Source organism: Mizuhopecten yessoensis, unplaced genomic scaffold (genome assembly GCF_002113885.1).
Source record: "Mizuhopecten yessoensis strain PY_sf001 unplaced genomic scaffold, ASM211388v2 scaffold11177, whole genome shotgun sequence".
Taxonomy (NCBI): domain Eukaryota; kingdom Metazoa; phylum Mollusca; class Bivalvia; order Pectinida; family Pectinidae; genus Mizuhopecten; species Mizuhopecten yessoensis.
In genome coordinates, this window is record NW_018408918.1 from 1,554,311 (window position 1) to 1,687,680 (window position 133,370).

The 133,370-nt window shown below is 37.0% G+C and overlaps 3 protein-coding genes across 8 annotated transcripts; all 3 read left to right on the top strand.

The window, feature by feature from the left end:
• The first annotated feature begins 14,897 nt into the window (after window positions 1-14,897).
• On the top strand, window positions 14,898-20,931 carry LOC110440302 (monocarboxylate transporter 9-like). The gene is made up of 5 exons (XM_021483278.1): window positions 14,898-15,116; window positions 15,780-16,232; window positions 16,532-16,780; window positions 18,826-18,951; window positions 19,608-20,931. Exons 1-5 carry the CDS (start codon window positions 14,933-14,935, stop codon window positions 19,778-19,780), a joined length of 1,185 nt encoding a protein of 394 aa, XP_021338953.1. The 5' UTR covers window positions 14,898-14,932; the 3' UTR covers window positions 19,781-20,931.
• A 3,472-nt stretch (window positions 20,932-24,403) lies between these two features.
• Window positions 24,404-51,291, top strand: LOC110440305 (sulfotransferase family cytosolic 1B member 1-like). Of its 6 annotated transcripts, none has more exons than XM_021483282.1 (7): window positions 24,404-24,496; window positions 30,670-30,777; window positions 31,390-31,590; window positions 32,011-32,322; window positions 47,123-47,232; window positions 48,308-48,476; window positions 48,858-51,291. In XM_021483282.1, exons 2-7 carry the CDS (start codon window positions 30,747-30,749, stop codon window positions 48,965-48,967), a joined length of 933 nt encoding a protein of 310 aa, XP_021338957.1. In that variant the 5' UTR covers window positions 24,404-24,496; window positions 30,670-30,746; the 3' UTR covers window positions 48,968-51,291. The 6 variants fall into 6 exon arrangements, with proteins under 6 accessions (XP_021338957.1, XP_021338958.1, XP_021338960.1 ...); XM_021483283.1 differs by lacking the exon at window positions 24,404-24,496 and adding an exon at window positions 24,574-24,648; XM_021483285.1 differs by lacking the exon at window positions 24,404-24,496 and adding an exon at window positions 27,802-27,923 and having other exon boundaries at window positions 30,670-30,781.
• A 2,057-nt stretch (window positions 51,292-53,348) lies between these two features.
• LOC110440291 lies at window positions 53,349-118,372 on the top strand. The gene is made up of 5 exons (XM_021483263.1): window positions 53,349-54,399; window positions 108,096-108,252; window positions 109,460-109,578; window positions 113,192-113,318; window positions 115,217-118,372. The coding sequence occupies exons 1-5, from the start codon at window positions 54,336-54,338 to the stop codon at window positions 115,590-115,592; spliced, it is 843 nt and encodes a 280-aa protein (XP_021338938.1). The 5' UTR covers window positions 53,349-54,335; the 3' UTR covers window positions 115,593-118,372.
• The last annotated feature ends 14,998 nt before the right edge of the window (window positions 118,373-133,370 follow it).

The following is a 133,370-nucleotide window of genomic DNA, read 5'->3' on the forward strand; positions in this document are numbered from 1 at the left end:
ACAACTGTGCGATTTGATACAATTTGTTGATCAATAATACAGAATGACAAACATACGGAAGGCTCGTATGCACTAATGTACACTATATATAATTTAGATTATGTACAATTTCACAATGCGTGTAACACAGTATACAGTGACCGTTAAACTGTCAAGAATGGGGTTGGTTCCTCGGTAACAGAACAGGTAAATAACAATTTGATGAGTGACCAGAGTTGTACCTGGCCTTTGCCTGACACATAGAGCTGAGTGATATGTCATACCGTATGACCGTTATGAAAACACAACTGGACGTTTAATATTTGTTATTTAAATTTGTTTTGGTCTATAGCTCCCCTTCACCTGGTTTTCACACCTTGGCGAGTTACGTAAGTGCCCCGGGCAGGGGAAAACTACGGTCCAGGTACAAAGTGGCTATGTTAACCTGTGTTGCCGAGACTGTGTGTCGATTATGGTCGTTTAAAAAACAACGAAATCACCATTTCTAAATTTAAGAAAGTATAAACAGAAAGATAAGATTACAGATGTAGCTTGATTGTAAAAACATGGTAGAAAATCAAGTTTATATGTTTAAACACGAAACCGTATACATTGTTTAGCCATTCCTCAATTTACACCAACCATGATTCTCATCGCACAACGTCGTCGATTGTTCGCACAAATGTGCGCAAGCAATGATCGTCCAATTTTTTATCGTTCGCACTTCGTGCACACATCGTTCACACACCGTGCACACATCGTGCGCACACCGCACATCGTGTAACGTTGTGCGATTCCACAACTGTAAGAATGATTTCCCATGGTTGCTTTATTATCCAGGTGAGCGATACAGGCCCTCTTGGCCTCTTGTTTCTTTTTCTTCTCAACACATTTGACATACACAAATTTAATGTATAGGCATGCGTGGTTGTACAGAGGGATAAAAGTATCATAGTAATAGAGGTGTACTGCTGTTACATATAATACATTAAGTCACTAATGATATTCGAAGTTAAGTTTCCGAACAAATATAATGTATAGCCTATCATTTGCTGAGTCATTTCAGGCAGTAACAATTTCTGTTCTGATTTATGGACACAAGAAAAGTTGTTTAATTAACAGGCCAACATCTTCCGCAAAATGGCTGCTGCAGAATGGTTTCTGATTAGTCGATTTATGCATTGTCCAATATCCCGATGTAAAAATGTGCGCTGTCACTACATTTGTACGAATACTACTGCGATCTGCGTTGATACTTTTTATTTAACAAAATATCCGTGTTAGGTCGGGTCCTGATTGGTCGACATTTAGATATTGACCGATGTTATTGATTTTGTAAGTATATGTATTATGTAGGGTTGTCAACAGTTAGCCGGTTAACCGGTTACCCCGGCGAAAGACCACGAACCGGTTACCAAAATCCTTATCCGAAAAGTCGGACATTTACTCCCCCTTTTGGGAGCCCCACGTTTCCCTGGCTTAGACCTGCGATCAAAGTTGGATAGTTTTGTAATGAATACAGTGTTCAGGGACTACCTGACAGTGCTAATTTGTACTCTAATTGAAATACTGACAAAGAGATGTCGCCAACACTATTAAAAAATCTGAACAGATTTAAAAGGAAAGCCTGAATACAAAGTAGTGAAATATCAACTTTCTGAGATAGATTGCGCCTTTACATGCCATATGAAAAGGTTATCTGAAGAGGACACACTTAAATGAGCAAGCATGGGATACAACGTTTGTCAAGCTAATCTTGTTCTAAAGAATAATATTACCGCATATGACTTCGAGTACAGATGACTGTAATTGAATCCGTCTTACTGCATTCCGACATTCGTTGTCAATGAAATATACTTACTGAGGTTACATGAAACTATTTCCTTGTTAACCTTGAAATACACGAGTATACTATCATGCTAATTAATATATACAACATGTTTGTGGTGTAAATATGTTTTAGATAGAACATTTTCCAAACATATAATGTATTTGTTGCTGTATTTATTTGACTACCAAATTAACCAGTGACTCGATTGGTAGATTGTTCGAGTAACCAGTTACATAAATAAGACCGTAAAACGCTAGTATTATGGCATTGCGCTCATTGTCTGATGCATCACTTGCGACTACTGGGTTAGTTTCGGCACCTTATGGTGTAATGGTTCCTGTTTCGAGTAGATAGTGTTATACTTTAGTAAGTTCATGTTGTGAAAATATTCGTGATCTTTGTTCCTTTGTTCACTTTATTGTACTGACCGACTGACCACATAGCTTACCCTTACTGCCTGTGCGCATGTGTGTGATAGAATAGTCTTGTCTCAGTTCATAAGCCACCCTTATTTACATGTACATAAGTTACAATCTATTTGTTGATGACAAAGACAAAACTAATATATTGAATGAATATGTCTTAAGTATAACTAATATTGACGTTAGTAATACTGATGTGCCTATTTTATGCCCCGATCACTTATTCACGGATGGTCTCGCCGGATCCACTACGGATGGAAACTCACAGATGACCCCGGAATAGTATATAGCCGTGGTCCGCTACGGATACACCACAGTTTGACTATGGATAGGGGCTGGTTGACAACGTTGAGTGATACGGATTGCTACGGTTCGGTACGGTTTAGTACGGAAAGACACGTGTCACGGCGTATGCACTGCGGATTAATAACGGTTCGCTACTATTTTAGTACGGGTTAGCACGAATTAGAACGGTCTCTATAATAATTAATTTTAATGAAATTTGTGACGTTTTAAATAACTTTAAAGCTTGGGAAAGCCTCGGGTGAGGATGGAGTTAGTCACCATATGCTTAAATACACTGCTGATGCAGTCTGTAAACATCTTGAACTTCTTTTAAACTTTTCTCTATCTACCTGTATCTTTCCAAATACATGGAAAGTAGCAAAAGTCATGCCTCTTTTTAAACAGAGTAATATGCACTCTCTATCTAATTATCGGCCAATCTCTCGTCTGTCTACTGTCGGGTAAGTATTAGAAAGGGTCAGTTTTAATCACTTGCATAATAAACGTTTTGAAAATGCTTTTTTTATCAGTACCAAGCAGGTTATATGCCTGGTCATTCGACTGTTTATCAACTAATAGAAATGTATCACAACATTTGTTTAGACCTAGGAGAAAAGAAACAAACTTGTATGATATTCTGTGACATTTTCTAAAGCCTTGGACAGAGTCTGGCATACAAAGAGTATGTGTTAATAGCTCGTCCTCTGATGTTGGTATGACTGGGGCTGGAGTTCCTCAAGGCCTAATTATCGGGCTTCTTCTTTTTCTTATTTATGTAAATGTTATAGCTGATGAACTAGAATCAACAGCACGTCTGTTTGCTGATGACACTTCTCTCAAAACATCGTATTCATGTCGAGACATAGAAATAATTTTAAATAGAGATTTAGAAAAAATAAGATAAGTGGGCAAAAACTTGGCTTGTTACTCTGAATCCAAACAAAACTGAGTTTGTTTTATATCAAATTCAGATAATATTGATGAAGATCTTGACTTAATTTTTAGTGGAATGTTTTTGAATTTTCAGTAGTTTGCATAGTCATCTTGGAGTCGTTTTTAATTCAGATGCAAAATGGTTTGATCACATTGATGACATTTATAAATCAATTATGAAAACAAAACATGTCTTAAGAAAGGTTAAATATATGTTAAAGTGTGATGCTCTATTAAGAATTTACAAATCATTTAAATCAAAAGTAAGAGCCGGCTCAGCGTGAAGCAGCAAGAATAATAACTGACTTGCCATCTTATGCCAAAAATGATTTCTTATATATCGAATCAGAATTAGAATTACGTTCGGATAAGAGAGCTAGAAGAAAACTTCAATTATTATATACGATGAACATGAAAATGACTCCAAGCTACCTATCAAATATATTAACCCCTAGTAGGTGAAAACAATCCATATGCTTTAAGAAATAGTGACAACTATAGAATTCCAAATTATCGACTTTCTACTACAAACAAATCTTTCTTTCCGTCTACATTAAATAACTGGATTACTTTTAGATGATAATATTAAATCTCTGCCTCTCCCATCTTTTAAACTAGCTCTATCTAAACATATTCCCACAATTCAGCCCTGTTACTTTAGGTATGGCGAAAGAAAAATAAATATTATGCATACTAGACTAAGATATCAATGTAGCTCTCTTAAAGATGATCTTTTCCGTGTTTATTTAGTTCAGGATTCTAATCATGTAAATTGTGGTTTCCGTGGGAAATTGGCATTGGATCAAAGAATATTTTTTTGTTTTGATACTCTTTGTCTTTGAGGAATAATATTTAAAACAAGAAGGACTAATTTGTTTCAATGTTTTGACGCTGATAGGATAGGGCATAATATGACCAAAAATATCATGCTTACTTTCTAAAAATGAAATTATTCATCATCTGAAATAAAAGGGATGACCAGGAAACAAGCTCTAACATACAGAATATGAAGCCTTAATAGTTCCGTTGAAGCTAAAGCACGCATAAGTCATTGATATTTTCAGATTCGTTAGACTGTCATATACATGTACGCATTAAAACAATACACTTGATGTGTTGAGGTTTAATGGGGTAAGTCTCAAGTAGTGGAACAACGCACATTTAAGCATTAATGCCTGTAATGTAGTGGGTATTCATTTAAGCATTGAACTGTTTTTGTATGGTATTCATGATATAGTAAAATGACACAGCTTTGCAAGCAAACAACATAATGCGCGCTAGCGCATTATTATTTGTTTGCTTGCAAAGCTGTGTCATTCAAATAGATCATAAATACCATACAAAAAAAGTTCACTACTTATATTTACGTTTTCTCTGCCTTTTATGTTCTTTTTTAACTGATAATTTGTATTTAAAATTAAAAATGCCCGCCTTATCGACAGTCCACACAATTTCGTTCAATAGTTTGAACAGAGTATTGTCGCGTGCTGATTGGCATACAAACATTTTATTCCACAATTCAGTATCAATACAACTGCGTATGATATGTCTATATGGTGATTTAAGTTTATCAATAGAACTCTGAGCTGAAAGTTAGATTTGAAATTGTTTCGATTTCCCCCCGGAACAAATTTCGCGCATGGACAAATACAGTGAACACCGTAAATCCGACCTTGCCCTCCACGAGGGAGTTATTTTTGGAAGTTAATTCGAACTTTTCTCTTTGTTCATTTTGTTAAGAATCCAGGAATTAATTTATTTGTTGATTGTATGGGAACCTGACAACAGTCGGTAGATTCTATAACAGCGTCATTATTTGACATGTCGTCAGAAACTGAGGAACCATGGATGCGAGATGCGTGAAACTGATATCGTTTGAAGTGAGTGATCTTGCGACAGAGCACAGGTTTGTTACACATGTCTGAAATGTTTCTGTGTGCTGTGACTCATATCAGTAGGTCTGTTACATATGTGTCAGTACGTCTATAGAATATGTGTATTTCAGACATTTGTAACGAACCCCTGTTGATCAGTGCAGTGTAACAGACGATATTTCTGATAAATTGCATGAGCGTTAAAATTGTTTCCATTGCCGGCATTGGTGATTTCAACCGATGTGCATTTTGTACGATATTGCAGACCTTGGTCTTGTTTTCGTTCTAATAAAAGTGTATTTTATTTTATTTTTTATTTTGCACATAAATTTACAATGATATTGTCAAATCTCACAATGCCCAGCGATATTTCAGCAGCCGTCATGCTTATTTATATTGGATATTGTAGTTCCGGTTAGTGTTGTATTAATACGCTAAGAATTGTGTCTCGTGATGCATGGTAATTAAAGTCCCATCAACGACGCGTACACAGCTTTCAAAGAGGCTATATAGTGACAATGCCATGCAGATGTAAATATATTGCCTATGAATGGCATCTTAAAGCGGTTTAATACTTATATTTACAATTTCATGCGTTTCTGTCCTAAAAATAATAACTACGATATGACATATTTGAATATCCCGCCAATGTCTTCTTGAATGTTTACCCTACGCAAGCGCCTTTTAATGTGATGGAAATGGACCAATAAAGCCCGTGGAAAACAACAAAAATAATAATTCGTACAGTTTTATTTGGCAATGCTATCCAGTTATTTGTTTAAATTGAATTCACAATTGTTGAATGTTGAGCTGGCAAAACCCCCGGAGTAGACATTATATTGCTAGTAGACTGCATTGTGAATGCAGGAACAATAGACTTATTTTTAATCGTAGTATCCAAAACGAGAGTCAAACGTGTCTTCCGCATTAGGTCACGTTGATATTACTTCCCGCTTTCGGTTCATAGTATTATGACCCGAAACGTTATTTGCATGGTTTATAGTGGCATTGCAGCGCAAATGTAAATATATGTATATCTGATACTTTAGGTAACAGTTAATAACAAACGACAACCTTATGACAAATGTTTTGTTTTATTTATCTATGATCATCCTCTCGAAGTTAATACGGCTAGCTAATCATTTGAACTTTCTTTTCGGTTAGGTAACTTGGACATTCATCATAATAAGATTTTAAGGTACGTAAACATATCGTATTAAAATCATATCTTCTATGTATGTGCGATGATTTGGTGTAAATATTGCTGTTATTCGAATTACCAATGTTTAAGGTCGGGTAAGGTCAAAGGGGGAAATGAGAGAAAGTAACGAAGAAACAATGCAAGACTGAGAGAATAGACACAGAAAGATTGACTGAGAGGAAGTGAAGGAGAGCCAATACTGAATCATAAACATACTATGCTAACTTTAGTTTCGTAAAACTAACAAATGTTCATACACCATGTTCTAAACAAACAGTAATATCAAAATACGCGAGGAGAGGTATAATCTTACTTCGCTGTTAAGTAGTAATTATACTGTAAATAGTAAATATGATACAGGAAGGGAGTGAGTGCTTACAATATAAATATTCAGCAGGTTACCTCTGAGTTCTGAATATGTCCAATATCAAATATCTTTTGTGTCATGCTTTCAGGAACCTTTAATAGTATAAATTGAAAAAAATATTGAAAAAATAAATTTCTTTACTTTTTTATGGAAGCCCAAGCATAAGTTCTAATCACTTATCGTACTTAAATTTATTGCAAAAGATTTGTTTAAGCAAATCTCGACACATGGAAACTTCTTTGTACTTACACTTGTTTTCTCATATTTTTTTACTGGTATATATATACTCAATTAGAGAGTATACTAATTTAACCCTACATTGAGAGATAAGTGAGAGCAGTTTTAAGCGGAAAATAAAGTGTGGGATTAGAAAACCATGCAGTGAGGTTTCTTGCTTAGATCAATCAGTCCTGTCCATATATAGAGAAATCAGTATTGGAATTCAAAAAAAGGACAAATATGGGTATTTTGAAGAAAACTCATATTTTGCCCTATTTTTTTTTTATATAATTTGAGTTTGAATGATGGTTGTGCTGACACAAACGGTTTCTGTTTTATAAATAGAGCAAAGCTCATATTTCGATTGATTCCATGTGATATTCTGCAACATATTTGGAAGAAATGTGATTTAAAATATTTGTATTGTTCCAAAATATTTTAATCTGACGTTGGTCATTTTGATGAAGGCAACTGTCACATTAAATTACAATTTGAGCTATATAATCCCCCAACACATATTTCCGCTTTATCATTCTCATTCTAATTTGTCGATGCAGGGACTGATTGAATCTAAACAGGGAAAATTTAAATATGACCTTACCCTTGACCTCAGCCTTATCAAATATGACCTTGTGGAGCTATAGATGGGCACACATACTTTCTTCGTCAAACTATTTTTAGACACAATAACTTTTGATTGATTACTTGTTTAAGATAAATCTACTACAATGGTGGTAGTCAACAAAGACGAAAATGACGTATCAGAGAATCAAGCGAACAGGGATAAAATACCTAAAGCTATAGATGGCGAATGGGGTTGGCTTGTGGTCCTCTCATCCTTCATGCACAATTGTCTCATCGATAGTGTCAGCTTTACTTTTGGGATATTTTACAAAGTGCACTCTTTGAATTTTTTTGAACAATGATCGCAACCCCGTGTTAGGCAAATGTTGACTTTTGAATGTAAAATGAGGGTTTTTAGTTGCACTGGGAATTCAAACTAACCTGTTGTGGTGTATTTACCTGAAAAACTGTGTGCGAGCCACTTAGAATTGAAATATTCGATATTTGTATTATATATTTTTCGAATAAAGACAGAAAAATACACAAATGCAAACTGAAAGATATTGGTGTGGATTTGGAAAGAGGTGTTATTCTATCATGCTTATTGGCTTCCTAGCCAGTTTTCAATTATATGAATGCTACATAAACGCATAAAGCGATTAAGTTTGCATCTGACGTGCGTTTCTTGTTTTGTTTGAAAGCACCGCTGAACGTCTTTATTCACTTAAATTCCCGAAGGAAAAACAATAAAAATCTCATCCCGCCTCGATTAACACAAGACAACCGTTAGAATCATTTTGGTAACGTTAGGCTGTTCCAGGAATCTTGTTTGCGCTGCCGACACAGACACTTCAATATAAACACATATAAGGGAATATCTATATTAAGGTTTACGATAATTTAATACTTAGAACGCAGATAAAAGGTCTGAACGGGATTTTCCAATGTTCATGCTGGTGTAACATGAAAAAGTGACCCGCGTAGAAAACCTACCCGGGGTCCAAATTCCACGTAGGAATCTTACCCAGGCATCCGTAGATAACTGACTCATAACCGTTGAAAAATCACCCATAATCCGTAACAGATGTCTACGGATTTTTTGAATTTTGTAACATTATATAAATCTGAAATTGTACCTATAATCTGGTCCAGGCGGATCCAACGTAACTAAAACACGAATTCGCGCCCAGAATGTTTAGTTATATTCCGGGAAGATCAAGGTAAAATATCACCAACGGCTTTATTGATATATGTATCACCCCGATAACACTGAAAACCATTTACGATACAAAACCTGAAACACGAGTTGATACTACTTATAAAAAAAATAAACAACATTTAGAACTCTTTGAAAGGAAAGGGGGAGGGGCTGTCCACATCCAAATATTGGAAGTTATGTCTGAGTACCGATATATTGTTCAGATTACTCACAAACACTCTCACACACAACCCCTCCCCCGAAAAAATATGATATTCAGGAGCGATCCGATACGACCTGAGGGCATTGTAAGTGTATAATTATACCCCCGCAACGAAGCTAGGGGGGTATACTGGAATCACCCTGTCTGGATGTATGTCAGGATGACTGTTTGGATATCTGTCTGTCTGTCGTCTGCAGTAACTTGTCCGGAAAACTCCTCCTTAATTAACAGGTGGATTTCATTGAAACTTTGCATGAATGATCAGTATCTTATGTCATTGTGCACCGGCATTTTAATTTGGGATTCCGACCCTTTTTGATGGAGTTATGCCCCTTTTTGAGAAATACTTGTCCGCGCAACTCCTCCTTAACGAACAAGTGGATTTCATTTAAACTTTGCATGAATGACCAGTATCTTATGTAGTTGTGCACCGGCATTTTAATGTAGGATTTCGACCCTTTTTGATGGAGTTATGCCCCTTTTTGAGAAATACTTGTCCGCGCAACTCCCTCTTAACGAAAAGGTGGATTTCATTGAAACTTTGCATGAATGACCAGTATCTTATGTAAGTGTGCACCGGCATTTTAATTTGGGATTTCGACCCTTTTTGATGGAGTTATGCCACTTTGTGCGAAATACTTGTCCGCACAACTGACTCCTTAACTAACAGGTCGATTTCATTGAAACTTCGATGAATGATCGGTATCTTATATAGTTGTCACCGGCAATTTAATTTGGGATTTCGATTTTTTTTTTATGTAGGTATGCCCCTTTGTGCTGTATACTTATTACTGGTGGGAGACTATGGATTGTTTTGTAATGCTTTGCCTTAGTAAGCCTTTAACTTAAAGTTCTGGTTTATATAGCAGCGAGGGTATTAGTTAGCCTTTGACTTACAGTTATAGTTACATTGTATGCTTTATTATTGAATCACTTATATGTATTACATTAATGTATTATTTTTTTTCTCAATGAAGAAACAGTTGAATCAGTTAAAATAAATTCCAATATGAATACAAAGCATCAGCGAGTATAGCGATGCGATTATCACCTTTTAAGACAAAAAGTAGATGACCCAGAAAGTTTGGACCCCGTCCTCTTACAATAATGTACAGAAATGTAGTCAACAATGCTCTGCGTTTAAATATTATGAAAACATCTGGTATTTAAAATCAAAACTGTGACATTTTGGTATTTTATTATATGGCCTCTATAACGAACCTTATAAGTGTAACAGGAGAGCGACACCTGGTCAGCTTTTGCTGTTGTCCGGGTTCTAAGATTTAAGGAGAGTTGAAAACGACGCAGATTTATTTGCAGATATAATATGTATTTATTCAATATGACATAAACATTGAACAAACACGATGGTACGACACACTCGCTCTCGCTCGGGCCCCACACTCATTCACAATCCGTGCAATTACATTTATAATATCCCCGTCCACTCGTATTTTTTTTAACCTAGGCTACTATCCCTATATAAATTTATAATGCTGGCTACATAGCCCTAAATCCGTATCTGTAGTGGTCAAGGAGAGGTGAGAGAGAGACAGCACGACTGGTGCTTAGAGATCAACTCTCTGACGCTCACATGTATAGCAAACGCATTAATACATTTCTATATAATGCATTACGACTTGACCAATCAGAACCCTTGTAGGACTCATCCTGGCTGATTTAACCTATCAACAGGCGGTTTTCTCCAGTATACGGAAGTAGCCATATACAAATTATCGGATGATATACAGGTAGATCGTAACACAGTTCATTTAGATTCAACAATAATTGCCCCTAACACAAAATACTTTATACCTAAACTCCATGTATATTCTGCACACAATCTATAAGATAATAACATACATAATATAACATTTCAATGTACATTACATGTTCTCCTGACACACTCTGTCACATAACAATTAGCAAGGGATTTTCTTAAACCATGATATAAGAAAGGGTCATATTAGGGAAGGGAATTTTTAGTAGTGTTTAAAGTATAGATTTTCAGATGATAGATTATTTTTGCCTCAGCCTATTTTTTTTCAATTAAGCGAGTGTGTTCAGATTTTAAACTATCTGTTCAACGTCGGATCTATAATGGAATAAAATAATAATAATAACTTCTTGCATATAGATACATTGTATGACAATACGGCACTTCGCTATTATGTCACAGCGTGGGACCCCGCAAATGCGTACAGCGCGGGTTCGGGATTGTGTAACACTTGCTTTGTGCAGGTTTTTTTTAATTAATAACAGTGATTTGGTGTGTGAGGTGATGATGATTTGGGGGTTGGAAAAATGGTTAAATTCGTGGTTGCCATGAAATTCAAAAATTATCCGGCTACAGTTTCTACAATCGGAAACACGACCTGGGTACAATTTATATCATATAAATGTGACCCGGGTACATTTGCGACCAAAAACAAATAACCCGGGTACATTAATACCAATGGCAAAACGAACCGGGTACAAGTTTCACGTGAACCAATAACCCGGGTACATTTTCTACCATGAAAAGATGACCCGGGTAAACTTTCTACAACGGAAAAACGACCTACATTTTAGGTCCACATTCTAGCATGCAAATGTGACCAGGGTATATTTTCTACCGTGAAAAATAAATCCGGGTACATTTATCACAATCGAAAAACGACCAAGGTACAATTTCTACAATGGAAAAATGACCCGGGTACGTTTTATACGACGGAACAATGACACGAGTACAATTTATACCATGGAAAAACGTCTTTTAAACGACTTTCGTATATTTTCTACCGTTCCCGTTACCGGCAAGAGGCATACATAACTATTGAGCTATTTAAATAAAAAGGTGATCTAGTTAGACTTTCAATGTTCTACTGAATGTATCAAAGGGGTGCAGTAATTGTATATAACACGAGCATTTAGCCTAGTAGCATATCAAATTATTGAACGAGTTTAATACATTTCGTATTATGTTGACACAAGTGTTAAGATTTTTTTTATCACATATTTTATATTATCAGTAAGTTTCAATTAATTTTACATAATCTTGATTATTGTGATTACAGATATATACACAGTGCACATTATTGCATACGATCCTTCCGTATTATGCACGGTGTGCGCACGCTGTTTTTGGTGCGTTGTGTGGTCACACAACTGTACATAGCCGTATTACACAAGATATCAATTCCACTTATTTACCACCATCCCTTCAATGCATTTAAAGAACTCATGTTTAATTTATTTCCGTTAAATGTACACTAGATCGCTTTAAAATGACCGAGTAAAAATTGAATTTTACGTAAGTCTAGCTTGTTAAAATGTCCATGCTGACAAAAAAATAGATGTCAATCATGCTAAAAGCTGACGTGGTAAAATTCTATTTACTTTGTACTGTGTTATACAATAACTTATACGTTAATGTGATAACGTTATTGTTATATGATGGTTACAGTTTGAAATGTTGTTTTATTGAAGGATGTTTTAACACGAACATATCGCAGCCTCCCAAAATACACACGCATACACTACACACATGCATCTTGTACACAGGGAAGGCCGTCCGTAAATTACCTTAGCTGTTAATAGGACGTTAAACAAAATAAAAGCAAACTAAACCAAAACCACGTCAGTATTTAATGTGATAGTGTTTTCATGAACCGGGAAACATAAATGACATTCAAATTGCCTGATTCTTGCCATTACACACGCAGTGCTGTTTTCCTTCATTTTTGCTTCGGATTAAACATGTTAATTGTTCTTTTCTCGCCACCGAGTCTTGCTCTGTACCAATCAAGGTCTGTGAGAAACTCTTCTTGTCAGAACGTAATAAATAACCAATTTTGTTGAAATTAAAGATCGTTCGTGTTGTTTCTAATTCGAGATTTTAGCATGTCGGTCGTTTCATAGGTAATATATTCATCATGAATATTCATTCGTTAAATCATACATGTGCATGGCGAAAAGTATTCAATGTATTTGAACTCTCGCTATGCTTTAACACGTTCGAGTTTTATACATTTATACAAGACAAACATATTAATCTCTGTTAAGGTAAGAGAAACAATGAAACATACCGCTGCATAATTGATACCAACAATTTTCGTTTATGTAATAGTTTCCATTTATAGCATCGATATCGGTGACCTTTACTTTTGACCTACCCCAGCCCTATTCATGCATCTTGAGAAGCGATGACAGTTTTTTTCCGGTATATTTCTATATTGAAGTAATTTCGACCTTGGCCTTTGTTTAACTTCCTATTAACAGTTAAGATCAGTTAAGGACGTTTAGTGTATGAGTGCTTGCGTGTGTGTATGCAGGAGACAGGGTATGTTAGTGTGCTTGCCTCCTTGTGATAGCGCGGATCTGATGCCGACTTTATAGTGCTATCTCACTTAAAAACCATGCCGAAGGCACCCATCACAGCATTCCGTTCGGTCACATTACACTGACAACGGGTGAACCAGTTGTTTCTATTACCATAAATACTGAACCTAAAGCAGGGAGAAACAAATACCATTTTTAAGGACTTTGGTATGTCTCGGTCTGGGGTCAGAACTTATTGTCTTTATCACCTGTACGAACGCTCAACATTAAGGCCAGAAGTGAGGCGTTGCCAAGCAAGGCGCTAGGAAATAAAAGGTAGTTAGAAGTAGAAAGAAATATATAGATCTCAAAGATTACAATGGGTGCAGCAAAGGACTTGGGGCCTTATTGGTCATGTTTGAAAATTTCAACTTTATTTACCATATCCTTTTATCAACATCATATTGGTTAATTAGGGCTATCTTTCTTTGTGTATATTTTTTCTAACGCGCATGAGTAGATGTCCCACCAAAGCAATAAAATTACGTTGCTATGCAGAAATAACCAAAATATGGTGTTTTGGACAGTAAGCATGCAGAAATGAAAGCCTCCTCATATGACAAACAAAATTCCTTTCTACCGATTAACACTGATATGACAGTTTTTAAGCATGTCAAATATTTATTTGTTTGGTGCATGCGCAGACTTTTAAAAATTGAAAAGTGTTCAGTTATTTTCCTTCTAAGTGGCGAATTTTCAATCAAAAAGAGCACAACAGACGATATTCGCGCATTTTATTATAAAAATGCGGGTGTATGTCTCTCTTTGTAATGTCACATGTCTCCTAATCCAGTGTCGAATGAATTTGAAATTTCATATTTGCGTAATTCATTTATTCCAGATAAGGAATATAACGAATAATTCCAAAAATCCCCGACGAGGCTGGAAATTACACTTAACGGCCCTAGTCCTTTATTCTGTTCGCTGTTGTGTCCCCAAATAGAGGACACCAAAGCAAGTCCCCAATTCTGCAGGGGGTTCAGGCATAAGTCGCCTCCTACGATACATGCAATGGGTAACAGCAGGTGTATTCTTTTCCAGATCCCCCACCTGCAGGGGTGCATTGGTATGGTTCGTGCATAGAGGTTGATGTTTCCTTTTCTTAAGATCCGTTTCACAGGACGGAGTAAAAATTAATGGCTAGGGTGTATGTTGTCTACAGCTCCCCGGGTAGAATTTCTACGTAGAGAAACGGGTAAGATTTGTATCGTAGAAAAATGACCACGGGTAGGTTTTCTACGCGAGTCACTTTTTCATGTTACACCGGTATGAACGCAAATCGGTTACATACCTATTTACCATGGATTATGTATGTATCCGCTTTTCGTGCATACCGGCATGACATTGAATAACATGTCATTCAATCCTCACATATAACAAATATACCTGATAATAATATGTTGTTCAATCCTCACTTATAACAAAATATACCTGATAATAACATGCGATTTCCCGTCATTGCTGAATATCTACCTTAATGCTATGCATTCTTTGGTCCTCGTTTATTGACATCAAAGGCCCCGTATCGGCAGCGTTGATAAACAGGTTTGACTGTCGACGTGTGGCGATAGCAGACGGAGTAGTATCCAGTGTGGGATTGTTCCTCTCCACCTTCTCGCCAAACCTTGATGTCATGATTCTTTTGTATGGTGTCGTAGGAGGTACGTTTACTACTGAAATAAAAATTGTAGTGCACCTTGTATTCATCCTTTATGTATTGAGTGAAAACAATTCATATTAAGAATAATAAAAAATGAGAAATATGATACAGTGGCAAAATCTTAACTTAAAGTCAATACGAAAATACAGTAATAGGAACACAACACCCCCCCCCCCCCCCCCCCCCAAAAAAAAAGAGAAAATACAAAGATGGCCCGAAACCAAAGTAGGAGACAAAAACGCAGATGCCGTGGAGGGACTAGCGTTCCCTCCTCCATCTGTGACATTGTCGTAATGTGTCTATTATAGATAAATGTATGTAGCTCACCAACTATCTTAGGTGCAGTGAGCATTTCTTATTATGGTTGACATTGGAATCTTAAGTTGAAAGGTAGAAACCATTTTATGATTTTTACCAGGCTAGCTAGATACATATCCAAAGTCTGACTATAAGAAAGATGTGGACAAACAGGACAAAAGCACAAAACACAAGAAAAACCTTTATTTTTAAGAATGAGTACGAAAGAGAAACACTGCTTGTTTTGCAAAAAAATACATTCTCAAATGAACCAAAAAAATGTTTCATGTTCGTTCATTTGTGTATATTTACGTCAAATACAATATACAGCTATACTTACATGTATTATTAATATTACTGACGTCAGGTTTTGGAATTGGACTTGTGTACATGGCTTCACTCGTAATCGTGAGTTACTACTTCGACAAACGGCGAGCACTTGCTACAGGAATTGCCACCTGTGGATCTGGTGTTGGAAGTTTCGTGTTCGCTCCAGTGTACGAGTTTCTGTTGGAAACCTACGGTTGGAGGGGAGCAATATGGATTGTTGCAGGGATAATGTTTAACTGTGTTCTATTTGCCATAATATACAGACCTCTCACTACACACGGGCGTGAAACGTCTTCAACGGGATATGTTGGAACACTTAATGATGAGAATAATACCGAAAATACAACAAGTGATACAGACGTGAGGTTCAAATCACAGATATCCCAATGCATCGCAAAAACTCAAAAACTTGCACAGCTGCTGGACGTTTCACTTTTTACTAATGCAGGTTTTGACTTGTTCTTACTGTCTAGTTGTATCGTTGCCATGGGTACGTATACTGAGTTGCAATCCCCTCGTTTTTTCTTAATCAAAAATTGAAATATGATTCATCTTCTTGACAGAAGTAAGTATCACTTTTAGTTTTTGTTGCTGAACTTCAAAACGCTTATACAAATAATTTTTTGCATCTTTTTTTTCTTGATACTCGCACTAAATATTGTAATTTACATATCTTTGACCAGCTAATAATGTAAATTACAAGATATTGCTTCAGTATTGTCAAATTACAACATCTTGCTTGAAAACATTTCATCATTTACAAGTAAGATTTTTTATACGTTTCAACAGGTTCGCAAGTTCCATATAATTTCCTACCAGCTTCGGTCCTGGAGAAAGGTTTATATGAGACTGACGGCGCACTCCTGATATCCGTTTTGGGCATCGCTACAACCCTGTCGATGGTCATAGTCGGACTGGTGGCCGACTATCCCTGGGCGGATAGTCTTATCGTAGGGGGTGTGGCTACATGCTTTCTCCCGTACTACAATGACTTTAGCTCTTTGGCTATATACTCCGTGATTATGGGAATTCCATTAGGTAGGTACATATATTAGTTTCTATGTAATTTATCATATGTAGGTATTTTAGGATATTGATACCCGAGGAGATAGAATATGATCATGAAATAGTTGTCAATTGCCGACGGCAACATCGTCATAGTCAGTGAAAAGTCGTTTTAACGGGCAATTGTTTGTGATGTCATAATGTAACGTCTTCCTGTAAAAGCCACTAAGTATACCTATGTGGGATTAATAGAATCTCTCACCCCCTCTCAACCCGAGAAGAAGATTCTTAGGTTGCCTAACACGAGGTTTTGTCGAGTGTTCAGCATCTTGCCCTGGGGGATGGTATTCCACTTTCTCACCCTGGAGGGGGTGAATGATTCTTCTTCTTACCCTGTTCTCTCGTTGTGTATCATACAAAATATAATGCTAACGTTACATGCTAAATTCAGGGTTGACATGAAGTTAATGCATTGTTGAAATGACGTCATTGCAATGTTGACGTTACGTCATACAATTGTTATTACAAGGGGAATCCCCCGTCTCAACCATAGGGTGAGGCAAAAATATCCCACACCATGAAAAGCGTGAATATACCTGTCCAGGGTAAGAGAACCACGCTTCCCACATGAGTATTTCGTTTGTTACACGTGGATCTTATATCAAAAGATGTGGGGGAAATATCATTTGATTATTATCTGGAAAGGTAAGAAAGACCTTGACATTTACTTTAGTTTTAGTTTCAGATATATCAGCAATGTTTTATCTTTAGATAACAAGAAATTAAAAAAACACGAAACGTTAAACCCGAAATTTACAGATTACTAGAAAGTTAGGATTATTAACTTTGGATGCGCGAACCTTAAAAATTAAAGCGCTGTACAGTACATATCGATATAAGGACTCACACAACTAAATCAGCCCATCAGTAAGTGTATCATACGTTTGTAGTTCCTATTTAAAATAAGTTCCGGCTAATTACTGGGCCAATGAAGGAGTTTAATAAGGAACTGATGACAGATTTTTAGATAAATGAAATGTTCAGGTATTTAACTTTTAAAAAAATATATACTTGATATATTTCCATGTCTGTGTGCGGATTTGCACAGGGGCAAAATGTCTGGGGGCGTTTCTGTTTTGGGTCACCGGTTTTGCTTGTTAACTTCCAGTTGTCAACTTCTTGGCGCTGTGACACTCCAATATGCCACTAAACCTACCAAAAAAGTCATTTTGTAGCCTTTGCAAGGTATGAATTTATGAATCTAGACAGTTGTCACTAGTTTTTAACTTCAAATATTAAGGTTATTAGCTAAAATGTTTGGTAATAACATATAGTAAATGATTTAGTTGTGTGAGTCCTATAATTGTAAAGAGGAATAGACCTGTTTTTTCTGTGTTTACTTGTGTGAAAATTAAGCACCTGAGCATGAAATGTAAAGCTATAGAAAATATAGCTACTATGGAATTATGTTAAGTTGGGGAAAAAAGGAAATTCAGATAATTATCATCGGTTCAAATTTTATTTGTGTCGTAGACATATATAGTATTACATGATTATTATATAGCTAATTCATGTATATTAAAAGTAGTGCTGGTTTAAAAGGAATAAAATTGCATTAGGCATATCATACTTGTAATTCATTCGAGTTATGTTTCCTTTAATTCTCGTTTTTGATTTTTGATAAGAATTTATATCAAATAGATCAAGTTTATATCCGAAAGAGCTTACCCGCGATGGATATCGTGTTGTAAAGAACACTTGTAACGACATTATGAATCTTCTCCCCACTAAAACAGCAATAACCTTACACATCTCACAAAGGTAAATGATTATATGTTAACATACGCATGCGTATCTTTTTGTATAGTTAGATCCATAGATGGTTCTGATAAGTGTCAGAAAAATATCCGTTGAAATGAAAAAAAAAAAAATTATCATATTCTTTATTAACCATGCAGCATCCTTCATAAAACTACTGATATGGGCATATATATATATACATTTATCATAATTTCAATATTGACGGTACGAAATATACTGATATGGACATATGTATATTATAATTTCAATATTGACAGGTATGTGTCTGTCTCTTCCTACGATAATCGTGCTGGAGTTCCTCGAATTAGAACGATTGCCAAGCGCGTTTGGATTGTTGACCTTTTTTATGGGAATATCAACCATAATTGGACCTCCGATAGCAGGTAATAAAATTAATTATCTTGTCTAATCCTTAAAAAATCATAGAAGTTAACTAGCCAGAACATAAATATCTGCTACCTTGCTGGTACTTAAATAAGTCAAACTACAATTGAATGTTAATACAGAACCGGATATACTGAATGCCTCGTATATCTGTCAGTCAGTATTGTGTCTAATTGAAGTGTTTAACGATTTATGCTAACTTGGATATGTCAAATATATGTATATCTCGATGTTTTTATGCGTAATTTCAACGTCTTAGATACAATAATTAGCCTAATCTGAGTTTAACGCAAATGCTTTGTGAATACCACCATACCCTTTTTTAACACAGAGATCATTCACGTGCATATTAATGTGTATATTGATACCCATTACAGACTTAAACTAGTTTCGGTGACTCCAGGACAGTCATCATGACTGTAATTTAAAGTGCATCAAAACAAATATCTTAAGTGTATAAAGGCTATATAATAGTTGTTTATATATGTATAATATTATGTAGCGCTTATATTTTGGTTGGATTAAAGCGATAAAGTGAGACTTTTGTAAAAAAAAAAAAAAATATTAGATCAGGAAGATATTTTGTTAATGTTATATTAGTCCATTTAATTATCAGTTTACGGAATATTCAAGTTGTGTTCTTCTCTTTTTTCAGGTTTCCTAGAAGACATGACCGAAAGTTACTCAGCAGCCTTCTATTTTGCAGGAGCTACCTTTGTATTAGGTGGAATTACTTGTTTACCCATACGATTACTCATTAAATGTAATTCACCTGTTTTAGACACTGACGTACCCACTGCAGATGTTGTCGAAATGACACACTTGTAATTATATATGTGTAAGATGTACTTCCAGTGCGATACGGAGATAACATACAAAATATTTACTCTACCTTGAAAGTACTGAATTTGAAGACTATTGTGTATTATATATCGCGTATCTAGTTATTAATGGTAAAAGTACAAAGTTGTTAAGGTCATTTAAAGCACATCATCCAGATGCAAACACGGAGCTCTGGATTTGACCAAGTACCATTAAACAAAACAAATTACATAGTCAGCCTAGGTTCTTACACGGTTTTGAGCATCAATTAGCCTCTCTTAAACGGTTTTATGTTTCCCGTTTAATTTCTTCTGTATCCAAGTTGCATACTGAGCCTTTATTCCAGGCATTTTTATAGCTTTAATTTGCATCGTTCCGCAAGGTTATAATCACATAATCAACGCAATTAAAATAAAACTGAAGAGTCCTTAAACTCTAATTCGATCTAAAAAAGGTCAAAAGATAAACAAATCACACTGAGACGTTTGAAATAAGACCAGGTGTTTCGTAAGGGTACTCGTTTTCAGCTTCAACAACGATAGGTCTTTCTTGAAAAATTAGAAAAATCTAAATAATGTCACGTCCTCATAGCGAGATATAGGGTTTTGGCAAAAAAAACAGACAATCTAATGAGCATACTAAAAAAAACCAGACATACTAATGAGCATTATAAAACAGACATACTAATGAGCATATTAAAATTCAGACATACCAATGAGCATAATAAAGACATACTTATGAGCATAATAAAAAAACAAACATACTAATAAGTATACTAAAAAACAGACATACTAATGAGCATAATAAAAAGCAGACGTACTAATGAGCATAATAAGACAGACATACTAATGAGCATAATAAAAACAGACATAATATTGAGCATAATAAAACAGACATACTAATGAGCATAATAAAAAGCAGACATACTAATGAGCATAATAAAAAACAGACATAATATTGAGCATAATAAGACAGACATACTAATGAGCATAATAAAAAACAGACATACTAATAAGCATAATAAGACAGACATACTAATGAGCATAATAAAAACAGACATAATATTGAGCATAATAAAACAGACATACTAATGAGGATAATAAAAAACAAACATACTAATGAGCATAATACAGACATACTTATGAGCATAATACAGACATACTTATGAGCATAATACATACATACTAATGAGCATAATACAGACATACCTGTACTAATGAGCATAATAAAACAGACATACTAATGAGCATAATAAAAAACGGCCGTTACGCAATTGAGCGATTCTTTTGATGCACATTAAAGTATCAAACAAGTATTCTCGTCTCATCTTCAAGGTGACGCACACTGAATCTACGATTTTGTCATGACATATTCCAGGGGCGCAGAGAGTGTAAGTGAGGCAAACCCCTAAAATATCGAGGATGGGGCAAAATAGCCATTGTGACCATTTTGATTGACAAGTTGAAATCTGTCAGTTGTAGCTTGGTCAATAATTTATTATACTGAAAATAATCATACAGGAAATGGGATGTTTTTCATGTCATTTTGACATATTTCTAGTTCAAATTGATTTATTGGAATGCGTGAACATTATGATAACTCTGAGGGTAACAACACCAATGCCTATGTATGACTAAATGGCAAATGATATCACGTCATAATACAGTGTAGCGTAATCTGATCGCGCTTTCATTTTAGAGCTTCAATCAAATAAAACTAACTTACGTTTGTTTTTGTTATATGCATGTTATTTTACGTACTTAATCAATATGTGTTTTATAACTTACATATCATGGTTGATATTAAGAAAGCAGATAGTACTAATACGGTTAGAGTTATTTAATAACATTTTTCTTTCACTTCTTAACCGTGATCTTCTTGTTCAACTCGATCTTTGTCAAAATCAGTTTCACTTGTCATATACAAATCGTGACCATACGAATGTCAAATAAATGGGCTTTACATGTCTTTTTTCATTTCGATAGCTCTGAAAACACATGATTTACAAAGCCAGCCGTGTGTCACAATAAAAAAAACGTCAAACCTAAAACGAAATGACGTCAAAAGAATGTTACACGATTGTGCGTCGACATCTGACATTACGTCTATAAGTGCAAGAGGACGTGAAAAACAGGGTAAAGTGAATTTATCGCGCTTTTTTGTATATCACTGAATGGGTGTGTAATCAGCAAGGCGTAATTGATTCACTATCTATCTACCTGATGTATGGATCGGAGTTTTTTTAAACAGAGAAAAGCTTATTTTAAATTTTTTTAGAAAGAAACAGCTTTTTTGTTGTTGTAAAATAAAACTTATTCGAAAAGATAAAACATTCCGGGTGAAAAACATCAGACAATGCTCCAATTGAGATATAGAGCTGGGGTGAAAAATCGTGCCGGTTGAGAAAACGTGTGGCCTATGCCCTTATGTATTGCAATATTTCTCACCCGGTTGAGAAATCGTGCAGGGATGAGAAATCGTGGTGCGAACGCAGCAATTTTGCACGATTTCTCACCCGGGTGAGAAATCGTGCCGTAAGAAAAAGTCAAAAAGTTCAATGTGTCTGACTTAAAAAAATCTCCAAATTTCATTAAAGGCAAAATATGAACTTATATTAATTGATAACTAGACCCAAGAACTTTGGCTTGAGCACAGAATCTGAGTTTGACCAAGACAACAGTATCATGAAGATGGGCCCTGCTCAGTCCCTATTAAAGATATATGTCTACTGCATAGAGAATAATGAATAAATTAACAATTTAGTTTCGTACCATGCGAGTTAATTACCACGAGGACCGAGTTACAGAAAAAGGCGCTATACACACACTGGAATTAACTCAATAACAAACATTTTTCCAGGTTAGCTATCTTATTACTACTTGTATACACCGTATAAATAGATTGTTTATCATAAGCATATATGTGTAATGACGTACATTACTATTTGTTTTTCTGTTTTACGTCATTCATCTATTGCTGTTATATTGTTATAATTGCTTAAAGTATATTGTCATGATTTTGTTTATATTGTTATGTTATAATGAATACTATAAATAGAATTGTAGTTAATTGTAAGAGTTACTTCCCTTCATAAAGTAAAATAAACATTGTTTCTTTGCAATGGTGACTTATCAAACTTTAAAGTACATATTTTTCGGTGATTGGTTGACGGGTACCATACAACTTGGGTGTAATATCAACGAATACAAAGCCTTACATTTATAAAAGCGAAAGCAAAATACATCATTCATCTATAAAGACAGATATTGTATATACAATGTACTGTATAGCCAAGTCAATCTATTAATGGCGAACAGTTAATTTGACGATTTATTAAGCTGAGACATGTACTTAAAGTCAGGTTTCACTATACTTCACTAATATTCACTATCGTATTCCTCTGCAGGTTCGAGGAAATAATTAACCTGCTGTATCCCGCGGCATGTCGTCAGAGGCGACTAATATTGGGGTCTCTTTATATCTTCTACTAAGGGGACATTGAAGAAACCAGAAATGTAACTGCTGCCCCTAGTGCACATATGGGATATATCCTTTCCTTTTCTCACTTCCCTACAGATACCTTTCAATGGTTGTCTTTATATATGGCATTGGCTGTTGCGAGATAATTAAACTCCATACAAACAAAAAAATCTCAGGCCAAACAAAAATTGTTTGTTTCCGGTTACCTTACCTACCTAAATTTTGTTTGCCTAGCCAAAACATGTTTGGCAATTTTCAAGGAAACACTGTTGAAGTCAAAATCACTCCCTATTTATTAACCTTGTGAAATATTGAGAAAAACAATTACTTTACAAATTATCTACCTTCCCTAATTTTTTCAAACATGTAACGGAAAACAAACATGTCTCTTGTTTAGCCTCACTATGGTTATATTATCTTCAGAAACTGGGACAAGATTACATCTGATAAGTAAAATGTTATATATTGGTCCCTGCAGGAAGGCCGTAAGAATTGTACCTGCTGCCCCCATTGCATGATCGTAAGAGGCGACTAAATTTGGGATCTTATCTTTTCTCTTCTTTCTAAACAACTTTCTTCTCCCTTGACAATGCCTCACTTTTTGCCTTTAGTTGAGCGTTCGCCCCGTTGAGGAAGGCTTTGGGTTCTGTCCCCTGGCCGAGACATACCAGGTTCTGTAAAAATGGTAGTTACTACTCCTGCTTAACGCTCAGCAATTTAGGAGTGAGACGACAGGTTCGTCCGATGTCAGTATTATGTGACCGGGTGGGGTGTCCTGCTGGTTCTCTTTGGCAGTATGTTTCAGTGAGGGACCACTATAAAGTCGGCACCAGTTCCACGCTATCACAAGGAATCAACCAAGAACATATCGCAGCCTCCCAAACCACACGCATACACTACACGCATGCATCTCACACAATGGGAGAGGCCGTCCTTAAATGACGCATGGCTGTTGATAAGACGTTAAACAATACTCAACTAAACCAAATTAAACTTACCAGATTGGACTTAAATGTACTAAATCTATGGTACACATGTACAAATCTATCTGCTAAATCAGCTATATTAATTATCTGGTATACGATGTGTAATCAATGTAAATACACACTATGTGACAATGCAGCTATTTATAGTAGCGCCATACACCCGTATACGGTCCAATAGTGTGTGTATATAAAGTAACCTGGACTACTCTTACCTGCCTTTAGAAAGTCTGGACGAAACCGAAGGAAAGCCTCAAAGGTTAGTAAGGAGATTATATGTTGACACCAGCATTAGAATTTCTTCAATCAACCCTTCAAACACTTGCTGCTGCGAATGGAAGTATGAGGCACCAATGACCGTGTTACAGAATAAATTATGTAGACGAAATCGAAGGAAAGCGTCAAAAAGGAGTAAGGAGTTTATATGTTGATACTCTCACAAGCGTTTGCAGTTTCTTGAATCAACTTTTCAAACACTGCAGGGATATGGCAGCCATTTTAGAGACGTTAGTCTATTGGTGCTGTTGTTGAAATATTGTAGTGAAAACTATTACTAATTGATGTCAAAATAAGTACACAGAAATAGCCGGGGGGGGGGGGGGGGGGGGGTTCATGGGACAAGGAGCATCAGTTATCGTGTTACATAATATATCAATAATGTCGGATGGATGAACAAAATGGCGGAGAATAGGGAAGTCAGAATTTTGTTATGAATCCACAAACGTACTTTAGCCCGAGTAGGTGTCATGTGACGGCACTTGTCAGGGATCTAGAGGTCAAAGGACCTTGCATCTAGATAACACAGACAAGTCATACATTATGTAATGTAATCACACCACGAAGGTGGGGGCTCCTCGTGCGATATCTCTGATGGCATGTAGTGTTTGCTATTTTATCAGTTAAACTTTTTTGATGTGTTCAAAAACAAATCCCATGACTCCATGTGATACCAGAGACGTAAACAGTATATACACGTATGTTGGTATTTGAATTGTTGTTATTTATTTACTAGAACCTAAAAAATAGCACCTTGATTTTTTGAAAATCCTTTTCTCCTTTTCGTCTCTTACTGCTACTGAAATCTCGTACTCCTAATAAATACAATTTACATGTTTTGTACAGAGATATTCAGTTTCCGTTTTGTGAGGAATTAAAAAGAATGATTTGCTGTCAACGTCAGTAACTACGTAACGAAGATCATACGAGGACGGGTGCCCAGGGTAGGATGGTTGGTAGTTCAGGGTTTACCGTCCTATAAACATGTGTGCTGTGTTTACGTTCATGTGTTTATGTTTTTAGGATGCAGGGTATTTTGTGTATTTCCCTCCTTGCGATAGCAAGCATCTGATGCATTTTTTATAGTGCTTCCTCACTGAAATAACATGCAGAAAACACCCAGGACAACATTCCGCCCGGACACATAACTCTGTCGACGGGTGAACTAGTTGTTGCCATTACCCTAAGTAATAAACATTTAGCAGGGAATAACAATAACGTTTTAAGGACTGGGGTAACAAAACTACAGTCTCAAGCTCAGACGTACATGTAGGACCCTTTAGGACCGGGAAATACATACGATGTGAGTCTGCATGATTGATTTTGTCTAGTATAATTAACTGACCTATGAGAAAGTCAAAGAGGAAATAACCGTCGTAGCTTTGCATGTTCTGAACTAGGACGGTAAAATGCTTGTGTATTTTGTCCAATAACCAGAGTCAGAAATCCATGACAGTATTGTCAATTCTAAACAAGACTTTCCTGAATCCACATGTATCCATATTTGTAGCTCGTAACATGTATCGACATTGTTAAAACCCTGACGCTTTTGTTACATAACTTACCAAACGTATATAGATCATTTCAACGTTTTTCAAGGCACTTTTCATATGTTGGTGTACTCTGAGACATTGGCAGTATCACTTATCACTTCACCACTGACCGCTTTTTCTTAACCATATTCATATTATTCTCCATTTTTTACAATTCTTTTATACTAACTGATACTCAGTTTAATTCTATCGTACAAGATACGGGTTTTAACGAGCTTTGCTTTTTTGGACGACTTGTCCACTTTTTCGAAGGAATTCCCGGGACTCACCCGCTTTGACACTACTTACATTATTTGCGATAAACGCGCTGTTGGTTATTGATATTTCAATGGGTTTTTTCGTAATGTATAGTTAATCTTTGTCTGCCTCTCGTATGTCTTGAAAAGGGATCTATATTTGGTCCACACTGTCGATATCATTTAGTGTTCTATCAATATATACATATATAATTATCAGTATTGCACGTAACGATACTCAATTCCTTACTATACACGTACATTCCTTATTTAATATAGCATATTATATATTACATGTATCACGTATTTTAAGGAAAACATATTTAAAGTATAATACGCGTTTTGCAGCAAAAATATAGTATAACTCGTGCTTCATTTTTATACAAAATCAAATCAAAATTTCTTAATTATGATATGTCCCATTGTGGATGCATCATAAAAAGCTTTTTGGGGTAGGGTAGCCGGTATTAGGGATGTCCTTGAGTGAACATGTGTACGGTATTAGGGGGTACTTACGTGAACAAGTGTACGGTATGAGGGAGTACTTACGTAAACATGTGTACGGAATTATGGATGTCCTTGAGTGGACATGTGTACGGTATTAGTGGGTACTTACGTGAACAAGTGTACGGTATGAGGGAGTACTTACGTGTACATGTGTACGGTATGAGGGATGTCCTTGAGAGAACATGTGTACGGTATTATGGATGTCCTTGAGTGGACATGTGTACGGGATTAGGGATGTCCTTGAATGAACATGTGTACGGTATTAGAGAGTACTTACGTGAACCTTTGTACGGTATTAGGGAGGACTTACGGGAACATGTGTACGGTTTTAGGGAGTCCTTACGTGAACATGTATACGGTATTAGGGAGGACTTACGGGAACATGTGTACGGTATGAGCGATGTCCTTGAGTGACCATGTGTACGGTATTATGGATGTTCTTGAGTGAACATGTGTACGGCATTAGGGATGTCCTTGAATGAACATGTGTACGGCATTAGGGATGTCCTTGAGTGACCATGTGTACGGTATTATGGATGTTCTTGAGTGAACATGTGTCCGGTATTAGGGATGTCCTGGAGTGAACATGTGTATGGTATTAGGGAGTACTTGCGTGAACATTTGTACGGTATTAGGGAGTACTTACGTGAACATTTGTACGGCATTAGGTAGTTCTTACGTGAACATGTGTACGGTATTAGGGAGTACTTACGTGAACATGTGTACGGTATTATGGATGTCCTTGAGTGAACATGTGTACAGTATTAGGGAGTACTTACGTGAACATTTGTACGGTATTAGGGAGTATTGTCTGTCACTTGCCGTCCTCGCTAAATGTGGCTTAGGAAATTAACACAAGGATTACCTATTTGTCGCAATCCACCGAGGCACATGGTCTATTGTTAGCATATCGCGCCAGTCAAGAGACAGAGTGTATTCAGTATTTGTGTCATGACCCCACGTTCACACACACATAAACCGTTAAGGTTCACCGAGCGTGCACCATAACAGGCCACATACCTCAGTAGTCCGCTTGTAGATTATACACTAGTGTATCAGCAGAGAAACATGTGATTTAGTGTAATGGTAGGAAAACCGAAGTTGACACTTCAAGGTAAGTTTCTTATGACGAAGATCTAAGAATAACTTAGGTATGATATAGACGAATTTGTGCCATTCACAGTGCAAATTGTTGAACATACTGTATTTGGAATTGATATCTCGAGGATTCGAACACAATTGTTAAAATATTTATGTCAATTGATCCAGTTGTCGTGATATACATGCTATCTTTCATGTTCGTTGTAACTGCCGAAGAAAAAAGTCTTCGACATCTGGTATTCCGAGGCGATAACCCATAATTCCCAGTGTTGTAAGTAGGGCAGTAATGACGCTTAAACCACAAACAAAAAAACAAAACTTCTGACGACATTTCACATCACAGCATATATTCAACGAGTACAGTGGTAGTACAGTGTGTTGTTAACAGTATTGTGAATCAATTTAATAGAATTAATGGCGACGCGGAAATCTGATAACAATAGGATAAGCTGTAACCACAAATGTGGAGTAGTGTTGATGTGCAAAATTGCAGTGTCCACACTCTAAATAGCTAGCTATCCTTTCCAAAACAACTATTTCAGAGTGATGATTTTCCTAAAAGAAATGTCACACGTTAAGATCTGGCCAAATCGCAACCAGGAATTCGATCATATGCATTCAAATCAATCGATAGCAGTGCTGTTATGAACTACTAAATTGTGATTGATAAGATAGCATTAATTTGACGTAAGCGGATAGCCGGGATCATAATGGGTACAACCCTAATAGTACACCGCCTTCAATATATGTGTCGGACATGATTATGCATATCATAGGTACTTGGTAGTCGGAATGAAGGACAATTAAGTAAGCCGCAGGACCCTGCTCAAGAAATCCAACGTATGACTTATCTTAGGTATCTTGTTTGACCTACAAACCGCATCCCACACTAATGTCCAAGGTAAAAACCTTCCAATGGAAACTAGAACTACAGATGACATCTCTGATAAGGCTAACTAATGGTAGCACTGATAAGAAATGTACTGTATCGATGAGATCCTAGTTAAAAGTAGCAACTTGATCTCGTGTGTTAGAAATATATATTAATTATAAGCAAAATCTACGAATTAGATATATCTTACCATATCAGAATTGAAACGACATCTTTCGGTTTATATAGGGGCATTAGAGACGCACATGCATGTTCTTTTTACCTTACATAGCCATGCGATGTGCAACTCTATACTAAAAGTCTTCTCTGTAAGGCAAAGATGGGAATGACTGAGCTTGGAAACGTATCTCTGTCGTGTGAGGGGACACGCATGTAGGTGCATATCTAACCATCATCAAATTCTTTCTCGTTAAACTGGTAGAATAGGACCATTACCTGCAGCCTCCACAAATGTTGCTTGCTACCCAAATTAGAACGAGGATTTACGCGAAAATTGTTTAACGCACAAATTACGTAACTAAAATATTGGTTTTATAGACCGCATTACTTTTTACATTAACGTAAGAGAATCAAACAAATCAAGACTTTTTATAGCTCGCACCGGGAACGTATATCATGGCCCGTCGTCTGTCTGTCAGCTTTTAATGCTTCTACATGAAGTCCTGAACGGCCAGGTAGATTATGACTTATTTTTGTCTGGAGCAGGTAAACATACCTGCAGGTCGGGGATCGAGGAAAGAATGTGCCTGCTTGTACCCACTGAATGTATCGTAAGGAGCGACTAATACAGAAGTTGGGATTTGCATTAGTGCCCTCTACTTCGGGACACAAAAGCGACCAAAATTAATCTGCTACACCCATTGCAATATTTGGGATCTTTGTTTTTCTTTCTACTTCTGGTTACCTTTTATTTCCTGTTAAAAGGACGTTTAACAATTTAAAACCAAACCAAACCAAACCTGAAGATAATGTAGCATCTACTTCCGTAACATATTATAACATATCCTGCCTAAAACTAATGTTACAAGTACTGCTTTAAGATAATGTTACTGATACGGTCTAAAGATAATATAACTGCTACTGCCTGAATATAATGTGGCATTTGAATTGTTGATAAGCTTTATGCAGTGACTGTTATTGTGTCGCCTACAAAGCGAGGCGACATATAGGTATTACTTTGTCGGCGTCGTCCAAAACATGGTTTTCAACTTGAGTTCCGTTTGATTGATTGAATTAAAACTTGATACACATTTGCATACCAATATAACTCGGAAAAGTTCGCATTTCAGAAGTTTACTTGCATCTTTAGTGGAGGTATGCCCCTTTTACTGCCAAATAAGGGCAAAGTGTAGCAAATGCAAGAACTTAGATATTTTTCATTTAATTCCTTTCAAATTTTGTACGGTAATGCTAGAGGCAATAATGTTAATCATATTTACAACAGAGTTCTAAACTAAAAATATGGGGTATGCAATCAAAATACGGTCGCTAGAACCTTATGCGCAACGTACTCAGCGGTAGCTATTTACATGATTCGGTGTACAGCCAAAATGTTTCCTGTAGAAATAACTACCCTGATAATGTCTAGTGCAGTGGAGCATGTATTATTAAACAGCACTTTTTCACTATTATATTATCTTTTGGTAGCAGCTGTTTCATATCTAGTACCTGTTACATTAATTTTAGGCAGTAGATGTTACATGACACAGCAGCTACTAATTAATAACATCCTCTGCATAAAGCCTATCAACAATTCTACTGTAATAACTGCAACAAAATGATAATATCACATCAGCAGTAGCACTTGCACATATTCAGGAAGCTTTGATGCATAATTATTTCTTGCTATATGACTGTTTCATTGCAGAAATAGTCTACCGTACACTGACGGTGTAAGAGCACAGAATATCTTCACCTACGACTGTGCAGGATTTGAAAAACAAAATGGAGTCTACTGCAAGCAGTGGCGATGAAGGTAGGTATGTAAACAGACCATGTCATTGGTATGTTACTAATCTGGATATATAACATACTCACCTGTCATTTACAGTGATATTACAAATAGCTACAAAAAGTACTGTTTTACTCGGTAATTATTCTGCACGTTATTTTTGCGGTGAGGTGAATCCAAACAACACAGTGATCATTTCTTGTCGAGTAAACCAATAGACAGCTGCAGTCTTGTTGCTGGTAAGGTTGAGCAGTGGATAGCGCAATTGCCTTTAACTGAGACGACTGATATTTCCTGGTTCGCTGTTAGTTTCCTCCACATAAAGACCCAACCCAGGTGTGCACCCATCCGAACCAACGAGAGACATTAATATCTTTGAGTTGATAGAAATATACATCCTGTTAAAATGTGAACCTCCATTCTTGATTAACTAGTTGATCAATTACCAAATGAGAGGGATGGAGACAATCCTATTGAGAATTTTGGGTTTGTTGCGTATATCCGCAAAACAAGTATAGTTAAAACCTTAATTCCAATGTTGTTGTGATTTTTTTTACATACAAATTCCTTATCAATTAAATGGTTTTAATAAGCATTTGTTTTACGAATAATATTTAATATTAATGTTTCCGGAAGTGACATATGACGAGAAAGATGTATACGAGCTTCGTTTCCCGGATGGAACATCCAAGTCCATGATATCAATTGACGATACACACTTCAGCATGGATTTCCTACTAGAAAGAAAAACACCTAATCTGATACCCGCATTAACAAATGCGCACAAATTTCGTTGTCGCGATGACGATATTTTTATCTGTGCCTTCATGAAAGCAGGTATGTACTGTAATTGCAGAGCCTTTGTTATAGTTTTTTTAGGACTGAATATCAACGCACATAAAAAGACTTAAATAAGAAGCATATCAGCTTCCGTTTTTTATAAGTAAAATCCTGACATTCCTGATATGATGTGACATATTAATTGACTTCGTATTGGTATTATTCTGCTTTGTCTACCGACCATCCAGACATGTTTTACCATGATTGAATTGGATATTGTATGTCGAATAGTTGAAACATGTCATGGCCAATATAACGACCATTGACTATTTTAAATGCATCATAGTATTATTCCGGGAGAACAGCAAGGTGATTCTGGTCAGACTATCCACCTTTGTTCCTTTTTGGGTGTTCGAAGCGAGTTATACATAATATCCTACAACTGGATACAAACTATTGTATCTTTTACTAAACAAGGTACACACTGGGTATCGGAGATATGCAAGATGCTGTTGTCGGAGACAACCAAATACGATCCCAACGGAAAAGAGAGATATATGTTGGAGTTCCAAACGCCTGATCACCTAGACACCATCAGCTCTCCTCGGGTTCTCAACTCCCATCTGCTTCCTCGGCAACTCCCGACCTGTATCCAGCAAAAGAAAACCAAAGTTATATTTATACATAGAAACCCTAAGGATATTGCCGTTTCAAGCTATCACCATGTTATCAAGCTTCATGATTATGCATGCAGCTTCCCTGCCTACCTTGAAGTCTTCCGAAAGCAAGGTTGGTATTACGACTTTTACTTTGCCTGTCAATTGCTTGATAGAATCAACAGGCAATTTAAAAGTTCATTCTTTTTTACATAATTTCAAAAACATTGTTAAACGCCGAATTGTACAATTGTAATGGCGCGTTGTCACAAATTCTTTTCATAAAAAACAACAATGAAAGAAATGCTACCTCATACATAAATTCTTTTCATTTGAAATAAATTGATACTTATATTTTCATTTTTTTCTTTCAAAGTGCGATAATGTGTCAATAAGACATGTTTGCTTGCTTGATTGTTTGTGTTTAACGGCCCATCGACAGCTAGTCATTTAGGGCCATGGTGTTGTGTTTTTTGTTTTTTTAGATAAACATGTGAGTAGCGAAGATAAGATCATATAGAAATGAATATTTTTAAAAGCATTCGCAATGTATGTGTAGATAATGAAATGACAAAGGGGTTAAAATAATGAAAGAGATAATGAATAGATGATATGATACATATGAGATATTTATAACGTCAAAGAGGGTAAGTTGGGTTAATAGACATCAGAGTCTATAGAACAGACCGATGTCTTTCAAATAGTTAAATGTTGCCTTCGAGTCCACGGAACTGAAAAGAGTTTTCATATCCTGGACTCGAAAGTAATTGTCACGAATGTGTTTGAAATCGGAACATTCTATTAAAAAATGTTCCACTGTAAATGGAGTGTCATATGCGTGGCATGTAGATGGATCTTCTCGTTTTAAAAGGTAAGAATGAGTATGATAAGTGTGCCCAGTGCAGAGCCGATAGAGGACAACTTCCTCTCTACGATCTCTCCGACTTGGAACAAAGGTAGCAGTGTACAGTAGCGTACGGTGGCCATGGGTGATATTTTTGTACAATGAATAACCCATGTAATGTTACATGTTTCAAAGTTTAAAAAACATATCAGCACTAGAATTGGCATATACATGATGAAGTGGACTATGTTGGCTTCTCATTTAAAAGTCATTCAGCACATGTGTAAATATTGTGCAAAATCCAGTTTAACGACCTATGTTAAAACGTGAATATTTCTGTTACCGAGAAGGTGATATTCAATTTAAGACAGGTTTTAAGAAAGAAATTACCACTTGCGTGGGTCAAATTTTGGCGTTTTTTAATGTGGTAACCATGGTTTTCACAAGTCCCAAATCTGGGGAAATCACTTTTTGAAAAGAAAAATAATTCTTCTAAAACAAATGTATTCAAAATGTAGTTTGTAAATAAATATATATATGTAGATGTGTTGTGCAGGATAAATCCGCTTTCCATGTTTATCTGAGACATGCCCTTTAGTTTTAGGATCAAACCTTTTCTACTGTACTTTGCTACCAAATGCTTTCAGTTTCGGTTGTACATTGAAAAGTTTGTTGCTGTTCTCGAGAGACTAGCGTTGCTGCCATATATTTTGAATGGCTTTACGAATAATGGGTTCAAAATCTGTATATGGTAATTTGATATTTGTTTGTGGGAGATTTAACGCAATTTTTTTCTGTCAACAAATTGCCTTTAATTCCGACATGGCTCGGAATTCATAGTAAAGTAATTTTAGATTTCTTTAAGATATGCGAAAGGTAAGGTTTTGTACGAATGTGTTTTTAAGATCTCGTAACTGTAATCTTTGTAGGATAGATAAAGTATGAACAAATGATTGCCTTTTAAATTCGGTGTTCATTGATATGGTCGAGGGCCAAACCAATGGCGCATGACTCTGCAGAAAAGATGGAGGCGCCGTCTGGTAGTCGAACTGAAGTGCAAGAATTAGCAGAACAGCAGGCTGCCACTTTCTCACCTTTTTTGGAACCATGGGTGTAAAGTTGTGTATGCGAAGGGTACTTCAAATTGCATTCCCGAAAGGAGGATTTGTGTTCTTCGGGCATTACACTGGATTTCCCTCCCTTATGTAATGTAAAGTTAAAATCAGGTGCTTGTTTGGTCCATAGAGGAACAACAGATATATTAAATTCAACTATGTCAGTCAACGTTATGTTGAGTTCTAGCAGGAAATTTGAAATTCGGATACCAAATGTTGGCAGAAGATTTTGGTTTTGCGTAAATATGATTTGGTATTTTTGGTTGAATACCTGCAGGATTTTTAGGGTTTGATTTTAATTGAGCAGCAAACTGCAATGCAAGTTTTTTCCTTCTGTAATAAATGGATGGTTCGTTCGCTTCCACGTAAAGGCTTTTTATAGGTTTTGTTCGAAAAGTTCCAAGGGCTAGACGTAGCCCTTGATTATGGATTGGGTCTAGCATATGCAGGTAAGAACTGCGCGCCGACTCGTATACCATAGAACCATAATCTGGTTTTGTTCGAATAAGTGATCTGTATAGGCCCAAAAGCATTTCATGGTCCGCTCCCCCAATCCGTATGGCTCCCCAATCCGTATGAGAAAGAACTCGTATAATGTTTGGCGCCTTGAAACATTTATCATTCAGATACTTTATATGTGGTCTGAAAGAGAGTTTCGAATAAAAAATGAGGCCGAGAAATTTGGTTTGTTCAACAACAGGGATTTGAATGCAATCAAGTGTAAGATTTGAGTCATTGTGTGCTTTTAGTTTATGACAGAAATGCATGCACACCGTTTTGGATTTTGAGAATTTGAAGCCGTTTTCGTCTGCCCAAATTTCTATTTTTTTAAACTCTGTTGAAGTTGTAGTTCTATCGTGTGCAAGTTCTTAGATCTGTTACAGATAAAGAAGTCATCCACGAATTACGACCCTTCTGTTGACTGACCAAGACATTTGACTATATCATTGATTTTAAGACCAAAAATGGTGACTGATAGGATTCCACATATGATGTACTTATATTAATACTTGTGTGTATAAAAGTAGAGAACTTTGAGTGAAAAGTTGTCCTTTGAATTTGTATCATATACATATAGTGACCAGTGAAGCGTTAACACTGGACACACTAACACACGTGAGCTGTGTTCTCGCTATCGGTGTATCGGTAACCGATCGTTATATCGGTGTGTATATATCGACACAGATATGAACGTATACACTATTGACAATAACATTTTAATGCGTGTTTAATATTGTGAAAAATACAGCAAACTTCCAAAACTCAGCAGAGTTCGGTGAAGAGTAAGACGACTCAAGTATGACGTCAACTCAAATAGATAAAAATGTGTACGCTTTCTTGACAGATATAGCAGGTGGACGCGATAAAACGAGGTTTAATGAAAAGGTGCGGTCTATATATAAAACAAGACGGAAAGTCTGTCTTATGTTAGACAATCGCTTGATGACATCGCTTAGTGAGGAAATCTGAGACTCCATTAGGGACCCTCGTGAAAAGAACAAACGCTGGTAATTCTACGGCTGTAGAGAAGTACCTCGAATATATGTATACGTTGTTCCACCACGTGGACGGAAGTGTTGAGGTAGGAGAGGCAGACACCGATCGATATGCGAAGCTAATGAGTCTGCTCTTAATGCGAGCGTCTCCGACGAGGACGTACCTTTGCCAGACTTGTAAATTGTTAGTGACAATATACAGAAATTCGCAAAGGGATAGAGTTGTATTACAACAGACAACGGAATACGGAGCTTTGCTGATCTAGCAATACTGATTGTCGGAATGAGAGGAGAAATTATGGAACAGTTAATCTCAATCGACACCGCTAATCGGCACCTGATACGAGAATTACGCGATGAAATACGCGGGCTTCGCGAAACAGTCAAAATAGAAGATAAGACAATAAATGCATTGGAACGAAAAGTGTCATTTGTGCAAAATACATTTGATCACAATATCGAACATAATACAAAAGGGACTTATGCAGGTAATAAGCGTACAGAAGTGTCGGCCCCATCCAACTCTACCACGCATGGCAATGTTCTGAATGGTAGAGTGATAGCGCCAATAATAGAGATATTGTCTAACCGAAATAAAGGCACTGCGATCGACGAATCGGTGCAGAATGCACAAAGCAAGGGCCGTAATGAACATGTTGATCCTAAAGAGAAGCGAGGTAAACGCACGAAATCAATTGCTACTGTTCATTGGCAGAATACGCAACTTCAACAACCTAGTGAGGAGGCAGGAAAATATACATACGAATTCCGCGGTGTTCGTCGCAGACCTAGAACCAAAAGGCTCTTAATGTCGCGTATTACTACAGATGAAGCTGTGAGCTCTGTAAGGTCAAACGCAGCGGAAATAGGAGTGAATGTCACTATGATGAGTATAATTAAGTTCCGGGACACAGACTATACTACTTACACGACACGCATAAATGTTTGCGAAGCTAATTTCGCAACGGCAAACGATCCGTACTTCTGGCCTGACGGCGTCCTTGTACGCCAGTGGGAGGATCGTGGCGATAATCGGTAAAACAAATCGCGGGGTTGAACGGGAAGATAATTACGGTGGTCGTTCAAACAGTCCATACTCGTGGTGATTAACTCTGTGTTGATGCTCTCGTTCTTACTCATTTTTAAAGCTTCTTACGTGAAACACTCGAGGGGTAATGTACGGCACCACTTTAACTAGACGAGATTCTTCGCGATACGGACATTGCTGTTATTACGGAACATTGGTTACCGCCGGAACAGCTTAATTTTCTCAACACTAATGACCGTAGTTTTGACTCGTTTGGACGGAGTGATTCACGCATTCCTCTAGAGTTTGAACTGAGGACGCATCCGAGAGGGTTTGGTAGAATTGTGATTCTATGGAAGAAATACATGAATATATCGCCCCTGATGAACGAAGGGAATGATCGTATAATAGGGGTCTCAGTACAACTGGTGAACAAGTCGCTTATGTATGTCTTCGGGATATTGATGCCGTCGACTAATCTATCTATGACTCTGTACCGAGAAACGTTACAAGCACTGTCTGATTTATACCAACGGTATAGCGAGCAGGGTACCATTATTATTCTTAGCGACTTTAATGGACGTATATCGGAACGGTTTGGTAAAAAGAATCGCTACGATGCAAACGGCAGAGGCTCTTATTATTGAAAACTATCTCATCTCCATTAATTCACAACAGTGGTCGAAAGGACGTATGTGACTTATGTATCATGGGACGGCTCGAAGAGCTCATCGATTGACCACATTTTAAGAGGAACACATGATAAAGATAATATAAAAGCGTGCGAAATACACACCGACTATTTTCTTAATGCATCTGATCATCTACCTGTGTCGTTAGAATTCTGTTGTACTCTAAGGAACACGCATGGAGAAGATTGTCGTCAAAAGCTGTTAATTGGAGAAAAGTGTCTTCCGAGCAAAGGGATGCTTATTCCAGCAAAGTAGCGCAGATGATCGGTAATACTACTAAACTCCGCGAGGCGAAGGATTTAGATGATCTCGACAGGTTAGTAAAGATTATTGTTTCCGCGATAAAGGATTCAGCGAAAGCTACATTGCCAATTAAGCAGTATCAATATTTAAAACCATATTGGAACTTCGAAAGTGTTGAAGAACTGCATACGTCAATAAGGCAGTATCGTAGAGTGTGGAAAGCTGAGGGACGTCTGCGCGGTACAGAACATAAATCATACAAAGATTATAAGGATTCAAAAACCATCTTTCGTAAAGCATTAACAGGAGCAAGGGAGCTATACGAACAGCAGCAACTCGACCACCTGCAGGAAGCAGCTGAAGTTGATATCGGCACATTATATAAGGCTGTTCGGGCAAGAAAGTGTAAATGTTACAATGTTCAGAACTTAAGGTTGACAATAAAATCATCCGCGATTCAGATGAACTAAGGAATGTTTGGTTTGAGCACTATAGTAAGTTAGCTCTACCGTCTCAGCAAACCAAATTTTATGGAAGTCATCGGGCGAAGATACAGTTAGATATTCACGATATGTTCGTCAGAAGCTTTGCAAATGGTGATGGTATTTGCGATCGAGCTATTTCAATAAGTGAAACTGCGACAGCGATCAAAAGTATGAAAAATGGTAAAGCGGGAGGACATAATGATAATCATAGTCATCGAACATATTCGTTACGGTGGTACAAGTCTGCTGGACTCGATCGTTATACTCTTCAATCAAATACTGACAAAGGAGGAATAACCAGTACATTTAAAAAGGTATAGTAATAACATTATTCAAAGGTGGCAATAAAGACAAATTGAATAAAAACAATTATAGATACATCACGTTAACACCAGTTCTGCAAAAGCTATTCGAAAAAGTAATATATCAGAGGTTAACAGTTCGATGTGCTGAAATGCAGTTTCCACATAGACTACAACATGGTTTCATAGCGGAATGTGGAAGTATTTTGGCAGCCTTCACTGTCAAGGAATCGATATGTCATTATATCGAAAATAGGACAAAAGTATTTGCTGCCTTCTTGGACAATGCTAAAGCAGTTAACAGTGTATGGATAGACGGGCTATTACATAAGGTGTACAGACTCGGTTTTAATGGTAACTTTTGGAGAATACTGCAAAATTCGTTTCAAAACGTGACCCCGCGTATACGGTATGACGGCAAAATTAGTAAAGACTATCCAGTTAAGCAAGGGGTCGGTCAAGGGAGAACGTTTTCAGCCTTGCTGTTCCTCGTTATGATAAACGGTCTCGCACGTGCTCTGGATGAAGCGGAGCAGGGTTTATACATTCAAAAGCTACAGATCCCCTGCGTATTATTAGCTGATGACACTCTCTTATTAGCTGGAAGCATCACGAATCTTCAAGCTCAACTAGATATCGTAAATGCGTATGCTAATCTTTGGAGGCTAAATTACACCTCTGCTAAATCTTCGCTGATGGAATTTTCATATAAGAGACGAATCGTCAATAACCCATCAGCTGTATGTTCTCTGGAAGGTGCGATTATCGAATGGACCGATACAAAAGTTTACGCGGGAATTACTTTTTGTTTAAACCTAAAAGCTGAAGTCTAATGAGTGTTGGTATCCATCAAGGCGGATTGAATCCTCTCAAAAGTGCACAACTCTTTAAAACAATTATCATACCAGATGAGAAAACTTCGTCGTCGGCCATTACTTCCAGAGCTATTGACTTACCTGATAGTTTATGGTCTGATGAAGAAATCAGGAAACTGTACATTTGGAACAAACTGTGTATCTTTTGTCTGGAAATCTCTATTTATAATTCGCTTATGTACATTCAAGTTCACCTCACAATCTTTTTTAAAACGTGAGCTTCATCGTAGACATTTTCCATACAATGGTGAAATTTCACATCGAGACATTCTTTTTCGAGTTTGTTTTCTCTGGTGCGTGCTGTAGAGAGTTTCAGTGGAAATCGTTTAATAAGAAAGTCACAACAAATTATTACTTTGATGTATAGTGTAAAAAGTGCAGAAATTGTCTCGATCTGTTATATTATAGGGCAGTTCATCAATATATTGGACACAATCCCTTATGGTCTCTAACGTTGAAGTTTCCTAAAAGCACGTGGAAAAATTGTGAATTAATCGAGCTTTCTTACATGGCTGAATTCCAAAATGTGATGTGTAAACTGTGCCAAAAAAATGTCAATAGCGACGTTAAACATTTCATTAAATAATGTCCCACATTATTCAAAAGTAGACATCTTACTGGAACAAATAGTTAATCTTATAAGCGTTGAAAAATATGTACAATACGATATGCTAGAGGAAGACGAAAAATGTTCATTTATTCTTGGTGGAGGAACGATATTTGTCTGGACGAGGTAGAATGGGACAATCTGATGGTTGCTGTAAGTGACAAACTTGCTGGAATGTTCACAGAAATAAACATACAAAATGTAATTCTCCAGAGCAGCTCTTAAGCATAGTTTGAAAAATACAGTAAGAAACTGTAGTGTGTGTACATATGTAGTGCTGTAAATTGTTGAAATTGTAAAACAAAACCTGACAAGACTAATAGAATATTTCACCCCCTTGGGGTGAGATAGGGGAATCTCAACCCGAGGGGGAAGATTCTTAAGATGCCAAACACGAGGCTTTGCCGAGTGTTTGGCAACTTAAAAATATTTCCCCGAGGGTTGAGATTCCCCTATCTTACACTAAAGGGGGTGAATGATTCTTTTTCTCTTACCCTGTTCATCCCATTGTGTATCATATACAAAATGTAATGTTAACGCCACAGGCTAAATTCAGGTATGACATGACGTTGATGGATTGTTGACGTGACGTCATTGTATTGTTGAAGTGACGTCATACCATTGTTATGAATCCTTGTCTCAACCCTAGGGTGAGACAATGAAATCTCACACCGGTAAAAGAGCGGATAAAACTGTCCAGGGTAAGAGAACATGTAATCTCTGTAATATCAGAGGAAATAAAGAATGTATGTCTGTCTGTCATTGATTTTAAGACCAAACAGGGTGACTGAAAGGATTCCACCCTGTGGGACTCCCATTTCCTGTTTAGACGTTTTAGAAAAAGTTGAACCAACACGGACTTTAAAGTGTCTATCTGATAGGTAATTAGATATAAAATTAGGGAGGTTTCCACGTACAACAAGGTCGTGAAGATCGTTCATAGGCTTTCTCAAGATAAAAGAACACAGCAACAAGGTAATCCTTCTTGGCGAAAGCCTCTCGTTTAAATGTCTCGAGTCTGATGAGATGGTCATTTGTCCCTCTTCTGTTTCTAAAACCACTTTGAAGAGGGGATATTATATCGTTTGCCTCAAGAAACCAAACCAGTCTTGTGTAAACCATTCGTTCTAAAGGTTTACATTGTCAAGATAAAAATATCTGTATTGGATTAATATGAATAAGGTGTGTGTGCGCGTTCATAACCTTATATTTAATGTGTGTGCGCGTCAAGAACTTATAATTATATGTGTATGTTATATATGGTATTATGTAGCGACCGTAACGCATTAGTGGACTGCTACCTTCGGAAAGGGAATTACCTCCCTTTACATAACATTTAGTTGGAGATAAAAATGGAATTAAGCTTTGGTCGGGGGGAGAGCGGGAGGACGATGAAGAAGATGGTAAAGATGGTGAACATGGTGAAACACCAGTCAAAAGTGGGCTAAGTATAGCCAGTGCGTTTAACACGTCCAAGGAACTGTGTGTTATGTGTGAAACCCGTGATTGACTGTCTGTGATTTACGTGTACTGTGCGCGACGCGTTGTGACATTTGGAGGCGAGGTTGTAATTTGCGCCACATACACGCGTCTTGTATTGTTATGTTTATGATGTACTAATTATGTTGTTGATTATATAAAACTGTTAATAATTAACGTAAAAGACTTTTGTAATTTCTCCACAAATTGAGAAATAGGACGATAGTTGTTTGAATCAGTAGCATCTTTTACCGGTTTCGGGATAGGTATAATTGTAGAGTTCTTCCAAGAATCTCGAATCTTTCCGGAAGCGTAAACTTGGTTGAGAAGAAGGCAACTTAGTGACGAGTCCGGTAGGTGTTTGAGAAATTGATATGGAATATCATCTGGACCTGAAGCAGAGTCCTGTAATTTTCCAAGGAAATCAATAAGTTCTGGTAGGGTAAATGGTTCATTGTAACTTTCTTTGTTTGATAATTTGAAATTCAGCCGTTTTGGGGTTTTTTAAAGACTGGAATTTTGGGGGTTGGTTTAAATGGGATGAGTTTTAAGCTATGTTTTTTGCAATTGCATCAGCAATTCCAAACTTAGACGAAAAACCTTTTTTTATTAATGAGGTGGAAGGATGTTGACATTTTCCTCTTCCCACTTATTTTCCGAATCATGTCCCATACTTTTATGAAGGACATGTTTGATGATACCTTTGATACAAATTCTCTCCAGCTGCTTCTTTTGTCAATTTTAATTGATCGCCGAGCCTTTGCCCGCCAAATGTTAAAAGCACAGTAGTTTGAAGGGGTCGGGCAATTTAAGTAGCGTCTTAAAGCAGCTGCCCGATTGATGCGCGTTTTAAAAGATTCTTCTGATAAAAGGAACCTCGTAGGTTTTGGAGCGGATTTTGGAATTGTTTTTTGGACAATAGAAGTTAGTGTTTCATTAAAGGTATCAATTGGGTCGTCAATGTTCATGAACTGTTCCTCAGTAATCTCCTCGGTGCACATGGCTGGAATTGCACCCAATTTGCCTTGTGTATATTCCATCGAAGTAGAGGTTCCTTAATAGGGGACCCTAAGTTTTCGAGAAAGATGTAAAATTGATCACTTCCACGTAGATAATCGTTGACCTTCCAGTCATAATCAAGTAGAATTGAAGGGTGGCACAAGGATAAGTGGGTGGGTGTATGTAGGGACGTTATTAATTAACAAACAAAGTTTTTTTTTTATTTATGAACTCTTCAATGCGTCTTCCTCTTTCGTCTGTGTTTGGGGAGCCCCACAGCTATTTTGGCCATTAACATCACCCAGTATTACGAAAGGTGAGTTGGGACACGATGTTATTAAGTTGGTCACAGTTAAAGCCAACACTAGGAGGAAGATAGATATAACAGACAGTTATTTGTCTGTGTAAAGTTGCGCAAACTGCAACAGCTTGTAAAGATGTGTTTAACTTGATATGTCTATGAGGAATGTTTTTATTGATAGCCACAGCCGCACCATCCGATGCCCTGCCGCTACCCGTTGGGATATTACATTAGACTGAGAAGTGAGTCTTGGGCATTATTTCTTGTAAGCAGAATATTGCTGGGTTTAGTTCTTTAGATAAATGTTGAAATTCTTCTGTATGATTGTGTTATATATGTATGTTTGCTTGATCTGTATGGAGTTGAAGAGTGAAGCGTTGAAGCATTCGTCTGCAACTTATCAAGATCAAGCAGAACATTGAATCTGTTGGTCGGGGCATCCGATCCTTTGCCATAGGTGACATTTAGATCGGGCCCGGCCGGCTTTCTGGATATCTTTTCTGTGGTAGTTTTTCTGTTGGCGATGTATTTTCTGACCTCATGAGAGGAACAGATAGCGAACGACATCGTTGTAACGACGAGTGTTTAGGGTTTTTGTTTGGTAAGGGAGGTGCATTTTTAGGTTGTTTTAGTTTTGGCGACGATGTCGTTTGAGGTTGTTGGTGATTGTTTAGTGACTGTTTGTTTTGGGAGGGGTTTGTGTTTTGTCTGAACTGTGATGGGTCTCTTACGATGATTTTGCAGGTCTGTTTGCCAGCCATGGTCTGGAACTTGTGAGCCCAAAGCAGTTCTGTCTTAAGAAGCCTGAACTGACAAATCTTTGACCGTGACATTGTCAACCGGCACTTTGCCTCGTGTCACTTGTGCGTAAGAGGGTGCCGTCTACATCGTTTTTTGTGATAACCGTAATTCTGACAGTTTCGGCATCGCAATGGATGTTAGATGTAGACGGAAACGTTGTACGTCTGGTATCATATTGTAAGTGTTTGGGGTAGTGTTGGTGATGCAAATGTGATAATGAAGGTGTTTGTTCGTACGGTGTTGTTTTTTCTGGTCGACATCCGCCTCACCTCGGAGACCAGGACGCTCTCCTCCTGGAAATATGCTAGAATGTCGTCATCGGTGTATTTGCGCAAGCCTGGGCACCTGGTTACCTCCTTGCTGCAACTAAGTGATGAGTATGGTTTCACACTTACACCGATGCCGGCTAAATTGGTTGTTCCGAGTAGTTCCTCAACTGTTGTTGACGATAAACGATATCGCCCGATCCCAAAGCTTTAATGGATTTCACATCTCACGCAATTCCCTTGATGTCATTCCTTAACAGCCGAGGCGACAACGAGAATGTTGTTAAGGCACTCTGTGTGGAGTACAACACAAGGAACTGTGGGAAATGCGTGTTTTGTGTTGTATTTGAGCTTAAGTCATCGTTGCGATTTTGGGTTTTTCCGTCTTTTTCGTTATTTTTGTACTTACCCATGCGTGTTTTTGTTTGTTTCGCCACCTGTGCCCCCAACCGTCACGGAGCCCAACAAGGGGACACTGATATGACGCGGATGTCCATCGCCAAAGTGTCAGAGATACAAAGAACAATATACTCGTAAGAGTATACATACTACTTGTAAGAGTATACTCTCGCAATTGACTCTAATCAATCGCCCTCTTGGAAGTATGTTTACAAAGGGCTCGGCGTGACCAGCCGATTGGTGATAGGGGGCCCATATCACCTCTCGTCTACCCAGAGGTTTGGTTTGGTTAAGTATTGTTTAACGTTCTATCAACAGCTATTGTCATTTAATGACGGCCTCCCCTGTGTGCAGGATGCATGCTTGTAGTGTATGCGTGTGTGTTTTGTGAGGCTGCGATATGTTCGTGTTTGTCTCATTGTGATAGCGTGGAACTGATGCCGACCTTATAGTGCTACCTCACTGAAACATACTGCCGGAGACATCCAGCAGGACACCCAACCCGGTCAAATTATACTGACAACGGGCGAACCAGTCATCTCACTCCAAAATGGCTGAGCGTTAAGTAGGAGTAGAAGCTACCATTTTTACAGACTCTGGTTTGTTTCGGCCAGGGAACAGAACCAAAAACCTTCCTCAAAGGGGCGAACGCTCAACTAAAGGCAAAAAGTGAGGCATTGTCAAGGGAGACATAAGGAAGAAAAAAGTTGTTTAGAAAGAAGAGAAAATATAAGATCCCAAATTTAGTCGCCTCTTATGATCTTGCAATGGGGGCAGCAGGTACAATTCTTACGCCCTAGCTGCAGGGACCCAGAGTCCGAAGCCAAAGTAGTATGTTGCAGAATGTCGGATCATGTCTCCCTCCTATCCAGAGTTTGTCAGTGATTCAAACCCCTGCTCAACCACCAGTATCTTCTTCCCCTAGGAATACGAAACACAACCCACGGCAAACATGTTGGCTTAAATTGAAGCTACTGTGAAAGCCTTCTGCTACGTTGTCACCCAGTGCGCGACAATCACACCCCGAAGTAATAATACACGCACGGAGGGCCACAGTACCCAGCCTCGGGACGAGGACCCAGCTTTCATGGAGGCGCCTCAATGAGTCATCAACAGCTACAATTGATCAAGTATCTCCAACGTTAACAACAGTTTTAGTATATGTTTTGATTATGGCATGTTTGGATCGTGACGTGTTATACCATCAGATATATATCATTATTGTGCTACAAGTAGAACCAAGTTTGGTAAATGAGTGTTTAATGTATTGATTCAATACAGGTGCTGTTCATTTTCCTCTGTAGGACTCCTGCTGTAAAATGGCATATCAAAATCAAAATATATCATAGGATAAATAATTGTAAATCAGAATGTATTTGCTAACCATTGTACCTTACAAATGTTTATTCAAAATTGGATGTTATTCTAGTGATCAGTGTATGTACCGCCTGCAGTACATTGTGTCTCCTTTCAAACATACAATGTACTCTTATATTCTTTGATTTTGCCATTTTGACCAAAAATGAAAATAACTTCCGGAAAGGTTTTCACTCATCATGTATATTTACCTTTTATAATTGCAAAGAATGCGCAAGAATGAAACACGACATTCTCTGATTTTATATCTATTCCCCTTGTCCTTGTATTTAGTATCATAAGTGGGAGATAATTTTGCCACAGTAAGCAAATTTGTTCACTCTAAATGATACACTCGAATATATTGGATATATATTGTAATTTTCATTTTGAAAATAGATGTAGATAAAACGCTTTACATATGGAGCCTGCAAATAGGTTTATTAATGTTATCGTATAGAGTTTAATCAGATAAATATTTTCAATTTCCGTTAATGATTTAATGAAAAATGAACAAATCTGTTATCTATAATGGTACTTATCCGTGTGTAAAATGATACCATTGAATTGATTTCCCTCTCACTTTCCATAATATTGACGCCGTTTCCCTTGATAAAGAAATCTTATAATTGCTTAGTTTCCCAGACCAGTTGCGTTATAACACTTCGGCTTATTATATTCCAATGGAAAATCACATCAACGTTGCTGGAAATTGATATAAAACTGTCAATTTGACAAGACCTTGGGTCAATCGTGGCTAGATATTACGTTGGGTGCTGATGAACAGGCTTCAAGCAAAGCTGAAATTGATACAGAGCGGACCGCAACATGACAAAAGAACTTGACATCTTGTTGGGGGTTTAATTTCAAAATGCCATCGATGATAGGATTAAGAGTCTGTTAAATCCATGATAGAAAAAGTGCAATAGTATGTGTTAGTTTGTTAAAGGTACCAAGAAATTAAAATAAAACGTCAAAAATCTCAAAAGTAGGTATTTTTCTGTCAATATTTTGGCATGTTAGCAGCGCTTTTCCCCCATTACGAATCCTTTTAAAATACGCCAACAGTTCTTTTATCGTACATCGGCATTGTTCCATGTCTGTCGTGTACAATATGTATTCCTATATATCTTCACTGATATTGATCTGTTTTCTCTTTATCAATTCAGAGAACAAAAATCCTGCTAAAATATAGAAATAATAATGAGCCGTGATAGAGTTTCACGTTATTAACATGCTCACAAACCGATACCCTGAAAACGAACACGCCATAAGCTTCTGCAGGATATGACTTTTCACAAAATGTGCTGCTGTTACTGAGAATTTAGAGAACTATGAATGGAAATGTTGATGGGGATGTGAATCGCTTCATTAGTTTATAAAGAAAAAGGGACTTCCTCTACCTCTACTAAAAGTTGTGATGTTTTAGTACAGGATGTCACCATTTTTGTATCATTAATTCAACAAATAAAACCATCCACGTCCATGGCAATTTTACAAATATAAATTCAGGTTAAAAAAACAGTCACTCCAATTCTTTGATTGCGATTTTTTTATTCTTAAGTTGGTGTAATCGGGCAAAGAGTATTTTTCAGACCTACATGTACTTTGTATAATTAACATATTTAATGTACATTCATTTACAGCGACATTGTTCCATAACTGGTTTGATTACACAATCGCCTGGGAAGAAGCCTTTTCAAGTCAATACAAAGATACGCCCATTTTGCAGCTCTCCTATGAAGATATAAAGCGGGTAAGTTTTAATATAGTGGTTTGACTTAAGACGCTCATATTTTGCTTCATGTCATGAGGAGAATCAACCAGATTTCCAACTTCGCGAATATTTATTGTTTAAACATGGTTGCACAAAAGGTTTATAGCTTTTATCTCTTAAATGAAAAGAAATATTCAAAGTGATACATATTAAGAAGAGTAATCTCAAAAACAGGTATCTTGGATATTTTTAAAAACAATCGATAGTGAGCTCGTTCTAAGTATCAGGGTTTTTAATGCACGTTAATGAACTGTGTTGACATATGTTTACTGTGACAAAAGGGTTTTTTCGTGGGAACCGAATTTTGTTGTTTCCCCTAAATACACCATTTTGTGGAAAAATGGATAAGAGCACTCAGTTTTACGGTTAATAGCTGTATGTCAAACATGTAATTACTTCCTTGACCTATGAATTCGTGGATGAAGATTACCGACAAAATCAACAAAATTTAATACACAACAAAATTCAGTGATTTCACAGTAGATTTGCGGTTATTACATTGTAGTTGTGATGCTATTCAAACTATGCTGAGTAAGGATGAAAACGCAAGAGCCACCAAACAAAAATACCAAATCATTGATACACAATATATCATCACATCCGTTGCATTCGTTTGACAGGTAGCTAGCCAGGAGTATAACGTTGGGATGAACACATCATTATATTAAGTAAAACATAAGGGAAGAAATGTAAGAAAGTATTGGGATTAACATACCAATGTTGGTATCTTCATTGTTTCTAAAGCCGGGAGCACTAAGTATCACAATTATTGAATCAAGTTTTTATGGTAAGTTTTATTTAGGAATCCCTAGCATTCCATACATCCCAGAAAATTAAAACATTTTTTTCCAGACAAAAAATCAATAGATATATGACCCTTTATATTATATTCAAGTAATATAATATATTTATTCTAGTTTCGATAACATGTAATTCATATTTTGCGTACTGTATCTGTTACCAAATGTTAAAGGCGCAATCACCCGTGTTTGTGTTGCGTTCATCTTTTAAATATGAGTGTTGGTTTGAAAAACAGTTGATCTTTTATTAACAGGAAGGTATTGCGAATATCCGGAAGATTGCCGACTTTCTAGAATTAGAACACGACGAGGACTTCCTGTTCAAAGTTAATGCGCGTTGTGGCTTTGATAATATGAAAGACGCAAAGCTTACATTGGCTGAAGTTAAAAAAGATCATATACAGAAAGCGATGTATCGAAAAGGTAAACCTTAATTTGACATTGTAAAAATTACATTAAAAATAATCTTCATACTTCGATAATTGAAGATCTAGGCATCGATTTGGAACAAGTTTTTGAACCAAAACGTACCTTGAAAGCTATACATATACGGAGGGTGAAATCGTGGGTAAGATTGAATATGTTTTTGTTGAATTCGATAGCAGGACTTTCTTGCAAACTGTTTGTATACCCATCGGGCAAACATAAGAACATGGAGTGATGTCTGTGGATTAGGAGTAATAAGACATAAGATATGAGGAGTAATAAGATATATAATCAGGCGTTTTAATTATGACTCTTATCGTTAATTTTAATTAGATATCTATCAAACACTTGACTTTATGACTACGCTTTATTACACAGGTCAAATTGGAGATTGGAAAAATTGGTTTACAGTAGCCGAAAATGAGAACTTTGACGCAGACTTTCGTACACGTATGAAACACTCAAAGTTCAAATACTCATGGGAATGATTAATCGGATGGTCACGTGACACACTGCAAACTTGAATATACCTCAATAACCGATTGTGCGCATTAAGCTACATTTGAAACATGACATATAAGGTCATATATGCTAATCGAATTTTTTCTTAACCAAGGAAGGTTTAAACACTGTACTATTATTTCATCTACCTTGAATTTGTAATCATCGTAAATCGAATGACGGTGTGTGTGATTCTCTTCTTAATCCTCAATATTTATGAAGATTCGAGGGATTTAAAATTATATTATGCCTTCATGAATCATAAAAAACAGGACGCGTTCATTATACATGTAGCATATTCATTAACGTTACATATTTTCTGGAGTATTTTTCCTCGGGTATTATCTTCATTGTTAAAAGACAAATAATCATTCTCCAATATTTATATTTCCTTTATACAAAGTTACCAACGAACAATGTTGTTGTAACAGGGGGTTGATGTCTTCGAAGACCACCAACCATGGCCATATATCGTAACAACTTTTGTCAACTGACGAACAACTAATTCCATATGATGGAATTATCAAGTCACACGACGTTACAACCAAGGCCATGTGACAGAGCAACCTATGGCGGAAGTTTCCGCTTGGTCACGAAATGGTCTTTTACAACAGCATACAGAAATACCACAACTTCGATGGAAAGCCATACTGATTTAAACGCTCATACTTATATGACGATGGCCCTATTGGAGGTATCAAGGGAGACAAGGAGACAAGACAGACACGAAATACTACAGTCGCAGCTGAAACGAAGATGACTCTCCCTTTTGTTGGCAACAAAACAACTTTGGTTTTCTCGGTGACAACAGTTTTTTACCGACAATACATGTCGTGTTTCCAATATATGTTATTGATGTTTGCTGCTTTTCGTAAACAATTATAACTTGTTTTCGACATTAAATATTTCATTAGACATGTGCAATATTGTATTTAAAAGAGAATTGAAACGCCATAAGGATATAGTGGTAGCTATTTTTATGATGCCCACTATCTATTGGATAAAACTACAAACTATATTGGTCCTTAGAATTAACAAGCATCCTTTCAAATTATTAATATTTGTAAATATATTATTTTTGTACACTTCTGTTATTCCATTCATTCTGTTCTAAAGCAGAACTATTTAGATTTATACTACAAGAAGACCACATGGTAACTGGAGAGGATGTCTAAGCTAGGGAGTTTTATGAAATTACTCAAAGCTGCATAGCTGCAGACCCGGTCGGCCTGTTTCTGTTTTTCTTAATGTGAATTCAAGACAAACCCTGGCTGGGAGATCGGTTCCTGATTTCTCGATTGTTTAAGTGTACAAACCACTGAATATTACGACAGGAGACATAGACTAGCAAAAATAATATTTTTTAACGGGTGTGACATACTGTACCAAACATTCTAACAAAAAAGTACGCATATTCTTTTGTTATGCTCTGGAATGAAGTTTCAAACACTTTTGTGGGAAAACATAGTATGACTGCATCGTTTTTATTCATAACTATACATTGATCAACCAGAAAAGACGTTTGTAGTTTAAGAATAATGACATTAGTATAAAGACAGACCGATTGCCAAGTTTGTAAAAATATCTTTAGCATTTTAGACACTTTAAACAAATCGTGTATTTAACCATCCGATATATATTTTTCACCTAAAATCCGTTAGTTTACCCCACTTGCTGTTATAGACTAAGAGCCAGGTAACTCCATTCAAACCGCATCTCAATTCCTATCTAGAATTGTCGTTCCTACCTCAGGAACGACAACACTATGGGTAGAGATTGACAGCAGCTACGAAAACTGTGTTGTGATCATCAATAGACATCACGGAGCTAAACTGACGAGCTAATTGCATAATGCAATGTTTTCGTCACAATGATATTTTTGCCTGTACTGTATCCTGATGTTATGACATTATTTTGCAATACTTAATATATATTTAATGATAAACAATAAATCAACTGATTGATTTAGCAGAATATTCTTACTTGATTTGATTAAGCTGTGTGAAGTGTATGTACATGTATTATGTATCGTGCCATTATTACGATCAGTTAACCTAATTTCAATCCTGTATGTCATGTAGCCGGAGTCCTAATCTACTTAAAACACTTAACTTTCCGCCTGAATCACATGACCCCGTACATGTAAATGGACAGAGTAACAAAAACGTCAAGGACAGTCTTATATTTCGTAGTGTAGAGACAATGATGTACCTTTCTGTTTACTAAGTGAAAGTGCATTGGTGTTGAGACGACTCAGTCCACTAATATAAAGTTATAAAAAAGCTGTTTAAAAAAAAAAAAAAAAAAAAAATATTAGTAAGAAATATATCATTCGAGATATCAATAATTCCTTTTGGTAAATATGATTTATGGCAATATTTCGCTTATTTGTACCAAATTGTAAGCATAAAAGTCATTTGGAACACGTCCTTTTGGAAATATGACCGATCAGTGTTACAATCACACGAGACCTTCATTACTGTACTCGTCAATGAATCATGATTAATAATTTGCTATATGTTAATTTTTAATGAGCTCATCTGCATTGCCCGAAGGGCCAAGTGAGCTTATGCCGTGATGCGGCGTCTGTCGTCAATATTTTATTTTAAACAACTTCTTCTTAATAACCACAAGGCCTAGGGTGATGTTTTTTTGCCAGAAGCAAACTTTGATGAAGGGCTACCAAGTTTATTTAAATAAATGACCCTCACCCATATTCAAGGTCACAGAGGTCAAATATGTTTAAAAAAAATAAACGACTTCTTCTAAATAACAAGGCCTAGAATGTTGATATTTGGTTAGTAGCGTGCTTGGATAAAGGGCTATCAAGTTTTTTTCATTTAAATGAAGTTGGCCCACTCTCAAGGTCACATGAAGTCAATTATGTATGAACATATAAATAACATAATCTCAATAAACAAAAGGTCTAGGGTGGTGATATTTTGCAAGTTGCATGCTGAGAAGATCACAGGGGTCAAATATTTATAAATCTTTTAACAGGTTCTTTTGAATGACTTATAGTTGTAAATACTGATATTTTGCCTGTAGCTTTATTTTAGATCACTTTTAAGTGTGGGATTAATACCAGGTGAGCGGTGCAGGCCCATTGGACCTCTTGTTTTTTTTTTATAGAACAGAAAATGACTGATCTCAATTTAACTCTAAATTGGATTATAATTAACATAAACATTCATCTGAATATAATGATATCAGAAATATATCTTTAAAAACAAGGTTTGTTTATAATAAAAAATATCAATGATTTCACCTTGCGTTTACCTTCATATTCATTGGTTTAAACTTTCCCCACAATAGGACAACTAACCTGCCTCGTACAGCTGTTTCGTCGCCCTTCACAACTCATCGGTGACACTAGCGGCCAAAAAGATGGAAATCCAAATTGGATGAAGTTGCTGTTAAAATAGAGCGCGAGATGCACAAAAAACCTTAACGAAAAATTATTTAAGTATCAATAAAAATATTAAAATTTGTTTACTATTGCAAAATTCAATAAACAAGCTAAGAAATGAAAAACATATTTTAACGTGTTGTTTGTAGATGCAAAAACTTAAATAAACTGACCATTTCACTGTGCAATGTGGTCGATACGTCCATTATTGATTCATCATCACAACTTAAGATCAAAACAATGAAACATTCATGTCATGAAGTGTTAATAAAACTTAGGAATACAGCGAAAAAGAAAAGGTGCCCAAAAAATCCGTTATAACGTCAGAAAAAACAAATGTTGTCAACAACAGATAATTTATATTAAAACTACTTTTTCTTGTAAACCTACGTCACTAAACGATTATGGGGTCGATTGTAATCTGAACCGATGGCTCTGTTTACGTATACGCCTGCTGGGTACTGTGAGTCATCATCTTTACACACTCTTACTATAACCTATTAATATCGATTGTGTTAATAACAATTAAATTATCATGTATCGTGTTTTCATCGACAGTGTCGACTCTTGGGTTATTTTACAGATCATCACTATTCTGGCCCGGGTTATAACTGAATTACCGATTTTTCCTGGTAATAACACTTCCAATCTTGCAGGGCAAAAGCTAATATTTTTTATTTAATGTCGCTCACAGTCCACATAAATCCAATAACGTTTTTTCGATCCCTTTTAATTATGAGGAGTGCGGAGGAAGCCATGAATTTTGATGTCGGTCCATTCAATGGTGTATTTTTTACCGCCTTATCCCTTTCTTAAAGGCATGCCCCCAACATAAACATTCCCCATGCCGTTGGACTGGGACGAACACTCACTGATTGAGTTTTATTTCTACCTTGGGTCCGATGCGATCAGCTGATCCAAACTCAATAGTGTTTATACTGCATAATAAGGCTGGCCTCGAAAGCACAATTATAAGTGGCAATTCGTACGAACCGCCAGATCATCGGACCGAGTGAGAAGCTGGCCGATGTAAGTTGTAAACCTAAATTATTTGTGTAGATAATGATTTCACATGACGGATTCCAGTTGTGTTTAAATTTTTTGAAAGGGAAACGATTGTATCTGTGTATACATGTATGTCACTTTCTGTTTGATCAACTGCCAGGCCTGTTAACGATGCACATGTCTACACAGGGAAGTGTATATTTACAGTAGAGAATGACTCAATAGTCTCTCTCCGTGTGATAATCAAATATGGTGGGATATTTCCATGCCGGCCGTGTGTGTTCAGTTTCAACGTTTTATTTGCTTATATTTCTTTTTTATTAGCATAGCGATGGGATGTAAACAGAAATAGTCTTAACATTTGAAAGTTGAGAGTGTATGGAATAGAAATTCATAACAACTTATACGATATCATGTTACCGTATACCGTTCTGTGAGTAATGTATAAAGGGAAGTATATAAGATATTAGACCATTTTAAAAGTTAAGCCAGAAGTGATATTGATATAGAGATGCATAAGAGAGGAATTCCTCATACATGATGTATGTACATGTTCATATATAGTTTGTGCCATGTTCTCTAAGTGTTGTGCATGTTCAATAGTACTTAACACAATACCGCGAGAGGAACCACTCAAAAACAACGGCACTGAGCAACTCATAGGCAGTACAACACTAGTATCAAATCAAATTTGGCGGATATAGATTTTGATATGTACCAGTGTAAGAGATGATGGTCGGCAGTGTAAAACCAGGGTGTGTTGTGAAGCCTGGCTAGGGTACTAGTGTGACGACAATAAACAAAGGACACCGCCACTAGCAGGTGGCCCGGTGCAAGGGCTGGCAAACAGAAACTATCCCCTAGGAATAGGTTCTCCCGCGCTACAATCAGAGAAGGCGTCACAGTAAGGTCCCAATCTTCAGTGGAGTTACACCTTCATCATGAGATCTTCTACAACAGGGATGGGACGTATTGCAGTAGACTGTATAGCCTTCTTATATACAGGTAAGCATTTTTTTGTCTTACTACGTTAACGATTAATTAGTGTAGGCTTTGATTTTTCACCTGTGGTCGTATTATGGGAAGGTGCGTCATTCAGCTATTCCGTACCTGTGATATGACTGTAATCTTTTTACAAATAGTCGTCTACAGTTAAAAAGAGATAGAGTATCTTTTTTTCTTCTTTTATAATATTTTCGTATATTACCTTTAAACACTTACACTGATTAAAATAAACTTTTATTTATTCAGGTGGTCAGCAATTTGAATTTCTTTTTTAAAATGTATAAATATATTTTGTATACGGGCTGCCAATTAGTGAAACTAGGTAATCGTAAATATGGAGATTTTCTACCAAGCAATATCTCTCATGAAGCTTTAATATCATTATGATACTAAGCATACATCTAGCATGTAACAAATAAAATGTAAACAAGACATGGACAACAAGGTGACAATTAACAAAAAACGACTTATTACTGGGTTTGATATACTGGATATGTGCATCAGACCATAACATTATATAGATGGCCTTGGTTGAGCTTGGAAGGTAGTTGATTGTAAACACATGCTTTCAGGATGTTAAGATATAAGGTAAAGTTTTATTTACAATACCATATGCACACACGTATACAGGTAATTCGTTACAACATGGTTAGTGGCCAAGGGATAAGTTAAAACGCACCTGTGACAGGTGAGTTGTTTGTACAGGTGAGGTATTAACACACGTGTGGCTTTTTCTATAAAACTCATAAAAGATGGATTCTCTAATTTAAAGATACCCACTCAGTTATTTCCTAGCTATTGGGACGAGAGACCCACCATTTATAATAGTCAAACATTATTATGTCGTTTGATGTAAGCCAGATAATTGATGCATCGAAGTTAAATTAAACAGCGATTTACTCACTTCAATGTAGACAGGGAGTCTGAGTTTCTCATGACCAAAGTCTACAGCAGTACAAACAACGGAGAATACATTATATTAAATAGTTTTATTTCAGATAATATTTACACATAAAATGATGGAAATATTTATCCGCAAAATTGGAATTGCTGAAAGCCAAAGTGTCCTTGTTTAACTAGTCTCAATATACATTACCCGGTTATTTAAATTCGTGATTAAATCTCTTTGCAAATTATCTATACATAGATACATCGTGGAAATAAATACACCTAAGAAAAATATTGATAAATTCTGACAATATCGATACCTTGTGGCTACAATGTACCTAGTACCTTGCGAAATATAAGATAACCCAAGAAAATAAAGATACATCTTGAAATATAGATACCCAGTGAAATTATAGATACCTTTCGAAAATATAGATACCTTTGATATGTAAAGATACCTTTGTAAAATATTGATACGTCGGTAAGAAACCACAAGATGGCAATAAACATGAAAGAATGATCGCCGTAAACTGTTATTGTAATCAATAGTTCTCATATTATAGTAACAACTTAAAGCATGCGAGTAAGTAAACATGGCATTTATATCAACATTATTTACAGTGACGTCACATATGGGAGCAATCAGATAAACTATTTGCAACAATAACACATATAGACATTAACTCAACATAGAGGAGTCAACACATGTAATGTTTAATAACAATATTGCGCATTGAACGTGTATGAAATTATTATATATTAATATTACAATCAATTGCATTGCTAGATAGATAACAAATGAATATGACATTGCGTTCATTCAAAAAAAGCTTTCAACTTTTAGACAATCGAATGGGGGTTAATGTTGTATAAATCTGATAATTGATTGCAAAAAGAAATGAAGATTATGACATGAATTATAGAGGAGAAACTTGCTGAAGAGATAGTCTTAACGGTAATGTCGTTTCACAACTGAACGCCTTCCCAAGATTGGTATCCATACCTCAATGCTCTTTCATTAGGAGATGTACATTGTTTCAACCCGGGGTTAGGTAATCAGGCAGTATCGCCTTCAGGGGGACATGTCTGACACACGAGTCATCCGATTGGTTAATCTTAGGCGACACGTTCGAATGTTCTGTTTGCTTAACTAAATTAACGGTTAACTTATTTCGAACTTTGTTATATCTATTACAGTGTTATTTCGAAGTAAGTGTTTAGTTCCGTGGTAGTATTTAGCTTTTATTATTGACGTGGATACATTTAATAATCCTGCTATATTGAAGTATATTTTCATGGTAGTTACCATTACCATATCATCTCGGAATCGTTTTGTAATTTCACTATACAGTACTTAATTATTGATAATCAACTGGAACATATCTGAAAACCTTTTGCCGAGAAAGCGGTGCATATACCATGGCAGTCAATTGCTTTGTTATTGATGAGAGTATATTTTTAATCCTGCTATCGTGTGGTCTGAGTGTAATTCCTTGGAGGTGATCATTGACATGAACAAAGATGATACAGTAAAGCACACGTATGCTATCTCTGAATTGTTATGTGATTCCATTGTATTAAATTGCTTTCAAAATTAACTTTGATATGCATGTATCATTAACCCTGTTATTTGGAAGTCGATTAATATTTCCTTGTTAATTTATTGTTTTGATTATTATACACCGGTGTATCGGATATCAAGTTATCTCGGAGTCGTGGTATAGTTCCGTTGAAGTAAATTGCTTTATTAATTAACTTGAATTTGTCTAATAGTATGTTATTATGAAGCTCTTCCATGGTCTCAATAGGTTCGACACAGTTGAGTTCATTTTTATACATAATATTTGGTGCTTATTTTTTAATAGTAGTTTTTGGGGAAGGAAACTGAATTTAAATGTCGTCTAATTGATCATGCTGTTGACGTAATGAAATAATGTTTTTGTTCGACCAATTAAAGTAAACGATATTCTTTTCTTTTAAAATAAGTATCATATTATGGATTATTTTTATGCATTACCAACGATGCAGTCACGAGATTGACGGATTGGTAAAAATAATACAGATGACACTTAAATTGAATCAATGTTAGTACAAATATCGTTGTATTATTTATTATGTGAAAGCGAAACTATAATTTCGTGGAACCTTTTTATATATAAATTCGACTATAAAACCTGTAGATAGGATACATTGTTGTCCGAAGGTAATATCGCCGATACAATATACCTTACATGAACCATAACAGTGTATATCGTGGTATCAATACACCGGCTGTCTGTATGTGATAAACTTACTGGAGGAGAAACATTTTGAAATGATATTCTGGTGCTACAACGCGTAGTAATATGGTGTGTCGTTCCGCGTTACCAGACCGGGGTAAACAATACACCGGGGTATACACCTCCCTCACATTCCCATGTTTTATTCATCGACTATAGTAACCTTTAAGAGTTTTGTACATATGGCCAGACTTCTCGAGAAGTTCTTTACGCTGTTTTAGGATGCCTAATTTGAATGTGTACTCAATAATACCATGTATATAGATTGCGTATTTATTTATGTCATAATTTTCTTATATCGGTCTGTATTGAAATTCGATGCCCTAACCGACTTCTTCCAGAATACGAATAGTTTATTTATGCATTTTATTATTGTTTCAAATTCTACACGCTGGAGGTTTGAATCTGTTCCAAACCTATCGACTAGTACAAAATCAACCATGATTATGATTTAAGGTTCTTTGACACACCAAACCGCACGAGGAAGGTAATATATATGGGATGATTATCGATGAACCATACTGTTAAAATCACCATGTGATCGGATTTATAAAACATCGTTGACCAAAGTTAATTTTTTAATAGAAATAAAATAATGTTATAAAAGGAATTTATGATTCTCATGTAAAATATACCTTTAGGCCACAAACACATGTATATTCTTGTAAACTACACCCTTGGTAATTATGTCCTCTTACGTCAAAATGCCCATTTCAGAGAGTACCCTCGACTCCGCATCCTGTTGATATGAGGAAACTAAAATCTGGTCTGCTGTATTCTTTGCTATATTTGAGGCATATTCTCCCGTTTTCCTGCCTAAAATAATACAATTCTTTTAATGTTATTGGACCGTATTTTCCTTATCCTTGAATTACAAGCCATGGTCGCCACTTACGACATTCTGGTGATGTACCTTGCCGATTGTTCTTTCTGGTAAATATCCTTGGTAATAGTCTTTTGTTTTGGATGTGCAAATTATTCGGCCGGCATTTTTTGTACATTGTTTATCTATCTCCTGGTTCTGTATGAAGGTTAATAATTTAGTGTGTTACAAAATGTACCGACATTATGTATATTTCTGGTATATATGAAATGGGTCTACAAAATGCCAATCCATCTCAATGGAAGAGAAAGTTAGTAAATAATTTCCCGACAGTGAACGACCTACAAGGCAAATAAATATAGTTTGATAGTTTATTCGCTTCAATATGGATGGTTTTCCTGCAGTATCGTCACTTAAAGCATTTAAAGCGTCAAATATGTTTGATATTTTCCCATTTTCAAATGGCGTCTCACCACAATCATTTCAGATATAGTTATATTTTTTATTTTGAAACTTTTCAAAACTTATCAATTTAATAATGAATTATATTTCTTGCAATGTTTGAATTCCTGTTATATTCTTTATTACCATGATTATACTCAGACACTCCATCATTTAAAACATGTGAAAAACGATCCGTATTAGATCGTTCCGATTGTTTCCATGGGGATTTCCGAATGCTATATTTAGAAGTCGCACAAACGATGGCGAAATGCGATTCAACGGATGTTTCGTAAGAGGCGACTAATGAAGGGAACCCCCCCCCCCCCCCCCCCCTTTGCGAAATTGGGGATTTGCTTTTGTGCCCTCTACTTGTGGACACAAAAGTCCCCAAAATAAATCTGCCCATTACAATATTTGGGATTTTTATATTTCTCTCTACTTCTAACTACCTTTTATTTCTGAAGTGTTTTGAGTCTTTGGTGTATCTTCACAGACGTCTCATTGAGAGTGACACAAAACCACATGTTAGAACATGGCGTACTTTACTGTATGTGCAACCAGAACAGTGACGTAATACACTACTTGTGTACTTTACAGGGAGAGATTAATTGAAGGACCCGGAGACCGGACCAGACTTACATACATTACAATTTCCTAGCGCATTCCTTGGCAACACATCACTTTTGGCTTTAATGTTGTGTTAAGCGTTCGCTTATATGAGGAAGACGATGGGCTCTGTCCGCATGCCGGATTATGCCAAATTCATTCAAAATGGTAGTTGCTATCTCCTTCTGATCGTTCAACATATAGGAGGATGGGAACACCTGGTTCACCCGTTGTCAGTATAATGTGACCGAGCGGAATACTGTGCCGGGTGCCTTATGCATGGTATTTCATTGAGGTAGCACTATAAAGTCGGCATCACTTCCGCGCTATTACAAGGAGGCAACCACACCAACATACCCTGTTTCCGGCACACATACACATATGCACGCATACATAACACACATGGAGGCACGTCCTGGAATTGCCTTAGCTGTTAGTAGGACGTTAAAATTAAACCAAACCAAACGAATGAACTAGAAAAAATAAACGCTAAAAATACATTGAAACAAACACCTATTTAAAAAATAAAAATGAAAAACCTTACCAGAATATATTTCGATAAAACCAACAGAGTCAACTAATGTGTAGTTGAAATAGTAACTAAAATACGAATTAATCAAGAACCTCTTTCGAGGTTTTGTAATTCGGTGCAGACATCCAAACACATACAATCTTTTCATACAATTGATTTCAAACGATCCTACTAGCCGCATTACCGAATCGTTTGGGATAGCCTCCTTACATGCTTGCTATAACAAGGCACCGGTAAAAACAGGCTACATTGAACTTTAAATTGCAAATGATGTTTATTTCAAATGAAACTTTCCTCGTGCAACCACGTTTGTTAAGAGACCCCTTGATTTTAGAGGTCATTTTAAATGTTTCCTATTGTAGTGAATTAATTTAGCGTTGAACCTGAACTAGGAGACTTCCTGCGTTAAGATAACATTTTCTGGGTACACCAAGGGTGGTCTCTTTACACAGGCTTGATATTGTGATTTCATTTAAGATTATCCTTTGATTTGTTTGGCAATATCATATTATTAGTGTCTAATAATGTTCACCGAATGGTTTATTTCTATTTATTTCTCTGTTTACAAAGTGATATATTAAATTAAATTATTTAATTCTTAAAACAAATGTTAATGTTTAAATCAATATTTAGATCTTAAGTATTTTTTTTAGATTTCTTCAGGATACACTTCATCAAAAACAATATACAGTTTTAATTTATTACACAGATTCAATTTTCCCGATCACGCATATGTCTTACGAACTAGACTAGCAAAAATATTCCCCCTGGAAAATATCTGTATGTACGGTATAAGTTTGTTTTGGTTTAGTATTGTTTAACGTCCTATCAACGGCTATGGTCATTTAAGGACGGCCTCCCATGTGAACAAAATTATCATCAAATTCTCAGAAACAACTATAGGATTTGGATGGTAAGTTGATTAAACTCATGCATAGTAGTCTATAAAATGTTGTTACATTCTAATATATTTTTCTTTTCCAATATTAATGCACTCTAGCAACAAAAACGTGTTTACAGAAACTACTTTTATAAAATGTTATATACTCAAACACGAACTCTTCATACCATCTTCAAAAGTTCCCCATGATATCTGATTGAGAGAGAAATAATAAAACCGCCAAGAAAAGAAAGAAAACAATAAAAATGATTCCTGGTAACACCTTGCGCGATCTATCTGGCACGTTATCTGTGATAGGTTCGCTATATGGCAGTCTGAACTTTGCTAGGTACCTGATGGTTTCTTGCACGACATCGAACCGTCCGTGGCACCTTGTCAGTTATGGCGCTGGGGAATTCTTGTGTTCGCTCCGTTTAAAACGGCACAAACGTTATCTCTATGTGTCGATATGAAATACAGATAGTTCTTCAAACATTTAGAATGTATCATACATATATGGACCGCTATAGGTTCGACCTGTCTGGGTCAATCGTCGTAAAGGTTTGCTGGGGTGTTTTGCCTTCGGACACCATGGGAGGAGATGTATTATTTCTGTCTGCTAGGAATAATGTACCGTATCATAATGCTTGTCACACTTGGGGGGAAATGGACATACAGCTGGTTTTGAGATGAAGGCAACACGCACTTTAGTCATTAACGTATTAAGGTTTTGTGTTTTCATTAAGGATTATTCTAAGATTTGTGTTGCAAATATCATGTTTAGTAGTGTCGAATATTGTTGACAAAGTCCTATATTTACAGTTTATTTTATTCTAAAAACAAAATGAGTAAATTTAACTGTACAATATGTATTTGATAATGTAATTAGACAACAAAGATAGTAGGTTGTGACATACTGCATCATCGGAAGAGGCGGCTAATGAGGTCATAATCGACAATGCCTTAATCTGTATTAAAAAAATAAGAATTTTAATTTTGAATCAAGTCAGTATTCCAAAAGTATCGACTTCAGAACTGTAAATCTCATACCTTGCACACTTCGTAAAAGTTGTCTTAAATAATGAATACATTAAACACACTATGTAAAAAGTACCTTAAAGAAAATTAATAAGTTCAATACAATAAAATAAGTGCATGTTCGTCCTGATTAGCGGACACGTGTGTGGTGGTACCTGAGAATCCAAACTAACCAGATATCACATAAAACTAAGGAAAAGGTGGAGTCGTTCAGCTTATAAACTTATCAGGGGATTCGCACGTTTACAATCCCATTAATTGCGTATATGTACCGTGACACACACACAGGATTTCCACCTTACGCTGTATTAAATGATGCACTAGAACCTTCCGTGATCGTTTCGTAGAGTCTAGTTAAATTTTATTTACCTAGGCTCTGATTCGCGAAATCGTTTTCATGCTCAAGCATGGACTCCGTGCCTAAACTAAGTGTCTTGCTACTACCGTACTGTCTTAAATTCATTGGATATTTAAAAAAAAAATCATGTGTTAACATCGAAAACGACATTTGGTTTTCAAACACTCTTTAAATCTTCCAAACCATCAACACTCCATGAGCAAAGAATCTGCACTAGGGCATGTGAACTGTTTCATGAATGCTTGCCCTGTTCAAGGGTTATACGCTTAAAGGCAAACTGATGCAAATCGTGCATCTAGTATCTTTTTGAAAAAGAATTGAAAATCAAAATTGGGTATGCAAATAAAGAGATTCAGATTGTTAAACACAACAGCATTTCAATTAATTTCGTTTTTGTTTTCGAAATTCGTATTACAAAAAATAGGTTTTTGAACAACCAAGCTCTGTCAGCTTAACAATACGATACGGGCAAAATAAATATTATTTTAAATCACATGCGATGCATGTTTTGTTTTCAATTAAAACAAATATTGAAACAAATCAAATAAATGTAGCAACGATAAATAATACTAGGGGTCTGTTCTCGATACACGTATCATCTCGACACCCTTGAATGATGTCAAAATCATAGACTTGTGGTAAGTTATTTTATGTACTACTTCGTACCTCATACGCACATACATTATTTCAAGTAAGAACACAAGACAGAAATTCTTTATAAACTATAATCAGCATTACGGGATTGTTACAAAGTAATAATATCTCCGTTATCGTACGTTAGATATTGCATATCGAAAAACATTTATGATGAAACCAGTCTATGACAAATTCCACACACAACAGCTCATTATCGAATGCTCCCATATTCATGAAATACGTCTACAAAGAATCACGTAGCCAAGGCCCACTTCGGAAAACGCCTTTAAATGTCCACAGCCAGAAAAGTCCACTGGCGTGTTTCCGAGTAAGTCCTGGAACGTTGAAACTGAAGATTCACAATTATAATCCAACTCTACAACAGAAATACCATAATTAACACTTCATGTACAGATCATTTCTATAAACCACTGAAAATAGTAGTTACCATTGTCTGACACACTTAAGATACAGCATGACAACCCCTCCCCCCCCCCCCAAAAAAAAGGAAAAAAATGAAAACAAAATGAAAAAATAAAATAAAGTACGTCCGAATGGTTCGATAACAATCTCGTCGATGACGAATACAGGTAAAACCCTTACAGGTAAGCCCGACAAAACCACGAACTGCGCGCGCAACAGCACGCGCTACAACATACCCGCCACACTCGATTAAAATATAACGAAATGAAATTCATTGATAGGTCACTGCTATAAAAACCTGATCAATTGTTAGGCTGATACCTGTTCATTGAAGATAATATAGACCTGTACCCGATTTCAAAGCATGTTGATTTTACAGATAAGCTGTCGCGCGATTTCTTTGAAATTCATCAAAATCGTCAGTTCTGCCTACTCGTATCATCCACAAGGTATTATGAAAAGAGCGTTCAGTTCCGTCATGCCATATTCCACTGTTGTATCCAGAGCGTAACCCTTAGATTTCGAGCATGTTCCAGTCAAGGCTGTAGTTGTTACTCTTACACTGTCTATGAGTAACGCCACAGCATAAACAGTCGACAGCCACCGGAATTTGGCTTGAGGACAGTTGCTTAAGTTCGTGCGAAAAATCTCAACCACGATATTATGTGTTTCGGTCAGTTTTTTATTCTGTCGTGTTTGACACCAATAAACTTGCAGTTGCATGTTATTGTTTGGACTTTTTGTACACCATAGGTCATGTGCCCTTTAACCATTTCCAAATACAGCTGCTTTCGACGCGATAATGACATGTTGACATGCGTTGCATGCCTTCTGATACAAAACATAACCGAACACATATTGCTCTTTTAAGTGATCAATGTAATGTTATGCTCAGCAAAATCGCTCTCAATAAGGATACTTCCGCACTTGCTTTCACACCACGTACATGATGTCATGATTTACGTGCAATTGTACACGTTGAACTTGTTATAAAATATTTTCCAAAAAGAGTAAGTGGTCATGGGTTGTGGCCCGAGTTACGTATTGTTGACTCGAGGAAACATTAAAGGTTCGCGGTTCGTGAAACAAAGTTGTTGTTACGTGATTCCTATATTGGTTGACTGTGATGCTGCGGTACCATTAAGGTTTCTGGGTTCATGGTATTATTTAACTGACCAAAGGTTATTTTAAGGAGTCGATGTTTTTCGGTTTTTACGCTAATGCCCGATTAGTGATCCTTAATTTTTGTATGTATTTAAAGGATCCGTGCCCTTAAAATTTGGTTCAACAAATAGATTTAGAAATATACTGGTGTAAAAATGTAATAAAATCGTAATTAAAACTGGCTAATATTATTTTTCATATATTTCCATTAGGAAGTATTATTATTTTACATTTGAGATTAATTACTGCGGTGGAAGCAGTAGTGTCTTAAAGAAATGTTTTATGGGTTTCACGCACCTGCCCCTCTGTTTCTCTAGCTTTTTTGGCCCTTAACATCTCTGATAAGTCCTCGGAGTACGAAAAAGCTGTATGATGCAGCCAGCTTAATTAATTTTTTGGCATACTGTATCTTACCAAATGTTGACGGTGTTATAACATGTGTGTGTCACGTTCATACTCCACTGATACAAGGTAGTAGACACTGCGATTTGGGAGAAAATATATGTTTTGAAAGAGGTAAAAACTCAATTTACTATTTTGGCAGCTTATTTCATTGTATCTTGGGTTGAAGACGTCACTCAATTGTCTTAAATGTAGTCAGATGAAAATTTCCATTGTTTGGGGCTGAACTAAACGAACGTAACAGTTTCAGTATAAGTAGCTTACGTAGACCTAACAAACGTATCTGGCACGAGATGCCAAACGAACTATTTTTTGGGGAACAAGTTTCCATTTGGCAGATGTTTCATGGTACATGTATCTCTTAATTGTAGTCTGTTTCTCTGATATTATATATATATCTTTTGCATTGTGCAATTTTTTCTCGAACAAATACAGTCATGACTTTGAACATCTTGTAGGTACTTTAAGATATATCTAAACAAAAGGAAAATATTGATAAATGCTCATTTCTTGAGTTAATGTCCACAAACACTTTGTTTGAAGCATATAAGTAAAATATGTATCCACGAAAAGTGAGACATTTACAGTAAGAAGAAGTAATCTCACTAGTCTTTGCTCTTGTACATGTAGGTGCATTTAAATTTAATTTGCAAATGACTTCATAAAACGACGGAGCAGACACTAGAAGAACTTTAACAGTGTCGTTGACGTCTAAATATAGTGGCCAATTCCATATAACATGCAGTTGGATTCGCGTCACACGTGTCTGTACTGTGTGCTCGCTCGAATCTATACATAATGTATGTCGGTTTAGATCAAAGCAGACAGAATGACGAGTCTACAGAGGAAAAATAAATTCTTCCTTTCAAAACCATTCATGATTTTTAATATTATTTTTATATCTTTGAATAATGTTGTAAAATGATATTATAACGAGCTTATCTTTTAGCTGGAATTTGATATTTCTCGATTTTGAGTATGTTATCTGTAGTTTTAGTTTATGTCGATATTTTTTTTTTAACTTTTCCATCGGTCTGTTTTGTTTTCAATTCCCTTAAGGCACCTTAAAACGACGTTTCACCGTAGCATTCTCCTCTGTCTGGCTCCGTGCTCATCCTAGTATAGACAGACTACCTCTCCATTTAAATATTATTCAATCACTGGTATATTTTGTCGTCACCCCGGGCCTACTCAATCTCACGTTAGAACGCGAGATCTGCCACCTTGACGAGATCATGGCTGTCAGATCAAGACATACACTGGGTCTGACCATATGCACTTATATTTAGTCAGTTTAATTTATAAGTAATCATTTCTCCGCTTTGTCTTGTAATGTCGTAGAACTTTGTTCATAAGCGGCCCGCTTTGCTATTTTACCTAAGGGACATTGCCCTATCCATTTGTGCTTACGTATACATTGACTTTTCTCTAAAATGTGTGAATTCAATTTAGCCAAGGCTACAGATTAAACAACTTTTTTAATATTAGCAAGTCTCCCAGGGGATTGCTGCTTTTGTGAATACCCGAGGGAACACACGATGCCCTGCTCCGTGCTTTAGTGAATCTGTTTAAACAATCCAGCAAACTAGAATAATCCTAGTTTGTTTGCTAACAAACCAAGATGCCTAAAACAGTGTTTCGTTTCAATCATTGGAAATACGGTTCTCCAAATCTGGTGTAATATTGATTGCGAAAGATTCTTAAGGTGTTTGACTCGTTGTTTTTAATCAGGAATGATGGAACAGCATTGAGCGACCTTGCACTCGCACATACCCTCATCGAGCACAAGCATGCGCACTGCACACATATCGTCAAGAAACCTACCCGTCATCTCCATTTGACACTTATAAACGAGTTCTGGAGTTTAGACGTCATGTTTAATCAATGGCATAACTCAGTAATGGCAATCCATACATGTAGCAAGTGATGTACCAGAACACTGTATCGGGCTGTGGTGTTCTCAAACTTTGGCACAGCGTAGAAGTCAGTCAGTGCAAATACCGTAGTATTCTCACTGTTGTGTTATTGGTCTTTTTCGTTATAATTGAATATATGTTGTCTTTGAAGTAAGGAACACACCCTAATAAATGTTTAGTATTGCCACCGAGAAATATTCCTACGGTCAGATAATTTACGACGCCGTATGATGTACGTTAGTCCCTAACACAAAAGGAACTGATACAAGCAGACTTTCTGCCATCAAATTTGTATTCAGTTTTGTTCCACGTACAATTATCACATCGCAAGAAAGAATTTTATTTTCTATATATTTCACGAGAACTTAATCAAGATAATATTGCTTTCAGATATTGCCTATATACAAAGTGCATCTCCGTGACGCTAAAATAGGCTGTCATGTCGGCTAGCAGTTCCAGGCCGATGATATTGACCAGTAGCGAGAAGTCTTATCTATATTAAACAATTTTATGAAAGGAGCCAATTCTCAATCCTCCAGCACCAGTCGTTATAACTACACTACAAACATTTTAACTCAAATTGCTTTATAAACATCAAGAAAAGTACAATTTATAAACTAACCGAAATCGATTACATGGATTAAGGACTCTTTTTCTGCTACATTATTTAACAGGTTCGAGTTTTTCCCAAAAAATTGTTGACGAAACTAATGTTTTTTCGTGTGATCTCGTCCGTCTATGAAAGGTTAATACCGTGCCACCATCCTTGATGCCCTACAAAGATTACACGCGTGTTGGAAGCCTTATTGTTGTCTGTACCATAATCATATTGCATGTTACGGGTCCTTTTCGCGTGTCAGTAACGCCCTAATTTGATAAGACATGTTATCGTCGGCCTAATGTGCGATGTTGGACGGCGATACGTAAAGAACATTGCCCGTCATAGAATCAGCTCGTGGGTATTTGGGAATAAAGTTGTTAAAAGTTTCATGTCCGGTGACCAATAAATTTGATATGTTTTATTCAAACTCGCACAAGCCAATTTTTGGTAATAAGAATTTTATATCGCCCTGGCGTATTGTATGAAATATCACGTTCACAACACTTCAAACGAGCCTTAATTCCTGTTGATATTGTAAATAATTATGTTACGCTTGAACAATTTTTGAAAAATGTAATAGTTGTATATTGGCATTGATAGTTAACCAAATTATTGTGAACGTCCATATCTAGTTACGAGATAGAAGTTTGACACAGTTTCTGGGGCAAATACTGTAAGAACACATGCTTACAGTAGCCAGCTACGCATACAGAAGCCACGCTTTATATGAAGATACCAAGATACAGGATCCAGGCTCGAGACCGCTTCAGAGTCACGAATTAGAGGCCAAATACAAATTCAGGATGCGTTCTATTTACATTCAGATACGAAACAAATGGACTGTGTTCAATTAGAGGGGGAATAAATACATGCAACGAAGTCAAACTGAAGTGAGGCAGCTAAACGGTCCGGACTTAAGTTAGCAAGCTACACGGTCTAGACTTAAGGTAACATGCAACACGTTGTAGACTTAAGGTAACCAGCTACACGGTCTATAGACATAAGGTAGCCAGCTTCACGGTCCGGACTGAGGGTAGCCAGTTACACGGTCCATGTTTAATTTAGCGAGCTACACTGTCTAGACTAAACATAGTTACAATGTATAGCTACACAGTCTAGACTTACGTTAGCCATATACACTGTCCGGATTTAAGTTAGTCAGCTACACGGTCTAGACTTTACATAGTCAGCTACACGGTCCGGACTTGTGTACGTTAGTCAGCTACAAAGTCCGGATTTAAGTTAGTCAGCTACACTGTCTCCAGACTATACATAGTCAACTACACGGTCCGGACTTGTGTACGTTAGTCAGCTACACGGTCTAGACTTACGTTAGCCATCTACACTGTCCCGATTTAAGTTAGTCAGCTACACGGTCTCCAGACTATACATAGTTAGCTACACGGTCCAGACTTTTTACGTTAGTCAGCTACACGGTCCAGACTTTTGTACGTTAGTCAGCTACACGGTCTAGACTTACGTTAGCCATCTACACTGTCCCGATTTAAGTTAGTCAGCTACACGGTCTCCAGACTATACATAGTTAGCTACACGGTCTAGACTTACGTTAGTCAGCTACACAGTCCGCATTTAAGTTAGTCAGCTACACGGTCTCCAGACTATACATAGTTAGCTACACGGTCTAGACTTACGTTAGTCAGCTACACAGTCCGGATTTAAGTTAGTCAGCAACACGGTCTCCAGACTATACATAGTTAGCTACACGGTCTAGACTTACGTTACTCAGCTACACGGTCTAGACTTACGTTAGTCAGCCACACAGTCTAGACTTACGTTAGTCAGCTGTACGGTCTAGACTTACGTTAATCAGCTACACAGTCCGGATTTAAGTTAGTCAGCTACACGGTCCAGACTATACATAGTTAGCTACACGGTCCAGACTAAAGGAAGTCAGCTTCATGGTCTGGACTTACGTTAGCCATCTACACTGTCCGGATTTAAGTTAGTCAGCTACACGGTCTCCAGACTATACATAGTCAGCTACACGGTCCGGACTTGTGTACGTTAGTCAGCTACACGGTCTAGACTTACGTTAGTCAGCTACACAGTCCGGATTTAAGTTAGTCAGCTACACTGTCTCCAGACTATACATAGTCAGCTACACGGTCCGGACTTGTGTACGTTAGTCAGCTACACGGTCTAGTCTTACGTTAGTCAGCTACACGGGCTAGACTTACGTTAGTCAGCTACACGGGCTAGACTTACGTTAGTCAGCTACACAGTCTAGACTTACGTTAGTCAGCTACACGGTCTAGACTTACGTTAGCCATCTACACTGTCCGGATTTAAGTTAGTCAGCTACACGGTCTCCAGACTAGACATAGTTCTCTACACGGTCCGGACTTGTGTACGTTAGTCAGCTACACGGTCTAGACTTACGTTAGTCAGCTGTACGGTCTAGACTTACGTTAATCAGCTACACGGTCCGGATTTAAGTTAGTCAGCTACACGGTCCAGACTATACATAGGTAGCTACACGGTCCAGACTAAAGGAAGTCAGCTTCATGGTCTGGACTTACGTTATCCAGCTAAACGGTCTAGACTTACGTTAGCCAGCTACACAGTCCGTAGCTACACGGTCCAGACGAAACGAAGTCAGCTACACGGTCCGGGCTTACGTTAGTCAGCTACACGGTCTAGACTTAAGTTAGTCTGCTACGCGGACAAGCATTCGTGTAGGCAGCTGCACAGACAAGAGTTAGATAGTCTGCTTCACGGCCCGGGGGTAAGGTAGCTAGCTACACGGCCCGGGACTAAGGTAGCCAGCTACACGGATCGGTGGTAAGGTAGCCAGTAACACTGTTCGAACTTAAGGCAGCCAGATAAACGGTCTAGACTTAAAGTAGTCAGCTACACTGTCTAGACTTAAGGAAGTCAGCAATACGGACCAGACTGAAGGGACAGCTACACTGTCTAGAATTAAGGTAGCCAGCAATACGGACCAGACTGAAGGGACAGCTACACTGTCTAGACTTAAGGTAGCCAGCTACACTGTCTAGACTTAAGGTAGCCAGCAATACGGACCAGACTGAAGGGCCAGCTACACTGTCTAGACTTAAGGTAGTCAGCTACACTGTCTAGACTTAAGGTAGTCAGCTACACTGTCTAGACTTAAGGTAGCCAGCAATACGGACTAGACTGAAGGTAGCTAGCTACACAGTCCGGACTAAATGCAGCAAGCTTCATGGACCCGACTTAAGGTAGCCAGCCACACGATCCGGACTTAAGGTAGCCAGCTACACGTTAAAGATTTATAAGTTAGTCATCTACACAACCAAAGCTTAATGTAATCAGATAGATTAAACTTTTGGATTTATTTCATTTTTGAATTGATGTACAGATATATTCTAAAATGTACTATTGTCATGAAAGTCAGTAAACAGAAACTAAAATTATCTAAATCATGGAATTGGAAGCTCAGGATAGCATTGTTCAGGTAAGTAATATGTTTATATGCGACCTAAGTGTTACTTATCCCAGAGCAGATTTCATTGGTTGATAATTCCGTATATTTACAATGGGTACCTCTATTGTTTTTGATGTTGGCGTCTAACAAGGCTTAAGTATGTCCGAGTTGATATATCGACCTCACACTCACACCTGTGATCAGGTCTACGGCTATAAAAGCAGTCTAGAGGCGGGGCAGTCAAGGGACTTATAAATCAGTTCACTATTACAAATAATTAGTATCTACTAAACGTCATAAACATATGTTGTATAGCCAGTGATATATTTCTTTATCAATTTTCATTTCCGTTGCCAAGCAACAGGGTGTAATTTGTATATACTTAGTAAAGACATATACGTGTCATAACCGGTCCAGTTAATCATTTTTATCGATGATTCTTGATCTGTATGTCCTGTTCGCTTTTGCCATGATTTCCAATTACAATGCTAGGAATTGCTGGTACAACAATTCCCTAACGGCAACATAATTTCGTCTCTGAGAGTACAGAACAACCCATGAATGTCATAGTTGTTCTTATCATATGATCACAAGCGGTAAGCGTTGATCAACCATGAGTAATCTGGATGCAAAAAGATCTTTAAAACATTTAAGGACTCACACAACTAAATAATTTACTTTATGTTTTGACTAAGCCTTTGAGCTAATAGCGTTAATATTTTGAAGTTCAACACTAGTGGCAACTGTCCAGATTCACAGTTCATACCTGCCTGAAAAGGTTTCAAAAGTCATTTTTATGGGTTTGGTAGTATATAAGAGCACTACAGGCGTCTGCTTTTTGTCAACCGGAAGTTTACAAGCCGAACCGGTGAAGTGGGACGGGAACACCCCAAGACATTTGACCCCATATCAATCCGCCATCACAAATAAAAATCTACTAAAACTATACGTTTTTCTAAAATTCAATATCTGTCTATTTCATTTAATGTAAAATATGTCAACAATTACATATTAAAATTACTCAGAGGCACTGTATTAAACCGGAACAAATTTTAGGTAAGGATTACAATCGCATGAAACACTTGCTGATTGGCTGATTTAGTTGTGTGAGTCCTTAAGTGAGAACTCTATTGAACTTCTTTTTAGGGTACTGTAGTATACAGGGGAAAAAAAGAACAAAAATGTTTATTTCGAAATCATTGAAACATTTAACTAAGATGTTTGTGGAATGGCATTATAACTAAATGTATTCGCTCTGATATCCGGAAAACCCCATTCAATTCGAAATCGTCTTTGATTTCGTAGTATTTTTGCCCAATATAGATTTCAACTCGAAAATCTAGAAAACTTGTATAGTCTTCAAGCGTTTATATATGAGGGACTTTATGGGCTTTTCATCACAAGACCTACGCAATAAGTCGTTTATCAGTGGAAGAAAAGACACATTGCACCGTCTCTTACTGACCTTTCGGTCGGTCTGATTTTCTAGGATACACCAACGAAATGTGACTAAGATAAAGACTCGGAGACAGCGCTGGGACGCGTTTGGACACAGCTATATATAAGTACAACAGTTTATAACGGCATCTAGGTCTGATAAACGATTGCTTGTCGTACAAAATACACAAACATGGTTATTTTAAGTACCTAGTTCCACTGGAAGTGTTGCTAACCCCCATCTGTGATGTATTTCCCTCCGTCTGTGGAACCCAAAAGTACATCTACGTCTAACAGATCGAAGACTCGTTTATAGCAGAAAAATGAGCATTTATAATAAACTCGTTCTTGGCAATTTTACAAGATGAGTTATGGCGTTTCACGTTTATCATACAGGTGTAGTTAGTGAAAAGAATTGCCGAATTATAAAGTATTGAAGCAGAAAGTTTTTGAAAATTTGAAGAAAAAAAAAGTTTTCTTTGTATATTTATTAAATATTATATGTAGTTGTCGGACTAATAAATGTTATTTTGGAGAACCGGTGCTCATTGTCAAATACATATTTCTATATCATCTTATGGCATCGTGCAAATAAATGTTCTAGATATAATACAAGTGCGCGTCATATGTCAATATATGTGCTGTGTAATGACATCATCCCGGATCGATGAATAACTTATTTTTAAGGATCTCTGTCCTGCAGTATAGATAATTCAAAATAGGTTTTTCACACATACAATTATATACAGTATTTCCCCCCGTTGTTAGATTTTAGATATAACTATTGGTGGTACTTTGTCAAGGCAATTTCAGATAAGTTCAGCTGGTTAGAGCGACTGTATTGTGATCGGTCCAGGGTTCGAATCTTGGTCTGGCCAAAAGCTATATTCGCAGGGAACAGCTTAATAAATATCATTGTTATATAATTCTGCTTGGAATCCGCGCTATTTTGTTATTTCAGGGATTCATCTGCTTAACAACAAGATACATAGTCGGTCAATGTAATTATATTTGGTCCTTGAACATGTAGTGGTCCTTTACTACATTTAGAAGTCGGATCGACACTTTCAAATATACATGAGTGACTATGTTATTATCCGTCGGAATATCCTCTTTCCGTTTCGTTTGTTTTCCTTCTATAGAGATATAGCATTGTATCTATTGAACTTTGGTAAAGAATATTATAAATAATTGGGAAAGGGGTCGAAAATACTTCCGAGAGTCTTCTTAATATATCAGCATTGGTTGTCTCTTTACTGACAAAATATTAGGAGAACACAATGTTATCGGTTTCTGCTCCCTTCACATGGCGAGTCTTCCCTTTAAGACATGTAGGAGGTCTTACATTATATATACGCGATTGGTAGGGGAATCAAACTGTCCGGAATATTTTCATCTGACTTCGTTTTCCTGTATTAGTAGTCGCTGGCGGCTTCCTCTCGTTTTAGGCTCCATTTCACTTATAAACAACTGGCGGACGTGTCTTACTTTATAAGCTGTGTATATTCTTTGTGCAAACTTCTTAATAATTCGCCAGGATTTGCGAAATTAGATTAACTCGGACGGTGGATTGATTTTTCGGTTAAATAAATTCCCTATCGAGATTGGCAGGCAATATTGATCATCTGTTTCTTTCAGCTGTCACTTGTAATTTGTCGACGAAGCGGTCGCCGTCTCTGTTACTTTCTGTTAATGTTTTGTGTCAAATTAATCTATAACTTATCATTTCCCTTGTTTTCCTCCTCTGCCGTCAGTCTGGACGTGCGTAGCCTTATTTGGACGAAAGGTGACGTCTGCTCCTTGTTAAAACGGAAATTACATCTGATGGACTTCCTCCCCAACGTCCGGTAGAATAAAGACGACTTGGGACTCTCGCGCGACCAGTTGATGACGTCACAGGTGGAAACACGCACACATATATAAATATATAATATATATCTACCATTTGGCGTTTAACTTCTCGGGATCTAGTCTTGATAAGACCACGGTACATATCTACAGACGCGGGAAATGATAAATGTCATTACTGGTTGAATAACCTAACTTCAAAGGCACCACTGTAGATATGACTGCCAATACAAGTTTAAAAATCGGTCTGTTTTTTTTCAAAAATGTGCACGTATCACAGTACGCTGAATTTAACGATATATTGTCGTAGAACATGCAATTATCTATACCAAAATTTCTCATCTACGAAATCGGCCATTTATTTTCCATTATTCAGTCAAAACACTTAATAAAACATTTTATTTTTTTTATATTCTAGTATATTTATTCATTATTTTCTTAATTCTGTATTAAATCATTTCAATCTTATTTTTTTATCTATTTCTTGTATTGCAACACTCGGTAGCTCTCTACAGAGAAAATCTCTGTGAGCGACACCTGGTGGATGAGACAAATATACAAGAATCACACGGTCGCGTAACGGTAAAATTGACTGGCTTTGAGGTCGGATGTCGCTCTTCTTTAATCTTCAAAAGACGTGTATGCGCCTTCAATTAGTCAGGGGTTTTCTACCCGAGACCAATCAAATTGCAAACATTTTGCCTTCAGTTTTGCTAAAACACGTTCCATTGGTGCGGAGAAATTAAGTGAGCGTAACGCGAGGAGTTCCGAGGAAGCGTAAGGTTGTTAGGACGGTCTTCTTCTTACCACAGAGCTTCATCTTTTCTCTGGATATTTATACACACCCCTTCAATAACGTGCTACATGTATATCTATGTGAAACGAGGTAACTTACGTATTGTTGAATGTGGTGGAACGTCATGTTTGGGATGAGGTCAATATAAAAGTAACGTTGCTTTTGCAGCCTTTTCGCATCGAGATATTGACGAGAGGTATTATTGTATGTGTACATACAAAGACGTGTAGTAAATGTGGTATAGAATTTGCTTTCGACTCTTGGGAGTAACGAATTTGCGCTAGCGTAAACTACAACATTGCATTTCGTAACCTGCAGCAAAACACACTTTCCATTCCTATATAACGGACACAGCCGAACAAAACGTACTTATACATTGGTCCACTCAACTTAGATACTATCGTCACAAAAATAGCATGGAGCGTTGATATCGGGTCATACCCATCACTCATATCGAATGTTTCGAAATCTGACGTCAGTTTTATCTCGTGGCAAGTGTATGTCAGTGAACGTTTATGATGGTTCCAAAACCATGAAAAATATATGTCTTTTGCTCGTGACCGAATACATATCTCTCCGCGTAAAGCACGTGTACTCACTTAAGCACTTGATATCTAAGCTGTAAAAACTATGGTCATGTTTAAGCGAAGTTATCGTGAGTAATTTTACATGTAGCCTACACATGCCGGAAATCGTACATTATTCCTGCCTTTTGTCCTTAAAGAGTTCTTATTTGGTCCAAGTTCCGGATGTCGTGTTCCTGGGTGCATGACTAGTGGGCGTTAATGGACACTGGGCACGTGCAAGATTTAACGACACAAGCGCCCCGTAGTGACCGACATGTGTGCCTGTTGACCGCTATAGTATTTTGTCATTAGCGGTCTCTATATACATATTGTTATTAATTACCAATGCATTACTCTTATAAAAATAGAAACGAAATTTACAGGTAGGAACTTACACAAGCAATGGCGGTAATTAGCTTCATAAGTTATCACGTGACTTGTTCAATATATATTGTATATGTAATAATGTTTGCAAAACCTTTTATTTCATTAACTGTGTCAGTACACTACAGTTCCGACTTAATATACCCTGTGAGAGAAACATTTATATGAAGTTTATTTTACCGTTAAGGCCATAACGAGTTACATATCTGGTATTATACATTTATTGTCTTTGTTTTAGGGAAACACGATTCTTGGTTTCCCCGAGATATACATGTGTATACACTGTACCTGTATCATGTTCTGACTTAATATACCCTGTGAGAGAAACATTTGTATGAAGTTCATTTTACCGTAAGGGTCATAACGAGTTACATATCTGGTAATATACATTTATTGTCTTTGTTTTAGGGAAACACGATTCTTGGTTTCCCCGAGATATACATGTGTTTACACTGTACCTGTATCATGTTCTGACTTAATATACCCTGTAAGAGAAACATTTGTATGAAGTTCATTTTACCGTAAGGGTCATAACGAGTTACATTTCAGGTAATATGCATTTATTGTCTTTGTTTTAGGGAAACACGATTATTTGTTTCCCCGAGATATACATGTGTATACACTGTACCTGTATCATGTTCTGACTTAATATACCCTGTGAGAGAAACATTTGTATAAAGTTCATTTTACCGTAAGGGCCATAACGTGTTACATATCTGGTATTATACATTTATTGTCTTTGTTTTAGGGAAACACGATTCTTTGTTTCCCCGAGATATACATGTATATACACTGTACCTGTATCATGTATTGACTAAATATACCCTGTGAGAGAAATATTTATATGAAGTTTATTTTACCGTTAAGGCCATAACGAGTTACATATCTGGTATTATACATTTATTGTCTTTGTTTTAGGGAAACACGATTCATTGTTTCCCCGAGATATACATGTGTATACACTGTACCTGTATCATGTTCTGACTTAATATACCCTGTTAGAGAAACATTTGTATGAAGTTCATTTTACCGTAAGGATCATAACGAGTAACATATCTAGTATTATACATGTATTGTCTTTGTTTTAGGGAAACACGATTATTTGTTTCCCCGAGATATACATGTGTATACACTGTACCTGTATCATGTTCTGACTTAATATACCCTGTGAGAGAAACATTTGTATAAAGTTTATTTTACCGTTAAGGCCATAACGAGTTACATATCTGGTATTATACATTTATTGTCTTTGTTTTAGGGAAACACGATTCATTGTTTCCCCGAGATATACATGTGTATACACTGTACCTGTATCATGTTCTGACTTAATATACCCTGTTAGAGAAACATTTGTATGAAGTTCATTTTACCGTAAGGATCATAACGAGTAACATATCTAGTATTATACATTTATTGTCTTTGTTTTAGGGAAACACGATTCATTGTTTCCCCGAGATATACATGTGTATACACTGTGCCTGTATCATGTTTCACGTATTATATAATTCCAAGATTGAACAATAACACAACAGTAAAGACGAGACGTAAGTATCATTGTTGTCGTCGGGTTCATGTGCTGTGGCTCTTGCTCATTTTTACTAGAAAGGCTCAAACAAGAAGGGGTCTAACATTCTTTAAATGGAATTCGTTTAAGATTAAGTACTCGTACTATACTAACTCTAGCCTTGACACTATTTTGTACATTAAAAAATATGTTATTACCGAGTTCCATAGACAAGTATTGATTACCAAATAATAATGAATAAAAAAAAAAATCATTATTCTTTTCAAGATATTATTATTTGGAAACTACTCTCATGCCTCTTTGATCGAGAGTTGAGATATATGAAAAAGAAGCGATAGCTACGTCTACTATCAGACCTTATAAATAACGACAAGGTCATAGACAATATTGACTCAAGTTATAAATAAATCAAAATTTAGGAAATTGAAATTATGTCTTAACATTTTCGAAATAATGTTTAGTTCTCTTTAGCTATACTTGAAATAACTAGAAAATAAAGAGTTTTACTCGTAGGGATATGAATTATTTATCTGTCTTAATGTAGCAGACAAATCTATAGGAATATCAAGGTGATTTTGAGAGCGCGGCGTTACAGACAGGGAAAGTACATTTAGTACATTTAGTACATTTGTACTGTAATCTAACATTTAAAAATCATAACAACATCTCTGTGGATATGGTTAACGTGTTTGGGGACAGGATGTCATTGATGAAGCTTTTGGTGATGTAGCTTTCCAATTTGTAAAATATTTCCATTTTATTTTCCTTTTCTTACATATTAAGGTTTTTTCTAAAGCAGATTCGGACTAGCAGTACAGGAATATAGATATTTGATGATTCTGACGATACATGTTCGTAGATGATATCTATAGTATAGATCGCGCATGTACATAGCATGTTGGTTAAATGTACCAAGGAGCGTGCATAAAATAGCAGTCATCATTTGAAAAGTGTCCGTATTTACCCGGATGTCCCCTATATATCGTTAATTGTTCGTTATCCAACAATCTGCAATAGTATTCATAAACGGATGTAACGAAAGAATAATACATTTTTAACAATTGTTTTCTGTTCACATTCACTTTTGATTTTCGAAAAAACTTTTTCAGTCTAAATACTGTCTGTAGGTAGTTTTCGCGACGTCTAACAGAGCTGACGTAAAACGCTGAGGTCAAGAACGAATAGATTTAGACTATGATAGCTCGAGTATTTGTATTCATTTCTTCATTGTTCTGTTATTTCTCTTCTTCATTTTATTCGCCGTGAAAACAGACTCTATGCGATAAAACTGAACTTTTCGTTTTGCGTTATTTAAACAGAAGCGGAGAGGACTTTAAATGAATATAGGTTTGTTGCCCAATCCTTAAGAGATTTCACCATTCTGTTGTCAATAAATTTTGTTGATATGGAAATTTCAACAGAAGAACGGATATGGCGAAAATCCGACACCGAGAAATAATCTATATAAAAGGTTAATGACATTGCAAAGGATGATCTTTACTAAACTGTAGTTTTCTCCAAACTTTTAAAACATCAAATTCTAAACGAAAAGTATTATTAAAAATAAGATTATGTTGTTTTCAGTACCTGAATATTTCGGTTTTTGAGAAGTCAAGATATCAGTTTTTTGGTTGGGTTTGAAGTTGTCTTCTTTCGCAACGTTTTGATGTTCGCAGGATCCCGCAAATAGATAACTCTTTATTCTCGCGAATAAATGTTTTCCTAATTGCAGAAAAAAAAAACATTCGTAAGAACCTCAGTTCGCTGCGAAATATAAATTCTACTTCATATATCCTATGTTAAAAATCCTTTGTAGGTTTGTTCACTATGTATTTACTTGTGGTCTGTTTTCCTTTTCTTTTAATGCGAACGTTTATTTTGTTTTGTTTTTGCGAAACGCAAACGCGAAATTAAGACACTTTTTTGTAACTATATATCTGGTTACTACATGTATTTAAGGGATTATTTTAGCGGGCTCAAACTTTAGCACATTATGGAATTCTAACAGATGAATGCATTAGTATGTTGGCACAACCACATTATATGCAAGAGACATTATTATAGGGAAACTTAAAATTAGCACGATGATAATTTAGCGTAATATTTGAAGTGCGGAAAGCGCAAAGTTTAAATTACCGAAAAAATATGTACGTTCACAGTATTTTCTACATTTTGCGAAACGCGAATACGTTTTAAGACAAGATTTTCAATCTGTCGGGTTATAATTTTATCTATCCCTTGAAGGAAACAGATATCCATTTTCTCCGAGAACCAGTCACTACAAACACTTACTGGACTCAATCTACACAGAAATATCGTGGAAACATCATTAGGGACGCTACAATATTTCTGCTCGATCAGTTGTGTAAATTTGATTAAAAAGAATCAGGGACGCGTGGTACTTAGGAGAAGTGTCGCTTGACATTTGGGGACCAAATTCGTTCGAACACCTATACCGCTGCAAGGCGCTAAGATATTTCGCTGAAGGCGTAAAGGTACTGTTTTAGCCCGGTTGTTTTGTCTTTTGATTTTTGCTTGGTTTCAAAACATTAGCAAAAAACCTTTTACATCCACAAAAGAATACATACATTTATGTGTCTTTCTTGTATTGTGTTTATTTAGTCTGTCGGTATGCTTTATTTTTGAATGATTTTTTTCATTTTCGTAAATGGTGAAAAATGGAAACTTAGTAACTTATTACAGATATATAAATATGGAAGTGTGTTTGTCGTTTCCATGTGTTGCTTTGTTCATTGTTCGGGATTCGATTCATGCTCTCTGTTCTTGTAAATGCCGACTTTAAAAACAATAACGGAATTGAAACTTGCCAATCGCATACACAGAATCGCATGCATGTTGATCGCCTCCAGAGGGAGCGCTTAATTCTCCGAAATGTTCAGTCGTTTTCTCAGCTGATTTATAGAATATTACTCCATTCTAGAGATTTAAATATTTTCAATGATATTTACAGGAACATGGAACTAACATTTATTTTTGTGTTTTGACATATTAATACAATAAATTATAATCAAATTGTGTTTGCCTATCACAAGGGGCGTTCGGCTGTCTCGATATAGCTTCAGTACATGCAGATCCTGGTCGTGCTTTTCACTACAATGTCGAAACAATGAACGGTAATGCATCGGTTTCTGACAAGCGTTTTGCCGACATAGAGCTATCGTTCTGCACTGAAGATACCAAATGTCCTCATTTGTCAAATACAATCAGACATCAAAGTCAGAGCACCAGCTGATACATGTCATATATTAAAGAGAATGTCATGAAATGTTTCCGTGGGGATCATCACTGACCTTCGTTAATGGAAATATTTGAAACGTCCTTGAAGTTCTTTTGAAATAATCTGTTGTGGTCTATCGGTCAATATCTTTAAAGAAAGCAATCATTTTCATGAAATTCTATATCTGTTTTGTTTGTTTAAAAATGAATATGAAAATCAGAAAATTAACGGATATGACATTGGTAAATAATGGAGGGATACTAACGTCTACGAGCTGCCAAATTACAGATATCAAAGAAGATAAGGCCTTATAATTTATCATTCGTTTCCTTTGTCACACATTCGAATTTTACAAAGCTAGACTATTACGGATGCTGGAAATATTTAAATTTTACTTTGGGGTTTTAGGAGTTATTTTAAACTCTCAACACGATATTCCGCCACAAATGTAATATATAGTTGGTAAAAATTGTATGCTGATATGTAACCAGAAAGCAAGCCCGCGCTCGAGTAGATATTGAATAGAAATACAAATAGTTGTGAAGGGACATAACTCTAGTTTTATTCTATCCAAAACAATAATCGACTTGTCCAGACAAGCGCAAAGTTTCGAAACGGAGATCACACTAGAAATATTAATCACACCAGAGCTCACTAAGAAGTACACACTATTGACTAGAACAACTACCGCCAACGCTGAGTAAACATCGGCGATAAAATAAATGGCTGACAGACCTAGGGGAAGCCTGGTACTCTCACGTGGAGTTAAATGTCATAATACCGCCGTGGTCACCGATCATGGTTAGCCGTCATCTTCTTCAGTCGCTAATGATGTCATAACTCATCAGATCACGCTGGATAGCAGACACGGTCTAATTAGACACACACAGATCATCAAACATTTAGCGGCCATTTTGTATCACTAAGTGCGCCGCGGCTATGGTTTACGGGAAAACGCCGCCATGAGGCGCTGTGAGACAGAGAAGCCAGAAGCTAACCATTCGAACATCTATCAACCGCAGCTGGACTTTCCAATTCTAGAATTGAACCGTTTACTTCCCAGACTGACAAATGTTTCCCGCACTTGTGCTTTCTCGAAGACATTTTGAACATGAACTTGTCCTCCGCGTTTGCCCTTTCGGCAATAAGCACCCCCTGCCGGCGACACATTCCTGCCATTCATTAACTGCTTGTCCTCATAGGTGTCCTGACGGAAACGTAAAGACTAAGTAGTTCACGGACGTTCGTATATTTCCCCGGAGAGTCCCCTCATTATTGCTATATTGTTTACCACCGGTTCCATGTTTCTAACAATAGTACAGAGTTAATTGACATCATCCTGTAAAATCCATGGGCGACATAATGTATACCTTTCCCAAGGTGTCGTACAATGTACATCTTGACAGGCGACTGTTACTAAGAGTCGTTACTATTATCGATATATCTAACCTATTCTCCGTATCAACCTACAGTTTCTACCGGTACTCTCCACTGTAGGGGGAAACTTAAGAAACCCAGTACCACTGCCAAAAATTGTAACTATACATTGGTTTTTTTCGGCATGACTGTAACTCTGATATTTTACCTTAAAAAAATCCTTGAAAACAACTTCTAATGACAAAATGATAAAAGCTGAAATAAACAACAAAAAAAGTATTTTTGGTGTGAAAATGCAACGGGCGCAGCCAAGGATGACGTTATCATACTGTCGTTTTAACCGACTAAACTACCTGATCAACGGTAGTAGATTAGCTTGTTTGTTTGTTTGAATGGTTTTATGTCTCCTTCACAACCGAGTAACTCGGTTATCCAGGGACGTAACTCTTTGTCTACAGTGGGACAGGGATACTTAAGACCCAATTTTTCTATTTCGTGGGATCATAAAGTATGATGCACTAGATCAATTATTTTGATGTCTCCAAATCTATAGGGGCGTCTACTAGGTTTAGAGTCTCAGAATTCGCATCAAATCCGCACTACCGCGGGGAGACAATTTCACCAACGTACCCTGCCGCAAGTACACATACAAACAAGCACGCACGCATTACGTCATATATCAGCTACCATGCATTACACACATGGAGGCACGTCCTTAAATAAAACCGAAACCGAACGTAATCAGTCGTTGACCCCAGCACTTAATTAAGTTATAGATGAATACACGTTTGCGAGTATGTAAATCTTTTTCTGGATCCCGTAAACTGAGAATTTCCCTTCAATGGTGCATTTTGTATAAAAACCCTTATGACTTGATACTGAGACAAGACTATAAAAATCGAATGTTCTCCCGTCACAGGTGCATGGCAGAGATCTGAAGAACTCGATCTCAAGATGAATGTCTTTGTCTTTACCGTGACCTTAGGGTATATATATGACAGCAATCAATGATGTTCACACGTGAGCTGGCAGTACAGACTTTCTCACTGTCTCTGTAGTAGCCGTGGGCTGAATTATATGATAAAGTTATACATGCAATGTGTTCAAAGATTGAGGCCGGAAAAATAAAGGGACATTTTGTTTCGTATTTTTTTGAAAGCAGGAAGTGAGGAGTATTATATTTACATTGTGAAACTTAACATTCTTCGAGCTGTTCTGTAATTGTGAATAACAAAGGAGAATTCCGGATTATATCTTGTCGACTGATCTTTATAATTTAAAAATAAAAGCATTAAAAGGACTAAAATTGATGTAGAAACTCAATACTTTCAAAAGGGCTGTCCCAAAGTAAACAATTTCTGTTTACAACGAATTGTATACGCTGTATAGAGGTTCGTCGCCAGGAGACGAACACGCGCCGACAATAACCATTTAACAAGAGTTCAAACAATTTCTCATATAATTTTAACACACACTAATATTATTAATGATTTCTTTATATCAGAGTAATGTTAATATATTTATTGTCATCAACACCTATTTCCGCACATCAAACGATGTCTTCGCAAGAGTACAAATTAGCGAAATAACAAACAATAGACTAATCTTCAGTTCTTTTATGACATATTGCAAAGTTTACACAAGAAATATAACAGTGTCGTTTTTCAAGTTGTTGTTTGTTGATTTAAGTTTTTGAGACTTTTATGATTCATCGCAACAACTAAGACCATAGGAAGATGTTGTCCATGCGATGACAAGGGGCACTTTAAATGCCACCTCACTTGAATATCACAGTATCCTCAGATTGTGCAACCCTACTCGTAAGGTAAAGGATACCCACATACCCACATACCTCCCTTTCATTCCGTTCGGATATAACTGTAGCGCATCAGGGTCAAGGATAGTCCTTAGACTAGGTATATCTTAATTGGTTAAGAGCGGTGGTATACCAATGGGTCTAGGGATTGAATCCTGATCTATAACTAACCATGGTTATTGCACCAACAAAATTTGTTTGTAGACTACATTTTGTTTATTTCATCTCTGCATGTATTTTCTTTTTCACTCAAGTCCCGCAATTTGTTGTTTGTTTTCAAAACTAATTCATCAAAATTATAGTATTGCCTCAAAAATCATATTCGGATGCATATATACATTGTTTGGCTTTGGTACTGTGGTTCTTAATGCATTAGCGCCGAAACGGGGTTTTATGGGAGTTGGGGTTTGGGTGATGGAGAAGGAGGAGGGGGTTCCAAAATGTTTCTTCTATTCTTTTAATATCTTTGTGATTCACATTGTTGTTTTTCGTACCGATTTCCGGTTCAATTTTGTTGAATTATGTACTGACATCTTGCAGAGACGTATATTCACTGCAGTATCATTTTTAATTAGATTTATTTTAACTGTGGATATACATGTGGATCAAATGAGATGTACACATACAGCAATTCATCTCGTCAGCCTCAGCCAATAAAACAAATAACAGTCATCTTATTAACGTCACCTCGACATAACATAAAAACGCGCCTCCATCTGCCTTATATTACCTAATAAACTAAAGTAACGTACACAAACGTCGCCATTCGTCATTGCCCTGGACATGTTTTCTGAGAAATACAATCACTTTATCTGACAACGAGCACACCGAATGTATTTTAAAGTACTGAGCCTCAACCAATTTCTATTAAAAGTATTGAAGCGTACAAAATTGTGTTTACCGTTCTCGCTACAGAAGAAGACATTGCCATGATTGATCCGATTCGTAAATTGATTCATGGCCAGGTCCGAACTGGACGTAGTCGTCCGGAGATCTCGGACCGAGGCTGTTGGGAAATTAATGAGACTCCTCACCTCCTCCCCCTCTCGAAATTACTTTAAATCTGTAGCCTTGGATACCTCATGTGGTTGCATAGCAGGATAGGGTCGAGACTACGATCAAGACATAGACATGCCCCTTTGTTTAATGATGAAGAGAGACTTTCGAGGCTCTTCAATCACTTTGTAGTATCTCTGTTGAAATGTTAAAGGAGAACCGTTCGGAACTCCTCTATCAAGCTAGTAAATATAATAAAACTTGACGAAGAAAATCGTTCGGGACACCTCGATTAGTCAGGTTGGCCGGACATGATAAACGGCAGGTTGATGTAGCGTACGAAGAAAATGGCGACGATAAATTAAAACAAACGATGCACGTGAAGAGATAAATAAATACTTCTATAAATAGGGGGTCACACTTTGGCCACTTTAATCAATTATTAGTGTGGATGTTTAACGTTAGATAGAGAAAACCATTAGATGCCTTTAAAATGTGTGTATACAGTACAAAAGAAGTTTAAGAAATAAAACATAGATACGGACTGTTTAAACCCTCCTTTTTGCTACATTCGATGTCTGATTAAACCCCGTGAATATTTGGCCTTCTAAGAGAGAGAGTAAGTACGGGTTGTTGGCTCCCTACGGTGTTGCGCTAGGAAGGAATCCAAGTGTAAACATTTCTACCTCGTTATTTAAAAACTAAGCTTGTTGAGTACATGTCGTTTCAATTGCTTCAGGTACTACACCAGTCTAACGGTCGGTGACCTGGAGCAAGCAACATGTCGGATCTCGGCATCACAGTCGACTTGTGGTAGTTTATTTCTCACTTGATTACTGATTTACCAGACATTCCATTGTTCAAACGTGCACTTTTATCATTTCTACCTGTGAAAATATTAAGTTCTACAGTAAATATAAAGACGATATTTTTCTACTGTGATAAATTGCACCTTTTGATATTCTCACACTTAACCGACCAGTCAGAGAGCTTGCATTCACGTGTTTTCATGTATTTCCCACACTCGTGAAAATTATCAAAATATTCACTCCACTTGTGAAATGTAAGTTAATCAAGACGAAGGGAAGACTATTCTCTGTTTCATCACATGTTCATTTGTAGTTACATGTAATTGGTTTCGTGATAATTTCACGGTTAGGAAAAGCAACACCCGGAGTGACGTCACACTTGCATAACTATTTCGATGGAATCGCAAATGTATTGTGTATGTCAGATCACGTGTTTTGACATGAAATCAAAATGGCAACGCAAAAGACTTGACAATGGTAAAGAAGTTATGCATGCATTCTGGGTAATTTAGTATATGGACGACTTTGGTATTTAGTACTCGTCCCAAAGACTCGCTAAAACTAACATCTCTAGACTTGTTTCCATAAATCTCTAATGGAGACTCACTAAGAACATTTATAAATATGTGATTTGAAAAAAAGTAAGTAAACATTTTATACCAAACAGGATTTATTTTTAAAAAGCGATCCGATGATTTATTGATTTAAATTTTTTATGTTGACTTAATCGTTCTCACAATGGTATTTGATGGTATTTTTGTACGAAATCAATACACTGAAAATAAATAAATGATCGGTTTTTATCTGAAGATATTTTATATAGAATGGACGTACAACAACCGTACTCTTCCTTGAGGCCAGGAATGTAAGCTTCAAAACATAACAAGCGTTATAACTAATTCTACAAAGGTCCAACAGAATAGCTGACACAGTGCAACGCTACACTGCGACACTCTACGTTTCTTTGGTTTGCCAAGAACTGATATTTGGAAATGAGTTTCCCGATGCCAAGGAGATCAGACAATTACCGCCATGCTTGGAGGGTATAGCTTCTCGCGAATTTCGCAAAGGTCGACACAGGTCAGGATCAGCCGTATTGGCTCCTCAAGCGGCTGATTTTCACACGGCGGATTGAACTGTTTCCTGAGGTGCCCCAAAGATCGATAGAATTGGTTGGAGCTCATTAAACATTAAATCAGTTGTTAGCTTTGTGTGAGACTTCCTAACCGGCATATACACAGTATGTACCAATCATGTAAACTTGCTGCGGGCCAATTGGACATATGTCCAAACAGGTGAAGGTTTGCTACATAATATTATCACGTATACATGGCAGTGCGGCGTTACCTGTGTAAACCGAACCCTACGTAACCCGTAAACATGTGTTAACTAAACGAACCACTAGGTCATACTTTATATTATTTTTTATTTTATTTTTATTATATTTTCAAAATTTTATGACATAAACATATATATAAATATACATACAAAGTACATGAGCGTCTAGAATCGCCTTTAAATAATGTGTATAATGTTCAAAATATTCTATCAAGTGTCAGTATTATATACATTTAATCTTTGAAAACGACACAAAATGACAAGAAAAAAACACTTTATTACATGGGCAGTTCGAGAGAAAGGAAATTACAGGGGAATCCAGTCCTGGAATGGTGGAGGTAGAGCAGTTTTAGTCTATTGGTAACAGTGGCTGATTGTACCATTTAGGTGTGAACAGACAAAACAACGGGGTTTAAGGTTTGTAAAAATCTTGTCTTGATGGGGTGAAAAAAATGAAACAACAAAGAGTGTACAAGAGTGTTCTCAAAAAGAAGCGAGAAGGGCTGCCATAATACTATCAAGGAGGGAGGGGTAAAACGACACTTTTGATTTTTTATTTAACAACAGTTGTGAAACAAATTATATATAAACGTATATTGATAACCACTGCTGGTCTGGATGGAAGAGCGCATGGGGTCTTGATGTAGTACACAAACCCACGTGGTCAGGCAGTTGACCCCCGACCTTTACACGTCCAATCAGGTAATGGAACATCGGCCTTCTTGGTGAAAGGCGAGTGGGCTATCTTCTGCATTATCCACACACCAATTTGTTTCATCAGTTTAAACATGTAATTGGGAATGGTGATGATCATTCTATATCACATTTGTAATGTTCTATTGCATGGAGTAGCCGAAAACCAGATAAAATGACACAATAAATTTTGAATTCCAAGTTTACTATTGGTAAGCAAGCGGCTACGATACACTTACCCAGGATTCCCTTGGTACCACAAGTATCCGGTAGTTCGCTGGCAATACCTCGTTTTCACTGCTAACATGGAATTCCATTTTGGTTATAGTTTTAGTCTGGAGGCATGTTAGCTATCTACAGCACGAGGTCAAATAACTGTGGCGTTTATCGCCATTTTATGGAGAACTACAACGTAACCTTCTACTAAATTGCGCTATATGATCAATTCTGAGCAGGTTAAACACTGTTATCGACAGATATAATTTGTCTATTCAAACAATTTGTATGTGTGCAAGGCTGATATTTTTCTGGTTTTCTATTTAACGTTAGAGGCTTAAATCGCCAATATCAAGGAATAATCTAATTTCAAAATAGCAACATCTGGAAACATGGGAATTAGGTCTTCTGCCTCAAGTCATTTACCATTTGTTTGATGAAAAGATGCCTGACCAAGGCCTATTTCACATCTGGAAATATTACTCCTTCTGTCAAATATTATTAGAGCTGTACAGAAATTCTTGACATCACTAAAGTGTTTGTATTCAATATGAATATAATTTGTATGTGATACGGATTGAATGAGGTCATGGTCACTAACAATCTTCCTTTTTGTGATTAGTATGATGAAACAAATGTCATGGCCCAAGTTTCATAAAAAAAAATGTTTTCAGCTCAAGAAATTTCTTAACTAAATCTTTCCAAAAGGAAACCATTATTTTAGTCAAGGAAATACCTGAAGTAAAAAAATCATTACATATTTAACTTAAATATATTATTATTTTAACAGTTGAATATCTTACGTGAAGTTCAGGAAGTAAGGAAGTACTTATCTAATATTAAGTCTTTCGATGCAGACATTGCTTTGCACTATTGAGCAATGAAACTGTAGCTTCATGAATTCCTTTATTACCTAGGTATCAATCAAGTATACCGGCAAACTTCCACCCTTCGTCAAAATAACCCACATTCGCCCAGTGTTAACTTCAGGTATTTCCTTGCCCTTCACGTTTAATTACTATGCATGTAATGATGTTTGTTAATGTTCGCTGTAATGATAAATTCGCTCTCGAGACAGACGGCGAAAAAGGCGAAAATTAAACCACAGCGAAAAGTTATCAACATACAGTATCTTTTCTTACAGTTATTCTGAACCAAGCTCACAAGCTTTCTAATTACAAGCAAACGCTACAAAAAATAAGTTTTTATGACCTTAGAACAATCTCTCTTTTAGCATGTTCTTGTTCTACATCCACATACAACAATTGTCCATCTCGACACGTGGTTACTAACGATCTATATATTACCCACAATGCAAAGCTACAGGAATCGAGGATTCAAAAGAATTGGAAGACTCCTACTATCGGTTGGAATGTGAATTTCGAGAAACTGATGGATTCCGCCAAAAACAAAGTCGCACGATGGGCAAAACTAGAACGAACATGCCTAGTTGGATTCACTTGCAGAGTGGGTTAACTGTATCGTATCGCGTTCATCTAACTAAAAGATGGCAGCTTAAAATCCAAAGTAAAAACCTAAAACGAGTCTACAATTCTTGACCCGGTATGCAAACCACATTTGACCCTTTGCGTTATACAATGTATGTATGTCACTGTATTAAAGACACCACCGATTTCTCTTTATCAGACGCATACCTCCAGCTTTCGTTAAGACCAACAGGGAAGGCTTACTGCTAAACTGTGTGAAAAAAACGAGACGAAATTATAAACTTTCCCTCTTTGATTCGTAGTAATATGTTTGCTTCACAAACCTCTGGGTTTTTCATGTTTAAGTTGATTCGATACGCATGGGCTTTACTAGGTATACAATGATTTCTGTGATAGATGTCGTATTGTTGACCGACAAAGCAACACTGAGTTTCTACAGAAATGCAGGTGTTCGAAGTACGAACTGGAAAAATAGGAATATGCAATTGCTTTATTTTTGTACCTCCTAGCAACCACCCCGAGAGCCTGCCAATCACTCCTGAGATCAATTAACTCGCTGAATAATTGCTTATATCAAATAAGTTGTCACGTCATCAGGCAATTTCAATATTATTAAATGAAGGTCGCATAAGTTCCCTGTATGTTTTGTCGTAATATCGCTTTCAGAGACAACGCACATGCCTTACACCACACCTGACAGACACGTGATTGGTTGCTTGTATACTTCTAAAGTCGGCGATAACAAGACCTAATCTCAATGTAATTGCTTTCGTTAGTATCAGAACCACGCGAGAACGACAATTTGATTGTTTTTATCATATTACCTATTAATATTACCCTCGCATCGATAAACACACAAACACTTTGTCATTGCCTGGAAATTGGTAATTAAATCGGAACTAGCGCTGTTTGCAGAATGACATGAAAGGAGGCGCGAGCGCACGAGCTTGACTTTATTACTCAAGTATCGCCTTCTTAAAGGTCTGAATGTCATCAAATCTCCATCGACCATAGGATACACAAAGATTAGTAGAATGGAAGAATGCAAATTTGAATAGGCAATACTCCAGGACAATTATGGATAATAGAATTTTCTATAGTGGAATTTGTCCTCGGCTTCCGTCGTTTGGTCATTGGTCAAATCGTCTTCGGACAATTAGTGATAATGATATCTAAGATATTAGTCCTTAGTCAAATATGATAGACAGGTGCACATGGCTTCTCTTTGCACGTGACGACCTTGTCCAAGGGGTGTCCATATATTGAAGGTTTTTTAGCTAAATACGATAGCAATGACACTAAATTTGTATGTGGCTTATATTCTTTAGTGGAAGAGTCATTTACGATCGCGTTTGAATTCCCTTTTGCGTCATTTGACGCGCTTGAGGGCGCCATAGATAAGTCTATAGCTGTTTTCATTGGTCAATGCGCCAGTTTATACAAAATACAAAACTTGGTTTCAGTTAAGTAATACAATTTATTTACAAATTCCTGATTTCCAAGACATTTTTATTGAGATTTGATATAGACCCATAAATCATTATTATTAGTCAGATTTAAATTCGGGATATTTTGAATACGTACACGTGTACTGTGGATCGGATAACTTTTGTGAATGTCTATTTTCGCGACTATACATGTGTATATATACCAAACGACATACTCACGATAATTTATATTAACTATGGAACCTGGACGGTTACATATCCCATGTTGAAATGTGCGCATGCCCGAATAAATATTTGAGATGTTTGAATTCATGTTCAATTCTCTCTAGATGATACGATTATAGTTCCTATTTTGGTGGCGCCATACTGATGAAATAAGTTCAATCAAATTTCTGTTCTAGTGATTTCATCCCCATTATCTAAATAAATAGAGAAAATATCACAAAGTGTCATTTTAGTACTCTATTTATAACACAGTACCATAAAATCTTGTATCAGTTGTTCTATTTATCATGTTATTGACTTTTAATGTCATCATAAACTAGAACAATGTTTGCTGCAATATAATTAATAAGTATAGTACGAAAGAGCCACGTTAGTATCTCAAAATTTGGAGTAAGTGACACGAAAAAAGCGCAATCTATTCTTTCTACGTGGGCCAAGTGCTGTTTCTTCGAACTTTCAATATATCAAGTCGAAATGTCGAGTTAGTAACGCAAAAAACGCAATTCAATTGTTGTAATTCTACGTAGGCTGTAGTCCGAATTATTCTGACGTTTTATCGACTTTTTTCATATTGGTCTGTCGTCGATTAACATCAGAACTCAGGCCCTCTATAATATGCGGGAAATATGCGACCCGCGCCCGGAGCGCACTTAAACTGATATTTTAGAAACAAATCGTCAGTTTCACACACATGTCGCCCATTGATCGAAAGATCTATTATTTATGCACAAGTTGGTATCAATAACATGTTTTAAAGATCATTACGAAAAGTATTTTCCAACGTTTACTATACCCACCAATGTTTTTAATGGAAATTAGGCCATGAGCAATGTCACATGACTTGACGAGATCTCGCGTTACCGAAGGTATTTCCCAACGTTATGACGTAGACCGGCGAGATTTTGAAAGTTTGAAAAGATATGTTTTTAGTGACTGTATTGGTCGTTTGAGGCATGTTATGTATGTTTATCTTGTGCATAAAGAATAGATCTTTCGATCCATGTGCGACATGTGTGTGAAAATGACGATTTGTTTCTAAAATATCAGTTTGAAGTGCGCTCCGGGCGCGGGTCGCATATTTTCCGCATATTATAGAGGGCCGGAGTTCTGACGTTAATCGACGACAGACCGATATGAAAAAAAAGTCGATAAAACGTCAGAACAATTCGGACTACGTAGGCTGTAGCAATAATACTATCCGTTATATAAAAGATTGCTGGTAAAAATCAATATACACTGTACATACAGTATTATTAATTTCATTCATCTTAAATATTATTTGAGCACTTTTGTGTAAAGTTAATTGCAGACGTTAGTATTGAATTTAAAATATCATATCCATCAGCCATTGTGTTGATATCAAAAGGCAGACATGTGCTTCGGCGAATGTTTAATAAAAGTGCCCCGAGTGAAGCTAACCACGCTTTTATTTCAGCATCTGTACCGAACCATTTCCGCGGGTAAGTTATTGGTCGACGAATTCCGGAACAATTAGGGCGGCATACAAATATGATAGGATATCGTCGGATCCCATCAATAATAATTAATTCCGGGTTATGACAAATGTTAAAATCGTCGGGGAATACATAAGGGATATCGGGGGATACAAGTACTCACCCAGGTCCCCTATCGCGTCTTCATAGAAAATTATATTGCTTACAAGAATTCTCAAATGGTTTGGTTTTTCGTCAGAAGTATGTTTGCTTTACATAAGGCGCCAAAGCATAGTGGAAAATATTTGATTTATAATAAAGTACACTCTATATATAAAAACGGTGGCTTTATATCTTCGCGAAATTTGAGATGTTGTACAAATTCATATTAAGAATGAATCATGAAATAATACGTCTAAGGTTTGACCAAAGGGCAGCACATGGTCTGTTAAAAAAACAAAAAGTTGTTGTTTAATTTCAAAAGAACTAGTGGATCACAGTTAAACAAAACAGCATGGCTACGTGATGTGGTCCAATGAAACTGCAATTGCATATCACATTTAGAATTATACAAAGAATCCTCAGTGCGGAGCAATGTCTAGGGGAAAAGTACACGGTTCTATATTTGTAAATAACATAACAGTTCCCGAGTTATTTTGTTATTGGCATCAATTTGATCAAATCTGTGAATGGAATTGTGCGGTCTTTGTTGGGAATCTCCGAGGTATACACCGCAATGCCTGGCGCAGTGGAGCATCGGGCAGGAGTCTCTTTTCTCTCCTTCTGTTCAACTTATAATCGGTATCCAATATGCTTTGATGCCATGAGAAAGTTTACGAGGGCAAATAAACTTCTTTACATTTTATTGATCATGAATAGAAGGAATGTCGTTAGGTTGGCCAACGTGTGAAATATGAGTTCTAATTCTTTTGGATTGCGTGGTCATTTCTCATTAACAGTATTCGCGTGTCCTGCACGCGCGTTAACTCGCAGGGTCGTGCGTTTGAAGTGTTTGTTGATATTGTATAGGCTATCCCTATAATTATTGGGTATTATAAAGGTCAGTCAATTTTGAAATGTTATCAAATTTCATCTTTAGCAATATTAGTTTGACTACCGTATTTATTTTGCAAAAATGATAAATCAAGTTCATATATTTATATCATGAATAACTCTTGTTCGCCCGGATATAAACGCGTAGGGGTCATAATGTGGGAGGAAACCAGAGTATCAGGAGAAAACCCCACGTGATCGGGGTATCCAACCAGAGTATCAGGAGAAAACCCCACGTGATCGGGGTATCAAACTCTGGTCCGTCTGATAGAAGGCGAGCGTGCCGTTCACCCGACCACCCACAAGCAAATGATTTATCCTCGAATATTGGAAGTATAATACGCTACACGAAAGAAAATTGCAGAAATGAATAGTTTTTATTTTGATTTTGCTATAACGTATCCATGTGAATAAAAGCCTAAAATGTTTCATGAATTGTTTTAATCTATTTATTAACAGCATTTACAATTCTGAAACCGAGTTTTTCCTTGTCAAAACGATCTATCGATTATAACAAATTTTACTTTTTATAACGCGTGAAAATGTCAATTTGATCCCTATAGACTTTCGTACTAGATCACAGTTGCCGATATTTGAATAAACAAATTCCGTGTGAACATGTACATTTGTATCAAGATTAAACCTGGAAACCACCTGTCGACCTACTACAGTAAGAAACACATATCCAAGTCATGTTTCTTGATTTCCGTCGACTACAAACTTGATAACAACGTACGAACGAAAATCAATGCAAATTAACATCTGAAAGATAAAGAAAAACGGGGATTTTTTTTTTTAAATATTGTGCCTTAACTTTATCGAAATTTACTGAACAGATTTAATTAAAACGAAATCCATTTAAGTATTCCGGTGTAATTACGTCACCAAGGTCGATGAAATAGAGAAAATGTTTTAGTGTTTTAATCTAAATTTGTTCCTTTAAATTGTTTACAAAAAAAGAATGAGAGAAAAATCACAGTTTATACAATTCCCGTACGGATCTAGAGTTACATAGCACAAGACCGCCTCTAATGCATTGCTACTTCAAAAGTAAAACAGCCTAAACTTAAGGAACCCCGTACCACCGTCAATACATGTAAGTAGGTGTTGGAAACTGTTTTGTTTTATCGGCATGACTGTAGTTTTGATATATCATTTCTGAAAAGAAAACCAAATTTTTCGGGACTACATTGTATAAAACTTAATCAATAACAGTGTTCTGTAGTGGACAGAAATACAGCGGAGCCCGGCCAAGACCTGTCAACACACGTGTCGTGGTCCAATACAGCGGGGCCCGGACAGGACCTGTCAACACACGTGACGTGGTCCAATACAGTGGGGCCGGGACAGGACCTGTCAACACACGTGTCGTGGTCCAATACAGCGGGGCTAGGCCAGGACCTGTCAACACACGTGTCGTGGCCCAACTGTGCTCCAGTAACATATCCAAACTATACAACAACAAAAAACACAAGGCAGCGGGACCCGGCCAGGACCTGTCAACACACGTGTCGTGGTCCAATACAGCGGGACCCGGCCAGGACCTGTCAACACACGTGTCGTGGCCCAACTGTGCTCCAGTAACATATCCAAACTATACAACAACAAAAAACACAAGGCAGCGGGACCGTGCCCCTTAATTTAGGGAATAATCGTAGGTTAGATTGGTTTTAATCAAAACACCATCTTTCCGTTCTCCAGACTTTGTACATGCATGTAATGAAGGTGATGGCATACTTAAAATCACGGAAATTCCATTCCTCAAATTAAGTTTTCTAGAACATGGACATCGCGAAAGATGGAGGTTTTACAGTTAGGAATTCGACATCGTCTATTCTTCAACATCGACGATACAATGTACAACGGAATGCGACCAATAATGGTTGCATTGATCGATTGAATTTTTACTATTAATTGACTTATTGTTTGATTAATCGATCGATTGTTTGACTTGGTTCGATTGGTTTACTCATTTATATATTGATCGATTATGATTAAGATTTTGATTGATTGATGTTCATGCTGCATGCTTTTAAAATTGTCTGACTAATTGATTGATCAATAGAACGTGTACGTCCTATCAGCTCTACAACGTCACCCCGGATCAATATGTTGTTGAATTTTACTGCATCACAAATTCACAAATGTATATCGTGGAGACTGTAAGGAGTATAAACTGGTGGTGAGGATGTTCCCGAGCATTGCCCAGAAAGGGAGACTCGGGAACTTAAACTTTCATATGTACACAAATGTTATGAGAGTGATGTCTAAGGGCGAGGAGAGATTGGGTATTACAGGGAAGTAAAACCCATGCATGGACATTGCCTAAGAGAATCAACCGTCCCACCTGGGTATGACCTTATCGTCAAAAAGATGGAACATAATGTTTATAGAAATCAGAAAATCGTATTATACGATAACACATATGGTATATATCATATATAAAACCGCCCACACAGCGAAATAGGTTTCAAGGGCAGACCACAACCATGCCAAGTAGCAATATACCAACGCACAATTTCAAAAGTACAAAATCAATATTCATTCAAATTTACGTCGCCTTTGTTCTTAACCTAAAGCTAACAATGCATGTTTAGAATCAACAACCAGCTTTCATGATTTCATACCGTCTAACCCAGAATGACCTAATTGAGTAAATGAACATTAAGAAAATAATTCATCAACTAGTTAAATCGTGTTTGTACCGATAGTCTCAACACAGATGCGGTGTGATGGATCGGCTATCACGTGCGAGGACTGGTAAATGAGGGGCAGGTCTAAATCTGTAATAGATATTTGGTCACCGATGTCAACAGCTGTGTCCATTTCACGTGTAAGAATCTTGTACGCAACATCTCCAAAAGTTCTATCGGTTACACCTACATGGTCTATAAAAAGCAAAAACTCATATCGGCCGTTTCCTACTTTTATTTCTGAAGCAAGTGTACTCGGTAGCGGTCGTAGACAACTCTTACTTCTGCAGTAAGCGTCCTCTGTAGTGGTCGTAGGCTACTCATACTTCTGCAGTAAGCGTCCGCTGTAGCGGGCGTAGCCTACTCTAACTTCTGCAGTAAGCGTCCTATGTAGTGGTCGTAGGCTACTCTTACTTTTGCAGTAAACGTCCTCTGTAGCTCTAGTGGTCGTAGGCTACTCTTACTTTTGCAGTAAACGTCCTCTGTAGCTCTAGTGGTCGTAGGCTACTCTTACTTCTGCAGTAAGCGTCCTCTGTAGTGGCCGTAGCCTACTCTTACTTCTGCAGTAAGCGTCCTCTGTAGTGGTCGTAGGCTACTCATACTTCTGCAGTAAGCGTCCTATGTAGTGGTCGTAGGCTACTCTTACTTCTGAAGTAAGCGTCCTCTGTAGTGGCCGTAGCCTACTCTTACTTCTGAAGTAAGCGTCCTCTGTAGTGGTCGTAGCCTACTCTTACTTCTGAAGTAAGCGTCCTCTGTAGCGGCCGTAGACTACTCTTACTTCTGCAGTAAGCGTCCTCTGTAGTGGTCGTAGCCTACTCTTACTTCTGCAGCAAATGTACTCTATAGCGGTCGTACATGTAGGTTACTCTTACTTCTGAAGTTAGTGTCCTATGTAGCGGTCGTTGCCTACCTTCACTTCTGAAGCACTGGTCCTCTGTAGCCAACTTAGCCTTCTCTTACTTCTGTAGCAAATGTCCTCTGTAGCGGCCGTAGCCTACTCTTACTTCTGCAGTAAGCAATTGCAGTAAGCGTCCTCTGTATCGTTCGTAGGTTACTCTTACTTTTGCAGTAAGCTATTTCAGTAAGCGTCCTACATTTGTATGTAGTGTTCGTAGGCTACTCTTACTTCTGCAGTAAGCGTCCTCTGTAGCGTTCGTAGCCTACTCTTACTTTTGCAGTAAGCGATTGCAGTAAGTGTCCTCTGTAGCGTTCGTAGCCTACTCTTACTCCTGCAGTAAGCGATTGTAGTAAGCGTCTTCTGTAGTGTTCGTAGGCTACTCTAACTTCTGCCGTAAGCGTCCTCTATAGCCGGCGGTGCCTACTCTTACTTCTGCATTAAGCGTCCTCTGTAGCGGGCGTAGCCTACTCTTACTTCTGCCGTAAGCGTCCTCTGTAGTGGTCGTAGCCTACTCTTACTTCTGCATTAAGCGTCCTCTGTAGCGGGCGTATCCTACTCTTACTTCTGCCGTAAGCGTCCGCTGTAGCGGGCGTAGCCTACTCTAACTTCTGCCGTAAGCGTCCTCTGTAGCGGGCGTAGCCTACTCTTACTTCTGCCGTAAGCGTCCGCTGTAGCGGGCGTAGCCTACTCTTACTTCTGCCGTAAGCGTCCTCTGTAGTGGTCGTAGCCTACTCTTACTTCTGCATTAAGCGTCCTCTGTAGCGGTGGTAGCCTACTCTAACTTCTGCAGTAAGCGTCCGCTGTAGCGGGCGTAGCCTACTCTAACTTCTGCAGTAAGCATCCGCTGTAGCGGGCGTAGCCTACTCTAACTTCTGCAGTAAGCGTCCTCTAAAGCGGACGGAGCCTACTCTAACTTCTGCAGTAAGCATCCGCTGTAGCGGGCGTAGCCTACTCTAACTTCTGCAGTAAGCGTCTTCTGTAGCGGGCGTAGCCTACTCTAACTTCTGCAGTAAGCATCCTCTATAGCGGACGGAGCCTACTCTTACTTCTGAAGTAAGCGTCCTCTGTAGCGGCCGTAGCCAACTCTCACTTTTGCAGTAAGCGTCCGCTGTAGCCGGCGTAGCCTACTCTTACTCCTGCAGCAAGCGATTGTAGTAAGCGTCTTCTGTAGTGTTCGTAGGCTACTCTTACTTCTTCAGTAAGCGTCCTCTGTAGCGTTTGTAGCCTACTCTTACTTCTGCCGTAAGCGTCCGCTGTAGCAGGCGTAGCCTACTCTAACTTCTGCCGTAAGCGTCCTCTGTAGTGGTCGTAGCCTACTCTTACTTCTGCATTAGGCGTCCTCTGTAGCGGTGGTAGCCTACTCTAACTTCTGCAGTAAGCGTCCTCTATAGCGGACGGAGCCTACTCTAACTTCTGCAGTAAGCGTCCGCTGTAGCGGGCGTAGCCTACTCTAACTTCTGCAGTAAACGTCTTCTGTAGCGGGCGTAGCCTACTCTAACTTCTGCAGTAAGCGTCCTCTATAGCGGACGGAGCCTACTCTTACTCCTGAAGTAAGCGTCCTCTGTAGCGGCCGTAGCCAACTCTCACTTTTGCAGTAAACGTCCTCTGTAGCGGGCGTAGCCTACTCTAACTTCTGCAGTAGACGTCCTCTGTAGAGGTCGTAGCCTACTCTTAGTCATGAAGTAAGCAATTGTAGTCTACTCCAGTTTCTGAAGTGTAAGCGCCATCTTTAACTTGACCCTGCAGGTAGGGCGTAAGTTCTGTAGCAAATGTCCTCTGTAGCGGCCGTAGACTACTCTTACTTCTGCCGTAAGCGTCCTCTATAGCGGGCGGGCCCTGCTCTTACTTCTGCATTAAGCGTCCTCTGTAGTGGCCGTAGCCTACTCTTAGTCATGAAGTAAGCAATTGTAGTCTACTCCAGCTTCTGAAGTGTAAGCGCCATCTTTAACTTGCCCCTGCAGGTAGGGCGTAAGAATTGTACTTGCTGCCCCCAATTGCATGATCGTAAGAGGCGAATAAATTTGGGACCTTATCTCTTCTCTCATTTCTAAATACCTTTCTTCTTCCTAATGTCTCCCTTGACAATGCCTAACTTTTGGCCATTTGTTGAGCGTTCGCCCCTCTGAGGAAGGCTTTGGGTTCTGTTCCCTGGCCGAGACATACCAAAGTCTTTAAAAATGGTAGTTTATACTCCTGCTTAACGCTCAGCAAGTTAGGAGTGGGACGACTGGTTCGCCCGTTGTCAGTATAATGTGACCGGGGGGGGCGTCCTGCTGGGTGTCTTCGGCAAAATGTTTCAGTGAGGTACCACTATAAAGTCGGCATCAGTTTCGCGCTATCACAAGGAGACAAACACGAACATATTGCAGCCTCCCAAAATACACACACATACACTACACGCAAGCATCTTGCACCCAGGGGAGGACGACCTTAAATGACCTTAGCTGTTAATAGGACGTTAAACAAAATCAAACAAACAAACAAACAAACTCTACTCTTATTTTTGAAGTCAGAGAATCGTAGCCTTCTATTATTTTTATTCATTCACGCGCATATTATGGACAAAGGGTGATGCAATAAAAAAAACACTATGGTAGACAAGATATCATAGTATCTCTAGAATTTTACTTCCATACAGGAGTTGGAATCCGTGTCGGCTGCGTGAAAGGTCAATTACACGAATCCCTTGATCCTTCCGTTAGGTTATTACATCTGACCGTTTGCGGAGAATGTCAATTGGCTTAACGATTGAACCGAACCACAATGTATGTAGCAGGTACATGTATACAGTTTTGTAATGGGATAATAAAATATCTCTCTGAGACAAAGTCTGCGTAAGGCCATTCATACAAATTTACCATCGTATGATATTGCCACTATATATATAACCCTACCCAAATCAGCTAGCATTCATAGAGGCTATGAAGGTAATGAACTGATTCATATTGCCGATGAATGCCAACTGAAAGCAGTTCAATGCTTAAGTGAAAAACGTGATGTGGTTTACTGCAAGACACCACAATATGAAGTCGTAATCGGAGCATTATTTACATGTATATTGGCGCCAAATCTGCGACACCAAAGAACATGAGCAGTATTTTACATCAACGATTTACGTTTCGCCACTTGTGCCTGTTAAAAGCACCCACTTCTTTTAAAAGTATATGTTTATTTTTTAGTGAATTTTAGAGGACAGAAACCATGTATTTATTGACGAAAGATTAGTTCCGTGCTAATCTGCGTGTGTAAGCGATCAAGGCCCTTGAGTAGGATATCATTTTTGAGCACTACCGGAAAAGCGAATGTTTTGGTCAGGTGTACAGAAACTGTATTTTGTATCCTACAATGGAAGGTCCCGCGTCAAGACATATACATGTGTACGATTTCGTAATTGACATTCTAGCTTAATAAAGGTGTGGAGATGTTGTAGAGATGTTTCCGTAATTCTGTCAATCTTGTGACAACAGAAACTGTATTTTGCATCCTACAATGGAAGGTCCCGCGTCAAGACACATACATGTGTACGATTTCGTAATTGACATTCTAGCTTAATAAAGGTGTGGAGATGTTGTAGAGATGTTTCGTAATTATGTCAATCTTGTGACAACAGAAACTGTATTTTGCATTCTACAATGGAAGGTCCCGCGTCAAGACACATACATGTGTACGATTTCGTAATTGACATTTTAGCTTAATAAAGGTGTGGAGATGTTGTAGAGATGTTTCGTAATTATGTCAATCTTGTGACAACAGAAACTGTATTTTGCATTCTACAATGGAAGGTCTCGCGTCAAGACATATACATGTGTGCGATTTCGTAATTGACATTCTAGCTTAATAAAGGTGTGGAGATGTTGTAGAGATGTTTCGTAATTCTGTCAATCTTGTGACAACGATTGTGAAAGACAGGTCGTCGAGATATCTATTTTCTTTCCCGTTTGTCTTGACAAGCATGACACAGCGTGTTGGGGAAAACCGTGTTAGGAAACGTGGCTTACAATTGATTAGTCGATTTCCGATAAATGTCGGTCTTGATACACTCCAGTCTCCTGCATGTTGGAACTCCTGGAAAAATATGCTCAAATTAGCAAAGTCCTGGAAAATTAGATTTTGTAAGTGAGTAAACGCGTTTGATATTTCTTTCCTGTTAAAGTAATGATTCTGTAGCTGGAGCCCGACTAACCAATACATTGTCACAAAATGGCAACCAGGTGACAGGATACGCTTCAAGGGAAAATATGACAATATCATTTAAATCAATTGAATTATCCATTATTATTGATAAATATCAATATGTGTTGTTCACCGTACTGAACAAAAATAATCTGTCGTACGTTCTGCATCCGTTTCTACTTGGCGTGAATCGTCCATGTACAAGATAGAATTGCTTGGATGAGCAGCGCCTCCTTTCGAGATAATTAGACAGCGGTATTGGTTTGTAGTTAGCTACACACATATATAAATATCCAGGTCGATTTGTTCCAACACTTCATTATTGATAGTTATTAAGGGCTTGACAGCTCCTGGACATTGCTGGCGAGCTCATGTGCATTGGTAAATATGGGAGAGCTATATATAGCAATCTATGTGTACCAAAGACTGTCTGATTCTTTTTTAGATTGCTCTTAATTATTTCAACAATGATACAATTTTGATTGATTTAATAACCGAAGCCATATTTGTTATTTTTATGTGGGATCGGCAGAAACCAGAGTTAACTGAAACTTGTTGGAAGGGTAAGAGGTGAAAGCGATTGAAGAAAAAGGAAGAAAAAGGCGAAATATAAGGCTTCAACGTGTCTCAAATATCGGGAATGTTTTAAACTCGAATTCGCCGTCTCCACGAGATACAAACCATGGCCGCTGGCTGGTGCTACCAGGTCGAGACGGTACAGTGGTAAATCACCTATATAACGTTATTGTTTAAAACCTCTTTGTTCCTGGGACTTACAAAGATAGATACCAATGTGAATTATAATTCCGTCTGACGGTAAATCGGGAACGTTCCAAGACCAAAGGTACAACGGGGTCTTCCGCAGACGGAAAAGTTAAGTTAGAGAAAGGTCCGCCAGAAAAAGAATGTTGGCACAAATCAAATTGTGTCTGTGTCATTTAAGGCTATAAAAAGAGCTCGGTTAAGTCTTAAGACAAAATGTTACATTTTACGTATCATAGAACTACATGAACGTATACCGGCATTACATATATGTTAGTTATAGAACTTCGATGCATTTAGACTGACTTTTTTTGCCTGACTTTATTGCAAGATCATCATTTCCCAATTTGAAACAGTTGTGAACGATTAATCGCCAGACAGTTGTGAACGGTTAATTGCCAGACAGTTGTGAATGGTTAATCGCCAGAGAGTTGTGCGTACCCCTGCAGATTTTGGAACATGCCTGCTATGTAGCTAGTTGCTGTCTATCTGTAAAAACTAGCCATGTTTAATAAGCAAATTTGAATTACATTTCTAATCAAATGGAATTTTAAATATCACCTTATTAAAAGTGAATGCTGGATACAAAATTGGCGTTTTGGTGAATAGACAGAATGGTATATACAAATGTATTACCGTGCATAAATGAAGAAGTGATTTATTTGTTCCATCACAGTCATTGGCTAGAGTGAAACCAAAAGAAATTATCATTGACTTGCTGCCACATAACAATATTTGAGATGTCTTGCAACAAAATATTCACTCTTCGGTAGTTTCGTATACACGTGCTGCTAACCTCATTCACCACTACAGAAACAATGCGCGAATTAGTTGTGGTATTAGATGTGTGGAGTATTAGATGTTGAGTATTAGAGTATTAGATGTTGAGTATTAGATGTGGAGTATCGGAGTATTAGATGTGGAGTATGATATGGAGTATTAGATGTGGGCATTCTACGTATGTACAAAATGATAGTTTGTTCTGTTGTCAAATACTAGTAGTTGAAAACCAAACGCAAGCATTGTTTGATTGTGGGAAGCACGTTCAATCGAAGTCGTTTCGAGGCTTCATACTACCGTTAATAATTGGGCAGTCTGTGCATTCGTAGCAATGACGTCATTGATATTTCGGTACTACATGTAGTATACAAATGTTACATTAAAAATTAACGTTCTCAAGGGCCCGTATTCATGAAGCCGTTCCCATGCTCAAGCATGGATTTTGTGCTGAAGCCTTTTTTCTTGTTCTGGTTATAACTCAATAAATAAATCTTATTTTGTCAATGATTTGGAAACATTTTGAAGAGACTTAAAGCCAAATACTGTTTTCAATGTTTACATTTGACTTTTTCATCGTTTGACATGATCTAATCGAGTTACCAGAAAGTTGGTTTGAGCACAGATTCCATGCTTGAGCATGAGAACAGTTTGATGAATACGGGCCCTCGTGTAATACTGCGGAATAGAAATTCCTTAGTGTCACGACTAAATAAGATCTGAGGATCGACGAATATGTATACGGGTAGGGAATCAAAACGTTTGGTATTGTTATAGGGGCAAAATAACTAACGGCCGTAAGAACATTTGATCAACATTTGCTATGACCCTACCACTCGTGAATAATGTGTCTTGTCATAGTCAGTATAATTACGCGTTGTCCTGTGCCACAAATCTATCCAATTTACACGACTGCGGATTATTTCTATAAGCGTCTGAGATACAAGTACGAATCATTGTATGACGAGATTCAGAAGTAAATCGAGTTAAACATTGGCGCTATAAGAAATGACAAATTAATCGAGGGTAATAATACTGTGATTTGATCGCTTATTGCTAAAAAAAACAGTGGCTCCGCAAGGTTTTCATAGGTACCAAATGTAGATGTTTTCTCAGTGACCTGTACACTGTACTTTGTGCACGCATGCGCAACAAAACAAGGGGTAATAACTTTGTACTAGAACGCAATGGCAGCGTTTCTAAGATATTTGAAGGGTTATTTTTAGACAAAACAATCCTCAACTCAGAAATTGTATTTGGTTAATTTTGTCTGGGACATTTTAAAGGTTACATCAACTTCACGTTTCACAATTACCCGTATGTAATACCGGCGTCTGTACTACAAACAAGTGAGTGCTTACAGAATGCACACGATCGTGGCGACGGTTGCGTCTTAAGCAAAACTACAATAGTACATTTTCACTAAATAAGTTATTGCATATTTACCAGTAGGTTAATTTATAATATTTCCTCAAATGACAGTCTCACTATGATTATGCAAGGTCAGACAGTCTTGCAAGTATATCACAAATCAAGAAATATGTTTGCCCATCATAACGATGAATTATGAATACGCCAAACAAATGCATCAGGCAGAATCTTTACATAAAGTAAGCATGCCTTTAGTTGGAATCTCTTACATATTAACAGTAAAAACAATATGAGCTATTTATGTTCGGGAAGTAGTTTACACGAAAACGATAGACAGTAACGGGAAGCAGGTTAATAATTCCCTTCGTTATGAACGTAGCATTCTATGTTATTGCAGATTTCTGGTCATTTCATTTTCTTTCAGTTTATATATTTACATTTGCATGGCATTGTCACTATATAGCCTCTTTGAAAGCTGTGTCGTTGATGGGACTTTAATAACCATGCAACACGAGACACAATTCTTTGCGTATTAATACAACACAGACCGGAACTACAATATCCAATGTAAATAAACATGACGGCTGTGGAAATATCGCTGGGCATTGTGAAACTTGACAATTTAATTGTAAATTTATGTGCAAAAGAAGAAAGAAAATAAAAAATACTTTTATTACAACAAATACAAGACTGTACAAAATGCACATCGGTTGAAATCACCAGTGCCGGCAATGGAAACAATTTAACACTCATGCAATTTATCAGAAATATCGTCTGTTACACTGCACTGATCAACAGGGTACAAATTTCTGAAATACACATATTCTATAGACCTACTGACACATATGTCACAGACCTACTGATATGAGTCACAGTACATGGACATTTCAGACATTTGTAACGAACCCCTGTGCTCCGTAGCAAGATCACTCACTTTCAACGCTATCAGTTTCACGCGTCTCGCAGCCACGGTTTCCTCTGTTTCTGACGACATGTCAAATAACGAGGCTGTTATAGAATCTACCGACTGTAGTCAGATCCCCATACAATCAACAAATAAATTCACGTCTAGATTCTTCACAAAATGAGCAAAGAGAAAAGTTCGAATTAACTTCCAAAAATAACTCCCTAGTGGAGGGCAGGGTCGGATTTACGGTGTTCGCTGTATTTATCCATGCGCGAAATTTGTTCCGGGGAAAAATCGAAACAATTTCAAATCTTACTTTCAGCTCAGAGTTCTGTTGATAAACTTAAATCACCCTATAGACATATCAAACGCAATTGTATTGATACTGAATTGTGGAATAAAATTGAAGTGTTTGTTAAAATTTCAAAGTACTACTTTGTTTGCCAATCCGCACGCGACACTACGCTGTTCGAACTATTGAATGAAGTTGTGTTGACTTTCGATAAGGCGGGCATTTTTAATTATAAATATAAATTATAAGTTAAAAAAGAACATAAGAGGCAGAGAAAACGTAAATATAAGTATTGAACTGTTTTTGTATGGGGTTTATGATCTATTTAAATGACACAGCTTTGCAAGCAAACAAATCATAATTCGCGAGCGCGCATTATGATGTTTGCTTGCAAAGCTGCGTCATTCAAATAGATCATTAATACCATACAAAAACAGTTCAATGCCTAAATGAAAGTTTTGAAAATCTATAAAGTGTTTTGCAGAAGATGTTTCGCTTTTCCACACACTGAAAGGTATCATAAATTAGATATGTTTTCGTTTGGAGTTTTCGTTTCTCTTTGGATTGTATATCTTCTTTTGGCAAGGAACACGTTTTAAAATTCGATTCGGTTATCTGGCTGTGAAGTCTTCCATCCTTTAGGACTATGGGTACCATTCGGAACTCATCGATAAAAGCTAAATTTATAAACGGAGGTGACATTAAATAGTGCACATACGGTATTAACGTCACGCGTGTTTTGGCGGGTTTTCTTCAAAGATATAGGTAGCTTATCCAAATACAAGGGTACATATGTTATTTGTAGTTATATTTATGTAAATACAGCTATATGCATGTATATTGATATACACAGTGGACTGGTCGTCAGAATTGGGATATAAGGAGTCCTTTTCACATCATTTCCATGTTACTTGTTCCCCTAATCACTTATATACTGAAAACGTACTAACTTTAGCGTACTCAAATTTTAACGGCATTATCGATTTTTCTTACAAATTAGCGAATTGATGATTTGGCGCATTTACAATATAAGTAAGAGAATACACCATACAAAAATTGCAATTTTGCAATCATAAGCCAGAACAATACTTTGGACGCGCAAACGCTAAAATAAGATCACCGCCAAAATAAGTACGCTTACAATAATTTGTTGTTTACGAATGATGAGTTAAATCAAAATAATTAAGCTCTTTTATAAAATTTGAATCCATGATCCGTTTATCATTTTAAAGCAACTGTGCATACATTGTTACTATACCGAACATTTCAGTCTATAGAAATATCCAGTATATATACATTTGTAATATTCATGTCAATAAGACATTTTTTATTTATTTTAAAAATAAACTGTTTGTACTGAATCACCGCTTAGAGTCTGGACATTTTTAGAGTTTTAGAGCCTGACATTTTTAGAGTCTGACATTTTTAGACTAGCCTAATTCAACCAGATCCTGGAAAGGTTGTCTGGGAATACACTCAGTGTCCAACAAACAAAGTACCCTCGCTCGCTCAGACAAAATATTATTTATACCACTTCATCTGAAGATTAGCCTGACTACCTACCCTTTCCGTCCGTCAGACCAAGAGGTCAGTCCGGGAGCATGTTATTTAATTTGTCGTACGGTAATCGGATTTCCTTTTCGCAGTTTCGCACCAATGGAGGAATAAATGTTATTTGCATTAATCATCTACTGGAGATATTAACTTACTTCGGCCAGTGTACACAGACAACAGCCAGAATGATATAATTTGAATATTTATCGCGTGTCTGGCTGGGCGGTAGTTAAGACATTGGACAGGTCTCGCCAAGGTCTCGCCTTTTTTCTTTACCCTCTGCTGTCCAGCTACACATAAGCCCAATTTTCAAACAATTGTATTAATGAATCGGTACCTCAAATTAAAGAAATGTTTTCAAAATGACCCTTTTTGTATTCTTTGATTTTTGTCTTCTTTTCTGTACTACAATCAACTTCCATGTAATTCAACGCGTGTTTTTTTTGTATAACAATTTCAGAAACGTCCTTGAGCTTGAAAAACTGAATTTTGTATTTAGTATTTAAGAAGTAAATATAAAAGCTTAATATAGAATCGAAATTACTTAAACGATGTTTTCACCAGCGTAAATGTATTTCAATAAAATTGCGAGTAAAACATTAGCTAAAAATAGCCCGAAACAGTTTAAAATACAGGTAATTGTAGAAGTTCAAATTTTGTATCCGATGAGTGATTTTTGGTGTATCTTTATTCAACTTGGTCCACTTTATTAAAAATAAACAAGGTTGTACAAAATATGTTTAAAATATAAACATAATTTATTAGAATTAGTATTACTATAACCTCATAAAGAATATATTGCTGAAATATAGTGACCCTAACTCCAGTTTCCAATCCAAGAAAAAAATTGCAGATAACAATGACGTTACAAACAGAAGAAGATTTAACAAATCTCTGCCTAGACTTTAGCTTAAACATATTTTGCTGTCGTTAAGCGACAGTGTCTGGTACAAGACATAAACACAAATTCGTAAAAGGAACGATAACTCTTGGTTTGATCATCACAGTACTTGTTCTGATCTGTGTCGAAGACCGACTCGACGTTCCCTCTCCAAACCACCTTTTTCACTACTGCTCACAAGTCTGTAGGTGTATTCTGTATTGACACAATGAAATTACTTTTATAAATGAAAATGATATAATTTCATTTACTTCAATGACAATAACCATCTGCTTGATAAGGCTTTGGCGTCCTCTCTTTGGCAGTAACCTTGTGGAAGCACGTGATGTCACAATGTTCGGAGGCGCACGCAGTGGCCTGTTCTTGGTCCCTGCTTCATCTACGTCACTATGAGGGGCTGCTCCAGCCCCTTGGGGGCTTCCTTCCCGATTACAACGAAACCACGCTAACGGAGATATGTGGGTACGTACTAAGTTAGGTAAAAACCATACTGTAAATGTATATAATTAAGTGGTCCTCCTATTTAAGCGCTTTCATCGCACTAAATATTGCACTTATTTTTATTGCGCCAACTACAATGTAATTCACGCATGTTTACCACATACTTTTGTAGACTAAGCGTTATATTTTTGCGATTAGCTTTCCTGCATTAGAGGTGTATATTACAAAAAAAGTATATACATGTATCTTCTTTTATCACACAATGTATAGTCCCTACATGTATATTCCTTTGCCAAATTGATGTTCACAAGCCCTTTGCATTTCATGCATTTCAACATTATTTCAGTGAATTTACCTGAAGTCAATTGTCATAACACAGATACATAAATAAATACTTCTTGAAAGAAAAATGTCTGATTTGTTTCCCTCTCAAGCAATTTTCTTTTCTTTCCGTTGAATGGTTTTCAAGATATGACAAATTATTCAAAGGAAATTATTTATGTTGGGTCGTGATCTTCATTATCTTACCAATTTTCTTTTTTTTCTTAAATGTTAATGCCAAGATTTTCTTGTCATCTTTTGAAACCATACAACAGGATATTTTGGAAATTTTAACAAATAAAAATTCAGACAATTTTCTTTCATGTTGCAAATTCTAATTTCAGTAGTGTTAAATATAATATTGACTGAAGGAAAATTGGCTGAAGACAGGTGAAAATGCTCAACATATTGAAAGCAGAAAAGCCCTTGTGTTATGTAATTTAGCACGAGACTACATATGTTACTGCTAGGAGCGTTTTATTGTTGTGGTTGCCTGATCTTTTCTATAACTACATATTAATACGTACAATGTATAAAAACCGATAATATTACGGAGGTTATTTTGTCTCTTGAGTGAGCGATTTATTTTTATGGTGATATATTCTTTACTTTCTACACTGAGCGATTTATTTAAACGTTACATACAATCTATTCTTGAGCCTACGTGTAGGTGAATATAAAACTGTATACCGGGTTTCTTCGCCTTTCATTTGTTAAAAACTTTATTCGCCCAGCATTCATTTCGCCCTTCACAAGTATTGACTATTGTATTTTGTGTATCAATATTCGCTGCATGAAAGAATTCGCCGCGATAATAAAAGACAAAAAAGGCAGAAGTTAAACTGCGGCGAAGATTTCCCGGTAAGTGTTGTATCACAACCAGTGCTTTATTTTGGCGGTACCGTAGTCTGTTTCAGAACTACATGAGATGTTCGGAGCCATATCTTCAACATTGCAACAATAACACAGTATTTCAACTCTACGAACTGGAAAGTGCCTTCAAACCGCTGTGTAAATATGCCAAAGGTTAGTGTGTATGATATACCTCGTTTAATCTTACTCTGCGGATCATGCTCAACATTTTAGTGGTAACTTACACTCTCCTAACCTCGGTGAGAGAACGTATGTGAGCGTACCCCTTTAAATGTCGAGGATGGTCATGACGGAGAAATCTTGGCGTAACACCCTTCCTTTCACCATTTCAATCGAAACTTGCTTCGCCTCTTAAAGCTATACTTATCCTCCTTTCTCTCTTACATCCATGTTCTCTCCATCCATCTATTTTTCGTTTACCATTTTCTTTTGGTTTCTCAGGGTCTGCCTCCTCCTCTTCCCCTACCATTGGTATAACGATCATCACTCCTTCCCTCAACATTCGTTTTTTTAACCTACCCAACGTTCTTTCCAATTTTTCGTTCTCTCTATCACCAACCCAACCTTGTCACCTGCTCATTAGCCTCCCCCTTCTGGACTTTTTATAATTCGTGTGGATAGGACACATATAATGCTTTCCAAAATGAAACACTAATATCTATCAAAACTACATTGCACTTATATTATCGTGTTTAGTCTGCACTAAACCCAACAGCACACATAGGTTATACTCTGCTAGGTTTTTTGTCGATAAAATAACAAACACTTAAATTGTCGAAAATGAGCATTCATTCTAAATGCCAGAAGTCGAACATATTTATACATCTTTGTGTTGATTTTTATAATAAGGTGTACAAAGAACCAAAAAAGATGGGGCTTGCTTCAAAATAAACGCCATTTGTACAGTAATTAAAAGATGTACAACAAATGAAACAAAATTTAAAACAAAGATGTGCCACAATTACATTTTTACACAATAGTACATAAAGGTGGATACAAATTTTTAAGGAGATTTTCTGCACAGGTCACGTGACTGTAGTACACCAAAACATCACGTGACTACTTCTATAGGGATGGACTACTTTAAAAAACGGAAAGTTATCCTCCATCAGGAACCAACAAAATACAACAAATAAAAATAGCATATACTAACCAGATAATATAAATTACTTTATGCATTGCATAAATACAATGATATTATCGTGTTAAGTCTGCACTAAACCCAACAGCACACATAGGTTATACTCTGCTATGTTTTTTGTCAATTAGCACTCCTTGGAAATTTGTGTGTGATCGAATGTCGGTAAAGAGCTTCCTGACTGAATTAATCAGTAGAAATACAAAGATATCAAGCGCCTATTTGAAAAGAGTGCTTGTAGATACAGAAGCCAAACAAAGCAAACATTTGAATGCACCATATGGCCATATCGGACTCATTAGTGGTATCATACATGCAAGTCAAAAGAATGAAGAAATTGTTTTCGAAAATATTTAGAACACAGCGAAACAGCAAAATATGCCTATTAAACACTTTGTAACGTTGCTGGGTTGATTTATACTTAAACTAGAATTTCATGTAACCCCTGTCAGACTAGGTTCCATCTAGATGGTCCAATAGCAGAGTCAACCACTCTGTTACCTACAATATTCACTAGTAATACGAAAAATGACCTTCAGCATAAGTCAGTCATACGAGCACGAATACTAACTAACGCATTAATAAATATCTCGCTGGCTGGAGACTGAAGGTCGATAATACCTTGGACAGTCTGGTCTACGAGTACGCGTATTATACAAGGAGATTTATACGGATCGAAAAAAAGGTCCGGTCGGCCTGTTCTTGCGTAAAAATAAACCAATAAATGACACCCCGCTTTAATTGGTACAGGAATCTATTAGGCAAGTTGATGACCACAATGCGCGTCAGGAAAGAACGTTAGTGAAACTAGGAAATCTTTAGATCCGAAACAAATGTCAAGTCAACATATTCGCGTATAATGTTTTTCTGAAGAAATTGTAGGTAAGCGATAACTGGAACAAAACAGATGGCCGGTCGGCCGGTTCAGATATTACAGGCCAGTAAATGACACTATGTGTGTCTAGCAGTCCTTTGAGAAATAGTGCACTTATATAACCCTCGCCATCAAGACAAACACAAATAAATTTACCATATATCGATAACTTTTGCCGACTTTCACGATGAAAAAGGTTGTATATATACGTTTTGTCAGCAATTCAATTTAAAACAGACACAAGACCAAACGCTCGGAACTAAATTGTTTTTATGCCTATCACTAGCAGCTGTCAATATATTTCTGTATTAATTTCCTACGTCATTATCTTACTTCAATTTTAGAAACATGCTATGTTTGATCACGACTGTTTGGATATCTTGACTCTTAAGTAAAAATACCAGGCATGAAGTATACAAAATAAACTGATTTCGTACATGTTGATATTACACAGACTGGGATACATACAATCAAGTACCATATTGAAAATTGAGTATCACATCACCAATATCCATTAAATAGGATTTAAGCTGTTTGATCAAAATGTTACTATTAAAACGGGATCACAGTACAAAACAATTTTTATAGGGGCAGTCATCCTTAAATTCACTTTCACGTGTTATATGAATGGAGAGCTAACCAAAACGCTCCCTTTCTTCCAAATGATGAAATATTTCCCGAAATTAAGTGGAAAATATTTCTTTAATGTGCAAGACTAGATTTAAGTCTTCACATATGTCTCCAGGCTTGGTTTATCTGTCACAACTACTCTAGGTCTCTATCTAATCGAGTATGCCTTTTATCAATTTTTCATTATACCTAAGTTTAATTTGAAGCTTTCACAACAGCAAAAAAAATCTGTTTGATTTTTTTTTTACACAAAAGGTACTGATTTAAAACAACATTTTATACATTTCTAACGTAATATTATCTTGGTTTCGTTGGCAGAATATTTTTGACTTTTTTGAGCTCTAGCATATAACGTAAACCATCAGCAGTATATCAAAAAATCAAATAAATAAAATAAAAACTGTTAACTAAATTGACACATAACCTCATATTAGTACCAAATGAGAGCCTTAAAACAAATTCAAACCTGTTTTTAAAAACTTTGATTTGAAATTACGAATATACTATACTGTCATTTGATATAATTGTAACATCCGTGAATCACAGCTAGGATGCATTTTAATGAAGAATTTCACAGGATGTTGGGGGTAATTTGTATAAATATGTATGACGGTTTGAACTTCTCACTGCATGGCCTATCCTGTGGACGTCGTCACATTGTACAGCGATTGTTTGACAAGCCGTTGGGATAACACTTAGAAATGTAGCAGAGATGACGATCTTAAGTATGGTGGCTTATTAGGGTCACTCTCGCTTTTTCGCCTTTTCGCTTTGTCGCGGTAACGAAGCGAAAAAGCGTCGTTTTATTTTCTGTTTGGCGTTTTGTCGTGCCCCAAATTAAAAAAGCGCAGTTTCTTTTTCTTCAAAGACGCTTTCTCACCTTGACAAAGCGTAATTGCGACGTTTTCTTTTGAACGCATTCTTATCGCCGCGAAAAAGCGTCGTTTAAAAAGTTGCAAAAACGAAGAGCGCCATTTATAGCCGCTAATTTGTCCTCTTTGCGTCGCTTTTTCGAGGTAGATACGACGTTTTTTTGTTTCGTTGCTGCGACGATACGAAAATGCGAAAAATTAAAGTGACCTTATCAACCACCATACTTATGTGAATATTTTATTTTGTTGCAGAGTACGTAGCTCACAGGTCGTGTTATCAACGGCTGGAGACGAATTTTGAGTGGTGTCAGGAGGAGCGACAAAACAAACTAGGGCAGAAGAAAACCACAGACATACAGTACCACGCATACATGTGCAAGTACGTGCATCTTATTTGCTTCCCGTGCACTTAAAGTGCTAAACGATATAAAACATGATGTGTTGCAAATCAAGTTTATCCAAAATGGCCGTCATTTTGATGACGTCATAAAATACGGCAGTCGCCGTTGCCTGAAGTCCACCAAACATTTTTGTATAAGGCATGATCAAACATGAAATAAAATAGTGTCCATATTTCATACCGAAATTCACATTAAAACGTGAGGGAAATGAAGAAATCAGAATTAAAAAATGGATAAATAAAATTGACAGGGTATGTTTCAAAATGTATTTCGATTCTCTATTTACAAATGCAATACATAAAACAGCCAAGTTACATCAAATCCTTATTATCATGAATTTTACTCCAGGATAATTTAATTCCTATATTTTCGAGTTAGGTCCAAACACAGACCATTCATTAAAGGCCAATATTTCGCCAACTTTCTCTCTGGAGTCTGTTTACCTTTCATTTAACTACAAATTCACCCGAATTTAAATTCATTCTAACCATCCCAAGTTATAAAATTTACAAATAAAAATTTCTCTCGACGCCGAATAATTGAATTACTTGGTAACTAAATAAATATAAAACAAACCGATATTATACATGGCTATCTGCCCGGCTCGTTCAGATAGTTTTATTAGTGGGTATCTGCCCGGGATTGCGTGTTGGAACATCGTGCTCCAGTCTGTGTGCCGTTCATTTATACGTAATGCACTATTGAAAGTGTATATAATCAATTGTCTGAGATAAATATCAATATCTCAGTAACGATCTTTGTAGTTGTTCCAGTATGTTGGTGGAAACATGATTGTAAGTTCAGCAAGTACAATACAATTTACAATTCGAGTATTCGTTATGATTGTAATTTCAGTCTGAATAAACAGGGGTTTCTATGGAAACATCAACAAAACTAGAGAATATTCGACAGAAAACAATAGAAATCCCAAGTTTCGGTGTCATCGATTAGGGAACACGAAAAGGATAAAATCAGAAGGATCATGAACAAGGATTCAGCAGACTTCAGCTCATATCCCCCGTAATGTAGTTGTTTTCTCTAATTCCTTTGTGTTTGTGACAAAACTGTCCCACGTGCGTGGCGTCACAAAGGGACAACAATGATATGACGTCTCGAAATCTCGAACGTTCAGATGCCGCAATGCAGAAATTGTGACCATTTAGTGTGGTTTCTGAGCTCGTTCTGGTAGTTAAATGAGAGGGTCATTCTCTTCCATGCCCAGGGGTGTAGAATAGTAAATTACACTTTCGGAATGTTCAAACTGGTCTTGTTTACATCATTCACAGACTTTTCAACCTCTAAAATGGTTGACTTCTCTCTGTTAAGATTTTGTTTTCATTTTTAAAGAGAACACATTTAGCTATCAAGTAAGATATTCTGTGGTGGATGTTCTTTGTAGGATACTTTTTGCAACATCTCAACTCATTATTTTTCTGCATATTTTCCATACTGTTTGCCACATTCTCGAAACCAAAGGGTTTCGTTCCTAATACGAATATCTTCTCTGCACCGCTGGAATATGTTGTGACAAAATCAAAGGCAAAACAAGACACCTGGCGGATAATACAGGTAGAGTGGTCTGATGTCTTCGATAAAATTTGTTGGATGCAATTCCTCTGTAATCTTCAAAGGGACAGGCATCAGCCTAGCGATTGGTCAGGTTTATATACATGAAACATATAAAATAGCTTACCGCGAACCCTCGATTTTGTCATTACATATTCTAGGGTTTTTCAGAGAAGTTTGTTGTTCAAGAGTAGAATTCTTGGATTTCTAAGATGTGTTTGTCCTCAAATTTATATGACGGTCCAACACAACTTATATTCAAACATTGTGTTCATTCTATTTATGCGTTGTTCGATGTTTTATTTTGCAGCGTGACAAACGAGTACGTCCAATGCATTTTCACAGCGACGTTCTTGAGATGTTCAATGGGTGCTGCTAATATTTATTACGACATAATTAACCAATCAGTATCTTCTTTATTGACTCATGTGACGTCATTCCAGTGTGTTATACGTCATCCGCTTGAAGCGATACCGGTGTTTACCACCACGACCTCTACAACGACAAGGGCGACAACTCCAATGGAGGCTACGCTAAGGAAAACTACAGATCCTGCTTTGGAAAGTACTTCGAGAAATTCCCATCATACATCAGGGAGCAACGGACATTTCCCTAGTTGTCTGTGTATAGCTTTGTTAATCACAATCAAAATGGTTTTTCTATACCAGACAAGTATATGGACGTAGACGATCTCTATTTTCAAAATAAGGAGCAGAAGATGTTGTTTTTTATTTTTGTGATAATTTTGTATACGGGATGAATTCGAATGCGAAATGTATACTACATATCAGATAAGTTCCATCATTAAGAGTGTGGTTCTGACATGTATGACATGCACGGAGGCGCACGAGATTCACACATCAATGTACATTCATTTCATTTTTAAATGCATTGTAGAATGTCTCATTCGTTTTATTAATACAAGTACGGACATGATAGTCACGTGATCCGACATTGAAATTCACAAATTAAGTGTCATTCATTCATATTTTGTCGGATAACTATTTTCGAGTTCGCAAGGAATGAGAATTTCGCGAGATTTATTCTAAATATAATGTCATTTACTGATATTTTGGCGGATAATTATTTTCGCGATACTTCACGCAGACTGAGTATTTCGCGAGATTCAGTGATAATGATCGCATTGATTGGCGGGTAAAATCGATTGATCATGCAAACATCTTAAGAATAACTATTAAACGTTTAACACATAGGGGAATGGAACTTTTCCATTTTCAAATTTAAATCCTCACTAACTCGTTGCTGACTTCGAAAAACCAACCGTGAAAATAAATGTTCTTAAAAATGAAACTATTTACAGAACGTGACAATGCAATGTTAAATTTTGTTTACGATATAGGGCTTTTTACTAATGATACTGGCCTATACACATTGTAGATATAAATACATATTTTTTTAGGAGAACTCTGTTTCGGTTGTTTGAAACATATCAATGTAACAATGGAACCCATATTTTTTAAATATTGAGTTCTGATTTTCAGAATTATTGAAATTAATATTTAAGCATGCATATATGTCAAATGATTCAAAATGACCACCATGAGATAAATAAATGATAAATTCATTTTTTTGCAGTTGGACGGGAAATTAACCATGATACAAAATTTTGTTTGTGTGATTGATTTTGAAAATATCATCACTGGTTCCTTAATTATCTTTCTTTGTAGACTAGTTATCGGCTTTAGTTTCGCTATTCTCCACCAGGGCGCGTTATGCGTGCAATGTAGACCACCGTCAATAAATAGCTATCAGAATCGGTAGATCGATCAAGAATCCCGACTGTTTCAGTTTCTGTATGGCTTCAATTTACTGTCTAGACCATAACACTAACGACCGGCTACGATATCATGATGGACGTTATCCATTGAGTGGTCAACCAGAAATAGTCACTCATTTCAAGAATAGGACAGTGCGAACAAATGTGTTGACAAAGACATTGGTTTGATAAATGTCTGTATACAGCATTAATACAAACAGAAATAGTTCCGTATATTATGTTATTTATGTTTTTATTAGGAATATTTGCTTTCTGAAAATGTTTTCTGTGACAAAAGATTTCCGCAAAAAAACCTACGCTTTGATACAGTACATGTTCATCTTCGCTGTTTACATTTTCTCTTGCTTGTTTTTTTTCTCGGAGCTGACAAACACACCAGCTTAATTCAAATATATAAACGTCTTTTTTGTTCTTTAATAGAAATCAATGCCATATGAAAAGTAAGCGAAGTTAGTGCTCTGTTTATCTCAACCATGTAAAATTATTGTATAAATATATTTTTCCAATGCATCGACTAAGCTTGGACGTCAACATTTTAAAAAAATTGACGTCATATTCATTGTTCTGATTATGACGTCACAATAGTCTGATCCAATTAAAATCGTACACTAGCGTACACGCGAGTATAAAATAGGTAGTAAGCGGTGGTACAGTGTAAGATTGAAATTCTTGTTCCCCTCACAATTTAAAATGCTTAATGATCCCCATACCACTCACAAAACCTGTAACCACGCATCAAAAACTGTTTCCCGGGGTGACTAGAGCTTTGATGATTCCGTTCTAAATAAATAACCAAACCGGCCTTGTACAAAATTTACGAAAAAAAATATAAAGATGAATTAAACAGAAAATAATCAACAACAATGTTCCGAGTGTTAAAATGCAATGGGGCCAGGCGAGGATTCGAACCCGGACCTCCGATCGTTATACCAATGCTGTAACCAAATAATCCCTGCCAGGTCGCGTTATACAGTTATATCCTAAACGAAATTAAGGGAAGGTTACGTACGGGTAGGTACAAAAATAACTTCTATGGAATTCTCTATTATTTTGTCTGAATAGGGACAGTGAGCCGTAACAAGGCCATACATGTACACTGCACACTGTATCTGTGGGGATATAATTCGAACATATTTCATTGCAAATAAACATATTTTGAAAACGAATCGGACACAAGTTTTACCAACTTACTAAAGTCCTCTCCGACAACAAACATAGGATTACAATACATATCACGCGATGTTAGATCGACTTAAATATACCTTTTAGGAAAGCAAATATGTATGAAAAGAAAGAATTATAGTAAAGAGAGGGGACAAAGAAAAGGTGGGGATACTTATGAAAAATATCGGACACAGCTACATTTTTGTAACATTAGTTTTATTGCATGTAGGGACCTGCCCATTATATATTTTCCTATATATGATGAATTATCTGAGATACATGCATAATATAAGATACATGTACAAAATAAAGTGTATGTATTTGTACATATTTTAACATTTATGCCAATTCGCGATAAGAGCTAGTTACATGTAATTGATCGTTATATCTCGTATCTGCAAATATTCTTTACACATTTAAAGCAAATGGTATGTAATCTATTTCGTTATTCGGCTTACTCGAATCTGGCTTGAAGCAATTCGCGGAAATAAAAATGATCGCAAATATGAAGAATGTGTTATTTGTAGTCCAATACATATGGAGCACATATGCTTTCCATAGTATTTTTCAACGTATATTATATAACAGTCGTAACCATGAACGATGAATCGTGTTATTGTAGTTAAATCAGCGTCAAACAGGGGGCAACACCAACAAGAGAAAGGACCGTGCGACGGGAATTGAACTTCGAGCAATGACCATGCTACATGTAGTACTACCTGAAGAAAGGGCCGTCAGGCGCGGAGCCTCGGGGTTACAATTACCACTAGCCTATTACAGCATGCTACATGCGCTTAAAAATTCGTTATCCCGAAATAATTTGATCGAGACACACGGTATTCGAAATAGCGGCAGCAATTATGAATGCACGCTGGAATAAACTACCATGTGATCTATAGATAATTTCGATTTAAACTGCCGGGTGATTCGAATAAATCAAAGTTCATGGTAACAAAGGTCGACTTAAGTGTTGCACATGCCGACACGTGACAAGATATTTCATTTGTTTGACATAACAGTCTAACAATGTAGCAATAAAATGTACCCGTCTACCAAATATCACTGCTCCTTACAATACAGCGAAACCTCACTAATCTGGACACGATTTGGTATCATATGTAGTTCCGGTTTATCGAGTTTTACGGATAAACGGGTAAACCAATGTACTTTAATTTGTAAAAGAAGGTTGTTTATGTTCACATGTCGATGCTAGATACTAATATGAAGAATGTATAGTATTGTTGACCTTGAATGAATTTAATTAGATAATGTGTCATCATATATATTCACAAGACCGGAAATGCTGACTAAGCCGAGACCAACGGCGGAAACAGCCGGCGATTACCGATAACGGGAACGGACAAAGACGATGGTACGGATTTGAGGAGTCGTTTATTCTTATCGCGACCTCCATAACTGGCTCCATGAAAAACAAAAAGGCCGAAAGAAAGAAAGTCGCGCTGGTTCTTTTTATGAGTAAAAACCAGACAGGATTCAACTTTATTTCATGTAAGAAAATCCAAAATTGCTGCCAATTTTTGTAATTTGTCATCATTCCTGTATATCAATTAGAATGAAACAAAAATTGGAGAATCACACAAGCATTTGATTCATTTTGTGTTATTTTATTTTTAAATGTACTGTAATGGGTGTATTACTCCATTTGAAACGATCCCTCGAATCTTCAAGTCCGGATCCGACGATCGACCATTATTGATGTTAGAATGTTCCTTCGAACTCGTATCATTTATATGGCGATTTCGTTGTTAAAGGAAAATACAAGAACAGTACTCGCTAAAATACAGAATTGGTTTTAAACTCATCACATTAAGGTTTAGTAACATGACTGTTTAGCATAACCTTAGAGATGAAGTCATAATGAAGATTTGTGTTTAAGATTACTGATTTTACAGTGCTTATCATTTTAAAAAATCCCTGTTAGAAAGCTATGATCTTTAACAGTGTCACCTGTCTAAACTGAACCTAAAATAATACAGAAACCTGTATAAAGTGGACCTAGACTACTAGATTCCCTGTACTGAAAACATTTTCATGATAATGAAATTTTGTGTCATCCGAAAACCTATGTACATACCGGATATAAAGTTGTATATGATTTGGTGTAAGGTTTCAACAACCGGTTTCGACAGGTTACACTGTATTTTAGGACTTAACTTAGTATGATCTATCCTTTGTTCAGCGCACCGCCGCCAGACACAATGCATATACATTTACTTATCACGTTAACTGTCACTGTCAATCAGAGTTCAGCAGAATATTAAAAAAAAAATGTTTCCTACAATAATTCATTATCATTTCTAAATATAGATATATTGGAACCTTTTAAACCCGGAAACATTCCTGAGAATAATTCTGGAATTAAAATACATGTATTCCTGAGCGAGACATTATGTGACACGTTGTTGTATTCCAGTGTCTGTGAAACAGACTTCCGGACTACGGAGGTTTCTGTTTTCTTGAATGGGTCACAGGAATGGACCAGAAACAGTTTATGTAATAGAGTTATATGTGTATTGAAAACAAATGTTTTATTACGAAAAATAAAATATTTTCTTTATCAAATGAAATAAGTGTTGTTTATCATTAGGACGCTGTTTTAGTCATCTTTTGAAGAATATAAATGTATTCGGGGCACCTCAGACTTTACCATCATACCATGTGGATTAGTTCGTCTATCCTCTTGCCTTATTACTGAAATTGACGTATTTTGAATTAGATTCTCATATCAAAAAGTGGAGCGTACAAACAATCCGCAGTGTGGCTATTAAGTTACCTTCAGTAGTTTGAGGAAAATCTATAAATATTAATCGATAGTTTATGATTTAATTTCTTTAAAAGCTTACTGAAAGTCCTATCTACTAGAAGTATTTAAATCAATAAATAATAAATTAAAAAATAAATGATTAGGTGATTTAATTTCTTTAAAAGCTTACTGAAAGTCCTATCTACTAGAATCATACAACTATATAGTTTGAAGTTATCATACATGTATGAAGACCCCCGCACAAGCTAGAGCGGTACGGTGTTGACATGGCTCGAGGGTTGTTATCGTTCGGGGGTTGCTATGACTAAAGGGTTGGTATCGGTTGAGTGTTGATATGGCTCGAGGTTGATATCAGTCAAGGGTTGATAAGGCTCGAGAAATGATATTGGTCGATGGTTCGTATGACTCGAGGGTTGATATAGCGGTTGAGTGTTGATATGGGTCGAGGATTGATATGGATCGAGGGTTGAAATGGCTCGAGGGTTGATATCGGCCGAGGTTAATATCGCTCGAGGGTTGCTATGGCTCGATGGTTGATATCGCTCGAGGGTTGATATGACTAGAGGGTGGAAAAAGTTCGAGGGTTGATACTGGCCGAGGATGGATATGGGGTAGAATATTGAATATGTTCTTAACAGAAGCAGTCTATTTAAACGTCATCTGCAGTTATGAATAAAAAGGCATTTTTCGATTCGTTTAGCTCATATTCCAAATTTATGCATTTTGGTGCATTTTTCTTGATAATATTAATCTTTTAATTGTCACTTTGTAATTAATGAAAAATTAAATTCAAACCAAATTAGATACATTTACCATCTGAAACCTATTATTGGATATGGAAATGTAAACGGGTATCAACCAATATCATAGACGTAGATATTAATGTACCGTTATAGATGTCGACTACTGACGGGCAAGCTGACAACACAAGTTTTTCAAAGATGTAGGTTGATGAAGACCATGACCAAGACTTGAGAAATAATCTCTTTGTGTGAAATAGAGGACAGTGTTAATATCATGGACCTCGCTTTAAGGGTGAGACATCAATTGGATTTAACCGAAATTCACATGTCATGGATGAAGCAGAAGGCGCTTACCCTTCCGGAACGCCTGGTCCTATTATCCTTGTACTGTAACAAGGATCTCTCTCTATATTTTACTTTGCTGACACTTAGATACTCTCCTGCTGTTCTATTTTACACAGTGCCAAAGTCGCCTTACGTACAAGCTTCGTCTGAGTTTCCCTTTGTCTCAGTGGTAGAGTGTCGGCCAAAAAAGTATCTGGTTACTGGTTCCATCGCTATCATAGAAACGCTTTCTTTACTACTTACATTGTAACTTCCCATTAAACCTGACAAATCATGTACAAAAGCCTCACAGTAGTGCTTGGTTTTCCATAGGCTGGTCTATAATATTCCATGACAAGAAACAATATTAGCGGTTCCCTATGATAGCTAGATATTGCAAGTATAGCAGTGGGTGGCCTGGGCAGTCCCAAGCTCCAGTTAGTGGCCAAGACGCAAGACTAGGCGATAAAACGTAAACGAGAAATGAGGGAAAAGATATTCCAATCGATACATTTGCATTTCGATTGGAATCTATCAAAAGTATTATGTAAGATTTTATAAACTTATTACGTCTATGCAGTGCTGACCTGGATTGGGTAGTGTATCGGCTGTATTGGCGCCTCTAGTGTGTGACAAATCCCCATACACAAACCAATACAACTACGGAAATATTGAGCGCCGCCTATAACAGCATGACTGGTAACATGAATACATACGGAAGCCCTGAGTGGACGTAACAAAGCGATGAAATACAGCGACAGAAGCAACACCAACCCCTACCCAGACCCAGTCTGAGTGTTACAGCTAAATAACACTGGTCGGGAAGCAAGGAGAGGGGACAGACGGAGAGCATTGTTTGGTGGATGGTTTTACGTCCGCTTCACTTATGAGTAGTTCGGTAAGGAGTAGAAGGGCTACAGTGAGGTAGATTTTAATAGCACATACATTTTTGTAAGATCACTGTCGTCTTCTTACTTCGATTCGCACTAGAAGGAATTTCCCTTTAGCTCAGTGGTAGAGCGTCCGTCAATGAAGTCTGGGATCGCGGGTTTGATTCCCGTTGGAGACACACTACTCTCTTTCCTGTTACAAATGTGTCCGCGGCTCTTCCTGTGGTGACAGGGAGTAAGGACCTAGGTTTTTGTGGTTTTCGAGGGCGAACACGTTTAAAAACAGGGGGAGGGGTGGGGTGGATAGTATGGATATTTAAGTGTGCGGAGGATTACGGTAGCCTTCTAGTTTTGCGCTAGTGGGAAGTTGCTTTTAGTTCAGTGGTAGGGCGTCCGTCAATGAAGGCTGGGGTCGCAGGTTCGATCACTGATGGAAGCATAATACTCCTTTTCCTGTTTCAATAGAATGCAGTAAAGGGATATAAATGGATGAGCGGAGAAAGACAAAGAGCAATCCATCAATCCCTTTTATCTTACCATTTGATATGTCCCCTTTACACGTACATTTGTAAGTGATTTAGTCCATTCCGGAGGTATGACGGCTGAAAATATGATTTTATACGCCTTCCTTGACACTACTTTACATTTTGGCTTTATAACAGAACGTTTGCCCATGTAAGGAAGACAATAGATGCTTTCCCCAGGCCGGGTAACAACTGGTTTACCCGTTTCAAATATAATGTAACCGAGTGGATTTCTGAGCTGGGTTTCCACGCTTTCGCCAGACGGCAAATACACCAAACATACCGTGTCCAGTACACACCAGACTTTGTTCCTAAATGCTTCATTTATTACGTTTTATGAACTCGGGAACAGCTACGTTGTCGTCTTCGCACGCCACATTATACCTATCAGAAGTTCTCGGGCTACGTTAGTAAACGATGGACCCTTACGAAGGAGTTATATGATCGCACATATCCAGGTGCATTATGATGTTAAAGAAAAACACCGACACATAATATTTATATATTTATTTATTTGTTATTCTCAAGTCATCATATTCATAATGTCCATAACGATAATAAAATTCAGTATAAACCTACGACCTCACTGGGCAGTGTAAAAAAGAACGAATGTGTCCTTCGCTGATCTAAATATCATACAACGAAACGTCGGCTAGATAATTTTCACTTAAAGCAGCACATTAAAAATAATAATTATTTTAACAATAAAAATGTACAATCATCACCGCTTAGCATGTTTAGCACTCTGTAAATCTAAATCAAACCGAAATCTTCACCATTCTACAAAATATCTAATATCTTCACCAATTCATTTATATTATCCAACTGATTATCATCACCCTGAAAAGCTGTGTTATTGATTTCTACGACAGCATAAAGCTATTTTCCGGATTATTTTTATTTGAAGCCAGAAAGTCTATTCAATGCCCTTTAAAATAATCAAAATTATCCGTACCGAATATAAAACTGTCTTAGCGAAAATAATCATTGTAACCAAACTATTTTAACTCAAAAGTACATGTATACACCGAAATTACAGAAATATTTTATCTGCATATTTATGTTTGTTGCATGCTTATGCCCATTCTAATGTTAACGTAATGAAAGAAAGGGTGCCTTCATCCATTCCTTCAAAATCTAGTGATAACTTTAACTTTATAACGTTTTGGTCTACTGCCGACCACAGCAGAATTTTTAGTCTTTGTTGGGAGTGACGTCCTATCTTCATCTTTTAAGAATGTCTGACTTAGGAGATAACTATCATCCGTTTGTACGCATGCTTCAGTCTTTTCAACTTTTTGAGTCTGTAACTGCAAAAATAAATTAATGAAAAAAAAAAAATGAAAACAATGTTAATTTTAAAACTAGAAATTGTAGCTGACAATTTGTTGGGCTTTTCACAGAAGTCTAAATATAGAATACAAAGGGAGATAACCATACGTTTGTCAGGACTTCTAGAGTAATACACGAACCAATTTTGTTTAATATTGCAATGGCAAAATTTGAGAAGAATATCCTAGAATGTTTTGCACAAAACCGGAAGTTAACATTTTTTTGTTAAAATTTTATGAAAGAAAAGGTTTTCCATGGAATATCTCTATATCATATCTAAAGATCAACAGTGTGCTTGATATCGTTAACGAAATGTATTGGTATAGGTTGTTAACCAATCAGAGCTGGTGGCGGCCATGTTGGAATTTTAATTGCTCCAAAAACCAACATCGATTCGTTTCGACCCAAAAGGAACACATGTACTAATTTTGGTTAATATTGCACTTGCAGAATTGGAGAAGAAGATCCTAGAGTGTTTTTACACAAAACAGCACATTTGAACTTTTAACCAATACCGAAAACGGGAAGTTGATTTTTTTTGTTAAACTTTATGACAAAAAATCAACTGCCCTTGCTTATCACTATATTATATCAAAAGATGAACTTTGTGCTTGAATTCTTAACGAAATATATTGGTTTAAGCTATTTACCAGTCGGAGCCCCTGGCGGCCATCTTGAATTTGCAATCACTCAAAAAAATAAACATTAGTTAATCAGGTCCTTAAGAGTAATTAATGTACCAATTCGTGTGCGCACTCGTGTAAAATATCAAAATATTAGCCACACTCGTGAAATATATTTGTTATTTCTGACGACACAATCAAATATCTTCTATATATCTATATCATATCCAAAGGTCAACTTTGTGGTTTACATCGTTAACAAACTATATTGGAATATGCTATTAACCAATCGGAGCTCGTGGCAGCCAATTTAGAATTATTATTGCTCCAAACAAATAACATAAGTTCGTTGTCCCCAGAGAAATACATCTACCAATTGTGGTTAGTATTGCTATGGCAGAATTGGAGAAGAAGATCGTTAAAGTTTGTGAGTAATATTGTCGGCTTTTTAAAAGATCAAAGGAAATAATGAACGTCATATGACGTCAACAGTAAATGTAACAGAAAAAATAAAGACATAAAATTGATCGGATGGACATTCCTTTCCGACTGCAATAAGACTTTTTTTCCAAAGAAAAGTGAGAAATGAAAAACTGTTAAAGATAGGTGACCTTTTGACCAAAGGCGAGAATTTAAACCTTTTCCGCATTACATGGCAGTGGTCAAATTAAGCCCCGACCACATTCTATCAATATATTTTGTTTAGATACAGTACCATTTATAGTTAAGGAGATATGGCTGTTTAAAACAAAAGTTAAAAAATAGCTTAATAGGTCATGTCGGCCATATTGAATTTTTGATCAACTTGAAAATTTGCCATGACATCTCCAAACTATTACTTACAACCTGGCAAAATATCTTGTACATACCTAATACCATTTAGAAGGATATTTGGTGACACGATCTTGAGGAGAAAAGAAGAATAAAAATAAACAGAACAAAAACAAAAGGTCTTTTAAACTGTTTGTGAAAAGCCCTAATTACATAATTTACAAACAAAACCAAACAATCAAGTTCTCGCATAATTCTGACTGGGTCTGTCCAATTCATCTAAATTTCTAGACTACAACAAGGGAGATAACTCCTACGTACCCTTTTCAGTCCGTTGTATATAGCGACTTACATTGTCGGTAGAGGTTTGGTTTGGTTTTACTTTAGTATTGTTTAACGTCCTATCAACAGCTCAGCTATGGCCATTTAAGAATGGCATCCCCTCCGTGCAATAGTGTATGCGTGTGTGTATTGGGAGGCTGTGATATGTTCGTGTTTGTCTCCTTGTGATAGCGCGGAACTGATACCGTCTTTATAGTGCTACCTCATTGAAACATACTACCGAAGACACCCAGCAGGACACCCCACCCGGTCACATTATACTGACGACGAGCGAACCAGTCGTCCCCCTTTTAAATTGCTGGGCGTTAAGCAGGAGTAGAAACTATGATTTTTACACACTGGTATGTCTCGGCCAGGGGACAGAACCCAAAGCCTTCCTCACAGGGGCAAACGCTCAACTAAAGGCCAAAAATGAGACATTGTCAAGGCAGACATTAGGAAGAAGAAAGTTGTTTAGAAAGAAGTGAAAAAATAAGATCCCAAATTTAGTCGCTTCTTACGATCATGCCATTGGGGCAGAAGGTACAATTCGTACGCCCTACCTGTATACACATGACGTGAAAATACTCTATGAAATATTTAACACGTTTTCATATCGAACTGGAGCTTTGTATCATTAACTTTTATACTAATATATGCCCATCCTCTAGTTAATAAATCCCTTTAACTTATCAAATATAAATTATATTCATTGTTTTCGATAACACAAACTGATAATCATTATTTAAGAACATTAAACCATGTTTTCTATTGAAGGGATCGATAGATATTTCAAATCGGACTAAAAGCTTCAATTGACAAGCAGTAAGAATATAACATTTATCATTCGCACCATTTTCATACGATCCTTTGCTTTCTCGACCAAAGAGAAATTTAGCCCAATCTGCCGAGCGAGCGTCATTCTTCTTCTTCAATTTCTGGTAATCCCGAAAGTTTGGTTGAGTAGACTCTGTCAAATAAAAAAGTGCCTTTCATTTTTTTCAATAAATACGAATTGTCTATTACTATGTTTAGCAAATATATGATCAAATATACGACTTCAAATAAGCAATACATCTGTTACATAAACATGTAATTGAAATTATTTTAACGTTAAACGTCTGCCTTCTGTTTGTTTCAACAATATTGTTTTTCAAAAATAGGATTTGACAACAGCCATAGCCTATAATATAGCCATCTCCTGTTCCGGTATGCCTTTACACATATACATTATCAATGTGCCTTCAGTCATTGATCGGTTTTTACTTTTATTCCTACATTATGTATAAGATAAATTTGAGGTAGTAATGACCAAGGTACAGCAGGATCAAATATCGTAGTGCTACCTATAAGAGCAATGTATACTGTCGAGACATTGAAGTACGTGTAGGTACATACATGTACACAGTAAAACCGCGATATAATGCCCCTCTTCCTTTTTCCACCTCGCTTACTGCCAACATACATGTCAAGGTCCATATTCATTTCATTTTTTGTTCTAAAGAATTCTTTTATACACTTCCCTCAAGTTATCCCCAAATCCCTCTATAACGTATTGAGATCGATGGAGCGTTTGAGGTATACATTGTATGTATCTACGTTTTTCTAAATGAGCATCCTCTGTTGCAATACTTACCACTGTAAAGAGCTATTTCCACTTTCCTGGTAACTGCACATAAAAACATATGTGCCTCTGTTTCATAGACTTCTGTTGATGCCAAAATTGGAGAGTTAAACGCAACCGCAAAATCTTGTGATGAACGCAAAGGATGGCGTCACAGTTTTGATAACATCATAATTACAAAGAGCGCGTGATTGACCAATGAAAGAATACGTAACGTCATAGAACCTATTTATAACATTCTTTGTCTTTGTTAAGATTAACGAGTTACAAGAATTTCAATGTAAATGGTTGTTTCCGGCACTAAACAGTCCCTCCCGTACCGCGTGACCAGCAAACCATAGAAGACGATCATTCTTCCCATAGCCAGTCCAACATTTGTATTTGTATGTCACTGTCCTATTTTCTATTTAGTTTATTTGTGGCAGATTGTGTAAGGTTGCTGTTTTTCAAACTCCAAAAAAGAGATTTTTAAAACTATGTACGTCTTTCACGGAATTTCACTCTCATGGGGTGTGTTTTTGTTGTCACCATTGTCAAATACACACTGGATACCTGTGTAACAGGAAGGGAAAATGTTCACGACCAGACCAAGATTGAGTCTCATCGGGACACTTTACAATTTGATGACGGTTTTTGAAATTAAGGATCGCTGTCCCACTGCAGGTAAAAACACTAGAGAGTTCCACTGTAGTTTTACTTAAGTACGTACAGTAACGTCCCTTTTATTTTACTCTTGTCCAGGTCACTCATTTTGTTAGACCGACAGTATAATGATCGGAGGTCCAGGGTTCAAATCCCAGACTGACCCCGTTCCATTTTTAGACACAGATCACTGAAGTATGGTTTTCGTTTCAGAAAGATTTATCATTGTTAAAAATATCGTGTCGAAAACAGAAGTTTCTAGTGTAAAGTTACAGATTTTGGCAGTGCTACGGGTATCCTTAACTACTATTAAATAGCAATTATAACCTATTATTGGAATAAAATAGTCTTAGAGCTATATCGCTGTTAGTTATGTTTGTTCATTTCTACCATTGTGACCGAAGCAAAGAAATGTTATGAAATTGAAAAATGTCTGATAATAATAATAATAATAATATACAACATTTATATAGCGCCCTATATAATTTGTAAAATTACTCTAAGGCGCTTTACAACATATGGATAATAGTAATGGTTATAATTGTGAAAACAAACAACAAAGGCTTGCAATCATTTTCATACATTTAACAAGCAATGTGCACATAATTGAACAAATAAAAGGGTGGTATTTACATAACGTCTTTGCAAAGATTCTAAAATGCAGACGTGAAGAGGTGAGTTTTTATGTCCCTCTTGAACTTGGCCTGGGTATATGACTTCCTAATAGCAGACGGTAAGCTATATCACAACGTAGCCGAAACCCTCCCAAAGCATCTGTTTCCGTAGGTCACAGTACGAGATTTTGGGACACACAACAAAGATTCTGACTCCGACCGCAGTGATCTTGACGGCTGATACAGGGTAACAAGCTCCTGTAGGTACATTCAGTGCCTTGTTGTACATTTTATGTGTATACCTAAATTTTGTACTGCGACCTGTATCGTACAGGTAACCAGTGCAACGAATAAAGCGCAGGTGTGATGTGCTCTCTCTTTCGAGTACGAGTAACTAGCCGTGCTGTAGTGTTCTGGACCCTCTGCAGTCGACTAGTTAGTTTGTCAGATATACCACAGAGCAGGGCGTTACCATAATCCAACCGAGAGGTAACAAGTGAATGCACCAAAATCTTGCATGCATCTGCTGTTAGAAACTGCCGAATACAGCCGATGTTCCTGATCTGGTAGTAACAGGATTTGGCAATAGCGTTCACTTGTTTCTCCATGTTCAGAGAACTTTCAAAGTATACCCCTAGGTTTTTAACAGCTGGAACAGTCTCAATAGTTCTGGCACCCACCTTGAGCTGGAGAGCCATTGTTTGCTAACAATTTGGGGAAAAGACTATCAGTTCCGTCTTTTCCTGATTAAGTTGGCGTTCATCCAGATACTGATATCTGTCAGACAAGCTTCCAGACTTTCTGAGACTGTATTCCTGTGGTTTGATGACCATGTAAATTTGTGTGTCATCGGCATAGCAATGATAGCGAAGGAATTGAATTTTGGTACATTGTTTCGTATTGTAATATTTGACGAAAAGTATCTTTTTTCCCTACTGAGCATCGAACCCTTTAGATCGGTAAATAGATTAACCTGTTCACCTCATAAACAGTGATTAACAATTGTCGAAATGGCTCCTGTTTTTCGCACTTTTGGGATTTCTTTTCCAGATCAGATTTTTATTTCGTCAACGTTTGCTTCAAGAAGACACACGTAAAACATGCATATAAACATAAAGCAAACATGATTATCTTTTTTTCAGTAACATCACTGTAGTATTACTGTCGTATCTGGTAATGACAACTGCGCCACGTGTTTTGGAGTAATGTAATGAGAGTAGAGCGGTTATGGACAGTCTAATACATGTAGCAAACACAATCGAATTCTGACGTCCATGATCAGCTTCATGTTGTGTTCATCAGTTTATTGAGCTGTAAGCTTCAATATAAGATATCTTCAGGACTTTTCTATGAAAGTTAGAAAAAGGAAAGAATGTGTAAAATGATATTGCAATATTTGATGTACAAGTAGCTGTAAAGCTGTAATTTCTGTACAAGGTTTGTATTGTTGAGCGCGGTGGCAATTACCGTTACCAGGCAAAAGCACGCGAGATATATCGGAATATAATATATTTTCATGACATCTAAAATTAGAGGTACAGTATCAGGTGTTACAGACAGCAGTAGTCGATATGACAGACTAGCACAGGACAGCGTATACATCTGCAGTCTCGTGCACATGTTCCCAATCGAAACAGGTGGCATTTTTCGAAAACGAGAATCACATGTTTACGGAAAGTATCGATGGTTCCCGATGTTACAGGTTCCATGAATATGGCTGGGGGTCGAGTGAAAGAAGCAATAGCGGATATGACGTGTGAATGTGTGCCCTGTCATGGTATACTATAAAGTGTGAAAACTCGGACAATAAATACATTTGTGTCTTTTTATCAAATCTTCAATTACGGTATACCTTTCAAGCCTTGACTTGAACCTTTACATTTGGCCTATATTTGCATGCGTAATTCGGCGTTTTTCTGTGGTTGTTAGTCACGTTAAGAGTGTCCCCATTCCCGGTACCCGGATGTTGATGCTGTGTCCATGGAGGCCCGTATGCAGATGTGATTGTCGAAGGCTCGGAAGCTCGGAAGCTCGTGAAGTTTCTCGTATGTCGGGTGTTATTGGTTGTCTGAAACCCGGGGTACATATAAAATATTTTAAGGGTAATTTAATATTCCTATTCTTATAAACCTTCTTGGCCCGTTGGATCGCCCTATCACGGCACCAATACTTCAACGCGGGAGAACGTTTACCCAAAGTTACAGCGGCTGGGAAGATGGGCCACGCCCAAAACGCCACAGACGTACCATCAAGTTCTGTTAACCCTAATGTTCATACTCGTTATTTGCATTATTATGTACGTGTATCAATTTATTCATAAAGTAGGCCGAACGGCACGTAAACACTTCATTGGTAAGACACGTTCATGTTTTATATAGCGACTGAACGGCGTTTTTTTTAAATTTCATACCGGCATGGACATTTTAATAACGCCGTTCAATCCATATATCTACACTCTTACAATAGAACAATGGTTTAATTTTATCTATTAGTTCTTAAATAATTTATTCCTTTACTGCGTTTTTTTGTATATGCGTCGTCCTTAAACCACATTGGCGAAACATCCCTATTTAAATAAAATTGGCGCCAATAATTAACCGTAGTCATTTGAGCGTTTGACGCAGGGGCATTCTCCATGTTATCCGAGGCGAAGCGACAAGACTCTCATTGAACACGGTTAATACCTAACGTCATAAAGTACACCACGTAGGACATGTCACGATATTTTTTGCTTTCATACTCAAATATTTCAATTTCTACTCAAGTTGGACTCGATGCAACTACCAAATGTTAAATGTTCTTTCAAGATGTAGAACCTCGAAATTTAGCGGCTCTCCACTTCGAGCTAGTAAAAAGATGGCTGCCGTAGACTCGCAGCTGAGCCTGCAAATCGCGTCTAGACGTTATTCTTCCGGAATGACGCGTCAGAAAGTTTAATATCTATGAACGCATGAATTCATCAACAGAAATTGAAATTTAATTTAAAAAAAAAATCATTGTGTCAATGCGTAGACTCGCACAAGCTCCAGAATCTGGGACAAACCATCAAAATGGACTTTCAGAAGTTCCAATTAATGAAAAACATCAGTGGGTTGAAATATAAGGATTGAATCTTGCTTTGGACGATTTTATGCGGCGATGAATTGAGTTGGTCTTGAAACAAATTCAACATTAAATTTGTTTCAAGCCCAACTCAATTCATCACCCCATGAAATCGCCCAAAGCAAGATTCAATCCTTAAATGAAACTAGTTTTTGCTGGTAATATGTATATAACGGGTTGAAGAAGAATGTAAATATAAACATTTGTTGAAAACTTTGTATGAAGTTCTAATGAATACTTCATCTGATCAAGAGATGATAAGGCTATAAATTAGACGCTCATCTTGATAAAAGTTGTTTGGAACTCAATAAACTTGTATAGATAAAAAAAAAAACCCACTGTTCTACAAGTGCCGTGACGCCAGGCATATTTTCATTGTTTTGTCACGTGCTAGTTGTAATTGTGACGTAATTGTAACTGTGACGTCATCATTCGTGTGCATCATNATAGGATTAGTAAATTCGCTTTATATTCAAGCATTTAAATCTTATTTGTCATCTATAAAATTGACATTAGTAAATTATAGTACGTCACATGAATTTCGATGAAATTCTATATGTTTTATTCCAACTATTACATATAATTGACTAATTGTATCTGACAGAGTCCATTCACCCAAACTTCCGGGATATCCAGGAGATGAAGAAGAAGAGTGACGCTCGCTCGGCGGAATGGTCTGAATTTCTTTTCGGTCGAGAATGCCAAGTAGAGTACGAAAATGGTGAGTGTACGAAACATTATATTATGTTATTGAAAATAAAGCAAATCGCTTCATTGATATATTATAAAAGTGTGGACGGATAGAAATATAGAAGTTCGCTATACAAAGTTCCTGGTCAAAATGAAAAAGTGTCAAGTATTTCATATATCGATTGTACGTCATACGAATCAAATACGTACATTGTACTGTGACATAATTTAAAAAAATGTATTTGAAATGTAAAAATTATGAATAAGAAATCAGACGACTAACGTGTAGTTTCATACCATTTTTTTTTTTATTAAAGAGTCCCGTTGGTACAAAGTTTTACAACACTTCCGAACACGCAAGTCTCTATACAGCGGAGTGAAATTGGTAAGTAGGAGTTATTCCCCTTATAATAGACAAAATTAGAATTCTACAACATACTGATTTTGATAAGAGGGCTCACACAACTAAATCATTTACTATATGTTGTTACTAAGCTTATGAGATAATAGCGTTAAT

What these genes read in the sequence shown, in the direction of transcription:
- LOC110440305 (XM_021483282.1), top strand. Translation starts at nt 30,747, where the DNA reads ATGGAGTCTACTGCAAGCAGTGGCGATGAAG. An exon ending in TGCAAGCAGTGGCGATGAAG is followed by an intron (nt 30,778 to 31,389) that starts GTAGGTATGTAA and finishes TGTTTCCGGAAG; the next exon opens with TGACATATGACGAGAAAGAT. An exon ending in GAAAGCGATGTATCGAAAAG is followed by an intron (nt 48,477 to 48,857) that starts GTAAACCTTAAT and finishes TTTATTACACAG; the next exon opens with GTCAAATTGGAGATTGGAAA.
- LOC110440302 (XM_021483278.1), top strand. Translation starts at nt 14,933, where the DNA reads ATGCTATGCATTCTTTGGTCCTCGTTTATTGACATCAAAGGCCCCGTA. An exon ending in TTTGTATGGTGTCGTAGGAG is followed by an intron (nt 15,117 to 15,779) that starts GTACGTTTACTA and finishes TACTGACGTCAG; the next exon opens with GTTTTGGAATTGGACTTGTG. An exon ending in TAGTTGTATCGTTGCCATGG is followed by an intron (nt 16,233 to 16,531) that starts GTACGTATACTG and finishes ACGTTTCAACAG; the next exon opens with GTTCGCAAGTTCCATATAAT.
- LOC110440291 (XM_021483263.1), top strand. Translation starts at nt 54,336, where the DNA reads ATGAGATCTTCTACAACAGGGATGGGACGTATTGCAGTAGACTGTATA. An exon ending in TATAGCCTTCTTATATACAG is followed by an intron (nt 54,400 to 108,095) that starts GTAAGCATTTTT and finishes TCTCTTTGGCAG; the next exon opens with TAACCTTGTGGAAGCACGTG. An exon ending in GCTGTGTAAATATGCCAAAG is followed by an intron (nt 109,579 to 113,191) that starts GTTAGTGTGTAT and finishes ATTTTGTTGCAG; the next exon opens with AGTACGTAGCTCACAGGTCG.